This window comes from Schistocerca americana, chromosome X (genome assembly GCF_021461395.2).
Source record: "Schistocerca americana isolate TAMUIC-IGC-003095 chromosome X, iqSchAmer2.1, whole genome shotgun sequence".
In the NCBI taxonomy this organism is placed as follows: Eukaryota; Metazoa; Arthropoda; class Insecta; order Orthoptera; family Acrididae; genus Schistocerca; species Schistocerca americana.
The window spans coordinates 68,172,955-68,317,133 of record NC_060130.1 but is presented as its reverse complement, the minus strand read 5'-3'; positions in this window follow the sequence as shown (position 1 = coordinate 68,317,133).

Genomic DNA, 144,179 nt, shown 5'->3' with positions numbered 1-144,179 from the left:
AAAATGGTAGATGTGTCTGTGGTTTAACGGAGAGACACTGGCAGGAGTAACTATGACTCTCTTAAGGTAGCCAAACGCCTCGTCAATAGGCGAAATACATCGGCAAAGTCGAAAAGCTCCCGGCAGGAGTACTGTGAAAGTCTTTATGTAAACAGATATTAGCGTATCGCTTCAGGAGAATTGGCCAGAGTAAGCTTGTAGATGTGCCTGTTGTAAAATGGGGAGCAACAGCAAGGGGTAACTATGACTCTCTTAAGGTATCCAAATGCCTCGTCAACAGGCGAAATACATCGGCAAACTCGAGAAGCTCCCGGCAGGAGTACTGTGATATTCTTTAGGTTGACTGATAATGGCGTATCGCTTCAGGTGAACTGGCCAGAATAACATAAAAATGTGACTTTGGTAAAACGGGGAGCAACTGACAGGAGTAACTATGACTCTCTTAAGGTAGCCAAATGCCTCTTCAACAGGCGAAATACTTTGGTAAACTGGAGGAGCCCCTAGCAGGAGTACTGTGAAAGTCATAATGTCGAAGAATAATATCGTATCGCGTCTGGTGGAAGGGGCAGAGGAAAATTGTAAATGTGAATGTGGCTTAACGGAGAGACACTGGCAGGAGTAGCTATAACTCACTTAAGGTAGCCAGATGCCTCGTCAATATGCGAAATACGTCGGCAAAGTCGAGAAGCTCCCGGCAGGAGAACTGTGAAAGTCTTTATGTCAACAGATATTAGCGTATCGCTTCAGGAGAACAGCCCAGAGTAAGATTGTAGATGTGCCTGTTATAAAATGGGGAGCAACAGCAAGGAGTAACTATGACTCTCTTAAGCCATCCAAATGCCTCGTCAACAGGCGAAATACATCGGCAACCTCGAGAAGCTTACGGCGGGAGTACTGTGTAATTCTTTAGGTTGACTTATAATGGCGTATCGCTTCAGGTGAACTGGCCAGAATAAGATTGAAAATGTGACTGTGGTAAAACGGTGAGCAACTGACAGGAGTAACTATGACTCTCTTAAGGTAGCCAAAAGCCTCGTCAACAGGCGAAATACATTGGTAAACAGGAGGAGCCCCTAGCAGGAGTACTGTGAAAGTCATAATGTCGAAGAATAATATCGTATCGCGTCTAATGAAAGGGGCAGAGGAAAATTGTAAATGTGAATGTGGCTTAACGGAGAGACACTGGCAGGAGTAGCTATAACTCACTTAAGGTTGCCAGATGCCTCGTCAATATGCGAAGTATGTCGGCAAAGTCGAGAAGCTCCCGGCAGGAGAACTGTGAAAGTCTTTATGTCAACAGATATTAGCGTATCGCTTCAGGAGAACTGGCCAGAGTAAGCTTGTAGATGTGCCTGTTATAAAATGGGGAGCAACAGCAAGGAGTAACTATGACTCTCTTAAGGCATCCAAATGCCTCGTCAACAGGCGAAATACATCGGCAAACTCGAGAAGCTCCCGGCAGGAGTACTGTGATATACTTTAGGTTGACTGAAAATGGCGTATCGATTCAGGTGAACTGGCCAGAATAAGATTAAAATGTGACTTTGGTAAAACGGGGAGCAACTGACAGGAGTAACTATGACTCTCTTAAGGTAGCCAAATGCCTCGTCAACAGGCGAAACACATTGGTAAACTGGAGGAGCCCCTAGCAGGAGTACTGTGAAAGTCATAATGTCGAAGAATGATATCGTATCGCGTCTGGTGAAAGGGGCAGAGGAAAATTGTAAATGTGAATGTGGTTTAACGGAGACACGCTGGCAGGAGTAACTATAACTCTCTTAAGGTAGTCAGATGCCTCGTCAATATGCGAAATACTTCGGCAAAGTCGAGAAGCTCCCGGCAGGAGAACTGTGAAAGTCTTTATGTCAACAGATATTAGCGAATCGCTTCAGGAGAATTGGCCAGAGTAAGCTTGTAAATGTGCCTGTTGTACAATGGGGAGCAACAGCAAGGAGTAACTATGACTCTCTTAAGGTATCCAAATGCCTCGTCAATAGGCGAAATATATCGGCAAACTCGAGAAGCTCCCGGCAGGAGTACTGTGAAATTCTTTAGGTTGACTTATAATGGCGTATCGCTTCGGGTGAACTGGCCAGAATAAGATTGAAAATGTGACTGTGGTAAAAGAGGGAGCAACTGACAGGAGTAAGTATGACTCTCTTAAGGTAGCCAAATGCCTCGTCAACAGGCGAAGTACATTGGTAAACTGGAGGAGCCCCTAGCAGGAGTACTGTGAAAGTCATCATGTCGAAGAATAATTTCGTATCGCGTCTGGTGAAAGGGGCAGAGGAAAATTGTAAATGTAAATGTGGCTTAACGGAGAGACACTGGCAGGAGTAGCTATAACTCTCTTAAGGTAGCCAGATGCCTCGTCAATATGCGAAATACGTCGGCAAAGTCGAGAAGCTCCCGGCAAGAGAACTGTGAAAGTCTTTATGTCAACAGATATTAGCGTATCGCTTCAGGAGAACTGGTAAGAGTAAGCTTGTAGATGTGCCTGTTGTAATATGGGGAGCAACAGCAAGGAGTAACTATGACTCTCATAAGGTATCCAAATGCCTCGTCAACAGGCGAAATACATCGGCAAACTCCAGAAGCTCCCGGCAGGAGTACTGTGATATTCTTCAGGTTGACTGATAATGGCGTATCGATTCAGGTGAACAGGCCAGAATTAGATTAAAATGTGACTTTGGTAAAACGGGAAGCAACTGACAGGAGTAACTATGACTCTCTTAAGGTAGCCAAATGCCTCGTCAACAGGCGAAACACATTGGTAAACTGGAGGAGCCCCTAGCAGGAGTACTGTGAAAGTCATAATGTCGATAATTAATGTCGTATCGCGTCTGGTGAAAGGGGCAGCGGAAAATTGTAAATGTAAATGTGGTTTAACGGAGAGACACTGGCAGGAGTAACTATGACTCTCTTAAGGTAGCCAAATGCCTCGTCAATATGCGAAATACATCGGCAAAGTCGAGAAGCTCCCGGCAGGAGTACTGTGAAAGTCTTTATGTCAACAGATATTAGCGTATCGCTTCAGGAGAACTGGCCAGAGTAAGCTTGTAGATGTGCCTGTTGTAAAATGGGGAGCAACAGCAAGGAGTACCTATGACTCTCTTAAGGTATCCAAATGCCTCGTCAACCGGCGAGATACATCGGCGAACTCGAGAAGCTCCCGGCAGGAGTACTGTGATATACTTTAGGTTGACTGATAATGGCGTATCGCATCAGGTGAACTGGCCAGAATAAGATTAAAATGTGACTTTGGTAAAACGGGGAGCAACTGACAGGAGTAACTATGACTCTCTTAAGGTAGCCAAATGCCTCGTCAACAGGCGAAATACATTGGTAAACTGGAGGAGCCCCTAGCAGGAGTACTGTGAAAGTCTTAATGTCGAAGAATAATATCGTATCGCGTCTGGTGAAAGGGGTAGAGGAAATTTGTAAATGTGAATGTGGTTTAACGGAGAGACACTGGCAGGAGTAACTATAACTCTCTTCAGGTAGTCAGATGCCTCGTCAATATCCGAAATACGTCGGCAAAGTCGAGAAGCTCCCGGCAGGAGAACTGTGAAAGTCTTTATGTCAACAGATATTAGCGAATCGCTTCAGGAGAATTGCCCAGAGTAAGCTTGTAAATGTGCCTGTTGTAAAATCGGCAGCAACAGCAAGGAGTAACTATGACTCTCTTAAGGTATCCAAATGCCTCGTCAACAGGCGAAATACATCGGCAAACTCGAGAAGCTCCAGGCTGGAGTACTGTGAAATTCTTTAGGTTGACTGATAATGGCGTATCGCTTCGGGTGAACTGGCCAGAATAAGATTGAAAATGTGACTGTGGTAAAACGGGGAGCAATTGACAGGAGTAAGTATGACTCTCTTAAGGTAGCCAAATGCCTCGTCAACAGGCGAAATACATTGGTAAACTGGAGGAGTCCCTAGCAGGAGTACTGTGAAAGTCATAATGTCGACAAATAATGGCGTATCGCGTTTGGTGAAAGGGTCAGAGGAAAATGGTAGATGTGACTGTGGTTTAACGGAGAGACACTGGCAGGAGTAACTATGATTCTCTTAAGGTAGCCAAACGCCTCGTCAATAGGCGAAATACATCGGCAAAGTCGAAAAGCTCCCGGCAGGAGTACTGTGAAAGTTTTTATGTCAACAGATATTAGCGTATCGCTTCAGGAGAATTGCCCAGAGTAAGCTTGTAGATGTGCCTGTTGTAAAATGGGGAGCAACAGCAAGGGGTAACTATGACTCTCTTAAGGTATCCAAATGCCGCGTCAACAGGCGAAATACATTGGAAAACTGGAGGAGCACCTAGCAGGAGCACTGTGAAAGTCATCATGTCGAAGAATAATATCGTATCGCGTCTGGTGAAAGGGGCAGAGGAAAATTGTAAATGTGAATGTGGCTTAACGGAGAGACACTGGCAGGAGTAGCTATAACTCTCTGGTAGCCAGATGCCTCGTCAATATGCGAAATACGTCGGCAAAGTCGAGAAGCTCCCGGCAAGAGAACTGTGAAAGTCTTTATGTCAACAGATATTAGCGTATCGCTTCAGGAGAACTGGTAAGAGTAAGCTTGTAGATGTGCCTGTTGTAATATGGGGAGCAACAGCAAGGAGTAACTATGACTCTCATAAGGTATCCAAATGCCTCGTCAACAGGCGAAATACATCGGCAAACACGAGAAGCTCCCGGCAGGAGTACTGTGATATTCTTTAGGTTGACTGATAATGGCGTATCGATTCAGGTGAACAGGCCAGAATAAGATTAAAATGTGACTTTGGTAAAACGGGGAGCAACTGACAGGAGTAACTATGACTCTCTTAAGGTAGCCAAATGCCTCGTCAACAGGCGAAACACATTGGTAAACTGGAGGAGCCCCTAGCAGGAGTACTGTGAAAGTCATAATGTCGAAGAATGATATCGTATCGCGTCTGGTGAAAGGGGCAGAGGAAAATTGTAAATGTGAATGTGGTTTAACGGAGACACGCTGGCAGGAGTAACTATAACTCTCTTAAGGTAGTCAGATGCCTCGTCAATATGCGAAATACGTCGGCAAAGTCGAGAAGCTCCCGGCAGGAGAACTGTGAAAGGCTTTATGTCAACAGATATTAGCGAATCGCTTCAGGAGAATTGGCCAGAGTAAGCTTGTAAATGTGCCGGTTGTACAATGGGGAGCAACAGCAAGGAGTAACTATGACTCTCTGAAGGTATCCAAATGCCTCGTCAACAGGCGATATATATCGGCAAACTCGAGAAGCTCCCGGCAGGAGTACTGTGAAATTCTTTAGGTTGACTGATAATGGGGTATCGCTTCGGGTGAACTGGCCAGAATAAGATTGAAAATGTGACTGTGGTAAAAGGGGGAGCAACTGACAGGAGTAAGTATGACTCTCTTAAGGTAAACAAATGCCTCGTCAACAGGCGAAGTACATTAGTAAACTGGAGGAGCCCCTAGCAGGAGTACTGTGAAAGACATAATGTCGACAAATAATGGCGTATCGCGTCTGGTGAAAGGGGCAGAGGAAAATGGTAGATGTGTCTGTGGTTTAACGGAGAGACACTGGCAGGAGTAACTATGACTCTCTTAAGGTAGCCAAACGCCTCGTCAATAGGCGAAATACATCGGCAAAGTCGAAAAGCTCCCGGCAGGAGTACTGTGAAAGTCTTTATGTAAACAGATATTAGCGTATCGCTTCAGGAGAATTGGCCAGAGTAAGCTTGTAGATGTGCCTGTTGTAAAATGGGGAGCAACAGCAAGGGGTAACTATGACTCTCTTAAGGTATCCAAATGCCTCGTCAACAGGCGAAATACATCGGCAAACTCGAGAAGCTCCCGGCAGGAGTACTGTGATATTCTTTAGGTTGACTGATAATGGCGTATCGCTTCAGGTGAACTGGCCAGAATAACATAAAAATGTGACTTTGGTAAAACGGGGAGCAACTGACAGGAGTAACTATGACTCTCTTAAGGTAGCCAAATGCCTCTTCAACAGGCGAAATACTTTGGTAAACTGGAGGAGCCCCTAGCAGGAGTACTGTGAAAGTCATAATGTCGAAGAATAATATCGTATCGCGTCTGGTGGAAGGGGCAGAGGAAAATTGTAAATGTGAATGTGGCTTAACGGAGAGACACTGGCAGGAGTAGCTATAACTCACTTAAGGTAGCCAGATGCCTCGTCAATATGCGAAATACGTCGGCAAAGTCGAGAAGCTCCCGGCAGGAGAACTGTGAAAGTCTTTATGTCAACAGATATTAGCGTATCGCTTCAGGAGAACAGCCCAGAGTAAGATTGTAGATGTGCCTGTTATAAAATGGGGAGCAACAGCAAGGAGTAACTATGACTCTCTTAAGCCATCCAAATGCCTCGTCAACAGGCGAAATACATCGGCAACCTCGAGAAGCTTACGGCGGGAGTACTGTGTAATTCTTTAGGTTGACTTATAATGGCGTATCGCTTCAGGTGAACTGGCCAGAATAAGATTGAAAATGTGACTGTGGTAAAACGGTGAGCAACTGACAGGAGTAACTATGACTCTCTTAAGGTAGCCAAAAGCCTCGTCAACAGGCGAAATACATTGGTAAACAGGAGGAGCCCCTAGCAGGAGTACTGTGAAAGTCATAATGTCGAAGAATAATATCGTATCGCGTCTAATGAAAGGGGCAGAGGAAAATTGTAAATGTGAATGTGGCTTAACGGAGAGACACTGGCAGGAGTAGCTATAACTCACTTAAGGTTGCCAGATGCCTCGTCAATATGCGAAGTATGTCGGCAAAGTCGAGAAGCTCCCGGCAGGAGAACTGTGAAAGTCTTTATGTCAACAGATATTAGCGTATCGCTTCAGGAGAACTGGCCAGAGTAAGCTTGTAGATGTGCCTGTTATAAAATGGGGAGCAACAGCAAGGAGTAACTATGACTCTCTTAAGGCATCCAAATGCCTCGTCAACAGGCGAAATACATCGGCAAACTCGAGAAGCTCCCGGCAGGAGTACTGTGATATACTTTAGGTTGACTGAAAATGGCGTATCGATTCAGGTGAACTGGCCAGAATAAGATTAAAATGTGACTTTGGTAAAACGGGGAGCAACTGACAGGAGTAACTATGACTCTCTTAAGGTAGCCAAATGCCTCGTCAACAGGCGAAACACATTGGTAAACTGGAGGAGCCCCTAGCAGGAGTACTGTGAAAGTCATAATGTCGAAGAATGATATCGTATCGCGTCTGGTGAAAGGGGCAGAGGAAAATTGTAAATGTGAATGTGGTTTAACGGAGACACGCTGGCAGGAGTAACTATAACTCTCTTAAGGTAGTCAGATGCCTCGTCAATATGCGAAATACTTCGGCAAAGTCGAGAAGCTCCCGGCAGGAGAACTGTGAAAGTCTTTATGTCAACAGATATTAGCGAATCGCTTCAGGAGAATTGGCCAGAGTAAGCTTGTAAATGTGCCTGTTGTACAATGGGGAGCAACAGCAAGGAGTAACTATGACTCTCTTAAGGTATCCAAATGCCTCGTCAATAGGCGAAATATATCGGCAAACTCGAGAAGCTCCCGGCAGGAGTACTGTGAAATTCTTTAGGTTGACTTATAATGGCGTATCGCTTCGGGTGAACTGGCCAGAATAAGATTGAAAATGTGACTGTGGTAAAAGAGGGAGCAACTGACAGGAGTAAGTATGACTCTCTTAAGGTAGCCAAATGCCTCGTCAACAGGCGAAGTACATTGGTAAACTGGAGGAGCCCCTAGCAGGAGTACTGTGAAAGTCATCATGTCGAAGAATAATTTCGTATCGCGTCTGGTGAAAGGGGCAGAGGAAAATTGTAAATGTAAATGTGGCTTAACGGAGAGACACTGGCAGGAGTAGCTATAACTCTCTTAAGGTAGCCAGATGCCTCGTCAATATGCGAAATACGTCGGCAAAGTCGAGAAGCTCCCGGCAAGAGAACTGTGAAAGTCTTTATGTCAACAGATATTAGCGTATCGCTTCAGGAGAACTGGTAAGAGTAAGCTTGTAGATGTGCCTGTTGTAATATGGGGAGCAACAGCAAGGAGTAACTATGACTCTCATAAGGTATCCAAATGCCTCGTCAACAGGCGAAATACATCGGCAAACTCCAGAAGCTCCCGGCAGGAGTACTGTGATATTCTTCAGGTTGACTGATAATGGCGTATCGATTCAGGTGAACAGGCCAGAATTAGATTAAAATGTGACTTTGGTAAAACGGGAAGCAACTGACAGGAGTAACTATGACTCTCTTAAGGTAGCCAAATGCCTCGTCAACAGGCGAAACACATTGGTAAACTGGAGGAGCCCCTAGCAGGAGTACTGTGAAAGTCATAATGTCGAAGAATGATATCGTATCGCGTCTGGTGAAAGGGGCAGAGGAAAATTGTAAATGTGAATGTGGTTTAACGGAGACACGCTGGCAGGAGTAACTATAACTCTCTTAAGGTAGTCAGATGCCTCGTCAATATGCGAAATACGTCGGCAAAGTCGAGAAGCTCCCGGCAGGAGAACTGTGAAAGGCTTTATGTCAACAGATATTAGCGAATCGCTTCAGGAGAATTGGCCAGAGTAAGCTTGTAAATGTGCCGGTTGTACAATGGGGAGCAACAGCAAGGAGTAACTATGACTCTCTGAAGGTATCCAAATGCCTCGTCAACAGGCGAAATATATCGGCAAACTCGAGAAGCTCCCGGCAGGAGTACTGTGAAATTCTTTAGGTTGACTGATAATGGGGTATCGCTTCGGGTGAACTGGCCAGAATAAGATTGAAAATGTGACTGTGGTAAAAGGGGGAGCAACTGACAGGAGTAAGTATGACTCTCTTAAGGTAAACAAATGCCTCGTCAACAGGCGAAATACGTTGGTAAACTGGAGGAGCCCCTAGCAGGAGTACTGTGAAAGTCATCATGTCGAAGAATAATTTCGTATCGCGTCTGGTGAAAGGGGCAGAGGAAAATTGTAAATGTAAATGTGGCTTAACGGAGAGACACTGGCAGGAGTAGCTATAACTCTCTTAAGGTAGCCAGATGCCTCGTCAATATGCGAAATACGTCGGCAAAGTCGAGAAGCTCCCGGCAAGAGAACTGTGAAAGTCTTTATGTCAACAGATATTAGCGTATCGCTTCAGGAGAACTGGTAAGAGTAAGCTTGTAGATGTGCCTGTTGTAATATGGGGAGCAACAGCAAGGAGTAACTATGACTCTCATAAGGTATCCAAATGCCTCGTCAACAGGCGAAATTCATCGGCAAACTCCAGAAGCTCCCGGCAGGAGTACTGTGATATTCTTTAGGTTGATTGATAATGGCGTATCGATTCAGGTGAACAGGCCAGAATTAGATTAAAATGTGACTTTGGTAAAACGGGGAGCAACTGACAGGAGTAACTATGACTCTCTTATGGTAGCCAAATGCCTCGTCAACAGGCGAAACACATTGGTAAACTGGAGGAGCCCCTAGCAGGAGTACTGTGAAAGTCATAATGTCGAAGAATGATATCGTATCGCGTCTGGTGAAAGGGGCAGAGGAAAATTGTAAATGTGAATGTGGTTTAACGGAGACACGCTGGCAGGAGTAACTATAACTCTCTTAAGGTAGTCAGATGCCTCGTCAATATGCGAAATACGTCGGCAAAGTCGAGAAGCTCCCGGCAGGAGAACTGTGAAAGGCTTTATGTCAACAGATATTAGCGAATCGCTTCAGGAGAATTGGCCAGAGTAAGCTTGTAAATGTGCCGGTTGTACAATGGGGAGCAACAGCAAGGAGTAACTATGACTCTCTGAAGGTATCCAAATGCCACGTCAACAGGCGAAATATATCGGCAAACTCGAGAAGCTCCCGCCAGGAGTACTGTGAAATTCTTTAGGTTGACTGATAATGGGGTATCGCTTCGGGTGAACTGGCCAGAATAAGATTGAAAATGTGACTGTGGTAAAAGGGGGAGCAACTGACAGGAGTAAGTATGACTCTCTTAAGGTAAACAAATGCCTCGTCAACAGGCGAAGTACATTGGTAAACTGGAGGAGCCCCTAGCAGGAGTACTGTGAAAGACATAATGTCGACAAATAATGGCGTATCGCGTCTGGTGAAAGGGGCAGAGGAAAATGGTAGATGTGTCTGTGGTTTAACGGAGAGACACTGGCAGGAGTAACTATGACTCTCTTAAGGTAGCCAAACGCCTCGTCAATAAGCGAAATACATCGGCAAAGTCGAAAAGCTCCCGGCAGGAGTACTGTGAAAGTCTTTATGTCAACAGATATTAGCGTATCGCTTCAGGAGAATTGTCCAGAGTCAGCTTGTAGATGTGCCTGTTGTAAAATGGGGAGCAACAGCAAGGGGTAACTATGACTCTCTTAAGGTATCCAAATGCCTCGTCAACAGGCGAAATACATCGGCAAACTCGAGAAGCTCCCGGCAGGAGTACTGTGATATTCTTTAGGTTGACTGATAATGGCGTATCGCTTCAGGTGAACTGGCCATAATAAGATTGTGAATGTGACTGTGGTAAAACGGGGAGCAACTGACAGGACTAAGTATGACTCTCTTAAGGTAGCCAAATGCCTCGTCAACAGGCGAAATACATTGGTAAAATGGAGGAGCCCCTAGTAGGAGTACTGTGAAAGTCATAATGTCGACAAATAATGGCGTATCGCGTCTGGTGAAAGGGGCAGAGGAAAATGGTAGATGTGACTGTGGTTTAACGGAGAGACACTGGCAGGAGTAACTATGACTCTCTTAAGGTAGCCAAACGCCTCGTCAATAGGCGAAATACATCGGCAAAGTCGAAAAGCTCCCGGCAGGAGTACTGTGAAAGTCTTTATGTCAACAGATATTAGCGTATCGCTTCAGGAGAATTGCCCAGAGTAAGCTTGTAAATGTGCCTGTTGTAAAATGGGGAGCAACAGCAAGGAGTAACTATGACTCTCTTAAGGTATCCAAATGCCTCGTCAACAGGCGAAATACATCGGCAAACTCGAGAAGCTCCAGGCTGGAGTACTGTGAAATTCTTTAGGTTGACTGATAATGGCGTATCGCTTCGGGTGAACTGGCCAGAATATGATTGAGAATGTGACTGTGGTAAAACGGGGAGCAACTGACAGGAGTAACTATGACTCTCTTAAGGTAGCCAAATGCCTCTTCAACAGGCGAAATACTTTGGTAAACTGGAGGAGACCCTCACAGGAGTACTGTGAAAGTCATAATGTCGATAAATAATGTCGTATCGCGTCTGGTGAAAGGGGCAGCGGAAAATTGTAAATGTAAATGTGGTTTAACGGAGAGACACTGGCAGGAGTAACTATGACTCTCTTAAGGTAGCCAAATGCCTCGTCAATATGCGAAATACATCGGCAAAGTCGAGAAGCTCCCGGCAGGAGTACTGTGAAAGTCTTTATGTCAACAGATATTAGCGTATCGCTTCAGGAGAACTGGCCAGAGTAAGCTTGTAGATGTGCCTGTTGTAAAATGGGGAGCAACAGCAAGGAGTACCTATGACTCTCTTAAGGTATCCAAATGCCTCGTCAACCGGCGAGATACATCGGCGAACTCGAGAAGCTCCCGGCAGGAGTACTGTGATATACTTTAGGTTGACTGATAATGGCGTATCGCATCAGGTGAACTGGCCAGAATAAGATTAAAATGTGACTTTGGTAAAACGGGGAGCAACTGACAGGAGTAACTATGACTCTCTTAAGGTAGCCAAATGCCTCGTCAACAGGCGAAATACATTGGTAAACTGGAGGAGCCCCTAGCAGGAGTACTGTGAAAGTCTTAATGTCGAAGAATAATATCGTATCGCGTCTGGTGAAAGGGGTAGAGGAAAATTGTAAATGTGAATGTGGTTTAACGGAGAGACACTGGCAGGAGTAACTATAACTCTCTTCAGGTAGTCAGATGCCTCGTCAATATCCGAAATACGTCGGCAAAGTCGAGAAGCTCCCGGCAGGAGAACTGTGAAAGTCTTTATGTCAACAGATATTAGCGAATCGCTTCAGGAGAATTGCCCAGAGTAAGCTTGTAAATGTGCCTGTTGTAAAATCGGCAGCAACAGCAAGGAGTAACTATGACTCTCTTAAGGTATCCAAATGCCTCGTCAACAGGCGAAATACATCGGCAAACTCGAGAAGCTCCAGGCTGGAGTACTGTGAAATTCTTTAGGTTGACTGATAATGGCGTATCGCTTCGGGTGAACTGGCCAGAATAAGATTGAAAATGTGACTGTGGTAAAAGAGGGAGCAACTGACAGGAGTAAGTATGACTCTCTTAAGGTAGCCAAATGCCTCGTCAACAGGCGAAATACATTGGTAAACTGGAGGAGCCCCTAGCAGGAGTACTGTGAAAGTCATCATGTCGAAGAATAATTTCGTATCGCGTCTGGTGAAAGGGGCAGAGGAAAATTGTAAATGTAAATGTGGCTTAACGGAGAGACACTGGCAGGAGTAGCTATAACTCTCTTAAGGTAGCCAGATGCCTCGTCAATATGCGAAATACGTCGGCAAAGTCGAGAAGCTCCCGGCAAGAGAACTGTGAAAGTCTTTATGTCAACAGATATTAGCGTATCGCTTCAGGAGAACTGGTAAGAGTAAGCTTGTAGATGTGCCTGTTGTAATATGGGGAGCAACAGCAAGGAGTAACTATGACTCTCATAAGGTATCCAAATGCCTCGTCAACAGGCGAAATACATCGGCAAACTCCAGAAGCTCCCGGCAGGAGTACTGTGATATTCTTCAGGTTGACTGATAATGGCGTATCGATTCAGGTGAACAGGCCAGAATTAGATTAAAATGTGACTTTGGTAAAACGGGAAGCAACTGACAGGAGTAACTATGACTCTCTTAAGGTAGCCAAATGCCTCGTCAACAGGCGAAACACATTGGTAAACTGGAGGAGCCCCTAGCAGGAGTACTGTGAAAGTCATAATGTCGAAGAATGATATCGTATCGCGTCTGGTGAAAGGGGCAGAGGAAAATTGTAAATGTGAATGTGGTTTAACGGAGACACGCTGGCAGGAGTAACTATAACTCTCTTAAGGTAGTCAGATGCCTCGTCAATATGCGAAATACGTCGGCAAAGTCGAGAAGCTCCCGGCAGGAGAACTGTGAAAGGCTTTATGTCAACAGATATTAGCGAATCGCTTCAGGAGAATTGGCCAGAGTAAGCTTGTAAATGTGCCGGTTGTACAATGGGGAGCAACAGCAAGGAGTAACTATGACTCTCTGAAGGTATCCAAATGCCTCGTCAACAGGCGAAATATATCGGCAAACTCGAGAAGCTCCCGGCAGGAGTACTGTGAAATTCTTTAGGTTGACTGATAATGGGGTATCGCTTCGGGTGAACTGGCCAGAATAAGATTGAAAATGTGACTGTGGTAAAAGGGGGAGCAACTGACAGGAGTAAGTATGACTCTCTTAAGGTAAACAAATGCCTCGTCAACAGGCGAAATACGTTGGTAAACTGGAGGAGCCCCTAGCAGGAGTACTGTGAAAGTCATCATGTCGAAGAATAATTTCGTATCGCGTCTGGTGAAAGGGGCAGAGGAAAATTGTAAATGTAAATGTGGCTTAACGGAGAGACACTGGCAGGAGTAGCTATAACTCTCTTAAGGTAGCCAGATGCCTCGTCAATATGCGAAATACGTCGGCAAAGTCGAGAAGCTCCCGGCAAGAGAACTGTGAAAGTCTTTATGTCAACAGATATTAGCGTATCGCTTCAGGAGAACTGGTAAGAGTAAGCTTGTAGATGTGCCTGTTGTAATATGGGGAGCAACAGCAAGGAGTAACTATGACTCTCATAAGGTATCCAAATGCCTCGTCAACAGGCGAAATTCATCGGCAAACTCCAGAAGCTCCCGGCAGGAGTACTGTGATATTCTTTAGGTTGATTGATAATGGCGTATCGATTCAGGTGAACAGGCCAGAATTAGATTAAAATGTGACTTTGGTAAAACGGGGAGCAACTGACAGGAGTAACTATGACTCTCTTAAGGTAGCCAAATGCCTCGTCAACAGGCGAAACACATTGGTAAACTGGAGGAGCCCCTAGCAGGAGTACTGTGAAAGTCATAATGTCGAAGAATGATATCGTATCGCGTCTGGTGAAAGGGGCAGAGGAAAATTGTAAATGTGAATGTGGTTTAACGGAGACACGCTGGCAGGAGTAACTATAACTCTCTTAAGGTAGTCAGATGCCTCGTCAATATGCGAAATACGTCGGCAAAGTCGAGAAGCTCCCGGCAGGAGAACTGTGAAAGGCTTTATGTCAACAGATATTAGCGAATCGCTTCAGGAGAATTGGCCAGAGTAAGCTTGTAAATGTGCCGGTTGTACAATGGGGAGCAACAGCAAGGAGTAACTATGACTCTCTGAAGGTATCCAAATGCCTCGTCAACAGGCGAAATATATCGGCAAACTCGAGAAGCTCCCGGCAGGAGTACTGTGAAATTCTTTAGGTTGACTGATAATGGGGTATCGCTTCGGGTGAACTGGCCAGAATAAGATTGAAAATGTGACTGTGGTAAAAGGGGGAGCAACTGACAGGAGTAAGTATGACTCTCTTAAGGTAAACAAATGCCTCGTCAACAGGCGAAGTACATTGGTAAACTGGAGGAGCCCCTAGCAGGAGTACTGTGAAAGACATAATGTCGACAAATAATGGCGTATCGCGTCTGGTGAAAGGGGCAGAGGAAAATGGTAGATGTGTCTGTGGTTTAACGGAGAGACACTGGCAGGAGTAACTATGACTCTCTTAAGGTAGCCAAACGCCTCGTCAATAAGCGAAATACATCGGCAAAGTCGAAAAGCTCCCGGCAGGAGTACTGTGAAAGTCTTTATGTCAACAGATATTAGCGTATCGCTTCAGGAGAATTGGCCAGAGTCAGCTTGTAGATGTGCCTGTTGTAAAATGGGGAGCAACAGCAAGGGGTAACTATGACTCTCTTAAGGTATCCAAATGCCTCGTCAACCGGCGAGATACATCGGCGAACTCGAGAAGCTCCCGGCAGGAGTACTGTGATATACTTTAGGTTGACTGATAATGGCGTATCGCATCAGGTGAACTGGCCAGAATAAGATTAAAATGTGACTTTGGTAAAACGGGGAGCAACTGACAGGAGTAACTATGACTCTCTTAAGGTAGCCAAATGCCTCGTCAACAGGCGAAATACATTGGTAAACTGGAGGAGCCCCTAGCAGGAGTACTGTGAAAGTCTTAATGTCGAAGAATAATATCGTATCGCGTCTGGTGAAAGGGGTAGAGGAAAATTGTAAATGTGAATGTGGTTTAACGGAGAGACACTGGCAGGAGTAACTATAACTCTCTTCAGGTAGTCAGATGCCTCGTCAATATCCGAAATACGTCGGCAAAGTCGAGAAGCTCCCGGCAGGAGAACTGTGAAAGTCTTTATGTCAACAGATATTAGCGAATCGCTTCAGGAGAATTGCCCAGAGTAAGCTTGTAAATGTGCCTGTTGTAAAATCGGCAGCAACAGCAAGGAGTAACTATGACTCTCTTAAGGTATCCAAATGCCTCGTCAACAGGCGAAATACATCGGCAAACTCGAGAAGCTCCAGGCTGGAGTACTGTGAAATTCTTTAGGTTGACTGATAATGGCGTATCGCTTCGGGTGAACTGGCCAGAATAAGATTGAAAATGTGACTGTGGTAAAAGAGGGAGCAACTGACAGGAGTAAGTATGACTCTCTTAAGGTAGCCAAATGCCTCGTCAACAGGCGAAATACATTGGTAAACTGGAGGAGCCCCTAGCAGGAGTACTGTGAAAGTCATCATGTCGAAGAATAATTTCGTATCGCGTCTGGTGAAAGGGGCAGAGGAAAATTGTAAATGTAAATGTGGCTTAACGGAGAGACACTGGCAGGAGTAGCTATAACTCTCTTAAGGTAGCCAGATGCCTCGTCAATATGCGAAATACGTCGGCAAAGTCGAGAAGCTCCCGGCAAGAGAACTGTGAAAGTCTTTATGTCAACAGATATTAGCGTATCGCTTCAGGAGAACTGGTAAGAGTAAGCTTGTAGATGTGCCTGTTGTAATATGGGGAGCAACAGCAAGGAGTAACTATGACTCTCATAAGGTATCCAAATGCCTCGTCAACAGGCGAAATACATCGGCAAACTCCAGAAGCTCCCGGCAGGAGTACTGTGATATTCTTCAGGTTGACTGATAATGGCGTATCGATTCAGGTGAACAGGCCAGAATTAGATTAAAATGTGACTTTGGTAAAACGGGAAGCAACTGACAGGAGTAACTATGACTCTCTTAAGGTAGCCAAATGCCTCGTCAACAGGCGAAACACATTGGTAAACTGGAGGAGCCCCTAGCAGGAGTACTGTGAAAGTCATAATGTCGAAGAATGATATCGTATCGCGTCTGGTGAAAGGGGCAGAGGAAAATTGTAAATGTGAATGTGGTTTAACGGAGACACGCTGGCAGGAGTAACTATAACTCTCTTAAGGTAGTCAGATGCCTCGTCAATATGCGAAATACGTCGGCAAAGTCGAGAAGCTCCCGGCAGGAGAACTGTGAAAGGCTTTATGTCAACAGATATTAGCGAATCGCTTCAGGAGAATTGGCCAGAGTAAGCTTGTAAATGTGCCGGTTGTACAATGGGGAGCAACAGCAAGGAGTAACTATGACTCTCTGAAGGTATCCAAATGCCTCGTCAACAGGCGAAATATATCGGCAAACTCGAGAAGCTCCCGGCAGGAGTACTGTGAAATTCTTTAGGTTGACTGATAATGGGGTATCGCTTCGGGTGAACTGGCCAGAATAAGATTGAAAATGTGACTGTGGTAAAAGGGGGAGCAACTGACAGGAGTAAGTATGACTCTCTTAAGGTAAACAAATGCCTCGTCAACAGGCGAAATACGTTGGTAAACTGGAGGAGCCCCTAGCAGGAGTACTGTGAAAGTCATCATGTCGAAGAATAATTTCGTATCGCGTCTGGTGAAAGGGGCAGAGGAAAATTGTAAATGTAAATGTGGCTTAACGGAGAGACACTGGCAGGAGTAGCTATAACTCTCTTAAGGTAGCCAGATGCCTCGTCAATATGCGAAATACGTCGGCAAAGTCGAGAAGCTCCCGGCAAGAGAACTGTGAAAGTCTTTATGTCAACAGATATTAGCGTATCGCTTCAGGAGAACTGGTAAGAGTAAGCTTGTAGATGTGCCTGTTGTAATATGGGGAGCAACAGCAAGGAGTAACTATGACTCTCATAAGGTATCCAAATGCCTCGTCAACAGGCGAAATTCATCGGCAAACTCCAGAAGCTCCCGGCAGGAGTACTGTGATATTCTTTAGGTTGATTGATAATGGCGTATCGATTCAGGTGAACAGGCCAGAATTAGATTAAAATGTGACTTTGGTAAAACGGGGAGCAACTGACAGGAGTAACTATGACTCTCTTAAGGTAGCCAAATGCCTCGTCAACAGGCGAAACACATTGGTAAACTGGAGGAGCCCCTAGCAGGAGTACTGTGAAAGTCATAATGTCGAAGAATGATATCGTATCGCGTCTGGTGAAAGGGGCAGAGGAAAATTGTAAATGTGAATGTGGTTTAACGGAGACACGCTGGCAGGAGTAACTATAACTCTCTTAAGGTAGTCAGATGCCTCGTCAATATGCGAAATACGTCGGCAAAGTCGAGAAGCTCCCGGCAGGAGAACTGTGAAAGGCTTTATGTCAACAGATATTAGCGAATCGCTTCAGGAGAATTGGCCAGAGTAAGCTTGTAAATGTGCCGGTTGTACAATGGGGAGCAACAGCAAGGAGTAACTATGACTCTCTGAAGGTATCCAAATGCCTCGTCAACAGGCGAAATATATCGGCAAACTCGAGAAGCTCCCGGCAGGAGTACTGTGAAATTCTTTAGGTTGACTGATAATGGGGTATCGCTTCGGGTGAACTGGCCAGAATAAGATTGAAAATGTGACTGTGGTAAAAGGGGGAGCAACTGACAGGAGTAAGTATGACTCTCTTAAGGTAAACAAATGCCTCGTCAACAGGCGAAGTACATTGGTAAACTGGAGGAGCCCCTAGCAGGAGTACTGTGAAAGACATAATGTCGACAAATAATGGCGTATCGCGTCTGGTGAAAGGGGCAGAGGAAAATGGTAGATGTGTCTGTGGTTTAACGGAGAGACACTGGCAGGAGTAACTATGACTCTCTTAAGGTAGCCAAACGCCTCGTCAATAAGCGAAATACATCGGCAAAGTCGAAAAGCTCCCGGCAGGAGTACTGTGAAAGTCTTTATGTCAACAGATATTAGCGTATCGCTTCAGGAGAATTGGCCAGAGTCAGCTTGTAGATGTGCCTGTTGTAAAATGGGGAGCAACAGCAAGGGGTAACTATGACTCTCTTAAGGTATCCAAATGCCTCGTCAACAGGCGAAATACATCGGCAAACTCGAGAAGCTCCCGGCAGGAGTACTGTGATATTCTTTAGGTTGACTGATAATGGCGTATCGCTTCAGGTGAACTGGCCATAATAAGATTGTGAATGTGACTGTGGTAAAACGGGGAGCAACTGACAGGACTAAGTATGACTCTCTTAAGGTAGCCAAATGCCTCGTCAACAGGCGAAATACATTGGTAAAATGGAGGAGCCCCTAGTAGGAGTACTGTGAAAGTCATAATGTCGACAAATAATGGCGTATCGCGTCTGGTGAAAGGGGCAGAGGAAAATGGTAGATGTGACTGTGGTTTAACGGAGAGACACTGGCAGGAGTAACTATGACTCTCTTAAGGTAGCCAAACGCCTCGTCAATAGGCGAAATACATCGGCAAAGTCGAAAAGCTCCCGGCAGGAGTACTGTGAAAGTCTTTATGTCAACAGATATTAGCGTATCGCTTCAGGAGAATTGCCCAGAGTAAGCTTGTAAATGTGCCTGTTGTAAAATGGGGAGCAACAGCAAGGAGTAACTATGACTCTCTTAAGGTATCCAAATGCCTCGTCAACAGGCGAAATACATCGGCAAACTCGAGAAGCTCCAGGCTGGAGTACTGTGAAATTCTTTAGGTTGACTGATAATGGCGTATCGCTTCGGGTGAACTGGCCAGAATATGATTGAGAATGTGACTGTGGTAAAACGGGGAGCAACTGACAGGAGTAACTATGACTCTCTTAAGGTAGCCAAATGCCTCTTCAACAGGCGAAATACTTTGGTAAACTGGAGGAGACCCTCACAGGAGTACTGTGAAAGTCATAATGTCGATAAATAATGTCGTATCGCGTCTGGTGAAAGGGGCAGCGGAAAATTGTAAATGTAAATGTGGTTTAACGGAGAGACACTGGCAGGAGTAACTATGACTCTCTTAAGGTAGCCAAATGCCTCGTCAATATGCGAAATACATCGGCAAAGTCGAGAAGCTCCCGGCAGGAGTACTGTGAAAGTCTTTATGTCAACAGATATTAGCGTATCGCTTCAGGAGAACTGGCCAGAGTAAGCTTGTAGATGTGCCTGTTGTAAAATGGGGAGCAACAGCAAGGAGTACCTATGACTCTCTTAAGGTATCCAAATGCCTCGTCAACCGGCGAGATACATCGGCGAACTCGAGAAGCTCCCGGCAGGAGTACTGTGATATACTTTAGGTTGACTGATAATGGCGTATCGCATCAGGTGAACTGGCCAGAATAAGATTAAAATGTGACTTTGGTAAAACGGGGAGCAACTGACAGGAGTAACTATGACTCTCTTAAGGTAGCCAAATGCCTCGTCAACAGGCGAAATACATTGGTAAACTGGAGGAGCCCCTAGCAGGAGTACTGTGAAAGTCTTAATGTCGAAGAATAATATCGTATCGCGTCTGGTGAAAGGGGTAGAGGAAAATTGTAAATGTGAATGTGGTTTAACGGAGAGACACTGGCAGGAGTAACTATAACTCTCTTCAGGTAGTCAGATGCCTCGTCAATATCCGAAATACGTCGGCAAAGTCGAGAAGCTCCCGGCAGGAGAACTGTGAAAGTCTTTATGTCAACAGATATTAGCGAATCGCTTCAGGAGAATTGCCCAGAGTAAGCTTGTAAATGTGCCTGTTGTAAAATCGGCAGCAACAGCAAGGAGTAACTATGACTCTCTTAAGGTATCCAAATGCCTCGTCAACAGGCGAAATACATCGGCAAACTCGAGAAGCTCCAGGCTGGAGTACTGTGAAATTCTTTAGGTTGACTGATAATGGCGTATCGCTTCGGGTGAACTGGCCAGAATAAGATTGAAAATGTGACTGTGGTAAAACGGGGAGCAATTGACAGGAGTAAGTATGACTCTCATGCTTGCTCGCCTCCCAGATTACATTGGTGCCAATGTGATGGGACGACGTCTCAACGCTGCTGCCTTTGCTGACGACCTCCTGCTGTTCGCCGAGACTCCAGGAGGGCTCCAGGACCTTATTGATGCAGCAACATCTGCCCTTGGGGACCTTGGTCTCCAAGTCAATCCCGGAAAGTGCTTCACTCTCGCCCTGACGGCTTCTGGCCGTGAGAAGAAGATCAAGGTCGACGACACCGCGACCTTCAGGGCTGGGTATACCATCCTCCCAGCCCTGGGGATCGAGAGCACTTTCCGGTATCTTGGCCTGGAGTTCTCCACGAGCGGACGCAGCCTCTTTCATCCGAGGCGGGAGGTCGAGCGACAGCTGACCGTCCTGTCCAAGGCACCACTAAAGCCACAACAGCGTTTGCACGCCCTCAGAACCGTCGTCTTGCCAGGGATACACCATGGCCTGGCCCTTTCGAGGACCCGGCTAGGAGCCCTGTCAGCAATGGACACCACCATCCGCGCAGCAATTAGATCTTGGTTGTGCCTGCCAGCGGACGTCCCTGTTGGTTACTTCCATGCCCCTGTGTCATCTGGGGGGCTGGGAGTGCCATCAGCGCGCTGGCTAGGGCCTCTTCTGCGGCGGAACCGGCTCGCTAGGATGCGGGCATTGGGTGTCCTATCTGACGGGACAGCAGACGACGTTCTGGGGCGTGAGATTGGGAGGCTTGAGCAGCAACTACGGGGTAATAATACGGTCATAAGAACTTCCAACCAAATGGGCCGGATGTGGGCTGAACGGTTGCATCTGTCGGTGGACGGCGCTGCCCTTAAGAAGTCTGCCCGAACACCAGGGCAGCATCGCTGGGTCGACGATCCTCGACTAGCGATCACAGGCCGCGACTTTATCTCCTGCATCCGTACGAGGATCAATGCCCTTCCAACCCGGGCACGGTTGCAGCGAGGTCGTGCTGGTGATACTAACTGCCGGGCTGGCTGCATCGCGAAGGAAACTGCAAATCACGTTGTCCAGCACTGCTTCCGAAGTCACGACGCACGAGTGAAGTGACATAACGCCCTAGCGTCTTATGTCGCGCAGGGGCTTCGTCGCAGGGGCTTCGACGTCCACCTGGAGCCCCACCTTAGGACATCTGAGGGACTGAGGAAGCCGGACATCGTGGCAGTTCATGGCGATGCAGCCTATATCATCGATGCCCAGGTGGTTGGTGTCAATCTTGACGTCGAAGAGTGTCACCAGCAGAAAGTCGCGGTTTACAATAGGGAAGCCGTCCACCAGGCGATTAGGAGTCAGACCCCAGCAGCCAAGACCATCACCACCTCTTCAGCTACCATCTCATGGAGGGGGGTGTGGTCACCCACATCTGCGCAGGATCTGCGGCGACTTGGATTCAAGGACCACCACTTTGCGGCGATGTCAACAAGAGTACTCATCGGGACTGTGATGGCGGCACGGCGGTTCGACACTATGACTGCCATTACGCGCACGATGCCCCGGACTGGTGTTGGGTGATGGCCCAATTATATGTTGTCTACGCTGCTGCCTGGCGTCTGTCAACAGGCACAAACCCTTCTCTGTTCACGTCTCTTCCTGTCCGTCTAATGTTTGTTTTTGTATTTTGTCATTTGTAAACCCACTTTGTGGGTACCTATATCTTTTGTATGTTCACATAGACGTGAATAAAGACGGCTTAAATAGCCAAATGCCTCGTCAACAGGCGAAATACATTGGTAAACTGCAGGAGTCCCTAGCAGGAGTACTGTGAAAGTCATAATGTCGACAAATAATGGCGTATCGCGTTTGGTGAAAGGGTCAGAGGAAAATGGTAGATGTGACTGTGGTTTAACGGAGAGACACTGGCAGGAGTAACTATGATTCTCTTAAGGTAGCCAAACGCCTCGTCAATAGGCGAAATACATCGGCAAAGTCGAAAAGCTCCCAGCAGGAGTACTGTGAAAGTTTTTATGTCAACAGATATTAGCGTATCGCTTCAGGAGAATTGCCCAGAGTAAGCTTGTAGATGTGCCTGTTGTAAAATGGGGAGCAACAGCAAGGGGTAACTATGACTCTCTTAAGGTATCCAAATGCCGCGTCAACAGGCGAAATACATTGGAAAACTGGAGGAGCACCTAGCAGGAGCACTGTGAAAGTCATCATGTCGAAGAATAATATCGTATCGCGTCTGGTGAAAGGGGCAGAGGAAAATTGTAAATGTGAATGTGGCTTAACGGAGAGACACTGGCAGGAGTAGCTATAACTCTCTGGTAGCCAGATGCCTCGTCAATATGCGAAATGCGTCGGCAAAGTCGAGAAGCTCCCGGCAAGAGAACTGTGAAAGTCTTTATGTCAACAGATATTAGCGTATCGCTTCAGGATAACTGGTAAGAGTAAGCTTGTAGATGTGCCTGTTGTAATATGGGGAGCAACAGCAAGGAGTAACTATGACTCTCATAAGGTATCCAAATGCCTCGTCAACAGGCGAAATACATCGGCAAACTCGAGAAGCTCCCGGCAGGAGTACTGTGATATTCTTTAGGTTGACTGATAATGGCGTATCGATTCAGGTGAACAGGCCAGAATAAGATTAAAATGTGACTTTGGTAAAACGGGGAGCAACTGACAGGAGTAACTATGACTCTCTTAAGGTAGCCAAATGCCTCGTCAACAGGCGAAACACATTGGTAAACTGGAGGAGCCCCTAGCAGGAGTACTGTGAAAGTCATAATGTCGAAGAATGATATCGTATCGCGTCTGGTGAAAGGGGCAGAGGAAAATTGTAAATGTGAATGTGGTTTAACGGAGACACGCTGGCAGGAGTAACTATAACTCTCTTAAGGTAGTCAGATGCCTCGTCAATATGCGAAATACGTCGGCAAAGTCGAGAAGCTCCCGGCAGGAGAACTGTGAAAGGCTTTATGTCAACAGATATTAGCGAATCGCTTCAGGAGAATTGGCCAGAGTAAGCTTGTAGATGTGCCTGTTGTAAAATGGGGAGCAACAGCAAGGGGTAACTATGACTCTCTTAAGGTATCCAAATGCCTCGTCAACAGGCGAAATACATCGGCAAACTCGAGAAGCTCCCGGCAGGAGTACTGTGAAATTCTTTAGGTTGACTGATAATGGGGTATCGCTTCGGGTGAACTGGCCAGAATAAGATTGAAAATGTGACTGTGGTAAAAGGGGGAGCAACTGACAGGAGTAAGTATGACTCTCTTAAGGTAAACAAATGCCTCGTCAACAGGCGAAGTACATTGGTAAACTGGAGGAGCCCCTAGCAGGAGTACTGTGAAAGACATAATGTCGACAAATAATGGCGTATCGCGTCTGGTGAAAGGGGCAGAGGAAAATGGTAGATGTGTCTGTGGTTTAACGGAGAGACACTGGCAGGAGTAACTATGACTCTCTTAAGGTAGCCAAACGCCTCGTCAATAAGCGAAATACATCGGCAAAGTCGAAAAGCTCCCGGCAGGAGTACTGTGAAAGTCTTTATGTAAACAGATATTAGCGTATCGCTTCAGGAGAATTGGCCAGAGTAAGCTTGTAGATGTGCCTGTTGTAAAATGGGGAGCAACAGCAAGGGGTAACTATGACTCTCTTAAGGTATCCAAATGCCTCGTCAACAGGCGAAATACATCGGCAAACTCGAGAAGCTCCCGGCAGGAGTACTGTGATATTCTTTAGGTTGACTGATAATGGCGTATCGCTTCAGGTGAACTGGCCATAATAAGATTGTGAATGTGACTGTGGTAAAACGGGGAGCAACTGACAGGAGTAAGTATGACTCTCTTAAGGTAGCCAAATGCCTCGTCAACAGGCGAAATACATTAGTAAACTGGAGGAGCCCCTAGTAGGAGTACTGTGAAAGTCATAATGTCGACAAATAATGGCGTATCGCGTCTGGTGAAAGGGGCAGAGGAAAATGGTAGATGTGACTGTGGTTTAACGGAGAGACACTGGCAGGAGTAACTATGACTCTCTTAAGGTAGCCAAACGCCTCGTCAATAGGCGAAATACATCGGCAAAGTCGAAAAGCTCCCGGCAGGAGTACTGTGAAAGTCTTTATGTCAACAGATATTAGCGTATCGCTTCAGGAGAATTGGCCAGAGTAAGCTTGTAAATGTGCCTGTTGTAAAATGGGGAGCAACAGCAAGGAGTAACTATGACTCTCTTAAGGTATCCAAATGCCTCGTCAACAGGCGAAATACATCGGCAAACTCGAGAAGCTCCCGGCAGGAGTACTGTGATATACTTTAGGTTGACTGATAATGGCGTATCGCATCAGGTGAACTGGCCAGAATAAGATTAAAATGTGACTTTGGTAAAACGGGGAGCAACTGACAGGAGTAACTATGACTCTCTTAAGGTAGCCAAATGCCTCGTCAACAGGCGAAATACATTGGTAAACTGGAGGAGCCCCTAGCAGGAGTACTGTGAAAGTCTTAATGTCGAAGAATAATATCGTATCGCGTCTGGTGAAAGGGGTAGAGGAAAATTGTAAATGTGAATGTGGTTTAACGGAGAGACACTGGCAGGAGTAACTATAACTCTCTTCAGGTAGTCAGATGCCTCGTCAATATCCGAAATACGTCGGCAAAGTCGAGAAGCTCCCGGCAGGAGAACTGTGAAAGTCTTTATGTCAACAGATATTAGCGAATCGCTTCAGGAGAATTGCCCAGAGTAAGCTTGTAAATGTGCCTGTTGTAAAATCGGCAGCAACAGCAAGGAGTAACTATGACTCTCTTAAGGTATCCAAATGCCTCGTCAACAGGCGAAATACATCGGCAAACTCGAGAAGCTCCAGGCTGGAGTACTGTGAAATTCTTTAGGTTGACTGATAATGGCGTATCGCTTCGGGTGAACTGGCCAGAATAAGATTGAAAATGTGACTGTGGTAAAACGGGGAGCAATTGACAGGAGTAAGTATGACTCTCATGCTTGCTCGCCTCCCAGATTACATTGGTGCCAATGTGATGGGACGACGTCTCAACGCTGCTGCCTTTGCTGACGACCTCCTGCTGTTCGCCGAGACTCCAGGAGGGCTCCAGGACCTTATTGATGCAGCAACATCTGCCCTTGGGGACCTTGGTCTCCAAGTCAATCCCGGAAAGTGCTTCACTCTCGCCCTGACGGCTTCTGGCCGTGAGAAGAAGATCAAGGTCGACGACACCGCGACCTTCAGGGCTGGGTATACCATCCTCCCAGCCCTGGGGATCGAGAGCACTTTCCGGTATCTTGGCCTGGAGTTCTCCACGAGCGGACGCAGCCTCTTTCATCCGAGGCGGGAGGTCGAGCGACAGCTGACCGTCCTGTCCAAGGCACCACTAAAGCCACAACAGCGTTTGCACGCCCTCAGAACCGTCGTCTTGCCAGGGATACACCATGGCCTGGCCCTTTCGAGGACCCGGCTAGGAGCCCTGTCAGCAATGGACACCACCATCCGCGCAGCAATTAGATCTTGGTTGTGCCTGCCAGCGGACGTCCCTGTTGGTTACTTCCATGCCCCTGTGTCATCTGGGGGGCTGGGAGTGCCATCAGCGCGCTGGCTAGGGCCTCTTCTGCGGCGGAACCGGCTCGCTAGGATGCGGGCATTGGGTGTCCTATCTGACGGGACAGCAGACGACGTTCTGGGGCGTGAGATTGGGAGGCTTGAGCAGCAACTACGGGGTAATAATACGGTCATAAGAACTTCCAACCAAATGGGCCGGATGTGGGCTGAACGGTTGCATCTGTCGGTGGACGGCGCTGCCCTTAAGAAGTCTGCCCGAACACCAGGGCAGCATCGCTGGGTCGACGATCCTCGACTAGCGATCACAGGCCGCGACTTTATCTCCTGCATCCGTACGAGGATCAATGCCCTTCCAACCCGGGCACGGTTGCAGCGAGGTCGTGCTGGTGATACTAACTGCCGGGCTGGCTGCATCGCGAAGGAAACTGCAAATCACGTTGTCCAGCACTGCTTCCGAAGTCACGACGCACGAGTGAAGCGACATAACGCCCTAGCGTCTTATGTCGCGCAGGGGCTTCGTCGCAGGGGCTTCGACGTCCACCTGGAGCCCCACCTTAGGACATCTGAGGGACTGAGGAAGCCGGACATCGTGGCAGTTCATGGCGATGCAGCCTATATCATCGATGCCCAGGTGGTTGGTGTCAATCTTGACGTCGAAGAGTGTCACCAGCAGAAAGTCGCGGTTTACAATAGGGAAGCCGTCCACCAGGCGATTAGGAGTCAGACCCCAGCAGCCAAGACCATCACCACCTCTTCAGCTACCATCTCATGGAGGGGGGTGTGGTCACCCACATCTGCGCAGGATCTGCGGCGACTTGGATTCAAGGACCACCACTTTGCGGCGATGTCAACAAGAGTACTCATCGGGACTGTGATGGCGGCACGGCGGTTCGACACTATGACTGCCATTACGCGCACGATGCCCCGGACTGGTGTTGGGTGATGGCCCAATTATATGTTGTCTACGCTGCTGCCTGGCGTCTGTCAACAGGCACAAACCCTTCTCTGTTCACGTCTCTTCCTGTCCGTCTAATGTTTGTTTTTGTATTTTGTCATTTGTAAACCCACTTTGTGGGTACCTATATCTTTTGTATGTTCACATAGACGTGAATAAAGACGGCTTAAATAGCCAAATGCCTCGTCAACAGGCGAAATACATTGGTAAACTGCAGGAGTCCCTAGCAGGAGTACTGTGAAAGTCATAATGTCGACAAATAATGGCGTATCGCGTTTGGTGAAAGGGTCAGAGGAAAATGGTAGATGTGACTGTGGTTTAACGGAGAGACACTGGCAGGAGTAACTATGATTCTCTTAAGGTAGCCAAACGCCTCGTCAATAGGCGAAATACATCGGCAAAGTCGAAAAGCTCCCAGCAGGAGTACTGTGAAAGTTTTTATGTCAACAGATATTAGCGTATCGCTTCAGGAGAATTGCCCAGAGTAAGCTTGTAGATGTGCCTGTTGTAAAATGGGGAGCAACAGCAAGGGGTAACTATGACTCTCTTAAGGTATCCAAATGCCGCGTCAACAGGCGAAATACATTGGAAAACTGGAGGAGCACCTAGCAGGAGCACTGTGAAAGTCATCATGTCGAAGAATAATATCGTATCGCGTCTGGTGAAAGGGGCAGAGGAAAATTGTAAATGTGAATGTGGCTTAACGGAGAGACACTGGCAGGAGTAGCTATAACTCTCTGGTAGCCAGATGCCTCGTCAATATGCGAAATGCGTCGGCAAAGTCGAGAAGCTCCCGGCAAGAGAACTGTGAAAGTCTTTATGTCAACAGATATTAGCGTATCGCTTCAGGATAACTGGTAAGAGTAAGCTTGTAGATGTGCCTGTTGTAATATGGGGAGCAACAGCAAGGAGTAACTATGACTCTCATAAGGTATCCAAATGCCTCGTCAACAGGCGAAATACATCGGCAAACTCGAGAAGCTCCCGGCAGGAGTACTGTGATATTCTTTAGGTTGACTGATAATGGCGTATCGATTCAGGTGAACAGGCCAGAATAAGATTAAAATGTGACTTTGGTAAAACGGGGAGCAACTGACAGGAGTAACTATGACTCTCTTAAGGTAGCCAAATGCCTCGTCAACAGGCGAAACACATTGGTAAACTGGAGGAGCCCCTAGCAGGAGTACTGTGAAAGTCATAATGTCGAAGAATGATATCGTATCGCGTCTGGTGAAAGGGGCAGAGGAAAATTGTAAATGTGAATGTGGTTTAACGGAGACACGCTGGCAGGAGTAACTATAACTCTCTTAAGGTAGTCAGATGCCTCGTCAATATGCGAAATACGTCGGCAAAGTCGAGAAGCTCCCGGCAGGAGAACTGTGAAAGGCTTTATGTCAACAGATATTAGCGAATCGCTTCAGGAGAATTGGCCAGAGTAAGCTTGTAGATGTGCCTGTTGTAAAATGGGGAGCAACAGCAAGGGGTAACTATGACTCTCTTAAGGTATCCAAATGCCTCGTCAACAGGCGAAATACATCGGCAAACTCGAGAAGCTCCCGGCAGGAGTACTGTGAAATTCTTTAGGTTGACTGATAATGGGGTATCGCTTCGGGTGAACTGGCCAGAATAAGATTGAAAATGTGACTGTGGTAAAAGGGGGAGCAACTGACAGGAGTAAGTATGACTCTCTTAAGGTAAACAAATGCCTCGTCAACAGGCGAAGTACATTGGTAAACTGGAGGAGCCCCTAGCAGGAGTACTGTGAAAGACATAATGTCGACAAATAATGGCGTATCGCGTCTGGTGAAAGGGGCAGAGGAAAATGGTAGATGTGTCTGTGGTTTAACGGAGAGACACTGGCAGGAGTAACTATGACTCTCTTAAGGTAGCCAAACGCCTCGTCAATAAGCGAAATACATCGGCAAAGTCGAAAAGCTCCCGGCAGGAGTACTGTGAAAGTCTTTATGTAAACAGATATTAGCGTATCGCTTCAGGAGAATTGGCCAGAGTAAGCTTGTAGATGTGCCTGTTGTAAAATGGGGAGCAACAGCAAGGGGTAACTATGACTCTCTTAAGGTATCCAAATGCCTCGTCAACAGGCGAAATACATCGGCAAACTCGAGAAGCTCCCGGCAGGAGTACTGTGATATTCTTTAGGTTGACTGATAATGGCGTATCGCTTCAGGTGAACTGGCCATAATAAGATTGTGAATGTGACTGTGGTAAAACGGGGAGCAACTGACAGGAGTAAGTATGACTCTCTTAAGGTAGCCAAATGCCTCGTCAACAGGCGAAATACATTAGTAAACTGGAGGAGCCCCTAGTAGGAGTACTGTGAAAGTCATAATGTCGACAAATAATGGCGTATCGCGTCTGGTGAAAGGGGCAGAGGAAAATGGTAGATGTGACTGTGGTTTAACGGAGAGACACTGGCAGGAGTAACTATGACTCTCTTAAGGTAGCCAAACGCCTCGTCAATAGGCGAAATACATCGGCAAAGTCGAAAAGCTCCCGGCAGGAGTACTGTGAAAGTCTTTATGTCAACAGATATTAGCGTATCGCTTCAGGAGAATTGGCCAGAGTAAGCTTGTAAATGTGCCTGTTGTAAAATGGGGAGCAACAGCAAGGAGTAACTATGACTCTCTTAAGGTATCCAAATGCCTCGTCAACAGGCGAAATACATCGGCAAACTCGAGAAGCTCCCGGCAGGAGTACTGTGATATACTTTAGGTTGACTGATAATGGCGTATCGCATCAGGTGAACTGGCCAGAATAAGATTAAAATGTGACTTTGGTAAAACGGGGAGCAACTGACAGGAGTAACTATGACTCTCTTAAGGTAGCCAAATGCCTCGTCAACAGGCGAAATACATTGGTAAACTGGAGGAGCCCCTAGCAGGAGTACTGTGAAAGTCTTAATGTCGAAGAATAATATCGTATCGCGTCTGGTGAAAGGGGTAGAGGAAAATTGTAAATGTGAATGTGGTTTAACGGAGAGACACTGGCAGGAGTAACTATAACTCTCTTCAGGTAGTCAGATGCCTCGTCAATATCCGAAATACGTCGGCAAAGTCGAGAAGCTCCCGGCAGGAGAACTGTGAAAGTCTTTATGTCAACAGATATTAGCGAATCGCTTCAGGAGAATTGCCCAGAGTAAGCTTGTAAATGTGCCTGTTGTAAAATCGGCAGCAACAGCAATTAGTAACTATGACTCTCTTAAGGTATCCAAATGCCTCGTCAACAGGCGAAATACATCGGCAAACTCGAGAAGCTCCAGGCTGGAGTACTGTGAAATTCTTTAGGTTGACTGATAATGGCGTATCGCTTCGGGTGAACTGGCCAGAATAAGATTGAAAATGTGACTGTGGTAAAACGGGGAGCAATTGACAGGAGTAAGTATGACTCTCTTAAGGTAGCCAAATGCCTCGTCAACAGGCGAAATACATTGGTAAACTGGAGGAGTCCCTAGCAGGAGTACTGTGAAAGTCATAATGTCGACAAATAATGGCGTATCGCGTTTGGTGAAAGGGTCAGAGGAAAATGGTAGATGTGACTGTGGTTTAACGGAGAGACACTGGCAGGAGTAACTATGATTCTCTTAAGGTAGCCAAACGCCTCGTCAATAGGCGAAATACATCGGCAAAGTGGAAAAGCTCCCGGCAGGAGTACTGTGAAAGTTTTTATGTCAACAGATATTAGCGTATCGCTTCAGGAGAATTGCCCAGAGTAAGCTTGTAGATGTGCCTGTTGTAAAATGGGGAGCAACAGCAAGGGGTAACTATGACTCTCTTAAGGTATCCAAATGCCGCGTCAACAGGCGAAATACATTGGAAAACTGGAGGAGCACCTAGCAGGAGTTCTGTGAAAGTCATCATGTCGAAGAATAACATCGTATCGCGTCTGGTGAAAGGGGCAGTGGAAAATTGTAAATGTGAATGTGGCTTAACGGAGAGACACTGGCAGGAGTAGCTATAACTCTCTGGTAGCCAGATGCCTCGTCAATATGCGAAATACGTCGGCAAAGTCGAGAAGCTCCCGGCAAGAGAACTGTGAAAGTCTTTATGTCAACAGATATTAGCGTATCGCTTCAGGAGAACTGGTAAGAGTAAGCTTGTAGATGTGCCTGTTGTAATATGGGGAGCAACAGCAAGGAGTAACTATGACTCACTTAAGGTATCCAAATGCCTCGTCAACAGGCGAAATACATCGGCAAACTCGAGAAGCTCCCGGCAGGAGTACTGTGATATACTTTAGGTTGACTGATAATGGCGTATCGGTTCAGGTGAACTGGCCAGAATAAGATTAAAATGTGACTTTGGTAAAACGGGGAGCAACTGACAGGAGTAACTATGACTCTCTTAAGGTAGCCAAATGCCTCGTCAACAGGCGAAATACATTGGTAAACTGGAGGAGCCCCCAGCAAGAGTACTGTGAAAGTCATAATGTCGAAGAATGATATCGTATCGCGTCCGGTGAAAGGGGCAGAGGAAAATTGTAAATGTGAATGTGGTTTAACGGAGAGACGCTGGCAGGAGTAACTATAACTCTCTTAAGGTAGCCAAACGCCTCGTCAATAAGCGAAATACATCGGCAAAGTCGAAAAGCTCCCGGCAGGAGTACCGTGAAAGTCTTTATGTCAACAGATATTAGCGTATCGCTTCAGGAGAATTGGCCAGAGTAAGCTTGTAGATGTGCCTGTTGTAAAATGGGGAGCAACAGCAAGGGGTAACTATGACTCTCTTAAGGTATCCAAATGCCTCGTCAACAGGCGAAATACATCGGCAAACTCGAGAAGCTCCCGGCAGGAGTACTGTGATATTCTTTAGGTTGACTGATAATGGCGTATCGCTTCAGGTGAACTGGCCATAATAAGATTGTGAATGTGACTGTGGTAAAACGGGGAGCAACTGACAGGAGTAAGTATGACTCTCTTAAGGTAGCCAAATGCCTCGTCAACAGGCGAAATACATTGGTAAACTGGAGGAGCCCCTAGTAGGAGTACTGTGAAAGTCATAATGTCGACAAATAATGGCGTATCGCGTCTGGTGAAAGGGGCAGAGGAAAATGGTAGATGTGACTGTGGTTTAACGGAGAGACACTGGCAGGAGTAACTATGATTCTCTTAAGGTAGCCAAACGCCTCGTCAATAGGCGAAATACATCGGCAAAGTCGAAAAGCTCCCGGCAGGAGTACTGTGAAAGTTTTTATGTCAACAGATATTAGCGTATCGCTTCAGGAGAATTGCCCAGAGTAAGCTTGTAAATGTGCCTGTTGTAAAATGGGGAGCAACAGCAAGGAGTAACTATGACTCTCTTAAGGTATCCAAATGCCTCGTCAACAGGCGAAATACATCGGCAAACTCGAGAAGCTCCAGGCTGGAGTACTGTGAAATTCTTTAGGTTGACTGATAATGGCGTATCGCTTCGGGTGAACTGGCCAGAATATGATTGAGAATGTGACTGTGGTAAAACGGGGAGCAACTGACAGGAGTAACTATGACTCTCTTAAGGTAGCCAAATGGCTCTTCAACAGGCGAAATACTTTGGTAAACTGGAGGAGCCCCTCACAGGAGTACTGTGAAAGTCATGATGTCGGTAAATAATGTCGTATCGCGTCTGGTGAAAGGGGCAGCGGAAAATTGTAAATGTAAATGTGGTTTAACGGAGAGACACTGGCAGGAGTAACTATGACTCTCTTAAGGTAGCCAAATGCCTCGTCAATATGCGAAATACATCGGCAAAGTCGAGAAGCTCCCGGCAGGAGTACTGTGAAAGTCTTTATGTCAACAGATATTAGCGTATCGCTTCAGGAGAACTGGCCAGAGTAAGCTTGTAGATGTGCCTGTTGTAAAATGGGGAGCAACAGCAATTAGTAACTATGACTCTCTTAAGGTATCCAAATGCCTCGTCAACCGGCGAGATACATCGGCGAACTCGAGAAGCTCCCGGCAGGAGTACTGTGATATACTTTAGGTTGACTGATAATGGCGTATCGCATCAGGTGAACTGGCCAGAATAAGATTAAAATGTGACTTTGGTAAAACGGGGAGCAACTGACAGGAGTAACTATGACTCTCTTAAGGTAGCCAAATGCCTCGTCAACAGGCGAAATACATTGGTAAACTGGAGGAGCCCCTAGCAGGAGTACTGTGAAAGTCTTAATGTCGAAGAATAATATCGTATCCCGTCTGGTGAAAGGGGTAGAGGAAAATTGTAAATGTGAATGTGGTTTAACGGAGAGACACTGGCAGGAGTAACTATAACTCTCTTCAGGTAGTCAGATGCCTCGTCAATATCCGAAATACGTCGGCAAAGTCGAGAAGCTCCCGGCAGGAGAACTGTGAAAGTCTTTATGTCAACAGATATTAGCGAATCGCTTCAGGAGAATTGCCCAGAGTAAGCTTGTAAATGTGCCTGTTGTAAAATCGGCAGCAACAGCAAGGAGTAACTATGACTCTCTTAAGGTATCCAAATGCCTCGTCAACAGGCGAAATACATCGGCAAACTCGAGAAGCTCCAGGCTGGAGTACTGTGAAATTCTTTAGGTTGACTGATAATGGCGTATCGCTTCGGGTGAACTGGCCAGAATAAGATTGAAAATGTGACTGTGGTAAAACGGGGAGCAATTGACAGGAGTAAGTATGACTCTCTTAAGGTAGCCAAATGCCTCGTCAACAGGCGAAATACATTGGTAAACTGGAGGAGCCCCCAGCAGGAGTACTGTGAAAGTCATAATGTCGAAGAATGATATCGTATCGCGTCCGGTGAAAGGGGCAGAGGAAAATTGTAAATGTGAATGTGGTTTAACGGAGAGACGCTGGCAGGAGTAACTATAACTCTCTTAAGGTAGTCAGATGCCTCGTCAATATGCGAAATACGTCGGCAAAGTCGAGAAGCTCCCGGCAGGAGAACTGTGAAAGGCTTTATGTCAACAGATATTAGCGAATCGCTTCAGGAGAATTGGCCAGAGTAAGCTTGTAAATGTGCCTGTTGTACAATGGGGAGCAACAGCAAGGAGTAACTATGACTCTCTGAAGGTATCCAAATGCCTCGTCAACAGGCGAAATATCTCGGCAAACTCGAGAAGCTCCCTGCAGGAGTACTGTGAAATTCTTTAGGTTGACTGATAATGGGGTATCGCTTCGGGTGAACTGGCCAGAATAAGATTGAAAATGTGACTGTGGTAAAAGGGGGAGCAACTGACAGGAGTAAGTATGACACTCTTAAGGTAAACAAATGCCTCGTCAACAGGCGAAGTACATTGGTAAACTGGAGGAGCCCCTAGCAGGAGTACTGTGAAAGACATAATGTCGACAAATAATGGCGTATCGCGTCTGGTGAAAGAGGCAGAGGAAAATGGTAGATGTGTCTGTGGTTTAACGGAGAGACACTCGCAGGAGTAACTATGACTCTCTTAAGGTAGCCAAACGCCTCGTCAATAAGCGAAATACATCGGCAAAGTCGAAAAGCTCCCGGCAGGAGTACTGTGAAAGTCTTTATGTCAACAGATATTAGCGTATCGCTTCAGGAGAACTGGCCAGAGTAAGCTTGTAGATGCGCCTGTTGTAATATGGGGAGCAACAGCAAGGGGTAACTATGACTCTCTTAAGGTATCCAAATGCCTCGTCAACAGGCGAAATACATCGGCAAACTCGAGAAGCTCCCGGCAGGAGTACTGTGATATTCTTTAGGTTGACTGATAATGGCGTATCGCTTCAGGTGAACTGGCCATAATAAGATTGTGATTGTGACTGTGGTAAAACGTGGAGCAACTGACAGGAGTAAGTATGACTCTCTTAAGGTAGCCAAATGCCTCGTCAACAGGCGAAATACATTGGTAAACTGGAGGAGCCCCTAGTAGGAGTACTGTGAAAGTCATAATGTCGACAAATAATGGCGTATCGCGTCTGGTGAAAGGGGCAGAGGAAAATGGTAGATGTGACTGTGGTTTAACGGAGAGACACTGGCAGGAGTAACTATGACACTCTTAAGGTAGCCAAACGCCTCGTCAATAGGCGAAATACATCGGCAAAGTCGAAAAGCTCCCGGCAGGAGTACTGTGAAAGTCTTTATGTCAACAGATATTAGCGTATCGCTTCAGGAGAATTGCCCAGAGTAAGCTTGTAAATGTGCCTGTTGTAAAATGGGGAGCAACAGCAAGGAGTAACTATGACTCTCTTAAGGTATCCAAATGCCTCGTCAACAGGCGAAATACATCGGCAAACTCGAGAAGCTCCAGGCTGGAGTACTGTGAAATTCTTTAGGTTGACTGATAATGGCGTATCGCTTCGGGTGAACTGGCCAGAATATGATTGAGAATGTGACTGTGGTAAAACGGGGAGCAACTGACAGGAGTAACTATGACTCTCTTAAGGTAGCCAAATGCCTCTTCAACAGGCGAAATACTTTGGTAAACTGGAGGAGCCCCTCACAGGAGTACTGTGAAAGTCATAATGTCGATAAATAATGTCGTATCGCGTCTGGTGAAAGGGGCAGCGGAAAATTGTAAATGTAAATGTGGTTTAACGGAGAGACACTGGCAGGAGTAACTATGACTCTCTTAAGGTAGCCAAATGCCACGTCAATATGCGAAATACATCGGCAAAGTCGAGAAGCTCCCGGCAGGAGTACTGTGAAAGTCTTTATGTCAACAGATATTAGCGTATCGCTTCAGGAGAACTGGCCAGAGTAAGCTTGTAGATGTGCCTGTTGTAAAATGGGGAGCAACAGCAAGGAGTAACTATGACTCTCTTAAGGTATCCAAATGCCTCGTCAACCGGCGAGATACATCGGCGAACTCGAGAAGCTCCCGGCAGGAGTACTGTGATATACTTTAGGTTGACTGATAATGGCGTATCGCATCAGGTGAACTGGCCAGAATAAGATTAAAATGTGACTTTGGTAAAACGGGGAGCAACTGACAGGAGTAACTATGACTCTCTTAAGGTAGCCAAATGCCTCGTCAACAGGCGAAATACATTGGTAAACTGGAGGAGCCCCTAGCAGGAGTACTGTGAAAGTCTTAATGTCGAAGAATAATATCGTATCGCGTCTGGTGAAAGGGGTAGAGGAAAATTGTAAATGTGAATGTGGTTTAACGGAGAGACACTGGCAGGAGTAACTATAACTCTCTTCAGGTAGTCAGATGCCTCGTCAATATCCGAAATACGTCGGCAAAGTCGAGAAGCTCCCGGCAGGAGAACTGTGAAAGTCTTTATGTCAACAGATATTAGCGAATCGCTTCAGGAGAATTGCCCAGAGTAAGCTTGTAAATGTGCCTGTTGTAAAATCGGCAGCAACAGCAAGGAGTAACTATGACTCTCTTAAGGTATCCAAATGCCTCGTCAACAGGCGAAATACATCGGCAAACTCGAGAAGCTCCCGGCAGGAGTACTGTGATATACTTTAGGTTGACTGATAATGGCGTATCGGTTCAGGTGAACTGGCCAGAATAAGATTAAAATGTGACTTTGGTAAAACGGGGAGCAACTGACAGGAGTAACTATGACTCTCTTAAGGTAGCCAAATGCCTCGTCAACAGGCGAAATACATTGGTAAACTGGAGGAGCCCCCAGCAGGAGTACTGTGAAAGTCATAATGTCGAAGAATGATATCGTATCGCGTCCGGTGAAAGGGGCAGAGGAAAATTGTAAATGTGAATGTGGTTTAACGGAGAGACGCTGGCAGGAGTAACTATAACTCTCTTAAGGTAGTCAGATGCCTCGTCAATATGCGAAATACGTCGGCAAAGTCGAGAAGCTCCCGGCAGGGGAACTGTGAAAGTCTTTATGTCAACAGATATTAGCGAATCGCTTCAGGAGAATTGGCCAGAGTAAGCTTGTAAATGTGCCTGTTGTACAATGGGGAGCAACAGCAAGGAGTAACTATGACTCTCTTATGGTATCCAAATGCCTCGTCAACAGGCGAAATATATCGGCAAACTCGAGAAGCTCCCGGCAGGAGTACTGTGAAATTCTTTAGGTTGACTGATAATGGCGTATCGCTTCGGGTGAACTGGCCAGAATAAGATTAAAATGTGACTTTGGTAAAACGGGGAGCAACTGACAGGAGTAACTATGACTCTCTTAAGGTAGCCAAATGCCTCGTCAACAGGCGAAATACATTGGTAAACTGGAGGAGCCCCCAGCAGGAGTACTGTGAAAGTCATAATGTCGAAGAATGATATCGTATCTCGTCCGGTGAAAGGGGCAGAGGAAAATTGTAAATGTGAATGTGGTTTAACGGAGAGACACTCGCAGGAGTAACTATGACTCTCTTAAGGTAGCCAAACGCCTCGTCAATAAGCGAAATACATCGGCAAAGTCGAAAAGCTCCCGGCAGGAGTACTGTGAAAGTCTTTATGTCAACAGATATTAGCGTATCGCTTCAGGAGAATTGGCCAGAGTAAGCTTGTAGATGTGCCTGTTGTAATATGGGGAGCAACAGCAAGGGGTAACTATGACTCTCTTAAGGTATCCAAATGCCTCGTCAACAGGCGAAATACATCGGCAAACTCGAGAAGCTCCCGGCAGGAGTACTGTGATATTCTTTAGGTTGACTGATAATGGCGTATCGCTTCAGGTGAACTGGCCATAATAAGATTGTGATTGTGACTGTGGTAAAACGTGGAGCAACTGACAGGAGTAAGTATGACTCTCTTAAGGTAGCCAAATGCCTCGTCAACAGGCGAAATACATTGGTAAACTGGAGGAGCCCCTAGTAGGAGTACTGTGAAAGTCATAATGTCGACAAATAATGGCGTATCGCGTCTGGTGAAAGGGGCAGAGGAAAATGGTAGATGTGACTGTGGTTTAACGGAGAGACACTGGCAGGAGTAACTATGACACTCTTAAGGTAGCCAAACGCCTCGTCAATAGGCGAAATACATCGGCAAAGTCGAAAAGCTCCCGGCAGGAGTACTGTGAAAGTCTTTATGTCAACAGATATTAGCGTATCGCTTCAGGAGAATTGCCCAGAGTAAGCTTGTAAATGTGCCTGTTGTAAAATGGGGAGCAACAGCAAGGAGTAACTATGACTCTCTTAAGGTATCCAAATGCCTCGTCAACAGGCGAAATACATCGGCAAACTCGAGAAGCTCCAGGCTGGAGTACTGTGAAATTCTTTAGGTTGACTGATAATGGCGTATCGCTTCGGGTGAACTGGCCAGAATATGATTGAGAATGTGACTGTGGTAAAACGGGGAGCAACTGACAGGAGTAACTATGACTCTCTTAAGGTAGCCAAATGCCTCTTCAACAGGCGAAATACTTTGGTAAACTGGAGGAGCCCCTCACAGGAGTACTGTGAAAGTCATAATGTCGATAAATAATGTCGTATCGCGTCTGGTGAAAGGGGCAGCGGAAAATTGTAAATGTAAATGTGGTTTAACGGAGAGACACTGGCAGGAGTAACTATGACTCTCTTAAGGTAGCCAAATGCCACGTCAATATGCGAAATACATCGGCAAAGTCGAGAAGCTCCCGGCAGGAGTACTGTGAAAGTCTTTATGTCAACAGATATTAGCGTATCGCTTCAGGAGAACTGGCCAGAGTAAGCTTGTAGATGTGCCTGTTGTAAAATGGGGAGCAACAGCAAGGAGTAACTATGACTCTCTTAAGGTATCCAAATGCCTCGTCAACCGGCGAGATACATCGGCGAACTCGAGAAGCTCCCGGCAGGAGTACTGTGATATACTTTAGGTTGACTGATAATGGCGTATCGCATCAGGTGAACTGGCCAGAATAAGATTAAAATGTGACTTTGGTAAAACGGGGAGCAACTGACAGGAGTAACTATGACTCTCTTAAGGTAGCCAAATGCCTCGTCAACAGGCGAAATACATTGGTAAACTGGAGGAGCCCCTAGCAGGAGTACTGTGAAAGTCTTAATGTCGAAGAATAATATCGTATCGCGTCTGGTGAAAGGGGTAGAGGAAAATTGTAAATGTGAATGTGGTTTAACGGAGAGACACTGGCAGGAGTAACTATAACTCTCTTCAGGTAGTCAGATGCCTCGTCAATATCCGAAATACGTCGGCAAAGTCGAGAAGCTCCCGGCAGGAGAACTGTGAAAGTCTTTATGTCAACAGATATTAGCGAATCGCTTCAGGAGAATTGCCCAGAGTAAGCTTGTAAATGTGCCTGTTGTAAAATCGGCAGCAACAGCAAGGAGTAACTATGACTCTCTTAAGGTATCCAAATGCCTCGTCAACAGGCGAAATACATCGGCAAACTCGAGAAGCTCCCGGCAGGAGTACTGTGATATACTTTAGGTTGACTGATAATGGCGTATCGGTTCAGGTGAACTGGCCAGAATAAGATTAAAATGTGACTTTGGTAAAACGGGGAGCAACTGACAGGAGTAACTATGACTCTCTTAAGGTAGCCAAATGCCTCGTCAACAGGCGAAATACATTGGTAAACTGGAGGAGCCCCCAGCAGGAGTACTGTGAAAGTCATAATGTCGAAGAATGATATCGTATCGCGTCCGGTGAAAGGGGCAGAGGAAAATTGTAAATGTGAATGTGGTTTAACGGAGAGACGCTGGCAGGAGTAACTATAACTCTCTTAAGGTAGTCAGATGCCTCGTCAATATGCGAAATACGTCGGCAAAGTCGAGAAGCTCCCGGCAGGAGAACTGTGAAAGTCTTTATGTCAACAGATATTAGCGAATCGCTTCAGGAGAATTGGCCAGAGTAAGCTTGTAAATGTGCCTGTTGTACAATGGGGAGCAACAGCAAGGAGTAACTATGACTCTCTGAAGGTATCCAAATGCCACGTTAACAGGCGAAATATATCGGCAAACTCGAGAAGCTCCCGGCAGGAGTACTGTGAAATTCTTTAGGTTGACTGATAATGGGGTATCGCTTCGGGTGAACTGGCCAGAATAAGATTGAAAATGTGACTGTGGTAAAAGGGGGAGCAACTGACAGGAGTAAGTATGACACTCTTAAGGTAAACAAATGCCTCGTCAACAGGAGAAGTACATTGGTAAACTGGAGGAGCCCCTAGCAGGAGTACTGTGAAAGACATAATGTCGACAAATAATGGCGTATCGCGTCTGGTGAAAGAGGCAGAGGAAAATGGTAGATGTGTCTGTGGTTTAACGGAGAGACACTCGCAGGAGTAACTATGACTCTCTTAAGGTAGCCAAACGCCTCGTCAATAAGCGAAATACATCGGCAAAGTCGAAAAGCTCCCGGCAGGAGTACTGTGAAAGTGTTTACGTCAACAGATATTAGCGTATCGCTTCAGGAGAATTGGCCAGAGTAAGCTTGTAGATGTGCCTGTTGTAAAATGGGGAGCAACAGCAAGGGGTAACTATGACTCTCTTAAGGTATCCAAATGCCTCGTCAACAGGCGAAATACATCGGCAAACTCGAGAAGCTCCCGGCAGGAGTACTGTGATATTCTTTAGGTTGACTGATAATGGCGTATCGCTTCAGGTGAACTGGCCATAATAAGATTGTGATTGTGACTGTGGTAAAACGTGGAGCAACTGACAGGAGTAAGTATGACTCTCTTAAGGTAGCCAAATGCCTCGTCAACAGGCGAAATACATTGGTAAACTGGAGGAGCCCCTAGTAGGAGTACTGTGAAAGTCATAATGTCGACAAATAATGGCGTATCGCGTCTGGTGAAAGGGGCAGAGGAAAATGGTAGATGTGACTGTGGTTTAACGGAGAGACACTGGCAGGAGTAACTATGACACTCTTAAGGTAGCCAAACGCCTCGTCAATAGGCGAAATACATCGGCAAAGTCGAAAAGCTCCCGGCAGGAGTACTGTGAAAGTCTTTATGTCAACAGATATTAGCGTATCGCTTCAGGAGAATTGCCCAGAGTAAGCTTGTAAATGTGCCTGTTGTAAAATGGGGAGCAACAGCAAGGAGTAACTATGACTCTCTTAAAGTATCCAAATGCCTCGTCAACAGGCGAAATACATCGGCAAACTCGAGAAGCTCCAGGCTGGAGTACTGTGAAATTCTTTAGGTTGACTGATAATGGCGTATCGCTTCGGGTGAACTGGCCAGAATATGATTGAGAATGTGACTGTGGTAAAACGGGGAGCAACTGACAGGAGTAACTATGACTCTCTTAAGGTAGCCAAATGCCTCTTCAACAGGCGAAATACTTTGGTAAACTGGAGGAGCCCCTCACAGGAGTACTGTGAAAGTCATAATGTCGATAAATAATGTCGTATCGCGTCTGGTGAAAGGGGCAGCGGAAAATTGTAAATGTAAATGTGGTTTAACGGAGAGACACTGGCAGGAGTAACTATGACTCTCTTAAGGTAGCCAAATGCCACGTCAATATGCGAAATACATCGGCAAAGTCGAGAAGCTCCCGGCAGGAGTACTGTGAAAGTCTTTATGTCAACAGATATTAGCGTATCGCTTCAGGAGAACTGGCCAGAGTAAGCTTGTAGATGTGCCTGTTGTAAAATGGGGAGCAACAGCAAGGAGTAACTATGACTCTCTTAAGGTATCCAAATGCCTCGTCAACCGGCGAGATACATCGGCGAACTCGAGAAGCTCCCGGCAGGAGTACTGTGATATACTTTAGGTTGACTGATAATGGCGTATCGCATCAGGTGAACTGGCCAGAATAAGATTAAAATGTGACTTTGGTAAAACGGGGAGCAACTGACAGGAGTAACTATGACTCTCTTAAGGTAGCCAAATGCCTCGTCAACAGGCGAAATACATTGGTAAACTGGAGGAGCCCCTAGCAGGAGTACTGTGAAAGTCTTAAAGTCGAAGAATAATATCGTATCGCGTCTGGTGAAAGGGGTAGAGGAAAATTGTAAATGTGAATGTGGTTTAACGGAGAGACACTGGCAGGAGTAACTATAACTCTCTTCAGGTAGTCAGATGCCTCGTCAATATCCGAAATACGTCGGCAAAGTCGAGAAGCTCCCGGCAGGAGAACTGTGAAAGTCTTTATGTCAACAGATATTAGCGAATCGCTTCAGGAGAATTGCCCAGAGTAAGCTTGTAAATGTGCCTGTTGTAAAATCGGCAGCAACAGCAAGGAGTAACTATGACTCTCTTAAGGTATCCAAATGCCTCGTCAACAGGCGAAATACATCGGCAAACTCGAGAAGCTCCCGGCAGGAGTACTGTGATATACTTTAGGTTGACTGATAATGGCGTATCGGTTCAGGTGAACTGGCCAGAATAAGATTAAAATGTGACTTTGGTAAAACGGGGAGCAACTGACAGGAGTAACTATGACTCTCTTAAGGTAGCCAAATGCCTCGTCAACAGGCGAAATACATTGGTAAACTGGAGGAGCCCCCAGCAGGAGTACTGTGAAAGTCATAATGTCGAAGAATGATATCGTATCGCGTCCGGTGAAAGGGGCAGAGGAAAATTGTAAATGTGAATGTGGTTTAACGGAGAGACGCTGGCAGGAGTAACTATAACTCTCTTAAGGTAGTCAGATGCCTCGTCAATATGCGAAATACGTCGGCAAAGTCGAGAAGCTCCCGGCAGGAGAACTGTGAAAGTCTTTATGTCAACAGATATTAGCGAATCGCTTCAGGAGAATTGGCCAGAGTAAGCTTGTAAATGTGCCTGTTGTACAATGGGGAGCAACAGCAAGGAGTAACTATGACTCTCTTAAGGTATCCAAATGCCTCGTCAACAGGCGAAATATATCGGCAAACTCGAGAAGCTCCCGGCAGGAGTACTGTGAAATTCTTTAGGTTGACTGATAATGGCGTATCGCTTCGGGTGAACTGGCCAGAATAAGATTGAGAATGTGACTGTTGTAAAACGGGGAGCAACTGACAGGAGTAACTATGACTCTCTTAAGGTATCCAAATGCCTCGTCAACAGGCGAAATATATCGGCAAACTCGAGAAGCTCCCGGCAGGAGTATTGTGATATACTTTAGGTTGACTGATAATGGCGTATCGGTTCAGGTGAACTGGCCAGAATAAGATTAAAATGTGACTTTGGTAAAACGGGGAGCAACTGACAGGAGTAACTATGACTCTCTTAAGGTAGCCAAATGCCTCGTCAATATGCGAAATACATCGGCAAAGTCGAGAAGCTCCCGGCAGGAGTACTGTGAAAGTCTTTATGTCAACAGATATTAGCGTATCGCTTCAAGAGAACTGGCCAGAGTAAGCTTGTAGATGTGCCTGTTGTAAAATGGGGAGCAACAGCAAGGAGTAACTATGACTCTCTTAAGGTATGCAAATGCCTCGTCAACAGGCGAAATACATCGGCAAACTCGAGAAGCTCCCAGCAGGAGTACTGTGATATACGTTAGGTTGACTGATAATGGCGTATCGCATCAGGTGAACTGGCCAGAATAAGATTGAAAATGTGACTTTGGTAAAACGGGGAGCAACTGACAGGAGTAAGTATGACTCTCTTAAGGTAGCCAAATGCCTCGTCAACAGGCGAAATACATTGGTAAACTGGAGGAGCCCCTAGCAGGAGTACTGTGAAAGTCATAATGTCGACAAATAATGGCGTATCGCGTCTGGTGAAAGGGGCAGAGGAAAATGGTAGATGTGACTGTGGTTTAACGGAGAGACACTGGCAGGAGTAACTATGACTCTCTTAAGGTAGCCAAATGCCTCGTCAATAGGCGAAATACATCGGCAAAGTCGAGAAGCTCCCGGCAGGAGTACTGTGAAAGTCTTTATGTCAACAGATATTAGCGTATCGCTTCAGGAGAATTGGCCAGAGTAAGCTTGTAGATGTGATTGTTGTAAAATGGGGAGCAACAGCAAGGGGTAACTATGACTCTCTTAAGGTATCCAAATGCCTCGTCAACAGGCGAAATACATCGGCAAACTCGAGAAGCTCCCGGCAGGAGTACTGTGATAATCTTTAGGTTGACTGATAATGGCGTATCGCTTCAGGTGAACTGGCCAGAATAAGATTGAGAATGTGACTCTGGTAAAACGGGGAGCAACTGACAGGAGTAACTATGACTCTCTTAAGGTAGCCAAATGCATCCTCAACAGGCGAAGTACATTGGTAAACTGGAGGAGCCCCTAGCAGGAGTACAGTGAAAGTCATAATGTCGATAAATAATATCGTAACGCGTCTGGTGAAAGGGGTAGAGGAAAATTGTAAATGTAAATGTGGTTTAACGGAGAGACACTGGCAGGAGTAACTATGACTCTCTTAAGGTAGCCAAATGCCTCGTCAATATGCGAAATACATCGGCAAAGTCGAGAAGCTCCCGGCAGGAGTACTGTGAAAGTCTTTATGTCAACAGATATTAGCGTATCGCTTCAAGAAAACTGGCCAGAGTAAGTTTGTAGATGTGTCTGTTGTAAAATGGGGAGCAACAGCAAGGAGTAACTATGACTCTCTTAAGGTATCCAAATGCCTCGTCAACCGGCGAAATACATCGGCGAACTCGAGAAGCTCCCGGCAGGAGTACTGTGATATACTTTAGGTTGACTGATAATGGCGTATCGCTTCAGGTGAACTGGCCAGAATAAGATTAAAATGTGACTTTGGTAAAACGGGGAGCAACTGACAGGAGTAACTATGACTCTCTTAAGGTAGCCAAATGCCTCGTCAACAGGCGAAATACATTGGTAAACTGGAGGAGCCCCTAGCAGGAGTACTGTGAAAGTCTTAATGTCGAAGAATAATATCGTATCGCGTCTGGTGAAAGGGGCAGAGGAAAATTGTAAATGTGAATGTGGTTTAACGGAGAGACACTGGCAGGAGTAACTATAACTCTCTTAAGGTAGTCAGATGCCTCGTCAATATCCGAAATACGTCGGCAAAGTCGAGAAGCTCCCGGCAGGAGAACTGTGAAAGTCTTTATGTCAACAGATATTAGCGAATCGCTTCAGGAGAATTGCCCAGAGTAAGCTTGTAAATGTGCCTGTTGTAAAATGGGGAGCAACAGCAAGGAGTAACTATGACTCTCTTAAGGTATCCAAATGCCTCGTCAACAGGCGAAATACATCGGCAAACTCGAGAAGCTCCAGGCTGGAGTACTGTGAAATTCTTTAGGTTGACTGATAATGGCGTATCGCTTCAGGTGAACTGGCCAGAATAAGATTAAAATGTGACTGTGGTAAAACGGGGAGCAACTGACAGGAGTAAGTATGACTCTCTTAAGGTAGCCAAATGCCTCGTCAACAGGCGAAATACCTTGGTAAACTGGAGGAGTCCCTAGCAGGAGTACTGTGAAAGTCATAATGTCGACAAATAATGGCGTATCGCGTTTGGTGAAAGGGTCAGAGGAAAATGGTAGATGTGACTGTGGTTTAACGGAGAGACACTGGCAGGAGTAGCTATGATTCTCTTAAGGTAGCAAAACGCCTCGTCAATAGGCGAAATACATCGGCAAAGTCGAAAAGCTCCCGGCAGGAGTACTGTGAAAGTCTTTATGTCAACAGATTTTAGCGTATCGCTTCAGGAGAATTGCCCAGAGTAAGCTTGTAGATGTGCCTGTTGTAAAATGGGGAGCAACAGCAAGGGGTAACTATGACTCTCTTAAGGTATCCAAATGCCGCGTCAACAGGCGAAATACATTGGTAAACTGGAGGAGCCCCTAGCAGGAGTACTGTGAAAGTCATCATGTCGAAGAATAATATCGTATCGCGTCTGGTGAAAGGGGCAGAGGAAAATTGTAAATGTTAATGTGGCTTAACGGAGAGACACTGGCAAGAGTGCTATAACTCTCTGGTAGCCAGATGCCTCGTCAATATGCGAAATACGTCGGCAAAGTCGAGAAGCTCCCGGCAAGAGAACTGTGAAAGTCTTTATGTCAACAGATATTAGCGTATCGCTTCAGGAGAACTAGTAAGAGTAAGCTTGTAGATGTGCCTGTTGTAATATGGGGAGCAACAGCAAGGAGTAACTATTACTCTCTTAAGGTATCCAAATGCCTCGTCAACAGGCGAAATACATTGGGAAACTGGAGGAGCCCCTAGCAGAAGTACTGTGAAAGTCATAATGTCGAAGAATGATATCGTATCGCGTCCGGTGAAAGGGGCAGAGGAAAATTGTAAATGTGAATGTGCGTTTAACGGAGAGACACTGGCAGGAGTAACTATGACTCTCTTAAGGTATCCAAATGCCTCGTCAACAGGCGAAATACATCGGCAAACTCGAGTAGCTCCCGGCAGGAGTACTGTGATATACTTTAGGTTGACTGATAATGGCGTATCGATTCAGGTGAACTGGCCAGAATAAGATTAAAATGTGACTTTGGTAAAACGGGGAGCAACTGACAGGAGTAACTATGACTCTCTTAAGGTAGCCAAATGCCTCGTCAACAGGCGAAATACATTGGGAAACTGGAGGAGCCCCTAGCAGGAGTACTGTGAAAGTCATAATGTCGAAGAATGATATCGTATCGCGTCCGGTGAAAGGGGCAGAGGAAAATTGTAAATGTGAATGTGCGTTTAACGGAGAGACACTGGCAGGAGTAACTATGACTCTCTTAAGGTAGCCAAACGCCTCGTCAATAGGCGAAATACATCGGCAAAGTCGAAAAGCTCCCGGCAGGAGTACTGTGAAAGTCTTTATGTCAACAGATATTAGCGTATCGCTTCAGGAGAATTGGCCAGAGTAAGCTTGTAGATGTGATTGTTGTAAAATGGGGAGCAACAGCAAGGGGTAACTATGACTCTCTTAAGGTATCCAAATGCCTCGTCGACAGGCGAAATACATCGGCAAACTCGAGAAGCTCCCGGCAGGAGTACTGTGATAATCTTTAGGTTGACTGATAATGGCGTATCGCTTCAGGTGAACTGGCCAGAATAAGATTGAGAATGTGACTTTGGTAAAACGGGGAGCAACTGACAGGAGTAACTATGACTCTCTTAAGGTAGCCAAATGCCTCCTCAACAGGCGAAATACTTTGGTAAACTGGAGGAGCCCCTAGCAGGAGTACTGTGAAAGTCATAATGTCGATAAATAATATCGTATCGCGTCTGGTGAAAGGGGTAGAGGAAAATTGTAAATGTAAATGTGGTTTAACGGAGAGACACTGGCAGGAGTAACTATGACTCTCTTAAGGTAGCCAAATGCCTCGTCAATATGCGAAATACATCGGCAAAGTCGAGAAGCTCCCGGCAGGAGTACTGTGAAAGTCTTTATGTCAACAGATATTAGCGTATCGCTTCAAGAAAACTGGCCAGAGTAAGTTTGTAGATGTGTCTGTTGTAAAATGGGGAGCAACAGCAAGGAGTAACTATGACTCTCTTAAGGTATCCAAATGCCTCGTCAACCGGCGAAATACATCGGCGAACTCGAGAAGCTCCCGGCAGGAGTACTGTGATATACTTTAGGTTGACTGATAATGGCGTATCGCTTCAGGTGAACTGGCCAGAATAAGATTAAAATGTGACTTTGGTAAAACGGGGAGCAACTGACAGGAGTAACTATGACTCTCTTAAGGTAGCCAAATGCCTCGTCAACAGGCGAAATACATTGGTAAACTGGAGGAGCCCCTAGCAGGAGTACTGTGAAAGTCTTAATGTCGAAGAATAATATCGTATCGCGTCTGGTGAAAGGGGCAGAGGAAAATTGTAAATGTGAATGTGGTTTAACGGAGAGACACTGGCAGGAGTAACTATAACTCTCTTAAGGTAGTCAGATTCCTCGTCAATATCCGAAATACGTCGGCAAAGTCGAGAAGCTCCCGGCAGGAGAACTGTGAAAGTCTTTATGTCAACAGATATTAGCGAATCGCTTCAGGAGAATTGCCCAGAGTAAGCTTGTAAATGTGCCTGTTGTAAAATGGGGAGCAACAGCAAGGAGTAACTATGACTCTCTTAAGGTATCCAAATGCCTCGTCAACAGGCGAAATACATCGGCAAACTCGAGAAGCTCCAGGCTGGAGTACTGTGAAATTCTTTAGGTTGACTGATAATGGCGTATCGCTTCGGGTGAACTGGCCAGATTAAGATTGAAAATGTGACTGTGGTAAAACGGGGAGCAACTGACAGGAGTAAGTATGACTCTCTTAAGGTAGCCAAATGCCTCGTCAACAGGCGAAATACCTTGGTAAACTGGAGGAGCCCCTAGCAGGAGTACTGTGAAAGTCATAATGTCGACAAATAATGGCGTATCGCGTTTGGTGAAAGGGTCAGAGGAAAATGGTAGGTGTGACTGTGGTTTAACGGAGAGACACTGGCAGGAGTAGCTATGATTCTCTTAAGGTAGCCAGACGCCTCGTCAATAGGCGAAATACATCGGCAAAGTCGAAAAGCTCCCGGCAGGAGTACTGTGAAAGTCTTTATGTCAACAGATTTTAGCGTATCGCTTCAGGAGAATTGCCCAGAGTAAGCTTGTAGATGTGCCTGTTGTAAAATGGGGAGCAACAGCAAGGGGTAACTATGACTCTCTTAAGGTATCCAAATGCCGCGTCAACAGGCGAAATACATTGGTAAACTGGAGGAGCCCCTAGCAGGAGTACTGTGAAAGTCATCATGTCGAAGAATAATATCGTATCGCGTCTGGTGAAAGGGGCAGAGGAAAATTGTAAATGTTAATGTGGCTTAACGGAGAGACACTGGCAAGAGTGCTATAACTCTCTGGTAGCCAGATGCCTCGTCAATATGCGAAATACGTCGGCAAAGTCGAGAAGCTCCCGGCAAGAGAACTGTGAAAGTCATTATGTCAACAGATATTAGCGTATCGCTTCAGGAGAACTGGTAAGAGTAAGCTTGTAGATGTGCCTGTTGTAATATGGGGAGCAACAGCAAGGAGTAACTATTACTCTCTTAAGGTATCCAAATGCCTCGTCAACAGGCGAAATACATTGGGAAACTGGAGGAGCCCCTAGCAGGAGTACTGTGAAAGTCATAATGTCGAAGAATGATATCGTATCGCGTCCGGTGAAAGGGGCAGAGGAAAATTGTAAATGTGAATGTGCGTTTAACGGAGAGACACTGGCAGGAGTAACTATGACTCTCTTAAGGTATCCAAATGCCTCGTCAACAGGCGAAATACATCGGCAAACTCGAGTAGCTCCCGGCAGGAGTACTGTGATATACTTTAGGTTGACTGATAATGGCGTATCGATTCAGGTGAACTGGCCAGAATAAGATTAAAATGTGACTTTGGTAAAACGGGGAGCAACTGACAGGAGTAACTATGACTCTCTTAAGGTAGCCAAATGCCTCGTCAACAGGCGAAATACATTGGGAAACTGGAGGAGCCCCTAGCAGGAGTACTGTGAAAGTCATAATGTCGAAGAATGATATCGTATCGCGTCCGGTGAAAGGGGCAGAGGAAAATTGTAAATGTGAATGTGCGTTTAACGGAGAGACACTGGCAGGAGTAACTATGACTCTCTTAAGGTAGCCAAACGCCTCGTCAATAGGCGAAATACATCGGCAAAGTCGAAAAGCTCCCGGCAGGAGTACTGTGAAAGTCTTTATGTCAACAGATATTAGCGTATCGCTTCAGGAGAATTGGCCAGAGTAAGCTTGTAGATGTGATTGTTGTAAAATGGGGAGCAACAGCAAGGGGTAACTATGACTCTCTTACTCTCTTAAGGTATCCAAATGCCTCGTCAACAGGCGAAATACATCGGCAAACTCGAGAAGCTCCCGGCAGGAGTACTGTGATAATCTTTAGGTTGACTGATAATGGCGTATCGCTTCAGGTGAACTGGCCAGAATAAGATTGAGAATGTGACTTTGGTAAAACGGGGAGCAACTGACAGGAGTAACTATGACTCTCTTAAGGTAGCCAAATGCCTCTTCAACAGGCGAAATACTTTGGTAAACTGGAGGAGCCCCTCTCAGGAGTACTGTGAAAATCATAATGTCGATAAATAATATCGTATCGCGTCTGGTGAAAGGGGCAGAGGAAAATTGTAAATGTAAATGTGGTTTAACGGAGAGACACTGGCAGGAGTAACTATGACTCTCTTAAGGTAGCCAAATACCTCGTCAATATGCGAAATACATCGGCAAAGTCGAGAAGCTCCTGGCAGGAGTACTGTGAAAGCCTTTATGTCAACAGATATTAGCGTATCGCTTCAAGAGAACTGGCCAGAGTAAGCTTGTAGATGTGCCTGTTGTAAAATGGGGAGCAACAGCAAGGAGTAACTATGACTCTCTTAAGGTATCCAAATGCCTCGTCAACAGGCGAAATACATCGGCAAACTCGAGAAGCTCCCGGCAGGAGTACTGTGATATATGTTAGGTTGACTGATAATGGCGTATCGCATCAGGTGAACTGGCCAGAATAAAATTGAAAATGTGACTTTGGTAAAACGGGGAGCAACTGACAGGAGTAACTATAACTCTCTTAAGGTAGCCAAATGCCTCGTCAACAGGCGAAATACATTGGTAAACTGGAGGAGCCCCTAGCAGGAGTACTGTGAAAGTTATAATGTCGACAAATAATGGCGTATCGCGTCTGGTGAAAGGGGCAGAGGAAAATGGTAGATGTGACTGTGGTTTAACGGAGAGACACTGGCAGGAGTAACTATGACTCTCTTAAGGTAGCCAAACGCCTCGTCAATAGGCGAAATACATCGGCAAAGTCGAAAAGCTCCCAGCAGGAGTACTGTGAAAGTCTTTATGTCAACAGATACTAGCGTATCGCTTCAGGAGAATTGGCCAGAGTAAGCTTGTAGATGAGATTGTTGTAAAATGGGGAGCAACAGCAAGGGGTAACTATGACTCTCTTAAGGTATCCAAATGCCTCGTCAACAGGCGAAATACATCGGCAAACTCGAGAAGCTCCCGGCAGGAGTACTGTGATAATCTTTAGGTTGACTGATAATGGCGTATCGCTTCAGGTGAACTGGCCAGAATAAGATTGAGAATGTGACTTTGGTAAAACGGGGAGCAACTGACAGGAGTAACTATGACTCTCTTAAGGTAGCCAAATGCCTCTTCAACAGGCGAAATACTTTGGTAAACTGGAGGAGCCCCTAGCAGGAGTACTGTGAAAGTCATAATGTCGATAAATAATATCGTATCGCGTCTGGTGAAAGGGGTAGAGGAAAATTGTAAATGTAAATGTGGTTTAACGGAGAGACACTGGCAGGAGTAACTATGACTCTCTTAAGGTAGCCAAATGCCTCGTCAATATGCGAAATACATCGGCAAAGTCGAGAAGCTCCCGGCAGGAGTACTGTGAAAGTCTTTATGTCAACAGATATTAGCGTATCGCTTCAAGAAAACTGGCCAGAGTAAGCTTGTAGATGTGTCTGTTGTAAAATGGGGAGCAACAGCAAGGAGTAACTATGACTCTCTTAAGGTATCCAAATGCCTCGTCAACAGGCGAAATACATCGGCAAACTCGAGAAGCTCCCGTCAGGAGTACTGTGATATACGTTAGGTTGACTGATAATGGCGTATCGCTTCAGGTGAACTGGCCAGAATAAGATTAAAATGTGACTTTGGTAAAACGGGGAGCAACTGACAGGAGTAACTATGACTCTCTTAAGGTAGCCAAATGCCTCGTCAACAGGCGAAATACATTGGTAAACTGGAGGAGCCCCTAGCAGGAGTACTGTGAAAGTCTTAATGTCGAAGAATAATATCGTATCGCGTCTGGTGAAAGGGGCAGAGGAAAATTGTAAATGTGAATGTGGTTTAACGGAGAGACACTGGCAGGAGTAACTATAACTCTCTTAAGGTAGTCAGATGCCTCGTCAATATCCGAAATACGTCGGCAAAGTCGAGAAGCCCCCTGCAGGGGAACTGTTAAAGTCTTTATGTCAACAGATATTAGCGAATCGCTTCAGGAGAATTGCCCAGAGTAAGCTTGTAAATGTGCCTGTTGTAAAATGGGGAGCAACAGCAAGGAGTAACTATGACTCTCTTAAGGTATCCAAATGCCTCGTCAACAGGCGAAATACATCGGCAAACTCGAGAAGCTCCAGGCTGGAGTACTGTGAAATTCTTTAGGTTGACTGATAATGGCGTATCGCTTCGGGTGAACTGGCCAGATTAAGATTGAAAATGTGACTGTGGTAAAACGGGGAGCAACTGACAGGAGTAAGTATGACTCTCTTAAGGTAGCCAAATGCCTCGTCAACAGGCGAAATACCTTGGTAAACTGGAGGAGCCCCTAGCAGGAGTACTGTGAAAGTCATAATGTCGACAAATAATGGCGTATCGCGTTTGGTGAAAGGGTCAGAGGAAAATGGTAGATGTGACTGTGGTTTAACGGAGAGACACTGGCAGGAGTAGCTATGATTCTCTTAAGGTAGCCAAACGCCTCGTCAATAGGCGAAATACATCGGCAAAGTCGAAAAGCTCCCGGCAGGAGTACTGTGAAAGTCTTTATGTCAACAGATTTTAGCGTATCGCTTCAGGAGAATTGCCCAGAGTAAGCTTGTAGATGTGCCTGTTGTAAAATGGGGAGCAACAGCAAGGGGTAACTATGACTCTCTTAAGGTATCCAAATGCCGCGTCAACAGGCGAAATACATCGGCAAACTCGAGAAGCTCCCGGCAGGAGTACTGTGATATACTTTAGGTTGACTGATAATGGCGTATCGATTCAGGTGAACTGGCCAGAATAAGATTAAAATGTGACTTTGGTAAAACGGGGAGCAACTGACAGGAGTAACTATGACTCTCTTAAGGTAGCCAAATGCCTCGTCAACAGGCGAAATACATTGGGAAACTGGAGGAGCCCCTAGCAGGAGTACTGTGAAAGTCATAATGTCGAAGAATGATATCGTATCGCGTCCGGTGAAAGGGGCAGAGGAAAATTGTAAATGTGAATGTGGTTTAACGGAGAGACACTGGCAGGAGTAACTATGACTCTCATAAGGTAGCCAAATGCCTCGTCAATATGCGAAATACATCGGCAAAGTCGAGAAGCTCCCGGCAGGAGTACTGTGAAAGTCTTTATGTCAACAGATATTAGCGTATCGCTTCAAGACAACTGGCCAGAGTAAGCTTGTAGATGTGCCTGTTGTAAAATGGGGAGCAACAGCAAGGAGTAACTATGACTCTCTTAAGGTATCCAAATGCCTCGTCAACAGGCGAAATACATCGGCAAACTCGTGAAGCTCCCGGCAGGAGTACTGTGATATACGTTAGGTTGACTGATAATGGCGTATCGCATCAGGTGAACTGGCCAGAATAAGATTGAAAATGTGACTTTGGTAAAACGGGGAGCAACTGACAGGAGTAACTATGACTCTCTTAAGGTAGCCAAATGCCTCGTCAACAGGCGAAATACATTGGTAAACTGGAGGAGCCCCTAGCAGGAGTACTGTGAAAGTCATAATGTCCACAAATAATGGCGTCTCGCGTCTGGTGAAAGGGGCAGAGGAAAATGGTAGATGTGACTGTGGTTTAACGGAGAGACACTGGCAGGAGTAACTATGACTCTCTTAAGGTAGCCAAACGCCTCGTCAATTGGCGAAATACATCGGCAAAGTCGAAAAGCTCCCGGCAGGAGTACTGTGAAAGTCTTTATGTCAACAGATATTAGCGTATCGCTTCAGGAGAATTGGCCAGAGTAAGCTTGTAGATGTGATTGTTGTAAAATGGGGAGCAACAGCAAGGGGTAACTATGACTCTCTTAAGGTATCCAAATGCCTCGTCAACAGGCGAAATACATCGGCAAACTCGAGAAGCTCCCGGCAGGAGTACTGTGATATACGTTAGGTTGACTGATAATGGCGTATCGCTTCAGGTGAACTGGCCAGAATAAGATTAAAATGTGACTTTGGTAAAACGGGGAGCAACTGACAGGAGTAACTATGACTCTCTTAAGGTAGCCAAATGCCTCGTCAACAGGCGAAATACATTGGTAAACTGGAGGAGCCCCTAGCAGGAGTACTGTGAAAGTCTTAATGTCGAAGAATAATATCGTATCGCGTCTGGTGAAAGGGGCAGAGGAAAATTGTAAATGTGAATGTGGTTTAACGGAGAGACACTGGCAGGAGTAACTATAACTCTCTTAAGGTAGTCAGATGCCTCGTCAATATCCGAAATACGTCGGCAAAGTCGAGAAGCCCCCTGCAGGGGAACTGTTAAAGTCTTTATGTCAACAGATATTAGCGAATCGCTTCAGGGGAATTGCCCAGAGTAAGCTTGTAAATGTGCCTGTTGTAAAATGGGGAGCAACAGCAAGGAGTAACTATGACTCTCTTAAGGTATCCAAATGCCTCGTCAACAGGCGAAATACATCGGCAAACTCGAGAAGCTCCAGGCTGGAGTACTGTGAAATTCTTTAGGTTGACTGATAATGGCGTATCGCTTCGGGTGAACTGGCCAGATTAAGATTGAAAATGTGACTGTGGTAAAACGGGGAGCAACTGACAGGAGTAAGTATGACTCTCTTAAGGTAGCCAAATGCCTCGTCAACAGGCGAAATACCTTGGTAAACTGGAGGAGCCCCTAGCAGGAGTACTGTGAAAGTCATAATGTCGACAAATAATGGCGTATCGCGTTTGGTGAAAGGGTCAGAGGAAAATGGTAGATGTGACTGTGGTTTAACGGAGAGACACTGGCAGGAGTAGCTATGATTCTCTTAAGGTAGCCAAACGCCTCGTCAATAGGCGAAATACATCGGCAAAGTCGAAAAGCTCCCGGCAGGAGTACTGTGAAAGTCTTTATGTCAACAGATTTTAGCGTATCGCTTCAGGAGAATTGCCCAGAGTAAGCTTGTAGATGTGCCTGTTGTAAAATGGGGAGCAACAGCAAGGGGTAACTATGACTCTCTTAAGGTATCCAAATGCCGCGTCAACAGGCGAAATACATCGGCAAACTCGAGAAGCTCCCGGCAGGAGTACTGTGATATACTTTAGGTTGACTGATAATGGCGTATCGATTCAGGTGAACTGGCCAGAATAAGATTAAAATGTGACTTTGGTAAAACGGGGAGCAACTGACAGGAGTAACTATGACTCTCTTAAGGTAGCCAAATGCCTCGTCAACAGGCGAAATACATTGGGAAACTGGAGGAGCCCCTAGCAGGAGTACTGTGAAAGTCATAATGTCGAAGAATGATATCGTATCGCGTCCGGTGAAAGGGGCAGAGGAAAATTGTAAATGTGAATGTGGTTTAACGGAGAGACACTGGCAGGAGTAACTATGACTCTCATAAGGTAGCCAAATGCCTCGTCAATATGCGAAATACATCGGCAAAGTCGAGAAGCTCCCGGCAGGAGTACTGTGAAAGTCTTTATGTCAACAGATATTAGCGTATCGCTTCAAGACAACTGGCCAGAGTAAGCTTGTAGATGTGCCTGTTGTAAAATGGGGAGCAACAGCAAGGAGTAACTATGACTCTCTTAAGGTATCCAAATGCCTCGTCAACAGGCGAAATACATCGGCAAACTCGTGAAGCTCCCGGCAGGAGTACTGTGATATACGTTAGGTTGACTGATAATGGCGTATCGCATCAGGTGAACTGGCCAGAATAAGATTGAAAATGTGACTTTGGTAAAACGGGGAGCAACTGACAGGAGTAACTATGACTCTCTTAAGGTAGCCAAATGCCTCGTCAACAGGCGAAATACATTGGTAAACTGGAGGAGCCCCTAGCAGGAGTACTGTGAAAGTCATAATGTCCACAAATAATGGCGTCTCGCGTCTGGTGAAAGGGGCAGAGGAAAATGGTAGATGTGACTGTGGTTTAACGGAGAGACACTGGCAGGAGTAACTATGACTCTCTTAAGGTAGCCAAACGCCTCGTCAATTGGCGAAATACATCGGCAAAGTCGAAAAGCTCCCGGCAGGAGTACTGTGAAAGTCTTTATGTCAACAGATATTAGCGTATCGCTTCAGGAGAATTGGCCAGAGTAAGCTTGTAGATGTGATTGTTGTAAAATGGGGAGCAACAGCAAGGGGTAACTATGACTCTCTTAAGGTATCCAAATGCCTCGTCAACAGGCGAAATACATCGGCAAACTCGAGAAGCTCCCGGCAGGAGTACTGTGATATACGTTAGGTTGACTGATAATGGCGTATCGCTTCAGGTGAACTGGCCAGAATAAGATTAAAATGTGACTTTGGTAAAACGGGGAGCAACTGACAGGAGTAACTATGACTCTCTTAAGGTAGCCAAATGCCTCGTCAACAGGCGAAATACATTGGTAAACTGGAGGAGCCCCTAGCAGGAGTACTGTGAAAGTCTTAATGTCGAAGAATAATATCGTATCGCGTCTGGTGAAAGGGGCAGAGGAAAATTGTAAATGTGAATGTGGTTTAACGGAGAGACACTGGCAGGAGTAACTATAACTCTCTTAAGGTAGTCAGATGCCTCGTCAATATCCGAAATACGTCGGCAAAGTCGAGAAGCCCCCTGCAGGGGAACTGTTAAAGTCTTTATGTCAACAGATATTAGCGAATCGCTTCAGGAGAATTGCCCAGAGTAAGCTTGTAAATGTGCCTGTTGTAAAATGGGGAGCAACAGCAAGGAGTAACTATGACTCTCTTAAGGTATCCAAATGCCTCGTCAACAGGCGAAATACATCGGCAAACTCGAGAAGCTCCAGGCTGGAGTACTGTGAAATTCTTTAGGTTGACTGATAATGGCGTATCGCTTCGGGTGAACTGGCCAGATTAAGATTGAAAATGTGACTGTGGTAAAACGGGGAGCAACTGACAGGAGTAAGTATGACTCTCTTAAGGTAGCCAAATGCCTCGTCAACAGGCGAAATACCTTGGTAAACTGGAGGAGCCCCTAGCAGGAGTACTGTGAAAGTCATAATGTCGACAAATAATGGCGTATCGCGTTTGGTGAAAGGGTCAGAGGAAAATGGTAGATGTGACTGTGGTTTAACGGAGAGACACTGGCAGGAGTAGCTATGATTCTCTTAAGGTAGCCAAACGCCTCGTCAATAGGCGAAATACATCGGCAAAGTCGAAAAGCTCCCGGCAGGAGTACTGTGAAAGTCTTTATGTCAACAGATTTTAGCGTATCGCTTCAGGAGAATTGCCCAGAGTAAGCTTGTAGATGTGCCTGTTGTAAAATGGGGAGCAACAGCAAGGGGTAACTATGACTCTCTTAAGGTATCCAAATGCCGCGTCAACAGGCGAAATACATCGGCAAACTCGAGAAGCTCCCGGCAGGAGTACTGTGATATACTTTAGGTTGACTGATAATGGCGTATCGATTCAGGTGAACTGGCCAGAATAAGATTAAAATGTGACTTTGGTAAAACGGGGAGCAACTGACAGGAGTAACTATGACTCTCTTAAGGTAGCCAAATGCCTCGTCAACAGGCGAAATACATTGGGAAACTGGAGGAGCCCCTAGCAGGAGTACTGTGAAAGTCATAATGTCGAAGAATGATATCGTATCGCGTCCGGTGAAAGGGGCAGAGGAAAATTGTAAATGTGAATGTGGTTTAACGGAGAGACACTGGCAGGAGTAACTATGACTCTCATAAGGTAGCCAAATGCCTCGTCAATATGCGAAATACATCGGCAAAGTCGAGAAGCTCCCGGCAGGAGTACTGTGAAAGTCTTTATGTCAACAGATATTAGCGTATCGCTTCAAGACAACTGGCCAGAGTAAGCTTGTAGATGTGCCTGTTGTAAAATGGGGAGCAACAGCAAGGAGTAACTATGACTCTCTTAAGGTATCCAAATGCCACGTCAACAGGCGAAATACATCGGCAAACTCGTGAAGCTCCCGGCAGGAGTACTGTGATATACGTTAGGTTGACTGATAATGGCGTATCGCATCAGGTGAACTGGCCAGAATAAGATTGAAAATGTGACTTTGGTAAAACGGGGAGCAACTGACAGGAGTAACTATGACTCTCTTAAGGTAGCCAAATGCCTCGTCAACAGGCGAAATACATTGGTAAACTGGAGGAGCCCCTAGCAGGAGTACTGTGAAAGTCATAATGTCCACAAATAATGGCGTCTCGCGTCTGGTGAAAGGGGCAGAGGAAAATGGTAGATGTGACTGTGGTTTAACGGAGAGACACTGGCAGGAGTAACTATGACTCTCTTAAGGTAGCCAAACGCCTCGTCAATTGGCGAAATACATCGGCAAAGTCGAAAAGCTCCCGGCAGGAGTACTGTGAAAGTCTTTATGTCAACAGATATTAGCGTATCGCTTCAGGAGAATTGGCCAGAGTAAGCTTGTAGATGTGATTGTTGTAAAATGGGGAGCAACAGCAAGGGGTAACTATGACTCTCTTAAGGTATCCAAATGCCTCGTCAACAGGCGAAATACATCGGCAAACTCGAGAAGCTCCCGGCAGGAGTACTGTGATAATCTTTAGGTTGACTGATAATGGCGTATCGCTTCAGGTGAACTGGCCAGAATAAGATTGAAAATGTGACTGTGGTAAAACGGGGAGCAACTGACAGGAGTAACTATGACTCTCTTAAGGTAGCCAAATGCCTCTTCAACAGGCGAAATACTTTGGTAAACTGGAGGAGCCCCTCTCATGAGTACTGTGAAAGTCATAATGTCGATAAATAATATCGTATCGCGTCTGGTGAAAGGGGCAGAGGAAAATTGTAAATGTAAATGTGGTTTAACGGAGAGACACTGGCAGGAGTAACTATGACTCTCTTAAGGTATCCAAATGCCTCGTCAATATGCGAAATACATCGGCAAAGTCGAGAAGCTCCTGGCAGGAGTACTGTGAAAGCCTTTATGTCAACAGATATTAGCGTATCGCTTCAGGAGAATTGCCCAGAGTAAGCTTGTAGATGTGCCTGTTGTAAAATGGGGAGCAACAGCAAGGGGTAACTATGACTCTCTTAAGGTATCCAAATGCCGCGTCAACAGGCGAAATACATCGGCAAACTCGAGAAGCTCCCGGCAGGAGTACTGTGATATACTTTAGGTTGACTGATAATGGCGTATCGATTCAGGTGAACTGGCCAGAATAAGATTAAAATGTGACTTTGGTAAAACGGGGAGCAACTGACAGGAGTAACTATGACTCTCTTAAGGTAGCCAAATGCCTCGTCAACAGGCGAAATACATTGGGAAACTGGAGGAGCCCCTAGCAGGAGTACTGTGAAAGTCATAATGTCGAAGAATGATATCGTATCGCGTCCGGTGAAAGGGGCAGAGGAAAATTGTAAATGTGAATGTGGTTTAACGGAGAGACACTGGCAGGAGTAACTATGACTCTCATAAGGTAGCCAAATGCCTCGTCAATATGCGAAATACATCGGCAAAGTCGAGAAGCTCCCGGCAGGAGTACTGTGAAAGTCTTTATGTCAACAGATATTAGCGTATCGCTTCAAGACAACTGGCCAGAGTAAGCTTGTAGATGTGCCTGTTGTAAAATGGGGAGCAACAGCAAGGAGTAACTATGACTCTCTTAAGGTATCCAAATGCCTCGTCAACAGGCGAAATACATCGGCAAACTCGTGAAGCTCCCGGCAGGAGTACTGTGATATACGTTAGGTTGACTGATAATGGCGTATCGCATCAGGTGAACTGGCCAGAATAAGATTGAAAATGTGACTTTGGTAAAACGGGGAGCAACTGACAGGAGTAACTATGACTCTCTTAAGGTAGCCAAATGCCTCGTCAACAGGCGAAATACATTGGTAAACTGGAGGAGCCCCTAGCAGGAGTACTGTGAAAGTCATAATGTCCACAAATAATGGCGTCTCGCGTCTGGTGAAAGGGGCAGAGGAAAATGGTAGATGTGACTGTGGTTTAACGGAGAGACACTGGCAGGAGTAACTATGACTCTCTTAAGGTAGCCAAACGCCTCGTCAATTGGCGAAATACATCGGCAAAGTCGAAAAGCTCCCGGCAGGAGTACTGTGAAAGTCTTTATGTCAACAGATATTAGCGTATCGCTTCAGGAGAATTGGCCAGAGTAAGCTTGTAGATGTGATTGTTGTAAAATGGGGAGCAACAGCAAGGGGTAACTATGACTCTCTTAAGGTATCCAAATGCCTCGTCAACAGGCGAAATACATCGGCAAACTCGAGAAGCTCCCGGCAGGAGTACTGTGATAATCTTTAGGTTGACTGATAATGGCGTATCGCTTCAGGTGAACTGGCCAGAATAAGATTGAAAATGTGACTGTGGTAAAACGGGGAGCAACTGACAGGAGTAACTATGACTCTCTTAAGGTAGCCAAATGCCTCTTCAACAGGCGAAATACTTTGGTAAACTGGAGGAGCCCCTCTCATGAGTACTGTGAAAGTCATAATGTCGATAAATAATATCGTATCGCGTCTGGTGAAAGGGGCAGAGGAAAATTGTAAATGTAAATGTGGTTTAACGGAGAGACACTGGCAGGAGTAACTATGACTCTCTTAAGGTATCCAAATGCCTCGTCAATATGCGAAATACATCGGCAAAGTCGAGAAGCTCCTGGCAGGAGTACTGTGAAAGCCTTTATGTCAACAGATATTAGCGTATCGCTTCAAGAGAACTGGCCAGAGTAAGCTTGTAGATGTGCCTGTTGTAAAATGGGGAGCAACAGCAAGGAGTAACTATGACTCTCTTAAGGTATCCAAATGCCTCGTCAACAGGCGAAATACATCGGCAAACTCGAGAAGCTCCCGGCAGGAGTACTGTGATATACGTTAGGTTGACTGATAATGGCGTATCGCTTCAGGTGAACTGGCCAGAATAAGATTGAGAATGTGACTTTGGTAAAACGGGGAGCAACTGACAGGAGTAACTATGACTCTCTTAAGGTAGCCAAATGCCTCTTCAACAGGCGAAATACTTTGGTAAACTGGAGGAGCCCCTCTCAGGAGTACTGTGAAAATCATAATGTCGATAAATAATATCGTATCGCGTCTGGTGAAAGGGGCAGAGGAAAATTGTAAATGTAAATGTGGTTTAACGGAGAGACACTGGCAGGAGTAACTATGACTCTCTTAAGGTAGCCAAATGCCTCGTCAATATGCGAAATACATCGGCAAAGCCGAGAAGCTCCTGGCAGGAGTACTGTGAAAGCCTTTATGTCAACAGATATTAGCGTATCGCTTCAAGAGAACTGGCCAGAGTAAGCTTGTAGATGTGCCTGTTGTAAAATGGGGAGCAACAGCAAGGAGTAACTATGACTCTCTTAAGGTATCCAAATGCCTCGTCAACAGGCGAAATACATCGGCAAACTCGAGAAGCTCCCGGCAGGAGTACTGTGATATATGTTAGGTTGACTGATAATGGCGTATCGCATCAGGTGAACTGGCCAGAATAAAATTGAAAATGTGACTTTGGTAAAACGGGGAGCAACTGACAGGAGTAACTATAACTCTCTTAAGGTAGCCAAATGCCTCGTCAACAGGCGAAATACATTGGTAAACTGGAGGAGCCCCTAGCAGGAGTACTGTGAAAGTTATAATGTCGACAAATAATGGCGTATCGCGTCTGGTGAAAGGGGCAGAGGAAAATGGTAGATGTGACTGTGGTTTAACGGAGAGACACTGGCAGGAGTAACTATGACTCTCTTAAGGTAGCCAAACGCCTCGTCAATAGGCGAAATACATCGGCAAAGTCGAAAAGCTCCCGGCAGGAGTACTGTGAAAGTCTTTATGTCAACAGATATTAGCGTATCGCTTCAGGAGAATTGGCCAGAGTAAGCTTGTAGATGAGATTGTTGTAAAATGGGGAGCAACAGCAAGGGGTAACTATGACTCTCTTAAGGTATCCAAATGCCTCGTCAACAGGCGAAATACATCGGCAAACTCGAGAAGCTCCCGGCAGGAGTACTGTGATATACTTTAGGTTGACTGATAATGGCGTATCGATTCAGGTGAACTGGCCAGAATAAGATTAAAATGTGACTTTGGTAAAACGGGGAGCAACTGACAGGAGTAACTATGACTCTCTTAAGGTAGCCAAATGCCTCGTCAACAGGCGAAATACATTGGGAAACTGGAGGAGCCCCTAGCAGGAGTACTGTGAAAGTCATAATGTCGAAGAATGATATCGTATCGCGTCCGGTGAAAGGGGCAGATGAAAATTGTAAATGTGAATGTGGTTTAACGGAGAGACACTGGCAGGAGTAACTATGACTCTCATAAGGTAGCCAAATGCCTCGTCAATATGCGAAATACATCGGCAAAGTCGAGAAGCTCCCGGCAGGAGTACTGTGAAAGTCTTTATGTCAACAGATATTAGCGTATCGCTTCAAGACAACTGGCCAGAGTAAGCTTGTAGATGTGCCTGTTGTAAAATGGGGAGCAACAGCAAGGAGTAACTATGACTCTCTTAAGGTATCCAAATGCCTCGTCAACAGGCGAAATACATCGGCAAACTCGTGAAGCTCCCGGCAGGAGTACTGTGATATACGTTAGGTTGACTGATAATGGCGTATCGCATCAGGTGAACTGGCCAGAATAAGATTGAAAATGTGACTTTGGTAAAACGGGGAGCAACTGACAGGAGTAACTATGACTCTCTTAAGGTAGCCAAATGCCTCGTCAACAGGCGAAATACATTGGTAAACTGGAGGAGCCCCTAGCAGGAGTACTGTGAAAGTCATAATGTCGACAAATAATGGCGTCTCGCGTCTGGTGAAAGGGGCAGAGGAAAATGGTAGATGTGACTGTGGTTTAACGGAGAGACACTGGCAGGAGTAACTATGACTCTCTTAAGGTAGCCAAACGCCTCGTCAATAGGCGAAATACATCGGCAAAGTCGAAAAGCTCCCGGCAGGAGTACTGTGAAAGTCTTTATGTCAACAGATATTAGCGTATCGCTTCAGGAGAATTGGCCAGAGTAAGCTTGTAGATGTGATTGTTGTAAAATGGGGAGCAACAGCAAGGGGTAACTATGACTCTCTTAAGGTATCCAAATGCCTCGTCAACAGGCGAAATACATCGGCAAACTCGAGAAGCTCCCGGCAGGAGTACTGTGATAATCTTTAGGTTGACCGATAATGGCGTATCGCTTCAGGTGAACTGGCCAGAATAAGATTGAGAATGTGACTTTGGTAAAACGGGGAGCAACTGACAGGAGTAACTATGACTCTCTTAAGGTAGCCAAATGCCTCTTCAACAGGCGAAATACTTTGGTAAACTGGAGGAGCCCCTCTCATGAGTACTGTGAAAGTCATAATGTCGATAAATAATATCGTATCGCGTCTGGTGAAAGGGGCAGAGGAAAATTGTAAATGTAAATGTGGTTTAACGGAGAGACACTGGCAGGAGTAACTATGACTCTCTTAAGGTAGCCAAATGCCTCGTCAATATGCGAAATACATCGGCAAAGTCGAGAAGCTCCTGGCAGGAGTACTGTGAAAGCCTTTATGTCAACAGATATTAGCGTATCGCTTCAAGAGAACTGGCCAGAGTAAGCTTGTAGATGTGCCTGTTGTAAAATGGGGAGCAACAGCAAGGAGTAACTATGACTCTCTTAAGGTATCCAAATGCCTCGTCAACAGGCGAAATACATCGGCAAACTCGAGAAGCTCCCGGCAGGAGTACTGTGATATACGTTAGGTTGACTGATAATGGCGTATCGCTTCAGGTGAACTGGCCAGAATAAGATTGAGAATGTGACTTTGGTAAAACGGGGAGCAACTGACAGGAGTAACTATGACTCTCTTAAGGTAGCCAAATGCCTCTTCAACAGGCGAAATACTTTGGTAAACTGGAGGAGCCCCTCTCAGGAGTACTGTGAAAATCATAATGTCGATAAATAATATCGTATCGCGTCTGGTGAAAGGGGCAGAGGAAAATTGTAAATGTAAATGTGGTTTAACGGAGAGACACTGGCAGGAGTAACTATGACTCTCTTAAGGTAGCCAAATGCCTCGTCAATATGCGAAATACATCGGCAAAGTCGAGAAGCTCCTGGCAGGAGTACTGTGAAAGCCTTTATGTCAACAGATATTAGCGTATCGCTTCAAGAGAACTGGCCAGAGTAAGCTTGTAGATGTGCCTGTTGTAAAATATGGAGCAACAGCAAGGAGTAACTATGACTCTCTTAAGGTATCCAAATGCCTCGTCAACAGGCGAAATACATCGGCAAACTCGAGAAGCTCCCGGCAGGAGTACTGTGATATATGTTAGGTTGACTGATAATGGCGTATCGCATCAGGTGAACTGGCCAGAATAAAATTGAAAATGTGACTTTGGTAAAACGGGGAGCAACTGACAGGAGTAACTACAACTCTCTTAAGGTAGCCAAATGCCTCGTCAACAGGCGAAATACATTGGTAAACTGGAGGAGCCCCTAGCAGGAGTACTGTGAAAGTTATAATGTCGACAAATAATGGCGTATCGCGTCTGGTGAAAGGGGCAGAGGAAAATGGTAGATGTGACTGTGGTTTAACGGAGAGACACTGGCAGGAGTAACTATGACTCTCTTAAGGTAGCCAAACGCCTCGTCAATAGGCGAAATACATCGGCAAAGTCGAAAAGCTCCCGGCAGGAGTACTGTGAAAGTCTTTATGTCAACAGATATTAGCGTATCGCTTCAGGAGAATTGGCCAGAGTAAGCTTGTAGATGAGATTGTTGTAAAATGGGGAGCAACAGCAAGGGGTAACTATGACTCTCTTAAGGTATCCAAATGCCTCGTCAACAGGCGAAATACATCGGCAAACTCGAGAAGCTCCCGGCAGGAGTACTGTGATAATCTTTAGGTTGACTGATAATGGCGTATCGCTTCAGGTGAACTGGCCAGAATAAGATTGAGAATGTGACTTTGGTAAAACGGGGAGCAACTGACAGGAGTAACTATGACTCTCTTAAGGTAGCCAAATGCCTCTTCAACAGGCGAAATACTTTGGTAAACTGGAGGAGCCCCTAGCAGGAGTACTGTGAATGTCATAATGTCGATAAATAATATCGTATCGCGTCTGGTGAAAGGGGTAGAGGAAAATTGTAAATGTAAATGTGGTTTAACGGAGAGACACTGGCAGGAGTAACTATGACTCTCTTAAGGTAGCCAAATGCCTCGTCAATATGCGAAATACATCGGCAAAGTCGAGAAGCTCCCGGCAGGAGTACTGTGAAAGTCTTTATGTCAACAGATATTAGCGTATCGCTTCAAGAAAACTGGCCAGAGTAAGCTTGTAGATGTGTCTGTTGTAAAATGGGGAGCAACAGCAAGGAGTAACTATGACTCTCTTAAGGTATCCAAATGCCTCGTCAACAGGCGAAATACATCGGCAAACTCGAGAAGCTCCCGTCAGGAGTACTGTGATATACGTTAGGTTGACTGATAATGGCGTATCGCTTCAGGTGAACTGGCCAGAATAAGATTAAAATGTGACTTTGGTAAAACGGGGAGCAACTGACAGGAGTAAGTATGACTCTCTTAAGGTAGCCAAATGCCTCGTCAACAGGCGAAATACCTTGGTAAACTGGAGGAGCCCCTAGCAGGAGTACTGTGAAAGTCATAATGTCGACAAATAATGGCGTATCGCGTTTGGTGAAAGGGTCAGAGGAAATTGGTAGATGTGACTGTGGTTTAACGGAGAGACACTGGCAGGAGTAGCTATGATTCTCTTAAGGTAGCCAAACGCCTCGTCAATAGGCGAAATACATCGGCAAAGTCGAAAAGCTCCCGGCAGGAGTACTGTGAAAGTCTTTATGTCAACAGATTTTAGCGTATCGCTTCAGGAGAATTGCCCAGAGTAAGCTTGTAGATGTGCCTGTTGTAAAATGGGGAGCAACAGCAAGGGGTAACTATGACTCTCTTAAGGTATCCAAATGCCGCGTCAACAGGCGAAATACATTGGTAAAATGGAGGAGCCCCTAGCAGGAGTACTGTGAAAGTCATCATGTCGAAGAATAATATCGTATCGCGTCTGGTGAAAGGGGCAGAGGAAAATTGTAAATGTTAATGTGGCTTAACGGAGAGACACTGGCAGGAGTAGCTATAACTCTCTGGTAGCCAGATGCCTCGTCAATATGCGAAATACGTCGGCAAAGTCGAGAAGCTCCCGGCAAGAGAACTGTGAAATTCTTTATGTCAACAGATATTAGCGTATCGCTTCAGGAGAACTGGTAAGAGTAAGCTTGTAGATGTGCCTGTTGTAATATGGGGAGCAACAGCAAGGAGTAACTATGACTCTCTTAAGGTATCCAAATGCCTCGTCAACAGGCGAAATACATCGGCAAACTCGAGAAGCTCCCGGCAGGAGTACTGTGATATACTTTAGGTTGACTGATAATGGCGTATCGATTCAGGTGAACTGGCCAGAATAAGATTAAAATGTGACTTTGGTAAAACGGGGAGCAACTGACAGGAGTAACTATGACTCTCTTAAGGTAGCCAAATGCCTCGTCAACAGGCGAAATACATTGGGAAACTGGAGGAGCCCCTAGCAGGAGTACTGTGAAAGTCATAATGTCGAAGAATGATATCGTATCGCGTCCGGTGAAAGGGGCAGAGGAAAATTGTAAATGTGAATGTGGTTTAACGGAGAGACACTGGCAGGAGTAACTATGACTCTCTTAAGGTAGCCAAATGCCTCGTCAATATGCGAAATACATCGGCAAAGTCGAGAAGCTCCCGGCAGGAGTACTGTGAAAGTCTTTATGTCAACAGATATTAGCGTATCGCTTCAAGAGAACTGGCCAGAGTAAGCTTGTAGATGTGCCTGTTGTAAAATGGGGAGCAACAGCAAGGAGTAACTATGAATCTCTTAAGGTATCCAAATGCCTCGTCAACAGGCGAAATACATCGGCAAACTCGTGAAGCTCCCGGCAGGAGTACTGTGATATACGTTAGGTTGACTGATAATGGCGTATCGCATCAGGTGAACTGGCCAGAATAAGATTGAAAATGTGACTTTGGTAAAACGGGGAGCAACTGACAGGAGTAACTATGACTCTCTTAAGGTAGCCAAATGCCTCGTCAACAGGCGAAATACATTGGTAAACTGGAGGAGCCCCTAGCAGGAGTACTGTGAAAGTCATAATGTCGACAAATAATGGCGTCTCGCGTCTGGTGAAAGGGGCAGAGGAAAATGGTAGATGTGACTGTGGTTTAACGGAGAGACACTGGCAGGAGTAACTATGACTCTCTTAAGGTAGCCAAACGCCTCGTCAATAGGCGAAATACATCGGCAAAGTCGAAAAGCTCCCGGCAGGAGTACTGTGAAAGTCTTTATGTCAACAGATATTAGCGTATCGCTTCAGGAGAATTGGCCAGAGTAAGCTTGTAGATGTGATTGTTGTAAAATGAGGAGCAACAGCAAGGGGTAACTATGACTCTCTTAAGGTATCCAAATGCCTCGTCAACAGGCGAAATACATCGGCAAACTCGAGAAGCTCCCGGCAGGAGTACTGTGATAATCTTTAGGTTGACTGATAATGGCGTATCGCTTCAGGTGAACTGGCCAGAATAAGATTGAGAATGTGACTTTGGTAAAACGGGGAGCAACTGACAGGAGTAACTATGACTCTCTTAAGGTAGCCAAATGCCTCTTCAACAGGCGAAATACTTTGGTAAACTGGAGGAGCCCCTCTCAAGAGTACTGTGAAAGTCATAATGTCGATAAATAATATCGTATCGCGTCTGGTGAAAGGGGCAGAGGAAAATTGTAAATGTAAATGTGGTTTAACGGAGAGACACTGGCAGGAGTAACTATGACTCTCTTAAGGAAGCCAAATGCCTCGTCAATATGCGAAATAAATCGGCAAAGTCGAGAAGCTCCTGGCAGGAGTACTGTGAAAGCCTTTATGTCAACAGATACTAGCGTATCGCTTCAAGAGAACTGGCCAGAGTAAGCTTGTAGATGTGCCTGTTGTAAAATGGGGAGCAACAGCAAGGAGTAACTATGACTCTCTTAAGGTATCCAAATGCCTCGTCAACAGGCGAAATACATCGGCAAACTCGAGAAGCTCCCGGCAGGATACTGTGATATACGTTAGGTTGACTGATAATGGCGTATCGCTTCAGGTGAACTGGCCAGAATAAGATTGTGAATGTGACTTTGGTAAAACGGGGAGCAACTGACAGGAGTAACTATGACTCTCTTAAGGTAGCCAAATGAGTCTTCAACAGGCGAAATACTTTGGTAAACTGGAGGAGCCCCTAGCAGGAGTACTGTGAAAGTCATAATGTCGATAAATAATATCGTATCGCGTCTGGTGAAAGGGGTAGAGGAAAATTGTAAATGTAAATGTGGTTTAACGGAGAGACACTGGCAGGAGTAACTATGACTCTCTTAAGGTAGCCAAATGCCTCGTCAATATGCGAAATACATCGGCAAAGTCGAGAAGCTCCCGGCAGGAGTACTGTGAAAGTCTTTATGTCAACAGATATTAGCGTATCGCTTCAAGAAAAGTGGCCAGAGTAAGCTTGTAGATGTGTCTGTTGTAAAATGGGGAGCAACAGCAAGGAGTAACTATGACTCTCTTAAGGTATCCAAATGCCTCGTCAACAGGCGAAATACATCGGCAAACTCGAGAAGCTCCCGTCAGGAGTACTGTGATATACGTTAGGTTGACTGATAATGGCGTATCGCTTCAGGTGAACTGGCCAGAATAAGATTAAAATGTGACTTTGGTAAAATGGGGAGCAACTGACAGGAGTAACTATGACTCTCTTAAGGTAGCCAAATGCCTCGTCAACAGGCGAAATACATTGGTAAACTGGAGGAGCCCCTAGCAGGAGTACTGTGAAAGTCTTAATGTCGAAGAATAATATCGTATCGCGTCTGGTGAAAGGGGCAGAGGAAAATTGTAAATGTGAATGTGGTTTAACGGAGAGACACTGGCAGGAGTAACTATAACTCTCTTAAGGTAGTCAGATGCCTCGTCAATATCCGAAATACGTCGGCAAAGTCGAGAAGCCCCCTGCAGGGGAACTGTTAAAGTCTTTATGTCAACAGATATTAGCGAATCGCTTCAGGCGAATTGCCCAGAGTAGGCTTGTAAATGTGCCTGTTGTAAAATGGGGAGCAACAGCAAGGAGTAACTATGACTCTCTTAAGGTATCCAAATGCCTCGTCAACAGGCGAAATACATCGGCAAACTCGAGAAGCTCCAGGCTGGAGTACTGTGAAATTCTTTAGGTTGACTGATAATGGCGTATCGCTTCGGGTTAACAGGCCAGATTAAGATTGAAAATGTGACTGTGGTAAAACGGGGAGCAACTGACAGGAGTAAGTATGACTCTCTTAAGGTAGCCAAATGCCTCGTCAATAGGCGAAATACCTTGGTAAACTGGAGGAGCCCCTAGCAGGAGTACTGTGAAAGTCATAATGTCGACAAATAATGGCGTATCGCGTTTGGTGAAAGGGTCAGAGGAAAAGGTAGATGTGACTGTGGTTTAACGGAGAGACACTGGCAGGAGTAGCTATGATTCTCTTAAGGTAGCCAAACGCCTCGTCAATAGGCGAAATACATCGGCAAAGTCGAAAAGCTCCCGGCAGGAGTACTGTGAAAGTCTTTATGTCAACAGATTTTAGCGTATCGCTTCAGGAGAATTGCCCAGAGTAAGCTTGTAGATGTGCCTGTTGTAAAATGGGGAGCAACAGCCAGGGGTAACTATGACTCTCTTAAGGTATCCAAATGCCGCGTCAACAGGCGAAATACATTGGTAAAATGGAGGAGCCCCTAGCAGGAGTACTGTGAAAGTCATCATGTCGAAGAATAATATCGTATCGCGTCTGGTGAAAGGGGCAGAGGAAAATTGTAAATGTTAATGTGGCTTAACGGAGAGACACTGGCAGGAGTAGCTATAACTCTCTGGTAGCCAGATGCCTCGTCAATATGCGAAATACGTCGGCAAAGTCGAGAAGCTCCCGGCAAGAGAACTGTGAAATTCTTTATGTCAACAGATATTAGCGTATCGCTTCAGGAGAACTGGTAAGAGTAAGCTTGTAGATGTGCCTGTTGTAATATGGGGAGCAACAGCAAGGAGTAACTATGACTCTCTTAAGGTATCCAAATACCTCGTCAACAGGCGAAATACATCGGCAAACTCGAGAAGCTCCCGGCAGGAGTACTGTGATATACTTTAGGTTGACTGATAATGGCGTATCGATTCAGGTGAACTGGCCAGAATAAGATTAAAATGTGACTTTGGTAAAACGGGGAGCAACTGACAGGAGTAACTATGACTCTCTTAAGGTAGCCAAATGCCTCGTCAACAGGCGAAATACATTGGGAAACTGGAGGAGCCCCTAGCAGGAGTACTGTGAAAGTCATAATGTCGAAGAATGATATCGTATCGCGTCCGGTGAAAGGGGCAGAGGAAAATTGTAAATGTGAATGTGGTTTAACGGAGAGACACTGGCAGGAGTAACTATGACTCTCTTGAGGTAGCCAAATGCCTCGTCAATATGCGAAATACATCGGCAAAGTCGAGAAGCTCCCGGCAGGAGTACTGTGAAAGTCTTTATGTCAACAGATATTAGCGTATCGCTTCAAGACAACTGGCCAGAGTAAGCTTGTAGATGTGCCTGTTGTAAAATGGGGAGCAACAGCAAGGAGTAACTATGACTCTCTTAAGGTATCCAAATGCCTCGTCAACAGGCGAAATACATCGGCAAACTCGTGAAGCTCCCGGCAGGAGTACTGTGATATACGTTAGGTTGACTGATAATGGCGTATCGCATCAGGTGAACTGGCCAGAATAAGATTGAAAATGTGACTTTGGTAAAACGGGGAGCAACTGACAGGAGTAACTATGACTCTCTTAAGGTAGCCAAATGCCTCGTCAACAGGCGAAATACATTGGTAAACTGGAGGAGCCCCTAGCAGGAGTACTGTGAAAGTCATAATGTCGACAAATAATGGCGTATCGCGTCTGGTGAAAGGGGCAGAGGAAAATGGTAGATGTGACTGTGGTTTAACGGAGAGACACTGGCAGGAGTAACTATGACTCTCTTAAGGTAGCCAAACGCCTCGTCAATAGGCGAAATACATCGGCAAAGTCGAAAAGCTCCCGGCAGGAGTACTGTGAAAGTCTTCATGTCAACAGATATTAGCGTATCGCTTCAGGAGAATTGGCCAGAGTAAGCTTGTAGATGTGATTATTGTAAAATGGGGAGCAACAGCAAGGGGTAACTATGACTCTCTTAAGGTATCCAAATGCCTCGTCAACAGGCGAAATACATCGGCAAACTCGAGAAGCTCCCGGCAGGAGTACTGTGATAATCTTTAGGTTGACTGATAATGGCGTATCGCTTCAGGTGAACTGGCCAGAATAAGATTGAGAATGCGACTTTGGTAAAACGGGGAGCAACTGACAGGAGTAACTATGACTCTCTTAAGGTAGCCAAATGCCTCTTCAACAGGCGAAATACTTTGGTAAACTGGAGGAGCCCCTCTCATGAGTACTGTGAAAGTCATAATGTCGATAAATAATATCGTATCGCGTCTGGTGAAAGGGGCAGAGGAAAATTGTAAATGTAAATGTGGTTTAACGGAGAGACACTGGCAGGAGTAACTATGACTCTCTCAAGGTAGCCAAATGCCTCGTCAATATGCGAAATACATCGGCAAAGTCGAGAAGCTCCTGGCAGGAGTACTGTGAAAGCCTTTATGTCAACAGATATTAGCGTATCGCTTCAAGAGAACTGGCCAGAGTAAGCTTGTAGATGTGCCTGTTGTAAAATGGGGAGCAACAGCAAGGAGTAACTATGACTCTCTTAAGGTATCCAAATGCCTCGTCAACAGGCGAAATACATCGGCAAACTCGAGAAGCTCCCGGCAGGAGTATTGTGATATACGTTAGGTTGACTGATAATGGCGTATCGCTTCAGGTGAACTGGCCAGAATAAGATTGTGAATGTGACTTTGGTAAAACGGGGAGCAACTGACAGGAGTAACTATGACTCTCTTAAGGTAGCCAAATGCCTCTTCAACAGGCGAAATACTTTCGTAAACTGGAGGAGCCCCTCTCAGGAGTACTGTGAAAGTCATAATGTCGATAAATAATATCGTATCGCGTCTGGTGAAAGGGGCAGAGGAAAATTGTAAATGTAAATGTGGTTTAACGGAGAGACACTGGCAGGAGTAACTATGACTCTCTTAAGGTAGCCAAATGCCTCGTCAATATGCGAAATACATCGGCAAAGTCGAGAAGCTCCTGGCAGGAGTACTGTGAAAGCCTTTATGTCAACAGATATTAGCGTATCGCTTCAAGAGAACTGGCCAGAGTAAGCTTGTAGATGTGTCTGTTGTAAAATGGGGAGCAACAGCAAGGAGTAACTATGACTCTCTTAAGGTATCCAAATGCCTCGTCAACAGGCGAAATACATCGGCAAACTCGAGAAGCTCCCGTCAGGAGTACTGTGATATACGTTAGGTTGACTGATAATGGCGTATCGCTTCAGGTGAACTGGCCAGAATAAGATTGAAAATATGACTTTGGTAAAATGGGGAGCAACTGACAGGAGTAACTGTGACTCTCTTAAGGTAGCCAAATGCCGCGTCAACAGGCAAAATACATTGGTAAACTGGAGGGGCCCCTAGCAGGTGTACTGTGAAAGTCATAATGTCGAAGAATAATATCGTATCGCGTCTGGTGAAAGGGGCAGAGGAAAATTGTAAATGTGAATGTGGCTTAACGGAGAGACACTGGCAGGAGTAGCTATAACTCTCTTAAGGTAGCCAGATGCCTCGTCAATATGCGAAATACGTCGGCAAAGTCGAGAAGCTCCCGGCAGGAGAACTGTGGAAGTCTTTATGTCAACAGATATTAGCGTATCGCTTCAGGAGAACAGGCCAGAGTAAGCTTGTAGATGTGCCTGTTATAAAATGGGGAGCAACAGCAAGGAGTAACTATGACTCTCTTAAGGCATCCAAATGCCTCGTCAACAGGCGAAATACATCGGCAACCTCGAGACGCTCCCGGCAGGAGTACTGTGTAATTCTTTAGGTTGACTTGTAATGGCGTATCGCTTCAGGTGAACTGGCCAGAATAAGATTGAGAATGTGACTTTGGTAAAACGGGGAGCAACTGACAGGAGTAACTATGACTCTCTTAAGGTAGCCAAATGCCTCTTCAACAGGCGAAATACTTTGGTAAACTGGAGGAGCCCCTCTCAGGTGTACTGTGAAAGTCATAATGTCGATAAATAATATCGTATCGCGTCTGGTGAAAGGGGCAGAGGAAAATTGTAAATGTAAATGTGGTTTAACGGAGAGACACTGGCAGGAGTAACTATGACTCTCTTAAGGTAACCAAATGCCTCGTCAATATGCGAAATACATCGGCAAAGTCATGAAGCTCCCGGCAGGAGTACTGTGAAAGTCTTTATGTCAACAGATATTAGCGTATCGCTTCATGAGAACTGGCCAGAGTAAGCTTGTAGATGTGCCTGTTGTAAAATGGGGAGCAACAGCAAGGAGTAACTATGACTCTCTTAAGGTATCCAAATGCCTCGTCAACAGGCGAAATACATCGGCAAACTCGAGAAGCTCCCGGCAGGAGTACTGTGATATACGTTAGGTTGACTGATAATGGCGTATCGCATCAGGTGAACTGGCCAGAGTAAGCTTGTAGATGTGCCTGTTGTAAAATGGGGAGCAACTGACAGGAGTAACTATGACTCTCTTAAGGTAGCCAAATGCCTCGTCAACAGGCGAAATACATTGGTAAACTGGAGGAGCCAATAGCAGGAGTACTGTGAAAGTCATAATGTCGACAAATAATGGCGTATCGCGTCTGGTGACAGGGGCAGAGGAAAATGGTAGATGTGACTGTGGTTTAACGGAGAGACACTGGCAGGAGTAACTATGACTCTCTTAAGGTAGCCAAACGCCTCGTCAATAGGCGAAATACATCGGCAAAGTCGAAAAGCTCCCGGCAGGAGTACTGTGAAAGTCTTCATGTCAACAGATATTAGCGTATCGCTTCAGGAGAATTGGCCAGAGTAAGCTTGTAGATGTGATTGTTGTAAAATGGGGAGCAACAGCAAGGGGTAACTATGACTCTCTTAAGGTATCCAAATGCCTCGTCAACAGGCGAAATACATCGGCAAACTCGAGAAGCTCCCGGCAGGAGTACTGTGATAATCTTTAGGTTGACTGATAATGGCGTATCGCTTCAGGTGAACTGGCCAGAATAAGATTGAGAATGCGACTTTGGTAAAACGGGGAGCAACTGACAGGAGTAACTATGACTCTCTTAAGGTAGCCAAATGCCTCTTCAACAGGCGAAATACTTTGGTAAACTGGAGGAGCCCCTCTCATGAGTACTGTGAAAGTCATAATGTCGATAAATAATATCGTATCGCGTCTGGTGAAAGGGGCAGAGGAAAATTGTAAATGTAAATGTGGTTTAACGGAGAGACACTGGCAGGAGTAACTATGACTCTCTATGGGTAGCCAAATGCCTCGTCAATATGCGAAATACATCGGCAAAGTCGAGAAGCTCCTGGCAGGAGTACTGTGAAAGCCTTTATGTCAACAGATATTAGCGTATCGCTTCAAGAGAACTGGCCAGAGTAAGCTTGTAGATGTGCCTGTTGTAAAATGGGGAGCAACAGCAAGGAGTAACTATGACTCTCTTAAGGTATCCAAATGCCTCGTCAACAGGCGAAATACATCGGCAAACTCGAGAAGCTCCCGGCAGGAGTATTGTGATATACGTTAGGTTGACTGATAATGGCGTATCGCTTCAGGTGAACTGGCCAGAATAAGATTGTGAATGTGACTTTGGTAAAACGGGGAGCAACTGACAGGAGTAACTATGACTCTCTTAAGGTAGCCAAATGCCTCTTCAACAGGCGAAATACTTTGGTAAACTGGAGGAGCCCCTCTCAGGAGTACTGTGAAAGTCATAATGTCGATAAATAATATCGTATCGCGTCTGGTGAAAGGGGCAGAGGAAAATTGTAAATGTAAATGTGGTTTAACGGAGAGACACTGGCAGGAGTAACTATGACTCTCTTAAGGTAGCCAAATGCCTCGTCAATATGCGAAATACATCGGCAAAGTCGAGAAGCTCCTGGCAGGAGTACTGTGAAAGCCTTTATGTCAACAGATATTAGCGTATCGCTTCAAGAGAACTGGCCAGAGTAAGCTTGTAGATGTGTCTGTTGTAAAATGGGGAGCAACAGCAAGGAGTAACTATGACTCTCTTAAGGTATCCAAATGCCTCGTCAACAGGCGAAATACATCGGCAAACTCGAGAAGCTCCCGTCAGGAGTACTGTGATATACGTTAGGTTGACTGATAATGGCGTATCGCTTCAGGTGAACTGGCCAGAATAAGATTGAAAATGTGACTTTGGTAAAATGGGGAGCAACTGACAGGAGTAACTGTGACTCTCTTAAGGTAGCCAAATGCCGCGTCAACAGGCAAAATACATTGGTAAACTGGAGGGGCCCCTAGCAGGTGTACTGTGAAAGTCATAATGTCGAAGAATAATATCGTATCGCGTCTGGTGAAAGGGGCAGAGGAAAATTGTAAATGTGAATGTGGCTTAACGGAGAGACACTGGCAGGAGTAGCTATAACTCTCTTAAGGTAGCCAGATGCCTCGTCAATATGCGAAATACGTCGGCAAAGTCGAGAAGCTCCCGGCAGGAGAACTGTGAAAGTCTTTATGTCAACAGATATTAGCGTATCGCTTCAGGAGAACAGGCCAGAGTAAGCTTGTAGATGTGCCTGTTATAAAATGGGGAGCAACAGCAAGGAGTAACTATGACTCTCTTAAGGCATCCAAATGCCTCGTCAACAGGCGAAATACATCGGCAACCTCGAGACGCTCCCGGCAGGAGTACTGTGTAATTCTTTAGGTTGACTTATAATGGCGTATCGCTTCAGGTGAACTGGCCAGAATAAGATTGAGAATGTGACTTTGGTAAAACGGGGAGCAACTGACAGGAGTAACTATGACTCTCTTAAGGTAGCCAAATGCCTCTTCAACAGGCGAAATACTTTGGTAAACTGGAGGAGCCCCTCTCAGGTGTACTGTGAAAGTCATAATGTCGATAAATAATATCGTATCGCGTCTGGTGAAAGGGGCAGAGGAAAATTGTAAATGTAAATGTGGTTTAACGGAGAGACACTGGCAGGAGTAACTATGACTCTCTTAAGGTAGCCAAATGCCTCGTCAATATGCGAAATACATCGGCAAAGTCATGAAGCTCCCGGCAGGAGTACTGTGAAAGTCTTTATGTCAACAGATATTAGCGTATCGCTTCATGAGAACTGGCCAGAGTAAGCTTGTAGATGTGCCTGTTGTAAAATGGGGAGCAACAGCAAGGAGTAACTATGACTCTCTTAAGGTATCCAAATGCCTCGTCAACAGGCGAAATACATCGGCAAACTCGAGAAGCTCCCGGCAGGAGTACTGTCATATACGTTAGGTTGACTGATAATGGCGTATCGCATCAGGTGAACTGGCCAGAATAAGATTGAAAATGTGACTTTGGTAAAACGGGGAGCAACTGACAGGAGTAACTATGACTCTCTTAAGGTAGCCAAATGCCTCGTCAACAGGCGAAATACATTGGTAAACTGGAGGAGCCCCTAGCAGGAGTACTGTGAAAGTTATAATGTCGACAAATAATGGCGTATCGCGTCTGGTGAAAGGGGCAGAGGAAAATGGTAGATGTGACTGTGGTTTAACGGAGAGACACTGGCAGGAGTAACTATGACTCTCTTAAGGTAGCCAAACGCCTCGTCAATAGGCGAAATACATCGGCAAAGTCGAAAAGCTCCCGGCAGGAGTACTGTGAAAGTCTTTATGTCAACAGATATTAGCGTATCGCTTCAGGAGAATTGGCCAGAGTAAGCTTGTAGATGTGATTGTTGTAAAATGGGGAGCAACAGCAAGGGGTAACTATGACTCTCTTAAGGTATCCAAATGCCTCGTCAACAGGCGAAATACATCGGCAAACTCGATAAGCTCCCGGCAGGAGTATTGTGATAATCTTTAGGTTGACTGATAATGGCGTATCGCTTCAGGTGAACTGGCCAGAATAAGATTGAGAATGTGACTTTGGTAAAACGGGGAGCAACTGACAGGAGTAACTATGACACTCTTAAGGTAGCCAAATGCCTCTTCAACAGGCGAAATACTTTGGTAAACTGGAGGGGCCCCTAGCAGGAGTACTGTGAAAGTCATAATGTCGAAGAATAATATCGTATCGCGTCTGGTGAAAGGGGCAGAGGAAAATTGTAAATGTGAATGTGGCTTAACGGAGAGACACTGGCAGGAGTAGCTATGACTCTCTTAAGGTAGCCAGATGCCTCGTCAATATGCGAAATACGTCGGCAAAGTCGAGAAGCTCCCGGCAGGAGAACTGTGAAAGTCTTTATGTCAACAGATATTAGCGTATCGCTTCAGGAGAACAGGCCAGAGTAAGCTTGTAGATGTGCCTGTTATAAAATGGGGAGCAACAGCAAGGAGTAACTATGACTCTCTTAAGGCATCCAAATGCCTCGTCAACAGGCGAAATACATCGGCAACCTCGAGAAGCTCCCGGCAGGAGTACTGTGTAATTCTTTAGGTTGACTTATAATGGCGTATCGCTTCAGGTGAACTGGCCAGAATAAGATTGAGAATGTGACTTTGGTAAAACGGGGAGCAGCTGACAGGAGTAACTGTGACTCTCTTAAGGTATCCAAATGCCGCGTCAACAGGCGAAATACATTGGTAAACTGGAGGAGCCCCTAGCAGGAGTACTGTGAAAGTCATCATGTCGAAGAATAATATCGTATCGCGTCTATTGAAAGGGGCAGAGGAAAATTGTAAATGTTAATGTGGCTTAACGGAGAGACACTGGCAGGAGTAGCTATAACTCTCTGGTAGCCAGATGCCTCGTCAATATGCGAAATGCGTCGGCAAAGTCGAGAAGCTCCCGGCAAGAGAACTGTGAAATTCTTTATGTCAACAGATATTAGCGTATCGCTTCAGGAGAACTGGTAAGAGTAAGCTTGTAGATGTGCCTGTTGTAATATGGGGAGCAACAGCAAGGAGTAACTATGACTCTCTTAAGGTATCCAAATGCCTCGTCAACAGGCGAAATACATCGGCAAACTCGAGAAGCTCCCGGCAGGAGTACTGTGATATACTTTAGGTTGACTGATAATGGCGTATCGATTCAGGTGAACTGGCCAGAATAAGATTAAAATGTGACTTTGGTAAAACGGGGAGCAACTGACAGGAGTAACTATGACTCTCTTAAGGTAGCCAAATGCCTCGTCAACAGGCGAAATACATTGGGAAACTGGAGGAGCCCCTAGCAGGAGTACTGTGAAAGTCATAATGTCGAAGAATGATATCGTATCGCGTCCGGTGAAAGGGGCAGAGGAAAATTGTAAATGTGAATGTGGTTTAACGGAGAGACACTGGCAGGAGTAACTATGACTCTCTTAAGGTAGCCAAATGCCTCGTCAATATGCGAAATACATCGGCAAAGTCGAGAAGCTCCCGGCAGGAGTACTGTGAAAGTCTTTATGTCAACAGATATTAGCGTATCGCTTCAAGACAACTGGCCAGAGTAAGCTTGTAGATGTGCCTGTTGTAAAATGGGGAGCAACAGCAAGGAGTAACTATGACTCTCTTAAGGTATCCAAATGCCTCGTCAACAGGCGAAATACATCGGCAAACTCGTGAAGCTCCCGGCAGGAGTACTGTGATATATGTTAGGTTGACTGGTAATGGCGTATCGCATCAGGTGAACTGGCCAGAATAAGATTGAAAATGTGACTTTGGTAAAACGGGGAGCAACTGACAGGAGTAACTATGACTCTCTTAAGGTAGCCAAATGCCTCGTCAACAGGCGAAATACATTGGTAAACTGGAGGAGCCCCTAGCAGGAGTACTGTGAAAGTCATAATGTCGACAAATAATGGCGTATCGCGTCTGGTGAAAGGGGCAGAGGAAAATGGTAGATGTGACTGTGGTTTAACGGAGAGACACTGGCAGGAGTAACTATGACTCTCTTAAGGTAGCCAAACGCCTCGTCAATAGGCGAAATACATCGGCAAAGTCGAAAAGCTCCCGGCAGGAGTACTGTGAAAGTCTTTATGTCAACAGACATTAGCGTATCGCTTCAGGAGAATTGGCCAGAGTAAGCTTGTAGATGTGATTGTTGTAAAATGGGGAGCAACAGCAAGGGGTAACTATGACTCTCTTAAGGTATCCAAATGCCTCGTCAACGGGCGAAATACATCGGCAAACTCGAGAAGCTCCCGGCAGGAGTACTGTGATAATCTTTAGGTTGACTGATAATGGCGTATCGCTTCAGGTGAACTGGCCAGAATAAGATTGAGAATGTGACTTTGGTAAAACGGGGAGCAACTGACAGGAGTAACTATGACTCTCTTAAGGTAGCCAAATGCCTCTTCAACAGGCGAAATACTTTGGTAAACTGGAGGAGCCCCTCTCATGAGTACTGTGAAAGTCATAATGTCGATAAATAATATCGTATCGCGTCTGGTGAAAGGGGCAGATGAAAATTGTAAATGTAAATGTGGTTTAACGGAGAGACACTGGCAGGAGTAACTATGACTCTCTTAAGGTAGCCAAATGCCTCGTCAATATGCGAAATACATCGGCAAAGTCGAGAAGCTCCTGGCAGGAGTACTGTGAAAGCCTTTATGTCAACAGATATTAGCGTATCGCTTCAAGAGAACTGGCCAGAGTAAGCTTGTAGATGTGCCTGTTGTAAAATGGGGAGCAACAGCAAGGAGTAACTATGACTCTCTTAAGGTATCCAAATGCCTCGTCAACAGGCGAAATACATCGGCAAACTCGAGAAGCTCCCGGCAGGAGTACTGTGATATACGTTAGGTTGACTGATAATGGCGTATCGCTTCAGGTGAACTGGCCAGAATAAGATTGTGAATGTGACTTTGGTAAAACGGGGAGCAACTGACAGGAGTAACTATGACTCTCTTAAGGTAGCCAAATGCCTCTTCAACAGGCGAAATACTTTGGTAAACTGGAGGAGCCCCTCTCAGGAGTACTGTGAAAGTCATAATGTCGATAAATAATATCGTATCGCGTCTGGTGAAAGGGGCAGAGGAAAATTGTAAATGTAAATGTGGTTTAACGGAGAGACACTGGCAGGAGTAACTATGACTCTCTTAAGGTAGCCAAATGCCTCGTCAATATGCGAAATACATCGGCAAAGTCGAGAAGCTCCTGGCAGGAGTACTGTGAAAGCCTTTATGTCAACAGATATTAGCGTATCGCTTCAAGAGAACTGGCCAGAGTAAGCTTGTAGATGTGTCTGTTGTAAAATGGGGAGCAACAGCAAGGAGTAACTATGACTCTCTTAAGGTATCCAAATGCCTCGTCAACAGGCGAAATACATCGGCAAACTCCAGAAGCTCCCGTCAGGAGTACTGTGATATACGTTAGGTTGACTGATAATGGCGTATCGCTTCAGGTGAACTGGCCAGAATAAGATTGAAAATGTGACTTTGGTAAAACGGGGAGCAACTGACAGGAGTAACTGTGACTCTCTTAAGGTAGCCAAATGCCGCGTCAACAGGCAAAATACATTGGTAAACTGGAGGGGCCCCTAGCAGGAGTACTGTGAAAGTCATAATGTCGAAGAATAATATCGTATCGCGTCTGGTGAAAGGGGCAGAGGAAAATTGTAAATGTGAATGTGGCTTAACGGAGAGACACTGGCAGGAGTAGCTATAACTCTCTTAAGGTAGCCAGATGCCTCGTCAATATGCGAAATACGTCGGCAAAGTCGAGAAGCTCCCGGCAGGAGAACTGTGAAAGTCTTTATGTCAACAGATATTAGCGTATCGCTTCAGGAGAACAGGCCAGAGTAAGCTTGTAGATGTGCCTGTTATAAAATGGGGAGCAACAGCAAGGAGTAACTATGACTCTCTTAAGGCATCCAAATGCCTCGTCAACAGGCGAAATACATCGGCAACCTCGAGAAGCTCCCGGCAGGAGTACTGTGTAATTCTTTAGGTTGACTTATAATGGCGTATCGCTTCAGGTGAACTGGCCAGAATAAGATTGAGAATGTGACTTTGGTAAAACGGGGAGCAACTGACAGGAGTAACTATGACTCTCTTAAGGTAGCCAAATGCCTCTTCAACAGGCGTAATACTTTGGTAAACTGGAGGAGCCCCTCTCAGGAGTACTGTGAAAGTCATAATGTCGATAAATAATATCGTATCGCGTCTGGTGAAAGGGGCAGAGGAAAATTGTAAATGTAAATGTGGTTTAACGGAGAGACACTGGCAGGAGTAACTATGACTCTCTTAAGGTAGCCAAATGCCTCGTCAATATGCGAAATACATCGGCAAAGTCATGAAGCTCCCGGCAGGAGTACTGTGAAAGTCTTTATGTCAACAGATATTAGCGTATCGCTTCATGAGAACTGGCCAGAGTAAGCTTGTAGATGTGCCTGTTGTAAAATGGGGAGCAACAGCAAGGAGTAACTATGACTCTCTTAAGGTATCCAAATGCCTCGTCAACAGGCGAAATACATCGGCAAACTCGAGAAGCTCCCGGCAGGAGTACTGTGATATACGTTAGGTTGACTGATAATGGCGTATCGCATCAGGTGAACTGGCCAGAATAAGATTGAAAATGTGACTTTGGTAAAACGGGGAGCAACTGACAGGAGTAACTATGACTCTCTTAAGGTAGCCAAATGCCTCGTCAACAGGCGAAATACATTGGTAAACTGGAGGAGCCCCTAGCAGGAGTACTGTGAAAGTTATAATGTCGACAAATAATGGCGTATCGCGTCTGGTGAAAGGGGCAGAGGAAAATGGTAGATGTGACTGTGGTTTAACGGAGAGACACTGGCAGGAGTAACTATGACTCTAATAAGGTAGCCAAACGCCTCGTCAATAGGCGAAATACATCGGCAAAGTCGAAAAGCTCCCGGCAGGAGTACTGTGAAAGTCTTTATGTCAACAGATATTAGCGTATCGCTTCAGGAGAATTGGCCAGAGTAAGCTTGTAGATGTGATTGTTGTAAAATGGGGAGCAACAGCAAGGGGTAACTATGACTCTCTTAAGGTATCCAAATGCCTCGTCAACAGGCGAAATACATCGGCAAACTCGAGAAGCTCCCGGCAGGAGTACTGTGATAATCTTTAGGTTGACTGATAATGGCGTATCGCTTCAGGTGAACTGGCCAGAATAAGATTGAGAATGTGACTTTGGTAAAACGGGGAGCAACTGACAGGAGTAACTATGACTCTCTTAAGGTAGCCAAATGCCTCTTCAACAGGCGAAATACTTTGGTAAACTGGAGGGGCCCCTAGCAGGAGTACTGTGAAAGTCATAATGTCGAAGAATAATATCGTATCGCGTCTGGTGAAAGGGGCAGAGGAAAATTGTAAATGTGAATGTGGCTTAACGGAGAGACACTGGCAGGAGTAGCTATAACTCTCTTAAGGTAGCCAGATGCCTCGACAATATGCGAAATACGTCGGCAAAGTCGAGAAGCTCCCGGCAGGAGAACTGTGAAAGTCTTTATGTCAACAGATATTAGCGTATCGCTTCAGGAGAACAGGCCAGAGTAAGCTTGTAGATGTGCCTGTTATAAAATGGGGAGCAACAGCAAGGAGTAACTATGACTCTCTTAAGGCATCCAAATGCCTCGTCAACAGGCGAAATACATCGGCAACCTCGAGAAGCTCCCGGCAGGAGTACTGTGTAATTCTTTAGGTTGACTTATAATGGCGTATCGCTTCAGGTGAACTGGCCAGAATAAGATTGAGAATGTGACTTTGGTAAAACGGGGAGCAACTGACAGGAGTAACTGTGACTCTCTTAAGGTATCCAAATGCCGCGTCAACAGGCGAAATACATTGGTAAACTGGAGGAGCCCCTAGCAGGAGTACTGTGAAAGTCATCATGTCGAAGAACAATATCGTATCGCGTCTGGTGAAAGGGGCAGAGGATAATTGTAAATGTTAATGTGGCTTAACGGAGAGACACTGGCAGGAGTAGCTATAACTCTCTGGTAGCCAGATGCCTCGTCAATATGCGAAATGCGTCGGCAAAGTCGAGAAGCTCCCGGCAAGAGAACTGTGAAATTCTATATGTCAACAGATATTAGCGTATCGCTTCAGGAGAACAGGCCAGAGTAAGCTTGTAGATGTGCCTGTTATAAAATGGGGAGCAACAGCAAGGAGTAACTATGACTCTCTTAAGGCATCCAAATGCCTCGTCAACAGGCGAAATACATCGGCAACCTCGAGAAGCTCCCGGCAGGAGTACTGTGTAATTCTTTAGGTTGACTTATAATGGCGTATCGCTTCAGGTGAACTGGCCAGAATAAGATTGAGAATGTGACTTTGGTAAAACGGGGAGCAACTGACAGGAGTAACTATGACTCTCTTAAGGTAGCCAAATGCCTCTTCAACAGGCGAAATACTTTGGTAAACTGGAGGAGCCCCTCTCAGGAGTACTGTGAAAGTCATAATGTCGATAAATAATATCGTATCGCGTCTGGTGAAAGGGGCAGAGGAAAATTGTAAATGTAAATGTGGTTTAACGGAGAGACACTGGCAGGAGTAACTATGACTCTCTTAAGGTAGCCAAATGCCTCGTCAATATGCGAAATACATCGGCAAAGTCATGAAGCTCCCGGCAGGAGTACTGTGAAAGTCTTTATGTCAACAGATATTAGCGTATCGCTTCATGAGAACTGGCCAGAGTAAGCTTGTAGATGTGCCTGTTGTAAAATGGGGAGCAACAGCAAGGAGTAACTATGACTCTCTTAAGGTATCCAAATGCCTCGTCAACAGGCGAAATACATCGGCAAACTCGAGAAGCTCCCGGCAGGAGTACTGTGATATACGTTAGGTTGACTGATAATGGCGTATCGCATCAGGTGAACTGGCCAGAATAAGATTGAAAATGTGACTTTGGTAAAACGGGGAGCAACTGACAGGAGTAACTATGACTCTCTTAAGGTAGCCAAATGCCTCGTCAACAGGCGAAATACATTGGTAAACTGGAGGAGCCCCTAGCAGGAGTACTGTGAAAGTTATAATGTCGACAAATAATGGCGTATCGCGTCTGGTGAAAGGGGCAGAGGAAAATGGTAGATGTGACTGTGGTTTAACGGAGAGACACTGGCAGGAGTAACTATGACTCTAATAAGGTAGCCAAACGCCTCGTCAATAGGCGAAATACATCGGCAAAGTCGAAAAGCTCCCGGCAGGAGTACTGTGAAAGTCTTTATGTCAACAGATATTAGCGTATCGCTTCAGGAGAATTGGCCAGAGTAAGCTTGTAGATGTGATTGTTGTAAAATGGGGAGCAACAGCAAGGGGTAACTATGACTCTCTTAAGGTATCCAAATGCCTCGTCAACAGGCGAAATACATCGGCAAACTCGAGAAGCTCCCGGCAGGAGTACTGTGATAATCTTTAGGTTGACTGATAATGGCGTATCGCTTCAGGTGAACTGGCCAGAATAAGATTGAGAATGTGACTTTGGTAAAACGGGGAGCAACTGACAGGAGTAACTATGACTCTCTTAAGGTAGCCAAATGCCTCTTCAACAGGCGAAATACTTTGGTAAACTGGAGGGGCCCCTAGCAGGAGTACTGTGAAAGTCATAATGTCGAAGAATAATATCGTATCGCGTCTGGTGAAAGGGGCAGAGGAAAATTGTAAATGTGAATGTGGCTTAACGGAGAGACACTGGCAGGAGTAGCTATAACTCTCTTAAGGTAGCCAGATGCCTCGTCAATATGCGAAATACGTCGGCAAAGTCGAGAAGCTCCCGGCAGGAGAACTGTGAAAGTCTTTATGTCAACAGATATTAGCGTATCGCTTCAGGAGAACAGGCCAGAGTAAGCTTGTAGATGTGCCTGTTATAAAATGGGGAGCAACAGCAAGGAGTAACTATGACGCTCTTAAGGCATCCAAATGCCTCGTCAACAGGCGAAATACATCGGCAACCTCGAGAAGCTCCCGGCAGGAGTACTGTGTAATTCTTTAGGTTGACTTATAATGGCGTATCGCTTCAGGTGAACTGGCCAGAATAAGATTGAGAATGTGACTTTGGTAAAACGGGGAGCAACTGACAGGAGTAACTGTGACTCTCTTAAGGTATCCAAATGCCGCGTCAACAGGCGAAATACATTGGTAAACTGGAGGGGCCCCTAGCAGGAGTACTGTGAAAGTCATCATGTCGAAGAATAATATCGTATCGCGTCTGGTGAAAGGGGCAGAGGAAAATTGTAAATGTTAATGTGGCTTAACGGAGAGACACTGGCAGGAGTAGCTATAACTCTCTGGTAGCCAGATGCCTCGTCAATATGCGAAATGCGTCGGCAAAGTCGAGAAGCTCCCGGCAAGAGAACTGTGAAATTCTTTATGTCAACAGATATTAGCGTATCGCTTCAGGAGAACTGGTAAGAGTAAGCTTGTAGATGTGCCTGTTGTAATATGGGGAGCAACAGCAAGGAGTAACTATGACTCTCTTAAGGTATCCAAATGCCTCGTCAACAGGCGAAATACATCGGCAAACTCGAGAAGCTCCCGGCAGGAGTACTGTGATATACTTTAGGTTGACTGATAATGGCGTATCGATTCAGGTGAACTGGCCAGAATAACATTAAAATGTGACTTTGGTAAAACGGGGAGCAACTGACAGGAGTAACTATGACTCTCTTAAGGTAGCCAAATGCCTCGTCAACAGGCGAAATACATTGGGAAACTGGAGGAGCCCCTAGCAGGAGTACTGTGAAAGTCATAATGTCGAAGAATGATATCGTATCGCGTCCGGTGAAAGGGGCAGAGGAAAATTGTAAATGTGAATGTGGTTTAACGGAGAGACACTGGCAGGAGTAACTATGACTCTCTTAAGGTAGCCAAATGCCTCGTCAATATGCGAAATACATCGGCAAAGTCGAGAAGCTCCCGGCAGGAGTACTGTGAAAGTCTTTATGTCAACAGATATTAGCGTATCGCTTCAAGACAACTGGCCAGAGTAAGCTTGTAGATGTGCCTGTTGTAAAATGGGGAGCAATAGCAAGGAGTAACTATGACTCTCTTAAGGTATCCAAATGCCTCGTCAACAGGCGAAATACATCGGCAAACTCGTGAAGCTCCCGGCAGGAGTACTGTGATATACGTTAGGTTGACTGATAATGGCGTATCGCATCAGGTGAACTGGCCAGAATAAGATTGAAAATGTGACTTTGGTAAAACGGGGAGCAACTGACAGGAGTAACTATGACTCTCTTAAGGTAGCCAAATGCCTCGTCAACAGGCGAAATACATTGGTAAACTGGAGGAGCCCCTAGCAGGAGTACTGTGAAAGTCATAATGTCGACAAATAATGGCGTATCGCGTCTGGTGAAAGGGGCAGAGGAAAATGGTAGATGTGACTGTGGTTTAACGGAGAGACACTGGCAGGAGTAACTATGACTCTCTTAAGGTAGCCAAACGCCTCGTCAATAGGCGAAATACATCGGCAAAGTCGAAAAGCTCCCGGCAGGAGTACTGTGAAAGTCTTTATGTCAACAGATATTAGCGTATCGCTTCAGGAGAATTGGCCAGAGTAAGCTTGTAGATGTGATTGTTGTAAAATGGGGAGCAACAGCAAGGGGTAACTATGACTCCCTTAAGGTATCCAAATGCCTCGTCAACAGGCGAAATACATCGGCAAACTCGAGAAGCTCCCGGCAGGAGTACTGTGATAATCTTTAGGTTGACTGATAATGGCGTATCGCTTCAGGTGAACTGGCCAGAATAAGATTGAGAATGTGACTTTGGTAAAACGGGGAGCAACTGACAGGAGTAACTATGACTCTCTTAAGGTAGCCAAATGCCTCTTCAACAGGCGAAATACTTTGGTAAACTGGAGGAGCCCCTCTCAGGAGTACTGTGAAAGTCATAATGTCGATAAATAATATCATATCGCGTCTGGTGAAAGGGGCAGAGGAAAATTGTAAATGTAAATGTGGTTTAACGGAGAGACACTGGCAGGAGTAACTATGACTCTCTTAAGGTAGCCAAATGCCTCGTCAATATGCGAAATACATCGGCAAAGTCGAGAAGCTCCTGGCAGGAGTACTGTGAAAGCCTTTATGTCAACAGATATTAGCGTATCGCTTCAAGAGAACTGGCCAGAGTAAGCTTGTAGATGTGCCTGTTGTAAAATGGGGAGCAACAGCAAGGAGTAACTATGTTTCTCTTAAGGTATCCAAATGCCTCGTCAACAGGCGAAATACATCGGCAAACTCGAGAAGCTCCCGGCAGGAGTACTGTGATATACGTTAGGTTGACTGATAATGGCGTATCGCTTCAGGTGAACTGGCCAGAATAAGATTGAGAATGTGACTTTGGTAAAACGGGGAGCAACTGACAGGAGTAACTATGACTCTCTTAAGGTAGCCAAATGCCTCTTCAACAGGCGAAATACTTTGGTAAACTGGAGGAGCCCCTCTCAGGAGTACTGTGAAAGTCATAATGTAGATAAATAATATCGTATCGCGTCTGGTGAAAGGGGCAGAGGAAAATTGTAAATGTAAATGTGGTTTAACGGAGAGACACTGGCAGGAGTAACTATGACTCTCTTAAGGTAGCCAAATGCCTCGTCAATATGCGAAATACATCGGCAAAGTCGAGAAGCTCCTGGCAGGAGTACTGTGAAAGCCTTTATGTCAACAGATATTAGCGTATCGCTTCAAGAGAACTGGCCAGAGTAAGCTTGTAGATGTGTCTGTTGTAAAATGGGGAGCAACAGCAAGGAGTAACTATGACTCTCTTAAGGTATCCAAATGCCTCGTCAACAGGCGAAATACATCTGCAAACTCGAGAAGCTCCCGTCAGGAGTACTGTGATATACATTAGGTTGACTGATAATGGCGTATCGCTTCAGGTGAACTGGCCAGAATAAGATTGAAAATGTGACTTTGGTAAAACGGGGAGCAACTGACAGGAGTAACTGTGACTCTCTTAAGGTAGCCAAATGCCGCGTCAACAGGCAAAATACATTGGTAAACTGGAGGGGCCCCTAGCAGGAGTACTGTGAAAGTCATAATGTCGAAGAATAACATCGTATCGCGTCTGGTGAAAGGGGCAGAGGAAAATTGTAAATGTGAATGTGGCTTAACGGAGAGACACTGGCAGGAGTAGCTATAAGTCTCTTAAGGTAGCCAGATGCCTCGTCAATATGCGAAATACGTCGGCTAAGTCGAGAAGCTCCCGGCAGGAGAACTGTGAAAGTCTTTATGTCAACAGATATTAGCGTATCGCTTCAGGAGAACAGGCCAGAGTAAGCCTGTAGATGTGCCTGTTATAAAATGGGGAGCAACAGCAAGGAGTAACTATGACTCTCTTAAGGCATCCAAATGCCTCGTCAACAGGCGAAATACATCGGCAACCTCGAGAAGCTCCCGGCAGGAGTACTGTGTAATTCTTTAGGTTGACTTATAATGGCGTATCGCTTCAGGTGAACTGGCCAGAATAAGATTGAGAATGTGACTTTGTTAAAACGGGGAGCAACTGACAGGAGTAACTATGACTCTCTTAAGGTAGCCAAATGCCACTTCAACAGGCGAAATACTTTGGTAAACTGGAGGAGCCCCTCTCAGGAGTACTGTGAAAGTCATAATGTCGATAAATAATATCGTATCGCGTCTGGTGAAAGGGGCAGAGGAAAATTGTAAATGTAAATGTGGTTTAACGGAGAGACACTGGCAGGAGTAAATATGACTCTCTTAAGGTAGCCAAATGCCTCGTCAATATGCGAAATACATCGGCAAAGTCATGAAGCTCCCGGCAGGAGTACTGTGAAAGTCTTTATGTCAACAGATATTAGCGTATCGCTTCATGAGAACTGGCCAGAGTAAGCTTGTAGATGTGCCTGTTGTAAAATGGGGAGCAACAGCAAGGAGTAACTATGACTCTCTTAAGGTATCCAAATGCCTCGTCAACAGGCGAAATACATCGGCAAACTCGAGAAGCTCCCGGCAGGAGTACTGTGATATACGTTAGGTTGACTGATAATGGCGTATCGCATCAGGTGAACTGGCCAGAATAAGATTGAAAATGTGACTTTGGTAAAACGGGGAGCAACTGACAGGAGTAACTATGACTCTCTTAAGGTAGCCAAATGCCTCGTCAACAGGCGAAATACATTGGTGAACTGGAGGAGCCCCTAGCAGGAGTACTGTGAAAGTTGTAATGTCGACAAATAATGGCGTATCGCGTCTGGTGAAAGGGGCAGAGGAAAATGGTAGATGTGACTGTGGTTTAACGGAGAGACACTGGCAGGAGTAACTATGACTCTCTTAAGGTAGCCAAACGCCTCGTCAATAGGCGAAATACATCGGCAAAGTCGAAAAGCTCCCGGCAGGAGTACTGTGAAAGTCTTTATGTCAACAGATATTAGCGTATCGCTTCAGGAGAATTGGCCACAGTAAGCTTGTAGATGTGATTGTTGTAAAATGGGGAGCAACAGCAAGGGGTAACTATGACTCTCTTAAGGTATCCAAATGCCTCGTCAACAGGCGAAATATATCGGCAAACTCGAGAAGTTCCCGGCAGGAGTACTGTGAAATTCTTTAAGTTGACTGATAATGGCGTATCGCTTCGGGTGAACTAACCAGAATAAGATTGAGAATGTGACTGTGGTAAAACGGGGAGCAACTGACAGGAGTAACTATGACTCTCTTAAGGTAGCCAAATGCCTCTTCAACAGGCGAAATACTTTGGTAAACTGGAGGAGCCCCTCTCAGGAGTACTGTGAAAGTCATAATGTCGATAAATAATATCGTATCGCGTCTGGTGAAAGGGGCAGAGGAAAATTGTAAATGTAAATGTGGTTTAACGGAGAGACACTGTCAGGAGTAACTATGACTCTCTTAAGGTAGCCAAATGCCTCGTCAATATGCGAAATACATCGGCAAAGTCGAGAAGCTCCCGGCAGGAGTACTGTGAAAGTCTTTATGTCAACAGATATTAGCGTATCGCTTCAAGAGAACTGGCCAGAGTAAGCTTGTAGATGTGCCTGTTGTAAAATGGGGAGCAACAGCAAGGAGTAACTATGACTCTCTTAAGGTATCCAAATGCCTCGTCAACAGGCGAAATACATCGGCAAACTCGAGAAGCTCCCGGCAGGAGTACTGTGATAATCTTTAGGTTGACTGATAATGGCGTATCGCTTCAGGTGAACTGGCCAGAATAAGATTGAGAATGTGACTTTGGTAAAACGGGGAGCAACTGACAGGAGTAACTATGACTCTCTTAAGGTAGCCAAATGCCTCTTCAACAGGCGAAATACTTTGGTAAACTGGAGGGGCCCCTAGCAGGAGTACTGTGAAAGTCATAATGTCGAAGAATAATATCGTATCGCGTCTGGTGAAAGGGGCAGAGGAAAATTGTAAATGTGAATGTGGTTTAACGGAGAGACACTGGCAGGAGTAGCTATAACTCTCTTAAGGTAGCCAGATGCCTCGTCAATATGCGAAATACGTCGGCAAAGTCGAGAAGCTCCTGGCAGGAGAACTGTGAAAGTCTTTATGTCAACAGATATTAGCGTATCGCTTCAGGAGAACAGACCAGAGTAAGCTTGTAGATGTGCCTGTTATAAAATGGGGAGCAACAGCAAGGAGTAACTATGACTCTCTTAAGGCATCCAAATGCCTCGTCAACAGGCGAAATACATCGGCAACCTCGAGAAGCTCCCGGCAGGAGTACTGTGTAATTCTTTAGGTTGACTTATAATGGCGTATCGCTTCAGGTGAACTGGCCAGAATAAGATTGAGAATGTGACTTTGGTAAAACGGGGAGCAACTGACAGGAGTAACTGTGACTCTCTTAAGGTAGCCAAATGCCGCGTCAACAGGCGAAATACATTGGTAAACTGGAGGGGCCCCTAGCAGGAGTACTGTGAAAGTCATAATGTCGAAGAATAATATCGTGTCGCGTCTGGTGAAAGGGGCAGAGGAAAATTGTAAATGTGAATGTGGCTTAACGGAGAGACACTGGCAGGAGTAGCTATAACTCTCTTAAGGTAGCCAGATGCCTCGTCAATATGCGAAATACGTCGGCAAAGTCGAGAAGCTCCCGGCAGGAGAACTGTGAAAGTCTTTATGTCAACAGATATTAGCGTATCGCTTCAGGAGAACAGGCCAGAGTAAGCTTGTAGATGTACCTGTTATAAAATGGGGAGCAATAGCAAGGAGTAACTATGACTCTCTTAAGGCATCCAAATGCCTCGTCAACAGGCGAAATACATCGGCAACCTCGACAAGCTCCCGGCAGGAGTACTGTGTAATTCTTTAGGTTGACTTATAATGGCGTATCGCTTCAGGTGAACTGGCCAGAATAAGATTGAGAATGTGACTTTGGTAAAACGGGGAGCAACTGACAGGAGTAAGTATGACTCTCTTAAGGTAGCCAAATGCCGCGTCAACAGGCGAAATACATTGGTAAACTGGAGGGGCCCCTAGCAGGAGTGCTGTGAAAGTCATAAAGTCGACAAATAATGGCGTATCGCGTGTGGTGAAAGGGGCGGAGGAATATTGTAGATGTGACTGTGGTTTAACGGAGAGACGCTGGCAGGAGTAACTATAACTCTCTTAAGGTAGTCAGATGCCTCGTCAATATGTGAAATACGTCGGCAAAGTGAGAGAAGCTCCCGGCAGGAGAACTGTGAAAGTCTTTATGTCAACAGATATTAGCGAATCGCTTCAGGAGAATTGGCCAGAGTAAGCTTGTAAATGTGCCTGTTGTACAATGGGGAGCAACAGCAAGGAGTAACTATGACTCTCTTGAGGTATCCAAATGCCTCGTCAACAGGCGAAATATATCGGCAAACTCGAGAAGTTCCCGGCAGGAGTACTGTGAAATTCTTTAGGTTGACTGATAATGGCGTATCGCTTCGGGTGAACTAACTAGAATAAGATTGAGAATGTGACTGTGGTAAAACGGGGAGCAACTGACAGGAGTAACTATGACTCTCTTAAGGTAGCCAAATGCCTCTTCAACAGGCGAAATACTTTGGTAAACTGGAGGAGCCCCTCTCAGGAGTACTGTGAAAGTCATAATGTCGATAAATAATATTGTATCGCGTCTGGTGTAAGGGGCAGAGGAAAATTGTAAATGTAAATGTGGTTTAACGGAGAGACACTGTCAGGAGTAACTATGACTCTCTTAAGGTAGCCAAATGCCTCGTCAATATGCGAAATACATCGGCAAAGTCGAGAAGCTCCCGGCAGGAGTACTGTGAAAGTCTTTATGTCAACAGATATTAGCGTATCGCTTCAAGAGAACTGGCCAGAGTAAGCTTGTAGATGTGCCTGTTGTAAAATGGGGAGCAACAGCAAGGAGTAACTATGACTCTCTTAAGGTATCCAAATGCCTCGTCAACAGGCGAAATACATCGGCAAACTCGAGAAGCTCCTGGCAGGAGTACTGTGATATACGTTAGGTTGACTGATAATGGCGTATCGCATCAGGTGAACTGGCCAGAATAAGATTGAAAATGTGACTTTGGTAAAACGGGGAGCAACTGACAGGAGTAACTATTACTCTCTTAAGGTAGCCAAATGCCTCGTCAACAGGCGAAATACATTGGTATACTGGAGGAGCCCCTAGCAGGAGTACTGTGAAAGTTATAATGTCGACAAATAATGGCGTATCGCGTCTGGTGAAAGGGGCAGAGGAAAATGGTAGATGTGACTGTGGTTTAACGGAGAGACACTGGCAGGAGTAACTATGACTCTCTTAAGGTAGCCAAACGCCTCGTCAATAGGCGAAATACATCGGCAAAGTCGAAAAGCTCCCGGCAGGAGAACTGTGAAAGTCTTAATGTCAGCAGATATTAGCGTATCGCTTCAGGAGAACAGGCCAGAGTAAGCTTGTAGATGTGCCTGTTATAAAATGGGGAGCAACAGCAAGGAGTAACTATGACTCTCTTAAGGCATCCAAATGCCTCGTCAACAGGCGAAATACATCGGCAACCTCGAGAAGCTCCCGGCAGGAGTACTGTGTAATTCTTTAGGTTGACTTATAATGGCGTATCGCTTCAGGTGAACTGGCCAGAATAAGATTGAAAATGTGACTGTGGTAAAACGGGGAGCAACTGACAGGAGTAACTGTGACTCTCTTAAGGTATCCAAATGCCTCGTCAACAGGCGAAATACTTCGGCAAACTCGAGAAGCTCCCGGCAGGAGTGCTGTGAAAGTCTTTATGTCAACAGATATTAGCGTATCGCTTCAAGAAAACTGGCCAGAGTAAGCTTGTAGATGTGTCTGTTGTAAAATGGGGAGCAACAGCAAGGAGTAACTATGACTCTCTTAAGGTATCCAAATGCCTCGTCAACAGGCGAAATACATCGGCAAACTCGAGAAGCTCCCGTCAGGAGTACTGTGATATACGTTAGGTTGACTGATAATGGCGTATCGCTTCAGGTGAACTGGCCAGAATAAGATTGAAAATGTGACTTTGGTAAAACGGGGAGCAACTGACAGGAGTAACTGTGACTCTCTTAAGGTAGCCAAATGCCGCGTCAACAGGCGAAATACATTGGTAAACTGGAGGAGCCCCTAGCAGGAGTACTGTGAAAGTCATAATGTCGAAGAATAATATCGTATCACGTCTGGTGAAAGGGGCAGAGGAAAATTGTAAATGTGAATGTGGCTTAACGGAGAGACACTGGCACTAGTAGCTATAACTCTCTTAAGGTAGCCAGATGCCTCGTCAATATGCGAAATACGTCGGCAAAGTCGAGAAGCTCCCGGCAGGAGAACTGTGAAAGTCTTTATGTCAACAGATATTAGCGTATCGCTTCAGGAGAACAGGCCAGAGTAAGCTTGTAGATGTGCCTGTTATAAAATGGGGAGCAACAGCAAGGAGTAACTATGACTCTCTTAAGGCATCCAAATGCCTCGTCAACAGGCGAAATACATCGGCAACCTCGAGAAGCTCCCGGCAGGAGTACTGTGTAATTCTTTAGGTTGACTTATAATAGCGTATCGCTTCAGGTGAACTGGCCAGAATAAGATTGAAAATGTGACTGTGGTAAAACGGGGAGCAACTGACAGGAGTAACTGTGACTCTCTTAAGGTAGCCAAATGCCGCGTCAACAGGCGAAATACATTGGTAAACTGGAGGGGCCCCTAGCAGGAGTGCTGTGAAAGTCATAAAGTCGACAAATAATGGCGTATCGCGTGTGGTGAAAGGGGCGGAGGAATATTGTAGATGTGACTGTGGTTTAACGGAGAGACGCTGGCAGGAGTAACTATAACTCTCTTAAGGTAGTCAGATGCCTCGTCAATATGCGAAATACGTCGGCAAAGTGAGAGAAGCTCCCGGCAGGAGGACTGTGAAAGTCTTTATGTCAACAGATATTAGCGAATCGCTTCAGGAGAATTGGCCAGAGTAAGCTTGTAAATGTGCCTGTTGTACAATGGGGAGCAACAGCAAGGAGTAACTATGACTCTCTTAAGGTATCCAAATGCCTCGTCAACAGGCGAAATATATCGGCAAACTCGAGAAGTTCCCGGCAGGAGTACTGTGAAATTCTATAGGTTGACTGATAATGGCGTATCGCTTCGGGTGAACTAACCAGAATAAGATTGAGAATGTGACTGTGGTAAAACGGGGAGCAACTGACAGGAGTAACTATGACTCTCTTAAGGTAGCCAAATGCCTCTTCAACAGGCGAAATACTTTGGTAAACTGGAGGAGCCCCTCTCAGGAGTACTGTGAAAGTCATAATGTCGATAAATAATATCGTATCGCGTCTGGTGTAAGGGGCAGAGGAAAATCGTAAATGTAAATGTGGTTTAACGGAGAGACACTGTCAGGAGTAACTATGACTCTCTTAAGGTAGCCAAATGCCTCGTCAATATGCGAAATACATCGGCAAAGTCGAAAAGCTCCCGGCAGGAGTACTGTGAAAGTCTTTATGTCAACAGATATTAGCGTATCGCTTCAAGAGAACTGGCCAGAGTAAGCTTGTAGATGTGCCTGTTGTAAAATGGGGAGCAACAGCAAGGAGTAACTATGACTCTCTTAAGGTATCCAAATGCCTCGTCAACAGGCGAAATACATCGGCAAACTCGAGAAGCTCCTGGCAGGAGTACTGTGATATACGTTAGGTTGACTGATAATGGCGTATCGCATCAGGTGAACTGGCCAGAATAAGATTGAAAATGTGACTTTGGTAAAACGGGGAGCAACTGACAGGAGTAACTATGACTCTCTTAAGGTAGCCAAATGCCTCGTCAACAGGCGAAATACATTGGTATACTGGAGGAGCCCCTAGCAGGAGTACTGTGAAAGTTATAATGTCGACAAATAATGGCGTATCGCGTCTGGTGAAAGGGGCAGAGGAAAATGGTAGATGTGACTGTGGTTTAACGGAGAGACACTGGCAGGAGTAACTATGACTCTCTTAAGGTAGCCAAACGCCTCGTCAATAGGCGAAATACATCGGCAAAGTCGAAAAGCTCCCGGCAGGAGAACTGCGAAAGTCTTAATGTCAGCAGATATTAGCGTATCGCTTCAGGAGAACAGGCCAGAGTAAGCTTGTAGATGTGCCTGTTATAAAATGGGGAGCAACAGCAAGGAGTAACTATGACTCTCTTAAGGCATCCAAATGCCTCGTCAACAGGCGAAATACATCGGCAACCTCGAGAAGCTCCCGGCAGGAGTACTGTGTAATTCTTTAGGTTGACTTATAATGGCGTATCGCTTCAGGTGAACTGGCCAGAATAAGATTGAAAATGTGACTGTGGTAAAACGGGGAGCAACTGACAGGAGTAACTGTGACTCTCTTAAGGTATCCAAATGCCTCGTCAACAGGCGAAATACTTCGGCAACCTCGAGAAGCTCCCGGCAGGAGTACTGTGTAATTCTTTAGGTTGACTTATAATGGCGTATCGCTTCAGGTGAACTGGCCAGAATAAGATTGAAAATGTGACTTTGGTAAAACGGGGAGCAACTGACAGGAGTAACTGTGACTCTCTTAAGGTAGCCAAATGCCGCGTCAACAGGCGAAATACATTGGTAAACTGGAGGAGCCCCTAGCAGGAGTACTGTGAAAGTCATAATGTCGAAGAATAATATCGTATCACGTCTGGTGAAAGGGGCAGAAGAAAATTGTAAATGTGAATGTGGCTTAACGGAGAGACACTGGCAGGAGTAGCTATAACTCTCTTAAGGTAGCCAGATGCCTCGTCAATATGCGAAATACGTCGGCAAAGTCGAGAAGCTCCCGGCAGGAGAACTGTGAAAGTCTTTATGTCAACAGATATTAGCGTATCGCTTCAGGAGAACAGGCCAGAGTAAGCTTGTAGATGTGCCTGTTATAAAATGGGGAGCAACAGCAAGGAGTAACTATGACTCTCTTAAGGCATCCAAATGCCTCGTCAACAGGCGAAATACATCGGCAACCTCGAGAAGCTCCCGGCAGGAGTACTGTGTAATTCTTTAGGTTGACTTATAATAGCGTATCGCTTCAGGTGAACTGGCCAGAATAAGATTGAAAATGTGACTGTGGTAAAACGGGGAGCAACTGACAGGAGTAACTGTGACTCTCTTAAGGTAGCCAAATGCCTCGTCAACAGGCGAAATACATTGGTAAACTGGAGGAGCCCCTAGCAGGAGTACTGTGAAAGTCATAAAGTCGACAAATAATGGCGTATCGCGTGTGGTGAAAGGGGCGGAGGAATATTGTAGATGTGACTGTGGTTTAACGGAGAGACACTGGCAGTAGTAACTATGACATTCTTAAGGTAGCCAAATGCCTCGTCAATAGGCGAAATACATTGGTAAAGACGAGAAGCTCCCGGCAGGAGTACTGTGAAAGTCTTTATGTCAACTGATATTAGCGTATCGCTTCAGGAGAACTGGCCAGAGTACGCTTGTAGATGGGCCTGTTGTAAAATGGGGAGCAACAGCAAGGAGTAACTATGACTCTCTTAAGGTATCCAAATGCCTCGTCAACAGGCGAAATACATCGGCAAACTCGAGAAGCTCTCGGCAGGAGTACTGCGATATGCGTTAGGTTGACTGATAATGGCGTATCGCATCAGGTGAACTGGCCAGAATAAGATTGAGAATGTGACTTTGGTAATACGGGGAGCAACTGACAGGAGTAACTATGACTCTCTTAAGGTAGCCAAATGCCTCTTCAACAGGCGAAATACTTTGGTAAACTGGAGGAGCCCCTAGCAGGAGTACTGTGAAAGTCATAATGTCGAAGAATAATATCGTATCACGTCTGGTGAAAGGGGCAGAGGAAAATTGTAAATGTGAATGTGGCTTAACGGAGAGACACTGGCAGGAGTAGCTATAACTCTCTTAAGGTAGCCAGATGCCTCGTCAATATGCGAAATACGTCGGCAAAGTCGAGAAGCTCCCGGCAGGAGAACTGTGAAAGTCTTTATGTCAACAGATATTAGCGTATCGCTTCAGGAGAACAGGCCAGAGTAAGCTTGTAGATGTGCCTGTTATAAAATGGGGAGCAACAGCAAGGAGTAACTATGACTCTCTTAAGGCATCCAAATGCCTCGTCAACAGGCGAAATACATCGGCAACCTCGAGAAGCTCCCGGCAGGAGTACTGTGTAATTCTTTAGGTTGACTTATAATAGCGTATCGCTTCAGGTGAACTGGCCAGAATAAGATTGAAAATGTGACTGTGGTAAAACGGGGAGCAACTGACAGGAGTAACTGTGACTCTCTTAAGGTAGCCAAATGCCGCGTCAACAGGCGAAATACATTGGTAAACTGGAGGGGCCCCTAGCAGGAGTGCTGTGAAAGTGATAAAGTCGACAAATAATGGCGTATCGCGTGTGGTGAAAGGGGCGGAGGAATATTGTAGATGTGACTGTGGTTTAACGGAGAGACGCTGGCAGGATTAACTATAACTCTCTTAAGGTAGTCAGATGCCTCGTCAATATGCGAAATACGTCGGCAAAGTGAGAGAAGCTCCCGGCAGGAGAACTGTGAAAGTCTTTATGTCAACAGATATTAGCGAATCGCTTCAGGAGAATTGGCCAGAGTAAGCTTGTAAATGTGCCTGTTGTACAATGGGGAGCAACAGCAAGGAGTAACTATGACTCTCTTAAGGTATCCAAATGCCTCGTCAACAGGCGAAATATATCGGCAAACTCGAGAAGTTCCCGGCAGGAGTACTGTGAAATTCTTTAGGTTGACTGATAATGGCGTATCGATTCGGGTGAACTAACCAGAATAAGATTGAGAATGTGACTGTGGTAAAACGGGGAGCAACTGACAGGAGTAACTATGACTCTCTTAAGGTAGCCAAATGCCTCTTCAACAGGCGAAATACTTTGGTAAACTGGAGGAGCCCCTCTCAGGAGTACTGTGAAAGTCATAATGTCGATAAATAATATCGTATCGCGTCTGGTGTAAGGGGCAGAGGAAAATTGTAAATGTAAATGTGGTTTAACGGAGAGACACTGTCAGGAGTAACTATGACTCTCTTAAGGTAGCCAAATGCCTCGTCAATATGCGAAATACATCGGCAAAGTCGAGAAGCTCCCGGCAGGAGTACTGTGAAAGTCTTTATGTCAACAGATATTAGCGTATCGCTTCAAGAGAACTGGCCAGAGTAAGCTTGTAGATGTGCCTGTTGTAAAATGGGGAGCAACAGCAAGGAGTAACTATGACTCTCTTAAGGTATCCAAATGCCTCGTCAACAGGCGAAATACATCGGCAAACTCGAGAAGCTCCTGGCAGGAGTACTGTGATATACGTTAGGTTGACTGATAATGGCGTATCGCTTCAGGTGAACTGGCCAGAATAAGATTGAAAATGTGACTTTGGTAAAACGGGGAGCAACTGACAGGAGTAACTGTGACTCTCTTAAGGTAGCCAAATGCCGCGTCAACAGGCAAAATACATTGGTAAACTGGAGGGGCCCCTAGCAGGAGTACTGTGAAAGTCATAATGTCGAAGAATAACATCGTATCGCGTCTGGTGAAAGGGGCAGAGGAAAATTGTAAATGTGAATGTGGCTTAACGGAGAGACACTGGCAGGAGTAGCTATAACTCTCTTAAGGTAGCCAGATGCCTCGTCAATATGCGAAATACGTCGGCTAAGTCGAGAAGCTCCCGGCAGGAGAACTGTGAAAGTCTTTATGTCAACAGATATTAGCGTATCGCTTCAGGAGAACAGGCCAGAGTAAGCCTGTAGATGTGCCTGTTATAAAATGGGGAGCAACAGCAAGGAGTAACTATGACTCTCTTAAGGCATCCAAATGCCTCGTCAACAGGCGAAATACATCGGCAACCTCGAGAAGCTCCCGGCAGGAGTACTGTGTAATTCTTTAGGTTGACTTATAATGGCGTATCGCTTCAGGTGAACTGGCCAGAATAAGATTGAGAATGTGACTTTGTTAAAACGGGGAGCAACTGACAGGAGTAACTATGACTCTCTTAAGGTAGCCAAATGCCTCTTCAACAGGCGAAATACTTTGGTAAACTGGAGGAGCCCCTCTCAGGAGTACTGTGAAAGTCATAATGTCGATAAATAATATCGTATCGCGTCTGGTGAAAGGGGCAGAGGAAAATTGTAAATGTAAATGTGGTTTAACGGAGAGACACTGGCAGGAGTAAATATGACTCTCTTAAGGTAGCCAAATGCCTCGTCAATATGCGAAATACATCGGCAAAGTCATGAAGCTCCCGGCAGGAGTACTGTGAAAGTCTTTATGTCAACAGATATTAGCGTATCGCTTCATGAGAACTGGCCAGAGTAAGCTTGTAGATGTGCCTGTTGTAAAATGGGGAGCAACAGCAAGGAGTAACTATGACTCTCTTAAGGTATCCAAATGCCTCGTCAACAGGCGAAATACATCGGCAAACTCGAGAAGCTCCCGGCAGGAGTACTGTGATATACGTTAGGTTGACTGATAATGGCGTATCGCATCAGGTGAACTGGCCAGAATAAGATTGAAAATGTGACTTTGGTAAAACGGGGAGCAACTGACAGGAGTAACTATGACTCTCTTAAGGTAGCCAAATGCCTCGTCAACAGGCGAAATACATCGGCAAACTCGAGAAGCTCCCGGCAGGAGTACTGTGATATACGTTAGGTTGACTGATAATGGCGTATCGCATCAGGTGAACTGGCCAGAATAAGATTGAAAATGTGACTTTGGTAAAACGGGGAGCAACTGACAGGAGTAACTGTGACTCTCTTAAGGTAGCCAAATGCCGCGTCAACAGGCGAAATACATTGGTAAACTGGAGGGGCCCCTAGCAGGAGTGCTGTGAAAGTCATAAAGTCGACAAATAATGGCGTATCGCGTGTGGTGAAAGGGGCGGAGGAATATTGTAGATGTGACTGTGGTTTAACGGAGAGACGCTGGCAGGAGTAACTATAACTCTCTTAAGGTAGTCAGATGCCTCGTCAATATGCGAAATACGTCGGCAAAGTGAGAGAAGCTCCCGGCAGGAGAACTGTGAAAGTCTTTATGTCAACAGATATTAGCGAATCGCTTCAGGAGAATTGGCCAGAGTAAGCTTGTAAATGTGCCTGTTGTACAATGGGGAGCAACAGCAAGGAGTAACTATGACTCTCTTAAGGTATCCAAATGCCTCGTCAACAGGCGAAATATATCGGCAAACTCGAGAAGTTCCCGGCAGGAGTACTGTGAAATTCTTTAGGTTGACTGATAATGGCGTATCGCTTCGGGTGAACTAACCAGAATAAGATTGAGAATGTGACTGTGGTAAAACGGGGAGCAACTGACAGGAGTAACTATGACTCTCTTAAGGTAGCCAAATGCCTCTTCAACAGGCGAAATACTTTGGTAAACCGGAGGAGCCCCTCTCAGGAGTACTGTGAAAGTCATAATGTCGATAAATAATATCGTATCGCGTCTGGTGAAAGGGGCAGAGGAAAATTGTAAATGTAAATGTGGTTTAACGGAGAGACACTGTCAGGAGTAACTATGACTCTCTTAAGGTAGCCAAATGCCTCGTCAATATGCGAAATACATCGGCAAAGTCGAGAAGCTCCCGGCAGGAGTACTGTGAAAGTCTTTATGTCAACAGATATTAGCGTATCGCTTCAAGAGAACTGGCCAGAGTAAGCTTGTAGATGTGCCTGTTGTAAAATGGGGAGCAACAGCAAGGAGTAACTATGACTCTCTTAAGGTATCCAAATGCCTCGTCAACAGGCGAAATACATCGGCAAACTCGAGAAGCTCCTGGCAGGAGTACTGTGATATACGTTAGGTTGACTGATAATGGCGTATCGCATCAGGTGAACTGGCCAGAATAAGATTGAAAATGTGACTTTGGTAAAACGGGGAGCAACTGACAGGAGTAACTATGACTCTCTTAAGGTAGCCAAATGCCTCGTCAACAGGCGAAATACATTGGTATACTGGAGGAGCCCCTAGCAGGAGTACTGTGAAAGTTATAATGTCGACAAATAATGGCGTATCGCGTCTGGTGAAAGGGGCAGAGGAAAATGGTAGATGTGACTGTGGTTTAACGGAGAGACACTGGCAGGAGTAACTATGACTCTCTTAAGGTAGCCAAACGCCTCGTCAATAGGCGAAATGCATCGGCAAAGTCGAAAAGCTCCCGGCAGGAGTACTGTGAAAGTCTTTATGTTAACAGATATTAGCGTATCGCTTCAGGAGAATTGGCCAGAGTAAGCTTGTAGATGTGATTGTTGTAAAATGGGGAGCAACAGCAAGGGGTAACTATGACTCTCTTAAGGTATCCAAATGCCTCGTCAACAGGCGAAATACATCGGCAAACTCGAGAAGCTCCCGGCGGGAGTACTGTGATAATCTTTAGGTTGACTGATAATGGCGTATCGCTTCAGGTGAACTGGCCAGAATAAGATTGAGAATGTGACTTTGGTAAAACGGGGAGCAACTGACAGGAGTAACTATGACTCTCTTAAGGTAGCCAAATGCCTCTTCAACAGGCGAAATACTTTGGTAAACTGGAGGGGCCCCTAGCAGGAGTACTGTGAAAGTCATAATGTCGAAGAATAATATCGTATCGCGTCTGGTGAAAGGGGCAGAGGAAAATTGTAAATGTGAATGTGGCTTAACGGAGAGCACTGGCAGGAGTAGCTATAACTCTCTTAAGGTAGCCAGATGCCTCGTCAATATGCGAAATACGTCGGCAAAGTCGAGAAGCTCCTGGCAGGAGAACTGTGAAAGTCTTTATGTCAACAGATATTAGCGTATCGCTTCAGGAGAACAGACCAGAGTAAGCTTGTAGATGTGCCTGTTATAAAATGGGGAGCAACAGCAAGGAGTAACTATGACTCTCTTAAGGCATCCAAATGCCTCGTCAACAGGCGAAATACATCGGCAACCTCGAGAAGCTCCCGGCAGGAGTACTGTGTAATTCTTTAGGTTGACTTATAATGGCGTATCGCTTCAGGTGAACTGGCCAGAATAAGATTGAGAATGTGACTTTGGTAAAACGGGGAGCAACTGACAGGAGTAACTGTGACTCTCTTAAGGTAGCCAAATGCCGCGTCAACAGGCGAAATACATTGGTAAACTGGAGGGGCCCCTAGCAGGAGTACTGTGAAAGTCATAATGTCGAAGAATAATATCGTGTCGCGTCTGGTGAAAGGGGCAGAGGAAAATTGTAAATGTGAATGTGGCTTAACGGAGAGACACTGGCAGGAGTAGCTATAACTCTCTTAAGGTAGCCAGATGCCTCGTCAATATGCGAAATACGTCGGCAAAGTCGAGAAGCTCCCGGCAGGAGAACTGTGAAAGTCTTTATGTCAACAGATATTAGCGTATCGCTTCAGGAGAACAGGCCAGAGTAAGCTTGTAGATGTACCTGTTATAAAATGGGGAGCAATAGCAAGGAGTAACTATGACTCTCTTAAGGCATCCAAATGCCTCGTCAACAGGCGAAATACATCGGCAACCTCGACAAGCTCCCGGCAGGAGTACTGTGTAATTCTTTAGGTTGACTTATAATGGCGTATCGCTTCAGGTGAACTGGCCAGAATAAGATTGAGAATGTGACTTTGGTAAAACGGGGAGCAACTGACAGGAGTAAGTATGACTCTCTTAAGGTAGCCAAATGCCGCGTCAACAGGCGAAATACATTGGTAAACTGGAGGGGCCCCTCTCAGGAGTACTGTGAAAGTCATAATGTCGATAAATAATATTGTATCGCGTCTGGTGTAAGGGGCAGAGGAAAATTGTAAATGTAAATGTGGTTTAACGGAGAGACACTGTCAGGAGTAACTATGACTCTCTTAAGGTAGCCAAATGCCTCGTCAATATGCGAAATACATCGGCAAAGTCGAGAAGCTCCCGGCAGGAGTACTGTGAAAGTCTTTATGTCAACAGATATTAGCGTATCGCTTCAAGAGAACTGGCCAGAGTAAGCTTGTAGATGTGCCTGTTGTAAAATGGGGAGCAACAGCAAGGAGTAACTATGACTCTCTTAAGGTATCCAAATGCCTCGTCAACAGGCGAAATACATCGGCAAACTCGAGAAGCTCCTGGCAGGAGTACTGTGATATACGTTAGGTTGACTGATAATGGCGTATCGCATCAGGTGAACTGGCCAGAATAAGATTGAAAATGTGACTTTGGTAAAACGGGGAGCAACTGACAGGAGTAACTATGACTCTCTTAAGGTAGCCAAATGCCTCGTCAACAGGCGAAATACATTGGTATACTTTAGGAGCCCCTAGCAGGAGTACTGTGAAAGTTATAAGGTCGACAAATAATGGCGTATCGCGTCTGGTGAAAGGGGCAGAGGAAAATGGTAGATGTGACTGTGGTTTAACGGAGAGACACTGGCAGGAGTAACTATGACTCTCTTAAGGAAGCCAAACGCCTCGTCAATAGGCGAAATACATCGGCAAAGTCGAAAAGCTCCCGGCAGGAGAACTGTGAAAGTCTTAATGTCAGCAGATATTAGCGTATCGCTTCAGGAGAACAGGCCAGAGTAAGCTTGTAGATGTGCCTGTTATAAAATGGGGAGCAACAGCAAGGAGTAACTATGACTCTCTTAAGGCATCCAAATGCCTCGTCAACAGGCGAAATACATCGGCAACCTCGAGAAGCTCCCGGCAGGAGTACTGTGTAATTCTTTAGGTTGACTTATAATGGCGTATCGCTTCAGGTGAACTGGCCAGAATAAGATTGAAAATGTGACTGTGGTAAAACGGGGAGCAACTGACAGGAGTAACTGTGACTCTCTTAAGGTATCCAAATGCCTCGTCAACAGGCGAAATACTTCGGCAAACTCGAGAAGCTCCCGGCAGGAGTGCTGTGAAAGTCTTTATGTCAACAGATATTAGCGTATCGCTTCAAGAAAACTGGCCAGAGTAAGCTTGTAGATGTGTCTGTTGTAAAATGGGGAGCAACAGCAAGGAGTAACTATGACTCTCTTAAGGTATCCAAATGCCTCGTCAACAGGCGAAATACATCGGCAAACTCGAGAAGCTCCCGTCAGGAGTACTGTGATATACGTTAGGTTGACTGATAATGGCGTATCGCTTCAGGTGAACTGGCCAGAATAAGATTGAAAATGTGACTTTGGTAAAACGGGGAGCAACTGACAGGAGTAACTGTGACTCTCTTAAGGTAGCCAAATGCCGCGTCAACAGGCGAAATACATTGGTAAACTGGAGGAGCCCCTAGCAGGAGTACTGTGAAAGTCATAATGTCGAAGAATAATATCGTATCACGTCTTGTGAAAGGGGCAGAGGAAAATTGTAAATGTGAATGTGGCTTAACGGAGAGACACTGGCAGGAGTAGCTATAACTCTCTTAAGGTAGCCAGATGATTCGTCAATATGCGAAATACGTCGGCAAAGTCGAGAAGCTCCCGGCAGGAGAACTGTGAAAGTCTTTATGTCAACAGATATTAGCGTATCGCTTCAGGAGAACAGGCCAGAGTAAGCTTGTAGATGTGCCTGTTATAAAATGGGGAGCAACAGCAAGGAGTAACTATGACTCTCTTAAGGCATCCAAATGCCTCGTCAACAGGCGAAATACATCGGCAACCTCGAGAAGCTCCCGGCAGGAGTACTGTGTAATTCTTTAGGTTGACTTATAATAGCGTATCGCTTCAGGTGAACTGGCCAGAATAAGATTGAAAATGTGACTGTGGTAAAACTGGGAGCAACTGACAGGAGTAACTGTGACTCTCTTAAGGTAGCCAAATGCCGCGTCAACAGGCGAAATACATTGGTAAACTGGAGGGGCCCCTAGCAGGAGTGCTGTGAAAGTCATAAAGTCGACAAATAATGGCGTATCGCGTGTGGTGAAAGGGGCGGAGGAATATTGTAGATGTGACTGTGGTTTAACGGAGAGACGCTGGCAGGAGTAACTATAACTCTCTTAAGGTAGTCAGATGCCTCGTCAATATGCGAAATACGTCGGCAAAGTGAGAGAAGCTCCCGGCAGGAGAACTGTGAAAGTCTTTATGTCAACAGATATTAGCGAATCGCTTCAGGAGAATTGGCCAGAGTAAGCTTGTAAATGTGCCTGTTGTACAATGGGAAGAACAGCAAGGAGTAACTATGACTCTCTTAAGGTATCCAAATGCCTCGTCAACAGGCGAAATATATCGGCAAACTCGAGAAGTTCCCGGCAGGAGTACTGTGAAATTCTTTAGGTTGACTGATAATGGCGTATCGCTTCGGGTGAACTAACCAGAATAAGATTGAGAATGTGACTGTGGTAAAACGGGGAGCAACTGACAGGAGTAACTATGACTCTCTTAAGGTAGCCAAATGCCTCTTCAACAGGCGAAATACTTTGGTAAACTGGAGGAGCCCCTCTCAGGAGTACTGTGAAATTCATAATGTCGATAAATAATATCGTATCGCGTCTGGTGAAAGGGGCAGAGGAAAATTGTAAATGTAAATGTGGTTTAACGGAGAGACACTGTCAGGAGTAACTATGACTCTGTTAAGGTAGCCAAATGCCTCGTCAATATGCGAAATACATCGGCAAAGTCGAGAAGCTCCCGGCAGGAGTACTGTGAAAGTCTTTATGTCAACAGATATTAGCGTATCGCTTCAAGAGAACTGGCCAGAGTAAGCTTGTAGATGTGCCTGTTGTAAAATGGGGAGCAACAGCAAGGAGTAACTATGACTCTCTTAAGGTATCCAAATGCCTCGTCAACAGGCGAAATACATCGGCAAACTCGAGAAGCTCCTGGCAGGAGTACTGTGATATACGTTAGGTTGACTGATAATGGCGTATCGCATCAGGTGAACTGGCCAGAATAAGATTGAAAATGTGACTTTGGTAAAACGGGGAGCAACTGACAGGAGTAACTATGACTCTCTTAAGGTAGCCAAATGCCTCGTCAACAGGCGAAATACATTGGTATACTGGAGGAGCCCCTAGCAGGAGTACTGTGAAAGTTATAATGTCGACAAATAATGGCGTATCGCGTCTGGTGAAAGGGGCAGAGGAAAATGGTAGATGTGACTGTGGTTTAACGGAGAGACACTGGCAGGAGTAACTATGACTCTCTTAAGGTAGCCAAACGCCTCGTCAATAGGCGAAATACATCGGCAAAGTCGAAAAGCTCCCGGCAGGAGAACTGTGAAAGTCTTAATGTCAGCAGATATTAGCGTATCGCTTCAGGAGAACAGGCCAGAGTAAGCTTGTAGATGTGCCTGTTATAAAATGGGGAGCAACAGCAAGGAGTAACTATGACTCTCTTAAGGCATCCAAATGCCTCGTCAACAGGCGAAATACATCGGCAACCTCGAGAAGCTCCCGGCAGGAGTACTGTGTAATTCTTTAGGTTGACTTATAATGGCGTATCGCTTCAGGTGAACTGGCCAGAATAAGATTGAAAATGTGACTGTGGTAAAACGGGGAGCAACTGACAGGAGTAACTGTGACTCTCTTAAGGTATCCAAATGCCTCGTCAACAGGCGAAATACTTCGGCAAACTCGAGAAGCTCCCGGCAGGAGTGCTGTGAAAGTCTTTATGTCAACAGATATTAGCGTATCGCTTCAAGAAAACTGGCCAGAGTAAGCTTGTAGATGTGTCTGTTGTAAAATGGGGAGCAACAGCAAGGAGTAACTATGACTCTCTTAAGGTATCCAAATGCCTCGTCAACAGGCGAAATACATCGGCAAACTCGAGAAGCTCCCGTCAGGAGTACTGTGATATACGTTAGGTTGACTGATAATGGCGTATCGCTTCAGGTGAACTGGCCAGAATAAGATTGAAAATGTGACTTTGGTAAAACGGGGAGCAACTGACAGGAGTAACTGTGACTCTCTTAAGGTAGCCAAATGCCGCGTCAACAGGCGAAATACATTGGTAAACTGGAGGAGCCCCTAGCAGGAGTACTGTGAAAGTCATAATGTCGAAGAATAATATCGTATCACGTCTGGTGAAAGGGGCAGAGGAAAATTGTAAATGTGAATGTGGCTTAACGGAGAGACACTGGCAGGAGTAGCTATAACTCTCTTAAGGTAGCCAGATGCCTCGTCAATATGCGAAATACGTCGGCAAAGTCGAGAAGCTCCCGGCAGGAGAACTGTGAAAGTCTTTATGTCAACAGATATTAGCGTATCGCTTCAGGAGAACAGGCCAGAGTAAGCTTGTAGATGTGCCTGTTATAAAATGGGGAGCAACAGCAAGGAGTAACTATGACTCTCTTAAGGCATCCAAATGCCTCGTCAACAGGCGAAATACATCGGCAACCTCGAGAAGCTCCCGGCAGGAGTACTGTGTAATTCTTTAGGTTGACTTATAATAGCGTATCGCTTCAGGTGAACTGGCCAGAATAAGATTGAAAATGTGACTGTGGTAAAACGGGGAGCAACTGACAGGAGTAACTATGACTCTCTTAAGGTAGCCAAATGCCTCGTCAACAGGCGAAATACATTGGTATACTGGAGGAGCCCCTAGCAGGAGTACTGTGAAAGTTATAATGTCGACAAATAATGGCGTATCGCGTCTGGTGAAAGGGGCAGAGGAAAATGGTAGATGTGACTGTGGTTTAACGGAGAGACACTGGCAGGAGTAACTATGACTCTCTTAAGGTAGCCAAACGCCTCGTCAATAGGCGAAATACATCGGCAAAGTCGAAAAGCTCCCGGCAGGAGAACTGTGAAAGTCTTAATGTCAGCAGATATTAGCGTATCGCTTCAGGAGAACAGGCCAGAGTAAGCTTGTAGATGTGCCTGTTATAAAATGGGGAGCAACAGCAAGGAGTAACTATGACTCTCTTAAGGCATCCAAATGCCTCGTCAACAGGCGAAATACATCGGCAACCTCGAGAAGCTCCCGGCAGGAGTACTGTGTAATTCTTTAGGTTGACTTATAATGGCGTATCGCTTCAGGTGAACTGGCCAGAATAAGATTGAAAATGTGACTGTGGTAAAACGGGGAGCAACTGACAGGAGTAACTGTGACTCTCTTAAGGTATCCAAATGCCTCGTCAACAGGCGAAATACTTCGGCAAACTCGAGAAGCTCCCGGCAGGAGTGCTGTGAAAGTCTTTATGTCAACAGATATTAGCGTATCGCTTCAAGAGAACTGGCCAGAGTAAGCTTGTAGATGTGCCTGTTGTAAAATGGGGAGCAACAGCAAGGAGTAACTATGACTCTCTTAAGGTATCCAAATGCCTCGTCAACAGGCGAAATACATCGGCAAACTCGAGAAGCTCCTGGCAGGAGTACTGTGATATACGTTAGGTTGACTGATAATGGCGTATCGCATCAGGTGAACTGGCCAGAATAAGATTGAAAATGTGACTTTGGTAAAACGGGGAGCAACTGACAGGAGTAACTATGACTCTCTTAAGGTAGCCAAATGCCTCGTCAACAGGCGAAATACATTGGTATACTTTAGGAGCCCCTAGCAGGAGTACTGTGAAAGTTATAAGGTCGACAAATAATGGCGTATCGCGTCTGGTGAAAGGGGCAGAGGAAAATGGTAGATGTGACTGTGGTTTAACGGAGAGACACTGGCAGGAGTAACTATGACTCTCTTAAGGAAGCCAAACGCCTCGTCAATAGGCGAAATACATCGGCAAAGTCGAAAAGCTCCCGGCAGGAGAACTGTGAAAGTCTTAATGTCAGCAGATATTAGCGTATCGCTTCAGGAGAACAGGCCAGAGTAAGCTTGTAGATGTGCCTGTTATAAAATGGGGAGCAACAGCAAGGAGTAACTATGACTCTCTTAAGGCATCCAAATGCCTCGTCAACAGGCGAAATACATCGGCAACCTCGAGAAGCTCCCGGCAGGAGTACTGTGTAATTCTTTAGGTTGACTTATAATGGCGTATCGCTTCAGGTGAACTGGCCAGAATAAGATTGAAAATGTGACTGTGGTAAAACGGGGAGCAACTGACAGGAGTAACTGTGACTCTCTTAAGGTATCCAAATGCCTCGTCAACAGGCGAAATACTTCGGCAAACTCGAGAAGCTCCCGGCAGGAGTGCTGTGAAAGTCTTTATGTCAACAGATATTAGCGTATCGCTTCAAGAAAACTGGCCAGAGTAAGCTTGTAGATGTGTCTGTTGTAAAATGGGGAGCAACAGCAAGGAGTAACTATGACTCTCTTAAGGTATCCAAATGCCTCGTCAACAGGCGAAATACATCGGCAAACTCGAGAAGCTCCCGTCAGGAGTACTGTGATATACGTTAGGTTGACTGATAATGGCGTATCGCTTCAGGTGAACTGGCCAGAATAAGATTGAAAATGTGACTTTGGTAAAACGGGGAGCAACTGACAGGAGTAACTGTGACTCTCTTAAGGTAGCCAAATGCCGCGTCAACAGGCGAAATACATTGGTAAACTGGAGGAGCCCCTAGCAGGAGTACTGTGAAAGTCATAATGTCGAAGAATAATATCGTATCACGTCTTGTGAAAGGGGCAGAGGAAAATTGTAAATGTGAATGTGGCTTAACGGAGAGACACTGGCAGGAGTAGCTATAACTCTCTTAAGGTAGCCAGATGATTCGTCAATATGCGAAATACGTCGGCAAAGTCGAGAAGCTCCCGGCAGGAGAACTGTGAAAGTCTTTATGTCAACAGATATTAGCGTATCGCTTCAGGAGAACAGGCCAGAGTAAGCTTGTAGATGTGCCTGTTATAAAATGGGGAGCAACAGCAAGGAGTAACTATGACTCTCTTAAGGCATCCAAATGCCTCGTCAACAGGCGAAATACATCGGCAACCTCGAGAAGCTCCCGGCAGGAGTACTGTGTAATTCTTTAGGTTGACTTATAATAGCGTATCGCTTCAGGTGAACTGGCCAGAATAAGATTGAAAATGTGACTGTGGTAAAACTGGGAGCAACTGACAGGAGTAACTGTGACTCTCTTAAGGTAGCCAAATGCCGCGTCAACAGGCGAAATACATTGGTAAACTGGAGGGGCCCCTAGCAGGAGTGCTGTGAAAGTCATAAAGTCGACAAATAATGGCGTATCGCGTGTGGTGAAAGGGGCGGAGGAATATTGTAGATGTGACTGTGGTTTAACGGAGAGACGCTGGCAGGAGTAACTATAACTCTCTTAAGGTAGTCAGATGCCTCGTCAATATGCGAAATACGTCGGCAAAGTGAGAGAAGCTCCCGGCAGGAGAACTGTGAAAGTCTTTATGTCAACAGATATTAGCGAATCGCTTCAGGAGAATTGGCCAGAGTAAGCTTGTAAATGTGCCTGTTGTACAATGGGAAGAACAGCAAGGAGTAACTATGACTCTCTTAAGGTATCCAAATGCCTCGTCAACAGGCGAAATATATCGGCAAACTCGAGAAGTTCCCGGCAGGAGTACTGTGAAATTCTTTAGGTTGACTGGTAATGGCGTATCGCTTCGGGTGAACTAACCAGAATAAGATTGAGAATGTGACTGTGGTAAAACGGGGAGCAACTGACAGGAGTAACTATGACTCTCTTAAGGTAGCCAAATGCCTCTTCAACAGGCGAAATACTTTGGTAAACTGGAGGAGCCCCTCTCAGGAGTACTGTGAAATTCATAATGTCGATAAATAATATCGTATCGCGTCTGGTGAAAGGGGCAGAGGAAAATTGTAAATGTAAATGTGGTTTAACGGAGAGACACTGTCAGGAGTAACTATGACTCTGTTAAGGTAGCCAAATGCCTCGTCAATATGCGAAATACATCGGCAAAGTCGAGAAGCTCCCGGCAGGAGTACTGTGAAAGTCTTTATGTCAACAGATATTAGCGTATCGCTTCAAGAGAACTGGCCAGAGTAAGCTTGTAGATGTGCCTGTTGTAAAATGGGGAGCAACAGCAAGGAGTAACTATGACTCTCTTAAGGTATCCAAATGCCTCGTCAACAGGCGAAATACATCGGCAAACTCGAGAAGCTCCTGGCAGGAGTACTGTGATATACGTTAGGTTGACTGATAATGGCGTATCGCATCAGGTGAACTGGCCAGAATAAGATTGAAAATGTGACTTTGGTAAAACGGGGAGCAACTGACAGGAGTAACTATGACTCTCTTAAGGTAGCCAAATGCCTCGTCAACAGGCGAAATACATTGGTATACTGGAGGAGCCCCTAGCAGGAGTACTGTGAAAGTTATAATGTCGACAAATAATGGCGTATCGCGTCTGGTGAAAGGGGCAGAGGAAAATGGTAGATGTGACTGTGGTTTAACGGAGAGACACTGGCAGGAGTAACTATGACTCTCTTAAGGTAGCCAAACGCCTCGTCAATAGGCGAAATACATCGGCAAAGTCGAAAAGCTCCCGGCAGGAGAACTGTGAAAGTCTTAATGTCAGCAGATATTAGCGTATCGCTTCAGGAGAACAGGCCAGAGTAAGCTTGTAGATGTGCCTGTTATAAAATGGGGAGCAACAGCAAGGAGTAACTATGACTCTCTTAAGGCATCCAAATGCCTCGTCAACAGGCGAAATACATCGGCAACCTCGAGAAGCTCCCGGCAGGAGTACTGTGTAATTCTTTAGGTTGACTTATAATGGCGTATCGCTTCAGGTGAACTGGCCAGAATAAGATTGAAAATGTGACTGTGGTAAAACGGGGAGCAACTGACAGGAGTAACTGTGACTCTCTTAAGGTATCCAAATGCCTCGTCAACAGGCGAAATACTTCGGCAAACTCGAGAAGCTCCCGGCAGGAGTGCTGTGAAAGTCTTTATGTCAACAGATATTAGCGTATCGCTTCAAGAAAACTGGCCAGAGTAAGCTTGTAGATGTGTCTGTTGTAAAATGGGGAGCAACAGCAAGGAGTAACTATGACTCTCTTAAGGTATCCAAATGCCTCGTCAACAGGCGAAATACATCGGCAAACTCGAGAAGCTCCCGTCAGGAGTACTGTGATATACGTTAGGTTGACTGATAATGGCGTATCGCTTCAGGTGAACTGGCCAGAATAAGATTGAAAATGTGACTTTGGTAAAACGGGGAGCAACTGACAGGAGTAACTGTGACTCTCTTAAGGTAGCCAAATGCCGCGTCAACAGGCGAAATACATTGGTAAACTGGAGGAGCCCCTAGCAGGAGTACTGTGAAAGTCATAATGTCGAAGAATAATATCGTATCACGTCTGGTGAAAGGGGCAGAGGAAAATTGTAAATGTGAATGTGGCTTAACGGAGAGACACTGGCAGGAGTAGCTATAACTCTCTTAAGGTAGCCAGATGCCTCGTCAATATGCGAAATACGTCGGCAAAGTCGAGAAGCTCCCGGCAGGAGAACTGTGAAAGTCTTTATGTCAACAGATATTAGCGTATCGCTTCAGGAGAACAGGCCAGAGTAAGCTTGTAGATGTGCCTGTTATAAAATGGGGAGCAACAGCAAGGAGTAACTATGACTCTCTTAAGGCATCCAAATGCCTCGTCAACAGGCGAAATACATCGGCAACCTCGAGAAGCTCCCGGCAGGAGTACTGTGTAATTCTTTAGGTTGACTTATAATAGCGTATCGCTTCAGGTGAACTGGCCAGAATAAGATTGAAAATGTGACTGTGGTAAAACGGGGAGCAACTGACAGGAGTAACTGTGACTCTCTTAAGGTAGCCAAATGCCGCGTCAACAGGCGAAATACATTGGTAAACTGGAGGGGCCCCTAGCAGGAGTGCTGTGAAAGTCATAAAGTCGACAAATAATGGCGTATCGCGTGTGGTGAAAGGGGCGGAGGAATATTGTAGATGTGACTGTGGTTTAACGGAGAGACGCTGGCAGGAGTAACTATAACTCTCTTAAGGTAGTCAGATGCCTCGTCAATATGCGAAATACGTCGGCAAAGTGAGAGAAGCTCCCGGCAGGAGGACTGTGAAAGTCTTTATGTCAACAGATATTAGCGAATCGCTTCAGGAGAATTGGCCAGAGTAAGCTTGTAAATGTGCCTGTTGTACAATGGGGAGCAACAGCAAGGAGTAACTATGACTCTCTTATGGTATCCAAATGCCTCGTCAACAGGCGAAATATATCGGCAAACTCGAGAAGTTCCCGGCAGGAGTACTGTGAAATTCTTTAGGTTGACTGATAATGGCGTATCGCTTCGGGTGAACTAACCAGAATAAGATTGAGAATGTGACTGTGGTAAAACGGTTAGCAACTGACAGGAGTAACTATGACTCTCTTAAGGTAGCCAAATGCCTCTTCAACAGGCGAAATACTTTGGTAAACTGGAGGAGCCCCTCTCAGGAGTACTGTGAAAGTCATAATGTCGATAAATAATATCGTATCGCGTCTGGTGTAAGGGGCAGAGGAAAATTGTAAATGTAAATGTGGTTTAACGGAGAGACACTGTCAGGAGTAACTATGACTCTCTTAAGGTAGCCAAATGCCTCGTCAATATGCGAAATACATCGGCAAAGTCGAGAAGCTCCCGGCAGGAGTACTGTGAAAGTCTTTATGTCAACAGATATTAGCGTATCGCTTCAAGAGAACTGGCCAGAGTAAGCTTGTAGATGTGCCTGTTGTAAAATGGGGAGCAACAGCAAGGAGTAACTATGACTCTCTTAAGGTATCCAAATGCCTCGTCAACAGGCGAAATACATCGGCAAACTCGAGAAGCTCCTGGCAGGAGTACTGTGATATACGTTAGGTTGACTGATAATGGCGTATCGCATCAGGTGAACTGGCCAGAATAAGATTGAAAATGTGACTTTGGTAAAACGGGGAGCAACTGACAGGAGTAACTATGACTCTCTTAAGGTAGCCAAATGCCTCGTCAACAGGCGAAATACATTGGTATACTGGAGGAGCCCCTAGCAGGAGTACTGTGAAAGTTATAATGTCGACAAATAATGGCGTATCGCGTCTGGTGAAAGGGGCAGAGGAAAATGGTAGATGTGACTGTGGTTTAACGGAGAGACACTGGCAGGAGTAACTATGACTCTCTTAAGGTAGCCAAACGCCTCGTCAATAGGCGAAATACATCGGCAAAGTCGAAAAGCTCCCGGCAGGAGAACTGTGAAAGTCTTAATGTCAGCAGATATTAGCGTATCGCTTCAGGAGAACAGGCCAGAGTAAGCTTGTAGATGTGCCTGTTATAAAATGGGGAGCAACAGCAAGGAGTAACTATGACTCTCTTAAGGCATCCAAATGCCTCGTCAACAGGCGAAATACATCGGCAACCTCGAGAAGCTCCCGGCAGGAGTACTGTGTAATTCTTTAGGTTGACTTATAATGGCGTATCGCTTCAGGTGAACTGGCCAGAATAAGATTGAAAATGTGACTGTGGTAAAACGGGGAGCAACTGACAGGAGTAACTGTGACTCTCTTAAGGTATCCAAATGCCTCGTCAACAGGCGAAATACTTCGGCAAACTCGAGAAGCTCCCGGCAGGAGTGCTGTGAAAGTCTTTATGTCAACAGATATTAGCGTATCGCTTCAAGAAAACTGGCCAGAGTAAGCTTGTAGATGTGTCTGTTGTAAAATGGGGAGCAACAGCAAGGAGTAACTATGACTCTCTTAAGGTATCCAAATGCCTCGTCAACAGGCGAAATACATCGGCAAACTCGAGAAGCTCCCGTCAGGAGTACTGTGATATACGTTAGGTTGACTGATAATGGCGTATCGCTTCAGGTGAACTGGCCAGAATAAGATTGAAAATGTGACTTTGGTAAAACGGGGAGCAACTGACAGGAGTAACTGTGACTCTCTTAAGGTAGCCAAATGCCGCGTCAACAGGCGAAATACATTGGTAAACTGGAGGAGCCCCTAGCAGGAGTACTGTGAAAGTCATAATGTCGAAGAATAATATCGTATCACGTCTGGTGAAAGGGGCAGAGGAAAATTGTAAATGTGAATGTGGCTTAACGGAGAGACACTGGCAGGAGTAGCTATAACTCTCTTAAGGTAGCCAGATGCCTCGTCAATATGCGAAATACGTCGGCAAAGTCGAGAAGCTCCCGGCAGGAGAACTGTGAAAGTCTTTATGTCAACAGATATTAGCGTATCGCTTCAGGAGAACAGGCCAGAGTAAGCTTGTAGATGTGCCTGTTATAAAATGGGGAGCAACAGCAAGGAGTAACTATGACTCTCTTAAGGCATCCAAATGCCTCGTCAACAGGCGAAATACATCGGCAACCTCGAGAAGCTCCCGGCAGGAGTACTGTGTAATTCTTTAGGTTGACTTATAATAGCGTATCGCTTCAGGTGAACTGGCCAGAATAAGATTGAAAATGTGACTGTGGTAAAACGGGGAGCAACTGACAGGAGTAACTGTGACTCTCTTAAGGTAGCCAAATGCCGCGTCAACAGGCGAAATACATTGGTAAACTGGAGGGGCCCCTAGCAGGAGTGCTGTGAAAGTCATAAAGTCGACAAATAATGGCGTATCGCGTGTGGTGAAAGGGGCGGAGGAATATTGTAGATGTGACTGTGGTTTAACGGAGAGACGCTGGCAGGAGTAACTATAACTCTCTTAAGGTAGTCAGATGCCTCGTCAATATGCGAAATACGTCGGCAAAGTGAGAGAAGCTCCCGGCAGGAGGACTGTGAAAGTCTTTATGTCAACAGATATTAGCGAATCGCTTCAGGAGAATTGGCCAGAGTAAGCTTGTAAATGTGCCTGTTGTACAATGGGGAGCAACAGCAAGGAGTAACTATGACTCTCTTATGGTATCCAAATGCCTCGTCAACAGGCGAAATATATCGGCAAACTCGAGAAGTTCCCGGCAGGAGTACTGTGAAATTCTTTAGGTTGACTGATAATGGCGTATCGCTTCGGGTGAACTAACCAGAATAAGATTGAGAATGTGACTGTGGTAAAACGGTTAGCAACTGACAGGAGTAACTATGACTCTCTTAAGGTAGCCAAATGCCTCTTCAACAGGCGAAATACTTTGGTAAACTGGAGGAGCCCCTCTCAGGAGTACTGTGAAAGTCATAATGTCGATAAATAATATCGTATCGCGTCTGGTGTAAGGGGCAGAGGAAAATTGTAAATGTAAATGTGGTTTAACGGAGAGACACTGTCAGGAGTAACTATGACTCTCTTAAGGTAGCCAAATGCCTCGTCAATATGCGAAATACATCGGCAAAGTCGAGAAGCTCCCGGCAGGAGTACTGTGAAAGTCTTTATGTCAACAGATATTAGCGTATCGCTTCAAGAGAACTGGCCAGAGTAAGCTTGTAGATGTGCCTGTTGTAAAATGGGGAGCAACAGCAAGGAGTAACTATGACTCTCTTAAGGTATCCAAATGCCTCGTCAACAGGCGAAATACATCGGCAAACTCGAGAAGCTCCTGGCAGGAGTACTGTGATATACGTTAGGTTGACTGATAATGGCGTATCGCATCAGGTGAACTGGCCAGAATAAGATTGAAAATGTGACTTTGGTAAAACGGGGAGCAACTGACAGGAGTAACTATGACTCTCTTAAGGTAGCCAAATGCCTCGTCAACAGGCGAAATACATTGGTATACTGGAGGAGCCCCTAGCAGGAGTACTGTGAAAGTTATAATGTCGACAAATAATGGCGTATCGCGTCTGGTGAAAGGGGCAGAGGAAAATGGTAGATGTGACTGTGGTTTAACGGAGAGACACTGGCAGGAGTAACTATGACTCTCTTAAGGTAGCCAAACGCCTCGTCAATAGGCGAAATACATCGGCAAAGTCGAAAAGCTCCCGGCAGGAGAACTGTGAAAGTCTTAATGTCAGCAGATATTAGCGTATCGCTTCAGGAGAACAGGCCAGAGTAAGCTTGTAGATGTGCCTGTTATAAAATGGGGAGCAACAGCAAGGAGTAACTATGACTCTCTTAAGGCATCCAAATGCCTCGTCAACAGGCGAAATACATCGGCAACCTCGAGAAGCTCCCGGCAGGAGTACTGTGTAATTCTTTAGGTTGACTTATAATGGCGTATCGCTTCAGGTGAACTGGCCAGAATAAGATTGAAAATGTGACTGTGGTAAAACGGGGAGCAACTGACAGGAGTAACTGTGACTCTCTTAAGGTATCCAAATGCCTCGTCAACAGGCGAAATACTTCGGCAAACTCGAGAAGCTCCCGGCAGGAGTGCTGTGAAAGTCTTTATGTCAACAGATATTAGCGTATCGCTTCAAGAAAACTGGCCAGAGTAAGCTTGTAGATGTGTCTGTTGTAAAATGGGGAGCAACAGCAAGGAGTAACTATGACTCTCTTAAGGTATCCAAATGCCTCGTCAACAGGCGAAATACATCGGCAAACTCGAGAAGCTCCCGTCAGGAGTACTGTGATATACGTTAGGTTGACTGATAATGGCGTATCGCTTCAGGTGAACTGGCCAGAATAAGATTGAAAATGTGACTTTGGTAAAACGGGGAGCAACTGACAGGAGTAACTGTGACTCTCTTAAGGTAGCCAAATGCCGCGTCAACAGGCGAAATACATTGGTAAACTGGAGGAGCCCCTAGCAGGAGTACTGTGAAAGTCATAATGTCGAAGAATAATATCGTATCACGTCTGGTGAAAGGGGCAGAGGAAAATTGTAAATGTGAATGTGGCTTAACGGAGAGACACTGGCAGGAGTAGCTATAACTCTCTTAAGGTAGCCAGATGCCTCGTCAATATGCGAAATACGTCGGCAAAGTCGAGAAGCTCCCGGCAGGAGAACTGTGAAAGTCTTTATGTCAACAGATATTAGCGTATCGCTTCAGGAGAACAGGCCAGAGTAAGCTTGTAGATGTGCCTGTTATAAAATGTGGAGCAACAGCAAGGAGTAACTATGACTCTCTTAAGGCATCCAAATGCCTCGTCAACATTCGAAATACATCGGCAACCTCGAGAAGCTCCCGGCAGGAGTACTGTGTAATTCTTTAGGTTGACTTATAATAGCGTATCGCTTCAGGTGAACTGGCCAGAATAAGATTGAAAATGTGACTGTGGTAAAACGGGGAGCAACTGACAGGAGTAACTGTGACTCTCTTAAGGTAGCCAAATGCCTCGTCAACAGGCGAAATACATTGGTAAACTGGAGGAGCCCCTAGCAGGAGTACTGTGAAAGTCATAAAGTCGACAAATAATGGCGTATCGCGTGTGGTGAAAGGGGCGGAGGAATATTGTAGATGTGACTGTGGTTTAACGGAGAGACACTGGCAGTAGTAACTATGACATTCTTAAGGTAGCCAAATGCCTCGTCAATAGGCGAAATACATCGGTAAAGACGAGAAGCTCCCGGCAGGAGTACTGTGAAAGTCTTTATGTCAACTGATATTAGCGTATCGCTTCAGGAGAACTGGCCAGAGTACGCTTGTAGATGTGCCTGTTGTAAAATGGGGAGCAACAGCAAGGAGTAACTATGACTCTCTTAAGGTATCCAAATGCCTCGTCAACAGGCGAAATACATCGGCAAACTCGAGAAGCTCCCGTCAGGAGTACTGTGATATACGTTAGGTTGACTGATAATGGCGTATCGCTTCAGGTGAACTGGCCAGAATAAGATTGAAAATGTGACTTTGGTAAAACGGGGAGCAACTGACAGGAGTAACTGTGACTCTCTTAAGGTAGCCAAATGCCGCGTCAACAGGCGAAATACATTGGTAAACTGGAGGAGCCCCTAGCAGGAGTACTGTGAAAGTCATAATGTCGAAGAATAATATCGTATCACGTCTGGTGAAAGGGGCAGAGGAAAATTGTAAATGTGAATGTGGCTTAACGGAGAGACACTGGCAGGAGTAGCTATAACTCTCTTAAGGTAGCCAGATGCCTCGTCAATATGCGAAATACGTCGGCAAAGTCGAGAAGCTCCCGGCAGGAGAACTGTGAAAGTCTTTATGTCAACAGATATTAGCGTATCGCTTCAGGAGAACAGGCCAGAGTAAGCTTGTAGATGTGCCTGTTATAAAATGGGGAGCAACAGCAAGGAGTAACTATGACTCTCTTAAGGCATCCAAATGCCTCGTCAACAGGCGAAATACATCGGCAACCTCGAGAAGCTCCCGGCAGGAGTACTGTGTAATTCTTTAGGTTGACTTATAATAGCGTATCGCTTCAGGTGAACTGGCCAGAATAAGATTGAAAATGTGACTGTGGTAAAACGGGGAGCAACTGACAGGAGTAACTGTGACTCTCTTAAGGTAGCCAAATGCCGCGTCAACAGGCGAAATACATTGGTAAACTGGAGGGGCCCCTAGCAGGAGTGCTGTGAAAGTCATAAAGTCGACAAATAATGGCGTATCGCGTGTGGTGAAAGGGGCGGAGGAATATTGTAGATGTGACTGTGGTTTAACGGAGAGACGCTGGCAGGAGTAACTATAACTCTCTTAAGGTAGTCAGATGCCTCGTCAATATGCGAAATACGTCGGCAAAGTGAGAGAAGCTCCCGGCAGGAGAACTGTGAAAGTCTTTATGTCAACAGATATTAGCGAATCGCTTCAGGAGAATTGGCCAGAGTAAGCTTGTAAATGTGCCTGTTGTACAATGGGGAGCAACAGCAAGGAGTAACTATGACTCTCTTAAGGTATCCAAATGCCTCGTCAACAGGCGAAATATATCGGCAAACTCGAGAAGTTCCCGGCAGGAGTACTGTGAAATTCTTTAGGTTGACTGATAATGGCGTATCGCTTCGGGTGAACTAACCAGAATAAGATTGAGAATGTGACTGTGGTAAAACGGGGAGCAACTGACAGGAGTAACTATGACTCTCTTAAGGTAGCCAAATGCCTCTTCAACAGGCGAAATACTTTGGTAAACTGGAGGAGCCCCTCTCAGGAGTACTGTGAAAGTCATAATGTCGATAAATAATATCGTATCGCGTCTGGTGTAAGGGGCAGAGGAAAATTGTAAATGTAAATGTGGTTTAACGGAGAGACACTGTCAGGAGTAACTATGACTCTCTTAAGGTAGCCAAATGCCTCGTCAATATGCGAAATACATCGGCAAAGTCGAGAAGCTCCCGGCAGGAGTACTGTGAAAGTCTTTATGTCAACAGATATTAGCGTATCGCTTCAAGAGAACTGGCCAGAGTAAGCTTGTAGATGTGCCTGTTGTAAAATGGGGAGCAACAGCAAGGAGTAACTATGACTCTCTTAAGGTATCCAAATGCCTCGTCAACAGGCGAAATACATCGGCAAACTCGAGAAGCTCCTGGCAGGAGTACTGTGATATACGTTAGGTTGACTGATAATGGCGTATCGCATCAGGTGAACTGGCCAGAATAAGATTGAAAATGTGACTTTGGTAAAACGGGGAGCAACTGACAGGAGTAACTATGACTCTCTTAAGGTAGCCAAATGCCTCGTCAACAGGCGAAATACATTGGTATACTGGAGGAGCCCCTAGCAGGAGTACTGTGAAAGTTATAATGTCGACAAATAATGGCGTATCGCGTCTGGTGAAAGGGGCAGAGGAAAATGGTAGATGTGACTGTGGTTTAACGGAGAGACACTGGCAGGAGTAACTATGACTCTCTTAAGGTAGCCAAACGCCTCGTCAATAGGCGAAATACATCGGCAAAGTCGAAAAGCTCCCGGCAGGAGAACTGTGAAAGTCTTAATGTCAGCAGATATTAGCGTATCGCTTCAGGAGAACAGGCCAGAGTAAGCTTGTAGATGTGCCTGTTATAAAATGGGGAGCAACAGCAAGGAGTAACTATGACTCTCTTAAGGCATCCAAATGCCTCGTCAACAGGCGAAATACATCGGCAACCTCGAGAAGCTCCCGGCAGGAGTACTGTGTAATTCTTTAGGTTGACTTATAATGGCGTATCGCTTCAGGTGAACTGGCCAGAATAAGATTGAAAATGTGACTGTGGTAAAACGGGGAGCAACTGACAGGAGTAACTGTGACTCTCTTAAGGTATCCAAATGCCTCGTCAACAGGCGAAATACTTCGGCAAACTCGAGAAGCTCCCGGCAGGAGTGCTGTGAAAGTCTTTATGTCAACAGATATTAGCGTATCGCTTCAAGAAAACTGGCCAGAGTAAGCTTGTAGATGTGTCTGTTGTAAAATGGGGAGCAACAGCAAGGAGTAACTATGACTCTCTTAAGGTATCCAAATGCCTCGTCAACAGGCGAAATACATCGGCAAACTCGAGAAGCTCCCGTCAGGAGTACTGTGATATACGTTAGGTTGACTGATAATGGCGTATCGCTTCAGGTGAACTGGCCAGAATAAGATTGAAAATGTGACTTTGGTAAAACGGGGAGCAACTGACAGGAGTAACTGTGACTCTCTTAAGGTAGCCAAATGCCGCGTCAACAGGCGAAATACATTGGTAAACTGGAGGAGCCCCTAGCAGGAGTACTGTGAAAGTCATAATGTCGAAGAATAATATCGTATCACGTCTGGTGAAAGGGGCAGAGGAAAATTGTAAATGTGAATGTGGCTTAACGGAGAGACACTGGCAGGAGTAGCTATAACTCTCTTAAGGTAGCCAGATGCCTCGTCAATATGCGAAATACGTCGGCAAAGTCGAGAAGCTCCCGGCAGGAGAACTGTGAAAGTCTTTATGTCAACAGATATTAGCGTATCGCTTCAGGAGAACAGGCCAGAGTAAGCTTGTAGTTGTGCCTGTTATAAAATGGGGAGCAACAGCAAGGAGTAACTATGACTCTCTTAAGGCATCCAAATGCCTCGTCAACAGGCGAAATACATCGGCAACCTCGAGAAGCTCCCGGCAGGAGTACTGTGTAATTCTTTAGGTTGACTTATAATAGCGTATCGCTTCAGGTGAACTGGCCAGAATAAGATTGAAAATGTGACTGTGGTAAAACGGGGAGCAACTGACAGGAGTAACTGTGACTCTCTTAAGGTAGCCAAATGCCTCGTCAACAGGCGAAATACATTGGTAAACTGGAGGAGCCCCTAGCAGGAGTACTGTGAAAGTCATAAAGTCGACAAATAATGGCGTATCGCGTGTGGTGAAAGGGGCGGAGGAATATTGTAGATGTGACTGTGGTTTAACGGAGAGACACTGGCAGTAGTAACTATGACATTCTTAAGGTAGCCAAATGCCTCGTCAATAGGCGAAATACATCGGTAAAGACGAGAAGCTCCCGGCAGGAGTACTGTGAAAGTCTTTATGTCAACTGATATTAGCGTATCGCTTCAGGAGAACTGGCCAGAGTACGCTTGTAGATGTGCCTGTTGTAAAATGGGGAGCAACAGCAAGGAGTAACTATGACTCTCTTAAGGTATCCAAATGCCTCGTCAACAGGCGAAATACATCGGCAAACTCGAGAAGCTCTCGGCAGGAGTATTGCGATATGCGTTAGGTTGACTGATAATGGCGTATCGCATCAGGTGAACTGGCCAGAATAAGATTGAGAATGTGACTTTGGTAATACGGGGAGCAACTGACAGGAGTAACTATGACTCTCTTAAGGTAGCCAAATGCCTCTTCAACAGGCGAAATACTTTGGTAAACTGGAGGAGCCCCTAGCAGGAGTACTGTGAAAGTCATAATGTCGAAGAATAATATCGTATCACGTCTGGTGAAAGGGGCAGAGGAAAATTGTAAATGTGAATGTGGCTTAACGGAGAGACACTGGCAGGAGTAGCTATAACTCTCTTAAGGTAGCCAGATGCCTCGTCAATATGCGAAATACGTCGGCAAAGTCGAGAAGCTCCCGGCAGGAGAACTGTGAAAGTCTTTATGTCAACAGATATTAGCGTATCGCTTCAGGAGAACAGGCCAGAGTAAGCTTGTAGATGTGCCTGTTATAAAATGGGGAGCAACAGCAAGGAGTAACTATGACTCTCTTAAGGCATCCAATTGCCTCGTCAACAGGCGAAATACATCGGCAACCTCGAGAAGCTCCCGGCAGGAGTACTGTGTAATTCTTTAGGTTGACTTATAATAGCGTATCGCTTCAGGTGAACTGGCCAGAATAAGATTGAAAATGTGACTGTGGTAAAACGGGGAGCAACTGACAGGAGTAACTGTGACTCTCTTAAGGTAGCCAAATGCCGCGTCAACAGGCGAAATACATTGGTAAACTGGAGGGGCCCCTAGCAGGAGTGCTGTGAAAGTCATAAAGTCGACAAATAATGGCGTATCGCGTGTGGTGAAAGGGGCGGAGGAATATTGTAGATGTGACTGTGGTTTAACGGAGAGACGCTGGCAGGAGTAACTATAACTCTCTTAAGGTAGTCAGATGCCTCGTCAATATGCGAAATACGTCGGCAAAGTGAGAGAAGCTCCCGGCAGGAGAACTGTGAAAGTCTTTATGTCAACAGATATTAGCGAATCGCTTCAGGAGAATTGGCCAGAGTAAGCTTGTAAATGTGCCTGTTGTACAATGGGGAGCAACAGCAAGGAGTAACTATGACTCTCTTAAGGTATCCAAATGCCTCGTCAACAGGCGAAATATATCGGCAAACTCGAGAAGTTCCCGGCAGGAGTACTGTGAAATTCTTTAGGTTGACTGATAATGGCGTATCGCTTCGGGTGAACTAACCAGAATAAGATTGAGAATGTGACTGTGGTAAAACGGGGAGCAACTGACAGGAGTAACTATGACTCTCTTAAGGTAGCCAAATGCCTCTTCAACAGGCGAAATACTTTGGTAAACTGGAGGAGCCCCTCTCAGGAGTACTGTGAAAGTCATAATGTCGATAAATAATATCGTATCGCGTCTGGTGTAAGGGGCAGAGGAAAATTGTAAATGTAAATGTGGTTTAACGGAGAGACACTGTCAGGAGTAACTATGACTCTCTTAAGGTAGCCAAATGCCTCGTCAATATGCGAAATACATCGGCAAAGTCGAGAAGCTCCCGGCAGGAGTACTGTGAAAGTCTTTATGTCAACAGATATTAGCGTATCGCTTCAAGAGAACTGGCCAGAGTAAGCTTGTAGATGTGCCTGTTGTAAAATGGGGAGCAACAGCAAGGAGTAACTATGACTCTCTTAAGGTATCCAAATGCCTCGTCAACAGGCGAAATACATCGGCAAACTCGAGAAGCTCCCGTCAGGAGTACTGTGATATACGTTAGGTTGACTGATAATGGCGTATCGCTTCAGGTGAACTGGCCAGAATAAGATTGAAAATGTGACTTTGGTAAAACGGGGAGCAACTGACAGGAGTAACTGTGACTCTCTTAAGGTAGCCAAATGCCGCGTCAACAGGCGAAATACATTGGTAAACTGGAGGAGCCCCTAGCAGGAGTACTGTGAAAGTCATAAAGTCGACAAATAATGGCGTATCGCGTGTGGTGAAAGGGGCGGAGGAATATTGTAGATGTGACTGTGGTTTAACGGAGAGACACTGGCAGGAGTAACTATGACATTCTTAAGGTAGCCAAATGCCTCGTCAATAGGCGAAATACATCGGTAAAGACGAGAAGCTCCCGGCAGGAGTACTGTGAAAGTCTTTATGTCAACTGATATTAGCGTATCGCTTCAGGAGAACTGGCCAGAGTACGCTTGTAGATGTGCCTGTTGTAAAATGGGGAGCAACAGCAAGGAGTAACTATGACTCTCTTAAGGTATCCAAATGCCTCGTCAACAGGCGAAATACATCGGCAAACTCGAGAAGCTCTCGGCAGGAGTACTGCGATATGCGTTAGGTTGACTGATAATGGCGTATCGCATCAGGTGAACTGGCCAGAATAAGATTGAGAATGTGACTTTGGTAATACGGGGAGCAACTGACAGGAGTAACTATGACTCTCTTAAGGTAGCCAAATGCCTCGTCAATATGCGAAATACATCGGCAAAGTCGAGAAGCTCCCGGCAGGAGTACTGTGAAAGTCTTTATGTCAACAGATATTAGCGTATCGCTTCAAGAAAACTGGCCAGAGTAAGCTTGTAGATGTGTCTGTTGTAAAATGGGGAGCAACAGCAAGGAGTAACTATGACTCTCTTAAGGTATCCAAATGCCTCGTCAACCGGCGAAATACATCGGCAAACTCGAGAAGCTCCCGTCAGGAGTACTGTGATATACGTTAGGTTGTCTGATAATGGCGTATCGCTTCAGGTGAACTGGCCAGAATAAGATTGAAAATGTGACTTTGGTAAAACGGGGAGCAACTGACAGGAGTAACTGTGACTCTCTTAAGGTAGCCAAGTGCCGCGTCAACAGGCGAAATACATTGGTAAACTGGAGGAGCCCCTAGCAGGAGTACTGTGAAAGTCATAATGTCGAAGAATAGTATCGTATCGCGTCTGGTGAAAGGGGCAGAGGAAAATTGTAAATGTTAATGTGGCTTAACGGAGAGACACTGGCAGGAGTAGCTATAACTCTCTTAAGGTAGCCAGATGCCTCGTCAATATGCGAAATACGTCGGCAAAGTCGAGAAGCTCCCGGCAGGAGAACTGTGAAAGTCTTTATGTCAACAGATATTAGCGTATCGCTTCAGGAGAACAGGCCAGAGTAAGCTTGTAGATGTGCCTGTTGTAAAATGGGGAGCAACAGCAAGGAGTAACTATGACTCTCTTAAGGTATCCAAATGCCTCGTCAACAGGCGAAATACATCGGCAAACTCGAGAAGCTCCCGGCAGGAGTACTGTGATATGCGTTAGGTTGACTGATAATGGCGTATCGCATCAGGTGAACTGGCCAGAATAAGATTGAGAATGTGACTTTGGTAAAACGGGGAGCAACTGACAGGAGTAACTATGACTCTCTTAAGGTAGCCAAATGCCTCTTCAACAGGCGAAATACTTTGGTAAACTGGAGGAGCCCCTAGCAGGAGTACTGTGAAAGTCATAATGTCGATAAATAATATCGTATCGCGTCTGGTGAAAGGGGTAGAGGAAAATTGTAAATGTAAATGTGGTTTAACGGAGAGACACTGGCAGGAGTAACTATGACTCTCTTAAGGTAGCCAAATGCCTCGTCAATATGCGAAATACATCGGCAAAGTCGAGAAGCTCCCGGCAGGAGTACTGTGAAAGTCTCTATGTCAACAGATATTAGCGTATCGCTTCAAGAAAACTGGCCAGAGTAAGCTTGTAGATGTGTCTGTTGTAAAACGGGGAGCAACAGCAAGGAGTAACTATGACTCTCTTAAGGCATCCAAATGCCTCGTCAACAGGCGAAATACATCGGCAACCTCGAGAAGCTCCCGGCAGGAGTACTGTGTAATTCTTTAGGTTGACTTATAATGGCGTATCGCTTCAGGTGAACTGGCCAGAATAAGATTGAAAATGTGACTGTGGTAAAACGGGGAGCAACTGACAGGAGTAACTGTGACTCTCTTAAGGTAGCCAAATGGCTCGTCAACAGGCGAAATACATTGGTAAACTGGAGGAGCCCCTAGCAGGAGTACTGTGAAAGGCATAAAGTCGACAAATAATGGCGTATCGCGTGTGGTGAAAGGGGTAGAGGAAAATTGTAAATGTAAATGTGGTTTAACGGAGAGACACTGGCAGGAGTAACTATGACTCTCTTAAGGTAGCCAAATGCCTCGTCAATATGCGAAATACATCGGCAAAGTCGAGAAGCTCCCGGCAGGAGTACTGTGAAAGTCTTTATGTCAACAGATATTAGCGTATCGCTTCTAGAAAACTGGCCAGAGTAAGCTTGTAGATGTGTCTGTTGTAAAACGGGGAGCAACAGCAAGGAGTAACTATGACTCTCTTAAGGCATCCAAATGCCTCGTCAACAGGCGAAATACATCGGCAACCTCGAGAAGCTCCCGGCAGGAGTACTGTGTAATTCTTTAGGTTGACTTATAATGGCGTATCGCTTCAGGTGAACTGGCCAGAATAAGATTGAAAATGTGACTGTGGTAAAACGGGGAGCAACTGACAGGAGTAACTATGACTCTCTTAAGGGAACCAAATGCCTCGTCAACAGGCGAGATACATTGGTAAACTGGAGGAGCCCCTAGCAGGAGTAGTGTGAAAGTCATAATGTCGACAAATAATGGCGTATCGCGTCTTATGAAAGGGGCAGAGGAAAATCGTAGATGTGACTGTGGTTTAACGGAGAGACTGGCTGGAGTAACTATAACTCTCTTAAGGTAGCCAAATGCCTCGTCAACAGGCGAAATACATCGGCAAACTCGAGAATCTCCCGGCAGGAGTACTGTGAAATTCTTTAGGTTGACTGATAATGGCGTATCGCTTCAGGTGAACTGGACAGAATAAGATTGAAAATGTGACTGTGGTAAAACGGGGAGCAACTGACAGGAGTAACTATGACTCTCTTAAGGTAGCCTAATGCCTCGTCAACAGGTGAAATACATTGGTAAACTGGAGGAGCCCTAGCAGGAGTACTGTGAAAGTCATATTGTGGACAAATAATGGCGTATCGCGTCTTATGAAAGGGGCAGAGGAAAATCGTAGATGTGACTGTGGTTTAACGGAGAGACACTGGCAGGAGTAACTATGACTCTCTTAAGGTAGCCAAATGCCTCGTCAATAGGCGAAATACATCGGCAAAGTCGAGATGCTCCTGGCAGGAGTACTGTGAAAGTCTTTATGTCAACAGATATTAGCGTATCGCTTCATGAGAATTTGCCAGAGTAAGCTTGTAGATGTGCCTGTTGTAAAATGGGGAGCAACAGCAAGGAGTTACTATGACTCTCTTAAGGTATCCAAATGTCTCGTCAATAGGCGAAATACATCGGCAAACTCGAGAAGCTCCCGGCAGGAGTACTGTGAAATTCTTTAGGTTGACTGATAATGGCGTATCGCTTCAGGTGAACTGGCCAGAATAAGATTGAAAATGTGACTGTGGTAAAACGGGGAGCAACTGACAGGAGTAACTATGACTGTCTTAAGGTAGCCAAATGCCTCGTCAACAGGCGAAATACATTGGTAAACTGGAGGATCCCCTAGCAGGAGTAGTGTGAAAGTCATAATGTCGACAAATAATGGCGTATCGCGTCTGGTGAAAGGGGCAGAAGAAAATTGTAAATGTGACTGTGGTTTAACGGAGAGACACTGGCTGGAGTAACTATAACTCTCTTAAGGTAGCCAAATGCCTCGTCAACAGGCGAAATACATCGGCAAACTCGAGAAGCTCCCGGCAGGAGTACTGTGAAATTCTTTGGGTAGACTGATAATGGCGTATCGCTTCAGGAGAACTGGCCAGAGTAAGCTTGTAGATGTGCCTGTTGTAAAATGTGGAGCAACAGCAAGGAGTAACTATGACTCTCTTAAGGCATCCAAATGCCTCGTCAACAGGCGAAATACATCTGCAAACTCGAGAAGCTCCCGGCAGGAGGACTGTGAAATTCTTTAGGTTGACTGATAATGGCGTATCGCTTCAGGTGAACTGGACAGAATAAGATTGAAAATGTGACTGTGGTAAAACGGGGAGCGACTGACAGGAGTAACTATGACTCTCTTAAGGCATCCAAATGCCTCGTCAATAGGCGAAATACATCGGCAAAGTCGAGAAGCTCCCTGCAGGAGTACTGTGAAAGTCTTTATGTCAACAGATATTAGCGTATCGCTTCAGGAGAACTGGCCAGAGTAAGCTTGTAGATGTGCCTGTTGTAAAATGTGGCGCAACAGCAAGGAGTAACTATGACTCTCTTAAGGCATCCAAATGCCTCGTCAACAGGCGAAATACATCGGCAAACACGAGAAGCTCCCGGCAAGAGTACTGTGAATTTCTTTAGGTTGACTGATAATGGCGTATCGCTTCAGGTGAACTGCCCAGAATAAGTTTGAAAATGTGACTGTGGTAAAACGGGGAGCAACTGACAGGAGTAACTAAGACTCTCTTAAGGTAGCCAAATGCCTCGCCAACAAGCGAAATACATCGGCAAACTCGAGAAGCTCCCGGCAGGAGTACTGTGAAATTCTTTAGGTTGACTGATAATGGCGTATCGCTTCAGGTGAACTGGACAGAATAAGATTGAAAATGTGACTGTGGTAAAACGGGGAGCAACTGACAGGAGTAACTATGACTCTCTTAAGGTAGCCTAATGCCTCGTCAACAGGTGAAATACATTGGTAAACTGGAGGAGCCCTAGCAGGAGTACTGTGAAAGTCATATTGTGGACAAATAATGGCGTATCGCGTCTTATGAAAGGGGCAGAGGAAAATCGTAGATGTGACTGTGGTTTAACGGAGAGACACTGGCAGGAGTAACTATGACTCTCTTAAGGTAGCCAAATGCCTCGTCAATAGGCGAAATACATCGGCAAAGTCGAGATGCTCCTGGCAGGAGTACTGTGAAAGTCTTTATGTCAACAGATATTAGCGTATCGCTTCATGAGAATTTGCCAGAGTAAGCTTGTAGATGTGCCTGTTGTAAAATGGGGAGCAACAGCAAGGAGTTACTATGACTCTCTTAAGGTATCCAAATGTCTCGTCAATAGGCGAAATACATCGGCAAACTCGAGAAGCTCCCGGCAGGAGTACTGTGAAATTCTTTAGGTTGACTGATAATGGCGTATCGCTTCAGGTGAACTGGCCAGAATAAGATTGAAAATGTGACTGTGGTAAAACGGGGAGCAACTGACAGGAGTAACTATGACTGTCTTAAGGTAGCCAAATGCCTCGTCAACAGGCGAAATACATTGGTAAACTGGAGGATCCCCTAGCAGGAGTAGTGTGAAAGTCATAATGTCGACAAATAATGGCGTATCGCGTCTGGTGAAAGGGGCAGAAGAAAATTGTAAATGTGACTGTGGTTTAACGGAGAGACACTGGCTGGAGTAACTATAACTCTCTTAAGGTAGCCAAATGCCTCGTCAACAGGCGAAATACATCGGCAAACTCGAGAAGCTCCCGGCAGGAGTACTGTGAAATTCTTTGGGTAGACTGATAATGGCGTATCGCTTCAGGAGAACTGGCCAGAGTAAGCTTGTAGATGTGCACGTTGTAAAATGTGGAGCAACAGCAAGGAGTAACTATGACTCTCTTAAGGCATCCAAATGCCTCGTCAACAGGCGAAATACATCTGCAAACTCGAGAAGCTCCCGGCAGGAGGACTGTGAAATTCTTTAGGTTGACTGATAATGGCGTATCGCTTCAGGTGAACTGGACAGAATAAGATTGAAAATGTGACTGTGGTAAAACGGGGAGCGACTGACAGGAGTAACTATGACTCTCTTAAGGCATCCAAATGCCTCGTCAATAGGCGAAATACATCGGCAAAGTCGAGAAGCTCCCTGCAGGAGTACTGTGAAAGTCTTTATGTCAACAGATATTAGCGTATCGCTTCAGGAGAACTGGCCAGAGTAAGCTTGTAGATGTGCCTGTTGTAAAATGTGGCGCAACAGCAAGGAGTAACTATGACTCTCTTAAGGCATCCAAATGCCTCGTCAACAGGCGAAATACATCGGCAAACACGAGAAGCTCCCGGCAAGAGTACTGTGAATTTCTTTAGGTTGACTGATAATGGCGTATCGCTTCAGGTGAACTGCCCAGAATAAGATTGAAAATGTGACTGTGGTAAAACGGGGAGCAACTGACAGGAGTAACTAAGACTCTCTTAAGGTAGCCAAATGCCTCGCCAACAAGCGAAATACATCGGCAAACTCGAGAAGCTCCCGGCAGGAGTACTGTGAAATTCTTTAGGTTGACTGATAATGGCGTATCGCTTCAGGTGAACTGGCCAGAGTAAGATTGAAAATGTGACTGTGGTAAAACGGGGAGCAACTGACAGGAGTAACTATGACTGTCTTAAGGTAGCCAAATGCCTCGTCAACAGGCGAAATACATTGGTAAACTGGAGGAGCCCCTAGCAGGAGTAGTGTGAAAGTCATAATGTCGACAAATAATGGCGTATCGCGTCTGGTGAAAGGGGCAGAGGAAAATTGTAAATGTGACTGTGGTTTAACGGAGAGACACTGGCTGGAGTAACTATAACTCTCTTAAGGTAGCCAAATGCCTCGTCAACAGGCGAAATACATCGGCAAACTCGAGAAGCTCCGGGCAGGAGTACTGTGAAATTCTTTGGGTAGACTCATAATGGCGTATCGCTTCAGGAGAACTGGCCAGAGTAAGCTTGTAGATGTGCCTGTTGTAAAATGTGGGGCAACAGCAAGGAGTAACTATGACTCTCTTAAGGCATCCAAATGCCTCGTCAACAGGCGAAATACATCGGCAAACTGGAGAAGCTCCCGGCAGGAGTACTGTGAAAGTCTTTATGTCAACAGATATTAGCGTATCGCTTCAAGAAAACTGGCCAGAGTAAGCTTGTAGATGTGTCTGTTGTAAAATGGGGAGCAACAGCAAGGAGTAACTATGACTCTCTTAAGGTATCCAAATGCCTCGTCAACAGGCGAAATACATCGGCAAACTCGAGAAGCTCTCGGCAGGAGTACTGTGATATGCGTTAGGTTGACTGATAATGGCGTATCGCATCAGGTGAACTGGCCAGAATAAGATTGAGAATGTGACTTTGGTAAAACGGGGAGCAACTGACAGGAGTAACTATGACTCTCTTAAGGTAGCCAAATGCCTCTTCAACAGGCGAAATACTTTGGTAAACTGGAGGAGCCCCTAGCAGGAGTACTGTGAAAGTCATAATGTCGATAAATAATATCGTATCGCGTCTGGTGAAAGGGGTAGAGGAAAATTGTAAATGTAAATGTGGTTTAACGGAGAGACACTGGCAGGAGTAACTATGACTCTCTTAAGGTAGCCAAATGCCTCGTCAATATGCGAAATACATCGGCAAAGTCGAGAAGCTCCCGGCAGGAGTACTGTGAAAGTCTTTATGTCAACAGATATTAGCGTATCGCTTCAAGAAAACTGGCCAGAGTAAGCTTGTAGATGTGTCTGTTGTAAAATGGGGAGCAACAGCAAGGAGTAACTATGACTCTCTTAAGGTATCCAAATGCCTCGTCAACAGGCGAAATACATCGGCAAACTCGAGAAGCTCCCGTCAGGAGTACTGCGATATACGTTAGGTTGTCTGATAATGGCGTATCGCTTCAGGTGAACTGGCCAGAATAAGATTGAAAATGTGACTTTGGTAAAACGGGGAGCAACTGACAGGAGTAACTGTGACTCTCTTAAGGTAGCCAAGTGCCGCGTCAACAGGCGAAATACATTGGTAAACTGGAGGAGCCCCTAGCAGGAGTACTGTGAAAGTCATAATGTCGAAGAATAATATCGTATCGCGTCTGGTGAAAGGGGCAGAGGAAAATTGTAAATGTGAATGTGGCTTAACGGAGAGACACTGGCAGGAGTAGCTATAACTCTCTTAAGGTAGCCAGATGCCTCGTCAATATGCGAAATACGTCGGCAAAGTCGAGAAGCTATCGGCAGGAGAACTGTGAAAGTCTTTATGTCAACAGATATTAGCGTATCGCTTCAGGAGAACAGGCCAGAGTAAGCTTGTAGATGTGCCTGTTGTAAAATGGGGAGCAACAGCAAGGAGTAACTATGACTCTCTTAAGGTATCCAAATGCCTCGTCAACAGGCGAAATACATCGGCAAACTCGAGAAGCTCCCGGCAGGAGTACTGTGATATGCGTTAGGTTGACTGATAATGGCGTATCGCATCAGGTGAACTGGCCAGAATAAGATTGAGAATGTGACTTTGGTAAAACGGGGAGCAACTGACAGGAGTAACTATGACTCTCTTAAGGTAGCCAAATGCCTCTTCAACAGGCGAAATACTTTGGTAAACTGGAGGAGCCCCTAGCAGGAGTACTGTGAAAGTCATAATGTCGATAAATAATATCGTATCGCGTCTGGTGAAAGGGGTAGAGGAAAATTGTAAATGTAAATGTGGTTTAACGGAGAGACACTGGCAGGAGTAACTATGACTCTCTTAAGGTAGCCAAATGCCTCGTCAATATGCGAAATACATCGGCAAAGTCGAGAAGCTCCCGGCAGGAGTACTGTGAAAGTCTTTATGTCAACAGATATTAGCGTATCGCTTCAAGAAAACTGGCCAGAGTAAGCTTGTAGATGTGTCTGTTGTAAAACGGGGAGCAACAGCAAGGAGTAACTATGACTCTCTTAAGGCATCCAAATGCCTCGTCAACAGGCGAAATACATCGGCAACCTCGAGAAGCTCCCGGCAGGAGTACTGTGTAATTCTTTAGGTTGACTTATAATGGCGTATCGCTTCAGGTGAACTGGCCAGAATAAGATTGAGAATGTGACTGTGGTAAAACGGGGAGCAACTGACAGGAGTAACTGTGACTCTCTTAAGGTAGCCAAATGCCTCGTCAACATGCGAAATACATTGGTAAACTGGAGGAGCCCCTAGCAGGAGTACTGTGAAAGTCATAAAGTCGACAAATAATGGCGTATCGCGTGTGGTGAAAGGGGTAGAGGAAAATTGTAAATGTAAATGTGGTTTAACGGAGAGACACTGGCAGGAGTAACTATGACTCTCTTAAGGTAGCCAAATGCCTCGTCAATATGCGAAATACATCGGCAAAGTCGAGAAGCTCCCGGCAGGAGTACTGTGAAAGTCTTTATGTCAACAGATATTAGCGTATCGCTTCAAGAAAACTGGCCAGAGTAAGCTTGTAGATGTGTCTGTTGTAAAACGGGGAGCAACAGCAAGGAGTAACTATGACTCTCTTAAGGCATCCAAATGCCTCGTCAACAGGCGAAATACATCGGCAACCTCGAGAAGCTCCCGGCAGGAGTACTGTGTAATTCTTTAGGTTGACTTATAATGGCGTATCGCTTCAGGTGAACTGGCCAGAATAAGATTGAAAATGTGACTGTGGTAAAACGGGGAGCAACTGACAGGAGTAACTATGACTCTCTTAAGGGAACCAAATGCCTCGTCAACAGGCGAGATACATTGGTAAACTGGAGGAGCCCCTAGCAGGAGTAGTGTGAAAGTCATAATGTCGACAAATAATGGCGTATCGCGTCTTATGAAAGGGGCAGAGGAAAATCGTAGATGTGACTGTGGTTTAACGGAGAGACACAGGCTGGAGTAACTATAACTCTCTTAAGGTAGCCAAATGCCTCGTCAACAGGCGAAATACATCGGCAAACTCGAGAATCTCCCGGCAGGAGTACTGTGAAATTCTTTAGGTTGACTGATAATGGCGTATCGCTTCAGGAGAACTTTCCAGAGTAAGCTTGTAGATGTGCCTGTTGTAAAATGTGGAGCAACAGCAAGGAGTAACTATGACTCTCTTAAGGCATCCAAATGCCTCGTCAACAGGCGAAATACATCGGCAAACTCGAGAAGCTCCCGGCAGGAGTACTGTGAAATTCTTTAGGTTGACTGATAATGGCGTATCGCTTCAGGAGAATTGGCCAAAGTAAGCTTGTAGATGTGCCTGTTGTAAAATGGGGAGCAACAGCAAGGAGTAACTATGACTCTCTTAAGGTATCCAAATGCCTCGTCAAGAGGCGAAATACATCGGCAAACTCGAGAAGCTCCCGGCAGGAGTACTGTGAAATTCTTTAGGTTGACTGATAATGGCGTATCGCTTCAGGTGAACTGGACAGAATAAGATTGAAAATGTGACTGTGGTAAAACGGGGAGCAGCTGACAGGAGTAACTATGACTCTCTTAAGGTAGCCTAATGCCTCGTCAACAGGTGAAATACATTGGTAAACTGGAGGAGCCCTAGCAGGAGTACTGTGAAAGTCATATTGTGGACAAATAATGGCGTATCGCGTCTTATGAAAGGGGCAGAGGAAAATCGTAGATGTGACTGTGGTTTAACGGAGAGACACTGGCAGGAGTAACTATGACTCTCTTAAGGTAGCCAAATGCCTCGTCAATAGGCGAAATACATCGGCAAAGTCGAGATGCTCCTGGCAGGAGTACTGTGAAAGTCTTTATGTCAACAGATATTAGCGTATCGCTTCATGAGAATTTGCCAGAGTAAGCTTGTAGATGTGCCTGTTGTAAAATGGGGAGCAACAGCAAGGAGTTACTATGACTCTCTTAAGGTATCCAAATGTCTCGTCAATAGGCGAAATACATCGGCAAACTCGAGAAGCTCCCGGCAGGAGTACTGTGAAATTCTTTAGGTTGACTGATAATGGCGTATCGCTTCAGGTGAACTGGCCAGAATAAGATTGAAAATGTGACTGTGGTAAAACGGGGAGCAACTGACAGGAGTAACTATGACTGTCTTAAGGTAGCCAAATGCCTCGTCAACAGGCGAAATACATTGGTAAACTGGAGGATCCCCTAGCAGGAGTAGTGTGAAAGTCATAATGTCGACAAATAATGGCGTATCGCGTCTGGTGAAAGGGGCAGAAGAAAATTGTAAATGTGACTGTGGTTTAACGGAGAGACACTGGCTGGAGTAACTATAACTCTCTTAAGGTAGCCAAATGCCTCGTCAACAGGCGAAATACATCGGCAAACTCGAGAAGCTCCCGGCAGGAGTACTGTGAAATTCTTTGGGTAGACTGATAATGGCGTATCGCTTCAGGAGAACTGGCCAGAGTAAGCTTGTAGATGTGCCTGTTGTAAAATGTGGAGCAACAGCAAGGAGTAACTATGACTCTCTTAAGGCATCCAAATGCCTCGTCAACAGGCGAAATACATCGGCAAACTCGAGAAGCTCCCGGCAGGAGGACTGTGAAATTCTTTAGGTTGACTGATAATGGCGTATCGCTTCAGGTGAACTGGACAGAATAAGATTGAAAATGTGACTGTGGTAAAACGGGGAGCGACTGACAGGAGTAACTATGACTCTCTTAAGGCATCCAAATGCCTCGTCAATAGGCGAAATACATCGGCAAAGTCGAGAAGCTCCCTGCAGGAGTACTGTGAAAGTCTTTATGTCAACAGATATTAGCGTATCGCTTCAGGAGAACTGGCCAGAGTAAGCTTGTAGTTGTGCCTGTTGTAAAATGGGGAGCAACAGCAAGGAGTAACTATGACTCTCTTAAGGTCTCCAAATGCCTCGTCAAGAGGCGAAATACATCCGCAAACTCGAGAAGCTCCCGGCAGGAGTACTGTGAAATTCTTTAGGTTGACTGATAATGGCGTATCGCTTCAGGTGAACTGGCCAGAATAAGATTGAAAATGTGACTGTGGTAAAACGGGGAGCAACTGACAGGAGTAACTATGACTGTCTTAAGGTAGCCAAATGCCTCGTCAACAGGCGAAATACATTGGTAAACTGGAGGAGCCCCTAGCAGGAGTAGTGTGAAAGTCATAATGTCGACAAACAATGGCGTATCGCGTCTGGTGAAAGGGGCAGAGGAAAATTGTAAATGTGACTGTGGTTTAACGGAGAGACACTGGCTGGAGTAACTATAACTCTCTTAAGGTAGCCAAATGCCCTGTCAACAGGCGAAATACATCGGCAAACTCGAGAAGCTCCGGGCAGGAGTACTGTGAAATTCTTTGGGTAGACTCATAATGGCGTATCGCTTCAGGAGAACTGGCCAGAGTAAGCTTGTAGATGTGCCTGTTGTAAAATGTGGAGCAACAGCAAGGAGTAACTATGACTCTCTTAAGGCATCCAAATGCCTCGTCAACAGGCGAAATACATCGGCAAACTGGAGAAGCTCCCGGCAGGAGAACTGTGAAAGTCTTTATGTCAACAGATATTAGCGTATCGCTTCAGGAGAACAGGCCAGAGTAAGCTTGTAGATGTGCCTGTTGTAAAATGGGGAGCAACAGCAAGGAGTAACTATGACTCTCTTAAGGTATCCAAATGCCTCGTCAACAGGCGAAATACATCGGCAAACTCGAGAAGCTCCCGGCAGGAGTACTGTGATATGCGTTAGGTTGACTGATAATGGCGTATCGCATCAGGTGAACTGGCCAGAATAAGATTGAGAATGTGACTTTGGTAAAACGGGGAGCAACTGACAGGAGTAACTATGACTCTCTTAAGGTAGCCAAATGCCTCTTCAACAGGCGAAATACTTTGGTAAACTGGAGGAGCCCCTAGCAGGAGTACTGTGAAAGTCATAATGTCGATAAATAATATCGTATCGCGTCTGGTGAAAGGGGTAGAGGAAAATTGTAAATGTAAATGTGGTTTAACGGAGAGACACTGGCAGGAGTAACTATGACTCTCTTAAGGTAGCCAAATGCCTCGTCAATATGCGAAATACATCGGCAAAGTCGAGAAGCTCCCGGCATTAGTACTGTGAAAGTCTTTATGTCAACAGATATTAGCGTATCGCTTCAAGAAAACTGGCCAGAGTAAGCTTGTAGATGTGTCTGTTGTAAAACGGGGAGCAACAGCAAGGAGTAACTATGACTCTCTTAAGGCATCCAAATGCCTTGTCAACAGGCGAAATACATCGGCAACCTCGAGAAGCTCCCGGCAGGAGTACTGTGTAATTCTTTAGGTTGACTTATAATGGCGTATCGCTTCAGGTGAACTGGCCAGAATAAGATTGAAAATGTGACTGTGGTAAAACGGGGAGCAACTGACAGGAGTAACTGTGACTCTCTTAAGGTAGCCAAATGCCTCGTCAACAGGCGAAATACATTGGTAAACTGGAGGAGCCCCTAGCAGGAGTACTGTGAAAGTCATAAAGTCGACAAATAATGGCGTATCGCGTGTGGTGAAAGGGGTAGAGGAAAATTGTAAATGTAAATGTGGTTTAACGGAGAGACACTGGCAGGAGTAACTATGACTCTCTTAAGGTAGCCAAATGCCTCGTCAATATGCGAAATACATCGGCAAAGTCGAGAAGCTCCCGGCAGGAGTACTGTGAAAGTCTTTATGTCAACAGATATTAGCGTATCGCTTCAAGAAAACTGGCCAGAGTAAGCTTGTAGATGTGTCTGTTGTAAAACGGGGAGCAACAGCAAGGAGTAACTATGACTCTCTTAAGGCATCCAAATGCCTCGTCAACAGGCGAAATACATCGGCAACCTCGAGAAGCTCCCGGCAGGAGTACTGTGTAATTCTTTAGGTTGACTTATAATGGCGTATCGCTTCAGGTGAACTGGCCAGAATAAGATTGAAAATGTGACTGTGGTAAAACGGGGAGCAACTGACAGGAGTAACTATGACTCTCTTAAGGGAACCAAATGCCTCGTCAACAGGCGAGATACATTGGTAAACTGGAGGAGCCCCTAGCAGGAGTAGTGTGAAAGTCATAATGTCGACAAATAATGGCGTATCGCGTCTTATGAAAGAGGCAGAGGAAAATCGTAGATGTGACTGTGGTTTAACGGAGAGACACTGGCTGGAGTAACTATAACTCTCTTAAGGTAGCCAAATGCCTCGTCAACAGGCGAAATACATCGGCAAACTCGAGAATCTCCCGGCAGGAGTACTGTGAAATTCTTTAGGTTGACTGATAATGGCGTATCGCTTCAGGAGAACTTTCCAGAGTAAGCTTGTAGATGTGCCTGTTGTAAAATGTGGAGCAACAGCAAGGAGTAACTATGACTCTCTTAAGGCATCCAAATGCCTCGTCAACAGGCGAAATACATCGGCAAACTCGAGAAGCTCCCGGCAGGAGTACTGTGAAATTCTTTAGGTTGACTGATAATGGCGTATCGCTTCAGGAGAATTGGTCAAAGTAAGCTTGTAGATGTGCCTGTTGTAAAATGGGGAGCAACAGCAAGGAGTAACTATGACTCTCTTAAGGTATCCAAATGCCTCGTCAAGAGGCGAAATACATCGGCAAACTCGAGAAGCTCCCGGCAGGAGTACTGTGAAATTCTTTAGGTTGACTGATAATGGCGTATCGCTTCAGGTGAACTGGACAGAATAAGATTGAAAATGTGACTGTGGTAAAACGGGGAGCAACTGACAGGAGTAACTATGACTCTCTTAAGGTAGCCTAATGCCTCGTCAACAGGCGAAATACATTGGTAAACTGGAGGAGCCCTAGCAGGAGTACTGTGAAAGTCATATTGTGGACAAATAATGGCGTATCGCGTCTTATGAGAGGGGCAGAGGAAAATCGTAGATGTGACTGTGGTTTAACGGAGAGACACTGGCAGGAGTAACTATGACTCTCTTAAGGTAGCCAAATGCCTCGTCAATAGGCGAAATACATCGGCAAAGTCGAGATGCTCCTGGCAGGAGTACTGTGAAAGTCTTTATGTCAACAGATATTAGCGTATCGCTTCATGAGAATTTGCCAGAGTAAGCTTGTAGATGTGCCTGTTGTAAAATGGGGAGAAACAGCAAGGAGTTACTATGACTCTCTTAAGGTATCCAAATGTCTCGTCAATAGGCGAAATACATCGGCAAACTCGAGAAGCTCCCGGCAGGAGTACTGTGAAATTCTTTAGGTTGACTGATAATGGCGTATCGCTTCAGGTGAACTGGCCAGAATAAGATTGAAAATGTGACTGTGGTAAAACGGGGAGCAACTGACAGGAGTAACTATGACTGTCTTAAGGTAGCCAAATGCCTCGTCAACAGGCGAAATACATTGGTAAACTGGAGGATCCCCTAGCAGGAGTAGTGTGAAAGTCATAATGTCGACAAATAATGGCGTATCGCGTCTGGTGAAAGTTGCAGAAGAAAATTGTAAATGTGACTGTGGTTTAACGGAGAGACACTGGCTGGAGTAACTATAACTCTCTTAAGGTAGCCAAATGCCTCGTCAACAGGCGAAATACATCGGCAAACTCGAGAAGCTCCCGGCAGGAGTACTGTGAAATTCTTTGGGTAGACTGATAATGGCGTATCGCTTCAGGAGAACTGGCCAGAGTAAGCTTGTAGATGTGCCTGTTGTAAAATGTGGAGCAACAGCAAGGAGTAACTATGACTCTCTTAAGGCATCCAAATGCCTCGTCAACAGGCGAAATACATCGGCAAACTCGAGAAGCTCCCGGCAGGAGTACTGTGAAATTCTTTAGGTTGACTGATAATGGCGTATCGCTTCAGGTGAACTGGACAGAATAAGATTGAAAATGTGACTGTGGTAAAACGGGGAGCGACTGACAGGAGTAACTATGACTCTCTTAAGGCATCCAAATGCCTCGTCAATAGGCGAAATACATCGGCAAAGTCGAGAAGCTCCCTTCAGGAGTACTGTGAAAGTCTTTATGTCAACAGATATTAGCGTATCGCTTCAGGAGAACTGGCCAGAGTAAGCTTGTAGATGTGCCTGTTGTAAAATGTGGAGCAACAGCAAGGAGTAACTATGACTCTCTTAAGGCATCCAAATGCCTCGTCAACAGGCGAAATACATCGGCAAACACGAGAAGCTCCCGGCAAGAGTACTGTGAATTTCTTTAGGTTGACTGATAATGGCGTATCGCTTCAGGTGAACTGCCCAGAATAAGATTGAAAATGTGACTGTGGTAAAACGGGGAGCAACTGACAGGAGTAACTGAGACTCTCTTAAGGTAGCCAAATGCCTCGCCAACAAGCGAAATACATCGGCAAACTCGAGAAGCTCCCGGCAGGAGTACTGTGAAATTCTTTAGGTTGACTGATAATGGCGTATCGCTTCAGGTGAACTGGCCAGAATAAGATTGAAAATGTGACTGTGGTAAAACGGGGAGCAACTGACAGGAGTAACTATGACTCTCTTAAGGTAGCCAAATGCCCCGTCAACAGGCGAAATACATTGGTAAACTGGAGGAGCCCCTAGCTGGAGTACTGTGAAAGTCATATTGTGGACAAATAATGGCGTATCGTGTCTTATGAAAGGGGCAGAGGAAAATCGTAGATGTGACTGTGGTTTAACGGAGAGACACTGGCAAGAGTAACTATGACTCTCTTAAGGCAGACAAATGCCTCGTCAATAGGCGAAATACATCGGCAAAGTCGGGAAGCTCCCGGCAGGAGTACTGTGAAAGTCTTTATGTCAACAGATATTAGCGTATCGCTTCAGGAGAACTGGCCAGAGTAAGCTTGTAGATGTGCCTGTTGTAAAATGGGGAGCAACAGCAAGGAGTAACTATGACTCTCTTAAGGTCTCCAAATGCCTCGTCAAGAGGCGAAATACATCCGCAAACTCGAGAAGCTCCCGGCAGGAGTACTGTGAAATTGTTTAGGTTGACTGATAATGGCGTATCGCTTCAGGTGAACTGGCCAGAATAAGATTGAAAATGTGACTGTGGTAAAACGGGGAGCAACTGACAGGAGTAACTATGACTGTCTTAAGGTAGCCAAATGCCTCGTCAACAGGCGAAATACGTTGGTAAACTGGAGGAGCCCCTAGCAGGAGTAGTGTGAAAGTCATAATGTCGACAAATAATGGCGTATCGCGTCTGGTGAAAGGGGCAGAGGAAAATAGTAAATGTGACTGTGGTTTAACGGAGAGACACTGGCTGGAGTAACTATAACTCTCTTAAGGTAGCCAAATGCCTCGTCAACAGGCGAAATACATCGGCAAACTCGAGAAGCTCCGGGCAGGAGTACTGTGAAATTCTTTGGGTAGACTCATAATGGCGTATCGCTTCAGGAGAACTGGCCAGAGTAAGCTTGTAGATGTGCCTGTTGTAAAATGTGGAGCAACAGCAAGGAGTAACTATGACTCTCTTAAGGCATCCAAATGCCTCGTCAACAGGCGAAATACATCGGCAAACTCGAGAAGCTCCCGGCAGGAGTACTGTGAAATTCTTTAGGTTGACTGATAATGGCGTATCGCTTCAGGTGAACTGGACAGAATAAGATTGAAAATGTGACTGTGGTAAAACGGGGAGCGACTGACAGGAGTAACTATGACTCTCTTAAGGCATCCAAATGCCTCGTCAATAGGCGAAATACAACGGCAAAGTCGAGAAGCTCCCTGCAGGAGTACTGTGAAAGTCTTTATGTCAACAGATATTAGCGTATCGCTTCAGGAGAACTGGCCAGAGTAAGCTTGTAGATGTGCCTGTTGTAAAATGTGGAGCAACAGCAAGGAGTAACTATGACTCTCTTAAGGCATCCAAATGCCTCGTCAACAGGCGAAATACATCGGCAAACACGAGAAGCTCCCGCCAAGAGTACTGTGAATTTCTTTAGGTTGACTGATAATGGCGTATCGCTTCAGGTGAACTGCCCAGAATAAGATTGAAAATGTGACTGTGGTAAAACGGGGAGCAACTGACAGGAGTAACTAAGACTCTCTTAAGGTAGCCAAATGCCTCGCCAACAAGCGAAATACATCGGCAAACTCGAGAAGCTCCCGGCAGGAGTACTGTGAAATTCTTTAGGTTGACTGATAATGGCGTATCGCTTCAGGTGAACTGGCCAGAATAAGATTGAAAATGTGACTGTGGTAAAACGGGGAGCAACTGACAGGAGTAACTATGACTCTCTTAAGGTAGCCAAATGCCCCGTCAACAGGCGAAATACATTGGTAAACTGGAGGAGCCCCTAGCTGGAGTACTGTGAAAGTCATATTGTGGACAAATAATGGCGTATCGTGTCTTATGAAAGGGGCAGAGGAAAATCGTAGATGTGACTGTGGTTTAACGGAGAGACACTGGCAAGAGTAACTATGACTCTCTTAAGGCAGACAAATGCCTCGTCAATAGGCGAAATACATCGGCAAAGTCGAGAAGCTCCCGGCAGGAGTACTGTGAAAGTCTTTATGTCAACAGATATTAGCGTATCGCTTCAGGAGAACTGGCCAGAGTAAGCTTGTAGATGTGCCTGTTGTAAAATGGGGTGCAACAGCAAGGAGTAACTATGACTCTCTTAAGGTCTCCAAATGCCTCGTCAAGAGGCGAAATACATCCGCAAACTCGAGAAGCTCCCGGCAGGAGTACTGTGAAATTCTTTAGGTTGACTGATAATGGCGTATCGCTTCAGGTGAACTGGCCAGAATAAGATTGAAAATGTGACTGTGGTAAAACGGGGAGCAACTGACAGGAGTAACTATGACTGTCTTAAGGTAGCCAAATGCCTCGTCAACAGGCGAAATACATTGGTAAACTGGAGGAGCCCCTAGCAGGAGTAGTGTGAAAGTCATAATGTCGACAAATAATGGCGTATCGCGTCTGGTGAAAGGGGCAGAGGAAAATTGTAAATGTGACTGTGGTTTAACGGAGAGACACTGGCTGGAGTAACTATAACTCTCTTAAGGTAGCCAAATGCCTCGTCAACAGGCGAAATACATCGGCAAACTCGAGAAGCTCCCGGCAGGAGTACTGTGAAATTCTTTGGGTAGACTGATAATGGCGTATCGCTTCAGGAGAACTGGCCAGAGTAAGCTTGTAGATGTGCCTGTTGTAAAATGTGGAGCAACAGCAAGGAGTAACTATGACTCTCTTAAGGCATCCAAATGCCTCGTCAACAGGCGAAATACATCGGCAAACTCGAGAAGCTCCCGGCAGGAGTACTGTGAAATTCTTTAGGTTGACTGATAATGGCGTATCGCTTCAGGTGAACTGGACAGAATAAGATTGAAAATGTGACTGTGGTAAAACGGGGAGCGACTGACAGGAGTAACTATGACTCTCTTAAGGCATCCAAATGCCTCGTCAATAGGCGAAATACATCGGCAAAGTCGAGAAGCTCCCTGCAGGAGTACTGTGAAAGTCTTTATGTCAACAGATATTAGCGTATCGCTTCAGGAGAACTGGCCAGAGTAAGCTTGTAGATGTGCCTGTTGTAAAATGTGGAGCAACAGCAAGGAGTAACTATGACTCTCTTAAGGCATCCAAATGCCTCGTCAACAGGCGAAATACATCGGCAAACACGAGAAGCTCCCGGCAAGAGTACTGTGAATTTCTTTAGGTTGACTGATAATGGCGTATCGCTTCAGGTGAACTGCCCAGAATAAGATTGAAAATGTGACTGTGGTAAAACGGGGAGCAACTGACAGGAGTAACTAAGACTCTCTTAAGGTAGCCAAATGCCTCGCCAACAAGCGAAATACATCGGCAAACTCGAGAAGCTCCCGGCAGGAGTACTGTGAAATTCTTTAGGTTGACTGATAATGGCGTATCGCTTCAGGTGAACTGGCCAGAATAAGATTGAAAATGTGACTGTGGTAAAACGGGGAGCAACTGACAGGAGTAACTATGACTCTCTTAAGGTAGCCAAATGCCCCGTCAACAGGCGAAATACATTGGTAAACTGGAGGAGCCCCTAGCTGGAGTACTGTGAAAGTCATATTGTGGACAAATAATGGCGTATCGTGTCTTATGAAAGGGGCAGAGGAAAATCGTAGATGTGACTGTGGTTTAACGGAGAGACACTGGCAAGAGTAACTATGACTCTCTTAAGGCAGACAAATGCCTCGTCAATAGGCGAAATACATCGGCAAAGTCGAGAAGCTCCCTGCAGGAGTACTGTGAAAGTCTTTATGTCAACAGATATTGGCGTATCGCTTCAGGAGAACTGGCCAGAGTAAGCTTGTAGATGTGTCTGTTGTAAAATGGGGAGCAACAGCAAGGAGTAACTATGACTCTCTTAAGGTATCCAAATGCCTCGTCAACAGGCGAAATACATCGGCAAACTCGAGAAGCTCCCGTCAGGAGTACTGTGATATACGTTAGGTTGACTGATAATGGCGTATCGCTTCAGGTGAACTGGCCAGAATAAGATTGAAAATGTGACTTTGGTAAAACGGGGAGCAACTGACAGGAGTAACTGTGACTCTCTTAAGGTAGCCAAATGCCGCGTCAACAGGCGAAA